Source organism: Zeus faber (genome assembly GCF_960531495.2).
Source record: "Zeus faber genome assembly, chromosome: 14".
Lineage (NCBI taxonomy): Eukaryota > Metazoa > Chordata > Actinopteri > Zeiformes > Zeidae > Zeus > Zeus faber.
Genome location: NC_137200.1, coordinates 7446374 through 7571165, shown reverse-complemented (window position 1 = coordinate 7571165; position 124792 = coordinate 7446374). Strand labels below are relative to the sequence as shown.

Genomic DNA, 124792 nt, shown 5'->3' with positions numbered 1-124792 from the left:
ACGCTTTAGTCGTACTGGTTCTTTCCTTGTATTGTCTGCTGTGTCTTCAATGATAAAGGTAGTGTCACTCTGAGTGTCAAGGAGTACATTGAGAAGAACTTCAGGATCTAGTTTACTTGTGATTGACACCCATACTGGAATGATTGTCGAGGTCTGGGTGTTGTTAATGTCCCGTATGACTCTGTTCGATATTGCCACGCTTGCCGCCCTTGTCCCCTTATGTTGTGGGGCTCTGTCTTCCTTTCTATGGTACACTCTTCGTGTAGGCAGGTTGGGTGCCTCCTCCGCCCTCGGTTACAGGTGCTCCCGTTCTCACAATCTTTTGAATGATGACCAGGCTTTACACAGCCGAAGCACAACTTCCAACACATATGGAGTCTGTGACCTGACTTCTCACATAAAACACAACTTGTAGCAGCAGCTTTCTCACCAAAATGTCTTGCCAACAGCATTGCTCCAGGGATTCAATTCCTTGGTTTTTTAGCCTTCTCACCTTCACTAGGTTTCAAAACGTGAAGGGCTGTTACAGGATCGCAAGCAATCTTGGCTTCTCTTGTTAGGAACTTCACAAACTGACTGAAGCTAGAAAAGGCCTCAGTTTCTTCTAAGACGTCATTGACCTTCCTATTCCATCTTGAGGTTAGCCAATCCAGAAGATTGATGATGAGTTTTGATTTTCACTACAGTCGTTGAGTACCTCAAGGCTCTTAATTTGAGGAATAGAAGCTTCACAGCTGCAGAGGAAGTCTACGAACTCTCTAAGTTCAAGACTGTCCTTGGAGCCTAAATAAGGCCATGTGTTGAGCTTATCTCTGAAGGACTTGGCAATGAGGGATGGGTTTCTGATCCTTTCATCAAGAATAGCCAACGTAGGAGGGTAGGCTGACTCTGTTCCCGACAGGAAATAACCTTCATTGGCCTTTCATGGCTGGCCCACCGATATATTTACGTAAGTAGTAAGTTCTTTCTGTCTATCATAGTCTGGAAGGAGACCTTCCAGTCATGGAACCTGAGCGGTTCTCCATTGAATGTCACAGGTTCTGGTACGGGGAGGCAACTCGCACTGATTAATTCTGCTAGTAACATGACAATCGTTGTGATGCAATCTTCTGAGGGTTTGTCACAATTTGCTGTGGTGAGAGGTGCTTAAATTAGCTGCTTTTATGTATGAGTTCCTCTTTCTCTTTCCTAGATTCCCAGTCAGGGAGTGGTTCTCTTCTCGTCCTCTGAGTTTTCATCCCGCTCCAAACTTGCATTCGCACCTTGGCAGAATCTAGTTTCTTCAGCGCTTCCAGGCGCTCTAGCTCTCTGTGCTTGTCTTCTAGTGACATTCGTCTGGCGGCCTTTTTCGACCTCAAGCTAGACTCGCAGCCTAGCTTCCTCTTCCTTCTCTCTAAGCGGCGTTTCAAAGCATCTGCTTCGTGCTCCGCTATCCTCTTCATATCTCCTGCTTTGCGCCTCTAAAGCTCTTCGAGTTGGCATTCTTGTTTGATCAGGATTTCTAAAGTTGCTTGGTTTGCAGCAATTTCAGCAGCAGGTTCTTGTCTCTTGGCAGACGACGCACTTGAGTGTCTGGACGTGACTCTTGAGTTGCTTCAAGAATAGGTGGAAGCCCTTGAGTGCTGAATGTTGAGACTTGTGGGAGACCATGGACGTGAACAAAGAATTGGCGTCATTCCAGTGCAGTTCTTCCATTTGGCGACCTTGACCTTCTTCCCTCCTTACTAGAAGACTCATTGCAGTCTTTACAATGGTCCTTGTGACCTCTTCACAAGTGTCGACTGTTTGGCGTATCTCATTGTCGGGAATGTCAATTTCATGCAAATCTTCATATGCAAGGTTTAGATCTGTTGAGGCACCGCTAACTTTGTTTATAAGGCTTTGTAGCAGGTAACCTGAGTAGCAGCCTGTCAGTGACTGTTTGACCTCCTTAACCAGAGCCTTCCACTTCTCATAGCTGACTTGAAAAAAAAGTTCAAGTCGCCTCCACCTTACGTCACTCAGTTTTCTTCCTTTTTCAGTTAACCTGTGGACACTCTCGCCTCTATGTGGCTCTTGTTGTGATGCCTCATTAGCAGCTTCTATGCCATCACCTAGGTCTCTTCTTGTTGCTCTGTTTCTGACTTTTTTTTTTTAAATGTTGGCTTGAATTGGCAGCTTAACCGCTTGTGTGCTCAGTACATAATTTTACTTTCGATCAATAAACACTCTTATAAATACTAGCTGGACCCTTGACCTTGTGCTGCTTCATGACTCTTCTCTTTATGGAGATATGTGTCTCTTCCTTCTTGTGTTGTTGGTACGTGCAATACTCCTATCTGGCTGACGACAGGGCCTGCCAGGACTTGGAGATCACTTGTAGACATGTTAAAGCTGGATGGGGTTCTTCTTTCATCCGCCCGTGAAGAGCATAGAGGTCTTACTGTAGCTCCCTCAGTAACCAAAAGAAGAACTTCTTCAATTATACCGGCGGCTTATTCTAAACTTCATCAGGCATGGATCAGTCAGAATCATCACCTTCTGTGAGAACTATAAAGTCAAATAAATACAAATAAATAAAATATAGCTGCGGGCAGCAACACGCGGGGTCCAGGGTAGTCGGCCCTTCGTTAAAGTTCAATGGATGATTGTGCTTTGACTCTCCGTTCCGCTGTGTTTTGTAACTGCAGAAGTTCATTCGTTCCGGCCTGGTCACAGGGTAATTCTATGATTGGACGGTGTTTACGGCAGTGGGTGGGTTTCCTACACCGCAACTAACTATCATTCTGAAGTAGGGATGCATGATTATGGCTGAAATGATAAGCACGATTATTTTAGTCAATATTGTGAGCATGATTATTTATCACGATTATTAATCCATTTTGGGGAAGATAATTATTTGATGGCACTTTGTAAATCAACAGAAAACTTCCTTCACAATAATAATATATTTTATAAACTTATAAATAAATAAAGTACAGTAAAAGGTTTAACTGACTTACATTTTGGAGGATATTTAATAAAATACATTGTATGTTGTGAGCTACACATTTTTTTGTGGACCAAATCTTTGAGGTGAACCCAAACAAAAATAATGAAAATATTTCGAAACACAAATAATGCATGTTCTTTGTATTATGTAATTGTTTTTTGGAGAACTTATTCTGGTGTGTGTCAGTTGTCCTCAGAAGCTTATATATTTATGATGTTTAATATGCCACACTTTTTTTTATCCAATTGTCTTCTGGTAATACCTTAACTTAAACATTTTCAAACACAATAAAGGTTAATAGCGACGTCATAACTTTTCAACTTTAAATGGTTGACGTCACCGAGTATATTACTAACCGTATAGTACTTTACTCTAGCATCATCGTCTCCAAAGAAACCGTCAGACATCCTGTACTCATCGAGTTCACGTTCTGTTTTCTGCCAACAGGTGGTTTACTTCTGCCCACCTGAGCATGCGCAAGTTACATTCAGTCTGTGCCACCTCCTGACAGGTGTCGTGTGTCCCCTCCTCAGTGTCTACCTGGCCAGTTTCTCCAATCTCTTGTGCTCCCTCTGCAGTGTTTAGCTAACCGCTTAGCTGCTCCCGCTTACTTCATCTTGCAGAGCGTAAACTTTCTATGTGTGTAATGTCTTGTGTGGCCCAGATGTAGGGATGGTGCCCAGTCTGGGTCAGTCTCCATCGGCTCGTATGCAGGTTGACCTAGTTTTTTTGTAGCTAGCGTTTTTGCGTCTCCCTGATGCAACTCAGGCAGTGCTGCGCGTCTTTGTTTATGTCCTCTACCTGCTGTCCATAGACCTTTTTCAGGTGGGAAACCTAAAGAATCTCGCCTTGAGGTCAACGTTTCTACCTTTTCCATTGTGGGACTTAAAATTGAAGCTTTTCACACAACACGAGCGTACAAATTCGCAAAAAAAGGACTCAAACGCAAAGACAATGCTCTGTTGCACATTACCTCCAAAATAGTTATGGTGATACCCAAAATGCACTTTGGTTATTGCGCATTTGATGTCATCTGTCAATAACCGATATCTGTTTGTCACTAGACTGCAGTGCTATCCCGTGATCTGTGTACTCCGTCAACTTGCGCACCTGTGCTGTACATGGTGCTATCTTAGTGAGGTTGCGATTGTTGATTCCAAACTCGATCCAAAATACTGAATCACCGATATGGATGAAACTCGAACAACGGCATGTCGGGACTGCCCCGTACATAAATGTTATTCAGATTGTCTGTGGGTTGTCAGATCTATGACATCTGTAAAGGTCTGATATCAGTTACATCTGCACGCGCCGCCATCATGGTACTTGACTGCAATGCTTTCATGTGACCTGTGCTCGCCATCATTTGCACATGCAGCATTGATAAAAAAAATACAGGGTTTTACTAAATTATTCCACTGGATACCAATCTGGATCAAAGTTGGATGACAGCATGTCGGGACTGCCCGGAATGCACATTATATTCATCTTGTCTGTGAGTGTGAGTCCATGAGATCCATAGACTACTGACATCAGTTTTTCATTAACAATAACAATAGGGCTCCTGCCCATTTGGGGCTTGACCCCCTAATGAACTGTTATAAACTGTTACTTGTCTTATTAAAACTCTTAACATTACCTTGTTGTGACCTTAAGCTAACAGTATATACAGTAAGAATTATGAATACATTAGAATACAAATGTATAAAATTAACGTTCATTAAAGTTTGTAATACAAATATGTCTGTCAAATCTACTGAACAAATGTACACAGATATTTACTCACTGTACACAATATTTCACATTCCACGAACATTTGAGTGTCATACAAAAAGGTACGTTTATCCACCAAACACATTAAGAAGCATGCCGCTTATTACCGAAGGGAGGACAATACAATTCAAACTTCTTATTAATTTCTTCTTACTTAATTTTCATGTCAACTTTATGTGTTTATCTTAATTTCCCGTGTAAGCATGAGGTGGAGTAATAGCATGCTGCAAAACCACAGCACAGAACAACAGCTCCGAGCTTCTTGGTTCGGTGCTGAGTGTTATTGCATAAAAGGGAACATAGACAACAACTTTGTTCACCGTTAACGTTATGTCAGGTCATTTTAATCTGAAGCCAGACCTGTTATCCCGGTAAATTCAATCTCGACCAAAATTCAGACTTGGATACCCGTTCCCCTCTGCCCTTTCCTGAGAGTAGGCGGGTGGGCAGCTTCGAGCCTCGTTTTAATTACATCATAAAAAACGGCGCATTTCCATCTACGAAACATAGCTAAGGGCCTCTCCCGTTCCTTCAGGATGCTGAGAAACTGGTCTGGCCGTTTGGGTCGGGCCTTCCCAAAACAGCTCTCGCCCGGGCTGCAGACTGCCCAGGGCGCTGTTGCCGGGGTTCTGAGTGGGACTAGAATATTTTACGCATTAGGTCCTGTAATTGTCAAACGACATTGGTTCCGGGTCCATTCGGAACACATTCTTAAATTCTCTCTTGGGTCCACAGATCAGCGCCCTCCTAGCTGACCCGGCTGCCAGACACCCGGTGTTGATACGCTTTGTGTGTGTTTTTGTACGGCACCGTGAGCTGTTTTTGGCACAAAATGTGCGATTATAGGCGAATACACCTTTTAAACGTCACTTTTTTTTCCTTCCTCCCCCCGCGAGTTCCGACTTGGACGCAACGCAGCACAAGAAACCGAAGGAACACGTCACCGCGGCCCTTGTGGCGCGGACGCGCTTTTTTTTTTTTTTTTCCTTTTTTGTCCGTTGACACGCCCCGTACGCCGTGCGTGCGCGGCCCCGTCTGTCGCGTGGTGGAGGAACGTCCATGTTGCCGTCGGTGCTGGAGAAGGAGGAAAGTTCCACGTTTCAGAGGCTTTTTTTTCCTATGCGTTAACCCGGCGGTTTGGGCCACTCTGCGTCTTAGACTGAAGCCGGTTTGGTCTAGGGGTGGAGTGGAGCAGCGACAGAGCCGAGCCCGAGCAGCGCTCCACGTCGCTCCTTCTGGGGTTTGAAGGCGAATTTTGGGGGGGTTTGTCGCGAGGGAAAAGGGGGGGGGGAAATGGCCACTCAGGTGGAGGCTCCTCTGGCTTCTCTGGTCCACGGCGGGGACGGCTGTCCGGAGAACGGGCCCAAGCAGCCCGGGAGCCAGGGCGAGAGGAGGGACGAGCCCGAGCCGAGCCCCAAGCCGGGGAAGGAGGAGCGGAGCGGCAGCCCGGACCGGGTGGCTCCCAACAACCAGGGCGAGGACACCTCCAGGGGCTGTCAGAAGGATTTTACCGAGGCTCCGCCGCCCAAGGTGAACCCTTGGACCAAGAAGATGAACGCCGTCACCGTGGTCAACGTAAACGGACAAGCTCACCACGGTGAGTGGGGACAACCTGCGTCGAAGCGTTGGGTTCGAGTCCATGTGGGATCTCTTTAGCCGTTGGAAGCAGCTGTCAGGAGGCAAATATGCTCCCGACGAGTAAGGGGTACTGGAGTCCCGGCGCTGGTGCTGGGCTCTGCTTTGGCTGGTTACTTCGCTATATTTAGCCAAAGGGGACCCGTGCTATTCCTGGAACCCGGTGATCTGCGCCTTGTGGGCAGTTAACGCAACGCAACGACGGTGGGCTGGGCAAGCAACAAGGGAGTTCAGACCTGATTTAATCGAATGTCAATTTAAACACCTCGTCATCAATCGGTGTCACCCGAACACCCACCATCATAGTCCCGGTGTAAAATAATATCTATCTATAGATATAGCGATATATCTCAATGTGGGTTTCTGTATACGACCGTTGCAAACACTGACTTGTGTCGCAACGTCCATCCATGGCCACCACCGTGCCCCTTGGGTGGCCATCCGTGCCCTTTAATGGCACCCTCGCCCACTAACTTGCACCTCCGTCGGAGATGCGTATCCGTATTTACACGTACGTGTTTATTTCCATGCATGTTTCTCGTGCCGCTGGCTTTTGCTGAGAAACGAAGTCGGTGTCACGTCGCCCAGACGGGAGGCTAGCAAACTGTCTCTAGAGCTAGCATTCTAGCATGCTAACAATAGCAACGGTCCCTGCTCGGGCCTAGCACACCGCAAGCCCTCCCGAGTTGTTTAGCTTAGCCGTGGTTGATTAGCGTCGAGTGGTAATTCCGGTCTTAATGCCTAGGCAACTGCACGGCCCGGCATCACCCTGGTTGTGACATGTAACATGCACTCATCCAAATACAGCGAATACTATCAGATTGTCTCCCCTCCAAAGAACACATTTGTTATGGAACGTCACGTGTTCTCTCCACGTGTCCCTCCAGCGAGCAGCATGGCGACAGCGCAGCGCTAATATCGCTCTCCAAATCGGTGCCCGATTTGTGACCAGTCGCGGAATCGTGCACCGTCGTGGTGACTGAACACGACTAGTTGCTCCGTCGCCGGGTTGTCATGCGACGTGTTCGTCCACTTCGCTGTCCAATTCGCATGCGGCTAACATTCGCTCGCTAGCTAGCTATATTCACGTAGTGACTGGGCTTTCGAGGTGGGGAGGAGAGGCTGAGCAGGCACCACGTTGCCTCCACACCGAGGCCAGGCAACGTGGTGTCTGAACAGAACCGCACTGTCTTTATTCGTCCAAATACATTTCACACACACCGGAATTTGCCTTTGTAGGGGTCCGTGCATTGTTGTGCGGGCAACTGGTATAAGCATCGCTCGATAGCAAATACTATACGACAATGTACAAAGTGTTGTTCCACGCACATGATTCATTAAATTAAAAGGCTGAGGCACGGGCTGTGTTTCGGTATGGTTGTTAGTATTGACTATATGTAGGTGGGATGTTCAGTCTAATGTGAATAAATATAACTATATGTACAATAATATTTCTGAAGTCTAAGGTTAGCCCATACACCTGGATCCCTTTGTACGCCGGGGGGTTTGTGTCGGTTTGTGCCCCAGTGTGGTGCTCTCCATGTCAACCCTGACCTGGTGAGTCTGCACCAAGGAGTCATCAGGGTTGGATGTTGTCCCACTGAGCCCATGCCTTACCTTTACATGAAGATATTAATAGATATAGAAGTATTACTCTGAGCTTTTACTGAAGTAAAAGTACAAATACCCTGAGCAGAGCCATGTAGAGAGGGGCCATCGTTTAAGTCATGCAACCATGTGTCTCTGTTGAAGTGATTTAACCACATTTAATGATTAAGTTGTGGATTCCATTAAAAGTCCTGGAATATGTCTTCGCTCTAGGATGGTCAATTTCTCTTCCTTAAAGTTTTCTTTCCTCTGATCGGTTAATTTATTTTCTTGGCCTCTTAGATTGGTGCGGATATTTATTAATCTGCGGGTGCTGTTCTTTTTGGTGAATGTTAATCCACGTCCACAGTTGGCTGACAACAACTAGCCATGCTGTTTTATCAAATTCACCGTGGCTGCCTTTCACTTCTTGCCTGTGTGCAATCTTTGCATTCTTGTTGCAATAGGCGTACCCTGCCACCAACAACAGGAACAGCATATAAAGGAGGACATATGAAACACAAATACATGGCTGTTTGAAGTCTGAAGTCAAATCATGACAAATGGCTAGAAGAGCCAACCGACAAACTGAAAACAATTGATGGCATTGAGTAAGTCTTTGTATTTAATTATTTAAAATTATTCCATATGTCAGTGCCTAGAACAGCTGTTGTCCATACCACTGTATGTAATAGGGATGCACCGGTATACCGCAGTATCAAACAACCACCGTTCTGAATCTTGAACCTTTCCCAAATTGATGGTGCGAAATTAAAGATGTAAGCTTGGGTTCACCTCACCTTATGTTGCCGCTGCACGGTAGCAGACTGCCAAATGTTGTAATAATCCATCCAATGAGTGATTTACCCAATCTATGCGTTCCACTGTTTTTGTTTACACTTGCTCCCATGCAAGTAACTAAAGCACCATGTCATAAAATATTGTTGGTTCTGCTGCTTATTTTGCCTCCTGTGAAAAGAGAGCCCCTACAAGCGCCTTCCCATGCTGCGCCATGCCAGAGGCTTTACCATGTGTTTTTCGTTATTAATATAAACTATTTGTTAATTGAATATATAGAAAATTAATGGGAAAATTGAATTGTGTGAAATATTGTGGTATTTTGGTAGATACTGTTCCGCACTGAGAAATTTCATGCTGTTACATTCCTAGTGTGTAGTAGTGAAATTTAACCTCCTGCTTGACCCACATAGTCAAGTGTAGTAGTAGTATTTCAGGAGCTCGCCATCGTTCAGCTTCCTGTTTATTTATAAATGTTCCCAAATTTTGACGCGACATATATGCAGTGAAATGTCATGACACCCGGTGATTGCGCACAACAAGCTCTATAAGCTCTAAAAATACTAAAATGTGCGTAATCGTCACGAGGTGCTCACGCAGGCTGCCACAGGGGGCGGCGCCACAATCGTGATTCTGGGTTCTATAATTATATGATAGATTTAATTGTCTGTGTTCTATTAAATATACATTTAAATCCTCCTAAATGAAACTTACCTTAACTTGCCTCTGGTACTTACCTCACAGAGTAGAAGTCCTGGGATGTCACAACGTTTGAGGTTCGTAAATGTGAACCCAATGTGGGTTTTTGGTGGAGGGTGAGGTGGTATTGGTTACCCCTGGTTGTCCGCATGTGGAGTAGGGATCATGTTTCATTATTGCGACAGCGACTGAGCCCAAATATGTATATAAATCTGGTGATTGTAAAATGTATCCTTATGGCCCAGCTCCTTACTCCTTGGAAGGACAATGTTAATTCATACTGGCGAATTTGAACTAATCAATTAAGAAACGTCTGGAAGACATTTGGCATACTTGAAGTGATGGAGCTTGGCTCAATGGTCAACTGGTGGGAGCTGGTGGCAGCCAGGGTGGTGGGTGTCAAAATTAGTGTCTGTGGGTGGGTGTTTCCTCCATAGCGGCATGCATCACAGCATCATGAATGTCTTCCTCTTTGTTGTTGAAGTGAAGACGTAATCCCCCACCTCCACCACACTCCTCTCACTGACTTGATACAGGTTTATTGTATAGCCATTTTACGAGGTGTCTTCCAGTGAAATTCGCAAATGCGTAGGCTCACTTTGCAGGGCAGAATGTCTACACAGCTGCCTCTGAATGGGTGTTTTTATGTTGATGTGATGGTGTTTCCCCCCTCGAATATTTTTTTTCAGGCCAAAATGTAATCATCAGGAAACTCCTAAACTGAAGGGGTGCCTCAAGGGTCCTTATTGTCGTCTAGTGCCCGCCCATAAATGACGTAATTGCGGTGCTCGCGACAGCGCAGCATGGCAATCTGGTGCAAGGGTGCGCACCTCCCAATTTTGGGATCTCGGGCCCGTACATGGCAGGTAATTCAAGATGGACGCATTCCGAAAGAAGGTTTTGCGAAGAACTCCGCACGTACAATCTGTACGATCCATCCACACGTGACCACAAAAATAACCAGATGGCAGTGGATTCAGGGAAGGAGAAATGGGCTGTCTCTATCCAAAGATTAACCGGTACTCAAATAAAAACTGAGCCTCTAATAAATGTGGTTCACACAAACAAATAAAGCCCTGCCTCAAATATCGACTGGAGGATAAACTCGCAGTGCCTGTTATATAATGTGCATGCCAGTTAAGCATAATGTACATTTCCAACACTTTAAATCGATAAATTCAACAATATAATCATGCTATTTTCAACACTTAATTGGCACTTACCTGGAAATACTCCGTTAGGTTTAGGCGAGGGGCAGAGCCCGGGTAGAGTGTGCAGGAGGCAGCACGTGAAGCATTACGCTGCAGAGTTTACAGCGGTCTCTCCCTAAAGTTTTGGTTCTCAATCATTTGTTTGCCTTTGCCTTTCTTAACCTAAATATAAGTAATGTCTCTGCATATAAACAAGCTACCTTGTGTGTTAGGTGTGTTATTTGTGTAACTATGCTTTGAAGAGTATTGTTATTTAACTATTATTCCGGCCATAGATTTCCATATTACTTTGGTGTACTGTATGTGATTCCCCTTCTTGCAGCAGTCCTCTCTGGGACTTGTGAACACAATGTATCATAGAGGCATGCAAAGACATATTACTTATAGGTTAACAAGATCCCACTGTTGTTTTTATTTTAGAGGCATTTGTTTTGCCTTTCGTCTCTTCTTTCTCATTAACTTTGGGGTGTTGTGATCTTGAGAATTCTTGCATCAAAGGACGAAATACAGACGATCTGATGTTGAACAGATTCTCAGGACCAATATTCTTCATGTAGAAGTGGTTGTTGGTTATTGCAGTTGGAAGGCACGATTAGCTTTAAATTGTTCCATTTAGTTTTGTAGCCTAGTGACCTTTGCTTTGTTCCATTTTACCCACAGAGACACTTTGGGCTGGGTATCTAAATTGGATACACTTGTAGCACAGACAAAATTTCACTATCAAAAAAAACAAAAACGGCACTCTGTGTCAAACTTAGATAACCAAGTAGTCAAATCTGTTCAGTGTCACTGAGCTGAAAGTACAACACAGCTTTTGTACAGAATATGTGCGCCATATTTTTGGAAAAAGTATAATTGTGAAGCCAGCATTGAAGTTATGGTGTCTGCATCCATTAAAATTTTTTCAAAGACACACATCCATTGACATACACGCATACACACATAAATACTTTTGAACTTATTTGTAGTCAGCAAGCCTGTGTCCTGTATGTTGTCTGGCTTGAGTTGTTTATCTGTCAGGGCTGTGTCTGGATGCTCTGATAGTGGCCCTGACCCTGTGAAGGCTCAGTTCTTCAGGGAGGCGTACACACGCGCCAGGGTCAGGGTGTGGATCTTTTTACATTAGCAAGTTTGAATGTTGTTATCACTTTGTCAACTGTATTCAAAGGCCTTTTGTTACATGTCAAGTTTCAATATAAGGGTGGTTTAGAAATGCAAATACTGAGATCTCAAAGCTCTTGAGTTAGTGATATTCAGTTTATACGAATAGAGGTAAACACGAGAGGATCCTAACTGTGCTTCTTAATGACAATTTACAGTTTGTTCAAAATGTCATGTGGACTAAATGAATGTTTTTTTTCTTCCAACAAAGCAATCAAAGCCTTGCATGGTGACCCTGTTAAAGTTAAGCTCTGTTTGGTCTGAAAGGAAACGCCAGCCCAAATGGCTTTTTCTGGCCTCGGCTTGTAGTTATCAACTCCCCTAATGTTCCTTTATTGTGTTGATTATAGTAGCTGTAGAGATGTGCGTATACAGTACATGTTACCATTGTTGCATGATGGCACCCCACAACATGTATTTTATTCAGACTATTGGATAATTGGAAAACTGCCTGAATACAGATTTCAGTGTCGTATTTAGCTGTATATATTACTCTGACAGCTGAGGGTTCTGCTTGCTTGCTACAGAGGACTGTAATTGGTCGTTCACGAGAAAGTTGGAGGTTTCCCGAACTTGACTGTGAACTTGACTTGACTTTGTTTAAAAGCCTTTGGACTTCATACCTCTGCCACAGTGTTAAGCAAAGCAAACAAAATGCACAATAAGAGCAGGGATCAGTAGGGATACACTATTTTCTTCATACTACATGATACTTTTCAGTATTGTCCAATACAGATGTCACTGTTATTACGTAATATTATTTTGACTTATTACTTTTACTTTAAAGTGTGGACATTATCAGTTAGTTGTCAATTGGATGCAATGCTTGGTATTGAACACATTTCCTCTGTTGTAGACATCTAATGTAAAGAAAAAAAACAAAACAGATTATCTACACAATTCCACAATTTTCTTTGTTAAATGTAGCTTTGTGTAGCCACAGATATCTTTATTGTAGATATTATTAAACAGAAATATCATGGCATTCGGATCCGTATAGATAATTCTCTTAGGTTATCTTGGAAGAAATAGCTGTGTGTGTGTACACATCCAGGGCTTCAGCATCAGGGGTGATTCCCTTGGCATTCATTTCTCCTGTCTGAGTCTTTCACGCTGCAGGAGGTGTTTGTTCAAAATGTCATGTCGACTCTGAAGGATTATTTTTCCAGCGAAATGATAGAAATGTGCATATACATGTTACCCTTGCTGCACGATTGCAGCTCGCAATATCTATTCCGTTAAAAAAAAAACCCTTACACAAGTAGCTTTAAGTTTCATTCCAGGTCTAAACAGGATTACAAAGTCGTATATACAGTATATCTGTATATATTACACTCTGACAGCTGAGGGTTCTGCTTGCTACAGAAGACTGTCATTGGATGTTCACAGGGAAGTTGGAGGTTTCCAAAACTTGACTGTGCACCTTAAAACCCTTTGGACTTCATACCCCTGTCACAGTGTTGCGCAAAGCATACAGAATGTACTTAAAAATAACAGCAGTGGTCAGTAGGGAAGCACTGGAACCACTTTTTAAAGGCATTATACTATGATAAAAGTCTAGCAAAAAAATGATATAATACAAAGTGCCAGTCTGGCGCTTTTAGCTAACCGTGTGGACATAGATTGTCACCTCGGGAACACTGGGATGTAATTATTGGCATATAATCAATTTGCTCTGTTGAAGACATCTAATCCAATGAAAATAAAAAAATAAAAATACCAACAACCGTTAATCAAGGCACTTTGTTTGGTTAATGTGGCTGTCGGCATCAGATTTTTGTATTTGAGGTATTATTTGACAGAAATGCCTTACTAAACCTGGTATTCGATCAATAACTGACAGTTGTATCCATGAGTGAGTGAGTGTGTGTGTGTGTGTGTGTGTGTGTGTGTGTGTGTGTGTGTGTGTGTGTGTGTGTGTGTGTGTGTGTGTGTGTGTGTGTGTGTGTGTGTGTGTGTGTGTGTGTGTGTGTGTGTGTGTGTGTGTGTGTGTGTGTGTGTGTGTGAGTGTGTGTGTCCCCGTCCAGGGCTTAAGCATCAGGGGCGGCTCCCTCAGCATTCAGCTCTTCCTGTCTGAGCCTTTCACACTGCAGGAGTCCAGTGAGAGTCTTTTGGGCGGTGTGGCTGCTGGCGAAGCGGCATGCGCTGTCTGTCGTTTCCTCCATATTTGGTTCTAACGGACGGGACTCCCTGTGTTCCTCTGCTCAGCCCCGCTGCCACTCGTAGTTGTGGATCTAATCTGTCTGCCTGGAGGATCTAATGTAGAACGGTTTACTATGAAACTGCCTCATTAATTGTGCTTCACCCACATTTCTACACTTGCCTCGGTTGTTTGCAATTTAACCCCAAATATCCATCAGAATGAATAATATTCCGGTGGTCTAAAGATGATTGGCGACAACTACACCCTCTCCAGTTTGATCTATTTAGCTGTCTTATAAATGTTCTTGTTCATTTTTTAGCAGTGGTGTGAATTTAAAGGGCCCCCCTCCTCCCCAACTAAATCCCCATTAAAACTGAAAAAACGAACTTCTCTCATTGATCATTCAACCCATTAAACCATCAGTGAAAAGATTGTTTGCTTGAATCAAATTTATGAGAAGGAAGCATTGGGGCCTTGGTTGGTGAAACATAATATATCCTTTGAACCGAGGGCTTGTAATTTGTTATATACACTGATCAGCCACAACATTTAAACCACTGACAAGTCAAGTGAATAACATTGCTCATCTCGTTCTAATAGCACCAAGGGGTGGGATATATGAGGCAGCAAGTTACGTCAGTTCTTGAAGTTGATGTGTTGGAAGCAGGAAAAATGGGCAAGTGTAAGGATCTGAGCAACTTTGACAAGGGCCAAATTGTGATGGCTAGGCGACTGGGTCAGAGCATCTCCAAAACGGCAGGTTTTGTGGGGTGTTCCCAATATGCAGTGGTTAGTACCTCCCAAAAGTGGTCCAAGGAAGGACAACTGGTGAACCGGCAACAGGGTCATGGGCACTTCAAGGCTCATTGATGCACGTGGGGAGTGAAGTCTAACCCATCTGGTCCGATACCACAGAAGAACTGAAAAAGTATATGCTGGCCAAGATAGAAATGTGTTTATCGCAGCTTGCTGCGTTAGCCACAGACTGGTCAGAGTGCCCATGCGGACTCCTGTCCACTGCCGAAGGCACCTACAATGGGCACGTGCTCGTCAGAACTGGACCATGGAACAATGGAAGAAGGTGGCCTGGTCTGAAGAATCATGTATGTGACTTTGATACGTACCACCTGCCTAAACATTGTTGCAGACCTAGTACACCCCTTCATGGCAACGCTATTCCCTAATGGCAGTGGCCTCTTTCAGCAGGATAATGTGCCCTGCCACACTGCAAAAAATATTCAGGAATGATTTGAGGAACATGACAAAGAGTTCAAGGTGTTGACTTGGCCTCCAAATTCCCCCGATCTCAATCTGATCAAGCATTTGTGGAATGTGCTGGAACAACAAGCCCGACACACCTCACTTACAGGACTTAAAGAATCTGCTGCTAACGTCTTGGTGCCAGATACCACAGGACACCTTCAGAGGTCTTGTGGAGTCCATGCCTTGACGGGTCAGAGCTGTTTTGGTGGCACGAGGGGGAACCTACACAATACTCGGCAGGTGGTTTTAATGTTGTGGCTGATCGGTGTATAATTTCCATCATGACTGGAGAGTGGAATATGTTGGTCATGTATTTTGCTAGGAAAGCAGTTTCATCCACAGTTGCTTTTTTAGACTTGTTGCATGGCTAAAAATTCCGGCATGAATGAATTTGCATGCTATCTTTCCATTAATGATAGAAGCTTGTTTATGAGGTTGAAAAGACTTTCTGTTTGTATGAGTATTGTCAGTATGTAAACAGTAGCAAAAACATCTGTGCTTTCACTTACAATAAACATACAAAATAAAAATGAGTGATCTGCATTCCATTGAACTGTAATCCACTGAACAAGATCTTCTATTTGAATGCTTTCTAATGAATTTCATGCCAAGGATCACTCACACCTGAGTTGGTTAGGGTGAGTGGGCATAGGTTTAGGGAGGCCTCTGAATTTTTTTTTTATTTTTTGGTGTGCATTGGGTGTAAGGTGGGGGTGTTGGCTAATGCTAACGTTGCTCCTGGCCACCATTGTGTTGAGCGAGCTGCAACCACTGGCTGTCACTGCTGGGATGGGGGATGACGAAATGTGACCGTAAACTGCGGGCGACGAAAGTAGTCTAGATACTACAGAGAACTTTTACAAAAAAAAAACCCCAGGGTGAATGGTTTCCAGAAAGTTGTCAGTATACTCAATGCAAATTGTCTTCACAATAACCATTCCTCCGTGGCCCGTTCCCCTTCCTCCAAATAAAATCACCAAAAAAGACACGGTTTGTAGTTGTTTTATGTGGAGGAATAACCACGATTGGCTCCCGTGTCCTCATGTTTCACACATATAAAAATATATTTTCCTCTTTTTTTTTTTTTTTATTCCCCTTTTATAATTCCTCATTTAAACGTTATCCCTGTGCATTTTGTAACCTTCTATCTGTTTATCCTGTTATCATAGTGCACACTGAATGACAAAAAGAAAGCCCCCCCCGTCAGGAAACCGCGATATTAATAAAATACATACTCTCACCACGCTAAACACAGAACAGACATGCATGGATCTCTTTCAGATCGCAGATTGCTCCTGAAAAAAATGCCACCGTGTTGTCACAGTCCGATGGCAAATGCCACCCTGCACGGTCTGCGAGCCGGTGGTGGGAAACTTCTGCACTAGAGGACATTCCGTCGATAATGTTTGGGTTTACATCCTACTTTCATCGCCACATCTGTGAAATGACTGGATATTCTGGTTGAAGGCGCACTCTTGTACACACAGTGAAATGCCTGCGGGGGGGGAGACATGCTGGTATGTGATGCATCTCCACTGACACGGTTTTCGCACACAGTTACGGGGAATATTTATTTCTAATGTGCGTTTACTGTGCAACAAACTGGATGAACTTATATTAAACTTTATTGCTCATCGGATGTGAATTGATTCACTAACATTAGCCAAAACATCTATAATCAATTATTTATAAAAAATAAATACACAATTTAATGGCAATTCCAACATTCGAATAGTGATATTATTTTTTAATATTCTCGCGTGGCTCCCAACAGACTTCAATGAAATGTGTGAAAAGGTGCAAGACAGAGATTTTCCTCATGTGAGCTCATACTTGTTAATCTTTAACATTGTCTCTATTGTTGGTAAGGCTGTACCCAACTCAGAATTTTATCAGTCGAATCGGATCCACCTGATTTAATGCAAATATTCGATTATTCGGCGGGGGGGCAGGGCCGGCTCATCCTATAGGCGGCTGTGGAGAGGGAGCAATTGGGGCACATTACGCACACCTGTCTCTCTCTCCGACGGTACAGACAATGCGTGCACTTCTGATGTGCACGCCATCGAGATGGGGTGCCCACGATCGGCGCGCCAAAACAATGTTTTTATTATCGATTTATGTTATTTTACTCGCCCCCTCGCCATGCATTATGCACAGAAAATAAATAAACGTTAATTTATTATCTTAATTATCTTCATCTTAAATCGTAATTTGTTTTAGTTTTTCTCTTAAGAATAAAAAAAATAACCGATAAGAGACCGGTTAAAGTACTGGATGGATAAGCAGTATTGGTAAGAGTAGTCGTACCATTAAAATCTTAACGATACCAATCCTACTCATGCCCGTTCTTGCGTGCCCTGTCCCCCCAAATAAAACAACTAAAAACACTGTTTTGAGTTATAAGTTGTTTTATTTGGAGGAACGGGGCACAGCATTCTGGGCACACAGAGCTGTGTTGGAGTCCGTGTATGATTTACACATATAAAAGTGTGATTCCCCTCATTTATAATTCCTCATTGAAATGTTAACGCTGTGCATTTTGTAAGCTTCTATCTGTTTTATCCTTTCAATGTAATGCACACTGACTGACAAAAAACTAAAATGACTGCTGGACTTGAACAATGTCAGTCGACTGGCGGGTTTCCGACTGATGATTAGACTCCACTTTCAGGGGGCAGCCCTAATTTTGGGGGTTTGGAAAATTTTAACAATATGGTGAGAAACCTACCTTAAGATGATCGCCTGGTTCCCGCTGACAATTAAAGTACTTTTCTGTATTTTCAGGCCAAGCTTTGAAACTATATGTTTTTCAAGTCTTCAAGACATTGTCATAGGGATCACGAATGCAATTTTGCTTGTGATTTTAAAAACACAAAACATATGCATCTGGCCACACATCAAAATATTTTCTTTTGTGTAAAACAATTTTTAATAAATATGTCTCAGACCTTGGTTTCAAAACGGTTGATATATTGTTACTAAAACTATTAGTGGTGAGCCTACAACAATCCAATGTTTCTGAGATTTCCAAGATTCTGGGGATGTCATCCATCTAAGAGAGATTAATGGAAAAAATTGTTTTTCATTAATCCAAATTTCAGTCATTCCTAGACTATAATTGATATTTGTGCCTATCTAACTATAAAGGCGGGAATCTCTCTGTCCTTTGATTATCTCTACAACTGTTCAACTGATCTCCTTCACACTTGGTGGCTGTGTTGGTGTGTGTTTTGACGATAACCACAGTATTGAGTTCATTACCGTCATCACGGCAAATTATATAATATACATATATATATATATATATAGCGCATTGCATTGTATTTTACTATTTTGCTGGTGAACTTTACAGAAGGATGTGAAATATAAACACAATCATTGTTTAGTTATCATCATTGACTGTCTTCCATACTATGTTCAAGGACTTCTGGAGAAACATTTCGGTTGCTCCAGTCCTCACTTCAGCTTTGGGCACTGGGCATAGGGGGGAGGGAAAGTCTACTTAACCTGGGTTTTTGTCTCTCATACCAACATGTATGTGCTCACCACACAGACAATAAGAATGACAACAGTCCTGTTTGCCCCCTCATTCTTAACTAGTGCATGCCCGTTCAAAATGTAAGACTTTCTAAGACATTTAAATTGTACATTTTAACTAAATGTCAATGATTATTCCTGTGTTATGTCAGATAAAACTGCCGATTAAAGTCATACACCAGGGGAAAGAGACTTTGTGACTCAGTCGCAGAGCCCTGAAGCCCCGGCCCCCACTGGCTCACTGTTTCTGGCGAGTTTATGAATATTACACATGTTGCGTGTCCAAATTGCACCAAATTCAACATTGCACGCCCTTTGGTCCCGGGCGGTACACCAGCTTAAGAGGAATTATAACGTGAACAGGTGCATGTGTGCACGTGAGTAAACTCGTGAGTGAACAAGAGTTTACTCACGTGCAGCGCTCTAGTTCCGGCTGTAAAAGTAATAACACTAATGCAACATATTTATTTATTTTGGCCTGCAAGTTTTGCTGTTTGCTGTCCGTATTTTTTACATTAAAGAGGTTGCCAAAGGAGGCAACCAGAGGCCATGAAATGGTTTCCAACGAGTTGCCAATTGACATAATGTGGTTGCCGAGGGCAACCGGGTAACCTTTACTGTTGATCCTTGAATATGGTGGATTTCTTTTGTATGTTTCAGATAATTATTATTTCTAGGCCTGTACCCGACTCAGAATTTTGTCAGGTGATTTGGATTCGGCAGTTCAATGCAAATATGAATGTGGCAATCAGGGCGCATGGAGAACCAACGCGGGCGATTCGCAGACACAAAGATCTATATTTAGCATTATTTATAATTCCTCATTGAAATTTTATCCGTATCCCTCCCTAAGCTTCTATCTGTTTCATCCTGTTATTGTAATACACATTGGCCAACAAAACGCGGTAAGAACAGTTTCACACCGTCACAGCCCTCGTGCAGTGTCGAATTTGGTGCAATTTGGACACACAATACGTGCAGTATTAACATGTTTTCAATAAACCGCAAAGAGCAAGCCCGTGGCGGGCGGGGCTTGAGGCTTCACAAACAGTGCCTTGAACAGTCATGCTAAGGACTGAATCATTGACATTTTGTTAAACTGCGCCATTTAAATGTCTTAGAAAGTCTTACATTTTGAACGGGCATGCATTAGAAAGTCTTACATTTTGAACGGGCATGCATTAGAAAGTCTTACATTTTGAACCGGCATGCACGGGCATGCTAAGGACTAATTCATTTTCATTTTGTTAAACTGTGCCGTTCATATGTGTTACAAAGTCTTCGATTTTGAACAGGTTTGACCAGTATCTGTATCAGTATCTGAAAATCCAACCATGTAAATCCATGCTCGTTTTGGGGGTCTTTGTGGGGATGAGAAAATCCATATACCATTTTTTTCAATGCTCTTCTCATGTTACTAAATCTAAATTTAACTTAATGTTTTTTTCTATTAAAGCACTACGTCAAAATTCTGACTTTCGTTTAAGATAAAACAGCACATTGTTATTTCTATAAATTGTTTATTCATTACTGTGGCAGTTTCGCCTACCACACGCCATCCAAGTGGCGTTGTCAGGGACCTCCGGCACAGAGACACAGAAGATGGGAGGTTGTGAACACCAGTTTATTGTAGAGAGTTGGCCAGTTGGAATTGCCCAGGAGTAGATAGACATGTCATGACAGGGCTCCTATCCCGAGTGTCTGTGGGGATGGGGGTTTAACTGCTGCGCACGAGACCAACCAATGAGCAGCAGGTATGCAGCCACTCTGATCCCAATCACCTAGGTCCAGGTCAGGTGTGGCTGCTCAAACCAGACCATCTCCACACCACAATTTCCAAGGCATTTATCAGTAACCCAGTTGAGATGGAAAAAAAATATGAATGTGTTGCGTTGCATGTCGATTTCAGTGATGCTCCTAAATTTTGTGCTGGTGCTTCTAAAATTTTCAAGCGGGAGCACCAGTGCTACTAGTGGAAAAGGTTTGTCTGGAGCCCCGTCACACCCGTGCTGGTCTACTACCCTATTGCCATTTTAACATAAAGGTGAGGTTATAAATCTAAAACTGTCTGATTTTGTAAACTTTTTTACATGACTTTCATTTTCGTTTAATTATCAATATCGAGATATTCATCAAAACTGTCATATTTGATTTTCTCAATATTGCCCAGCACTACAAAATTGTCAATCACAATTTGCACACTTAAAATGTTGGATACCAAGAACGATTTCTGAGTATTACTTTCTTTTTTATACCAATTTTATTGTTAACTCCACAAGTGCTACTTTTAAAATAAAAATGTTTCTGCCAAAAGATAAAAAAAAAAACCCTTTAAATAAAAATTTAATGAAGGAAGCTTTCTTTACACTGTAGAAACCTTCATTTTGGTGTCACTAAGGCTGAAGATATTAGTCTACAATTATTGAAATTTTATTTAGTTTTTAAATACTTGATGGGATCAATGCAATGCGTTCGTGCTCATGTTCGTTCATTTCAGAAATCACTTCAACACTTTGTGTAACATCCCAGTTTTGTGACGTCACTACAGGCTTGAGCTCATTGTTGTCATCACTGCAAATAATTAAATATATTTTGTATTTCTTTGCTGGTGAAAAGTTACAAGAGTGCATATGGTGTGTGTGATATAAAATATTAACACAATCATTGTTTAGTTATCATCATTGATTGTCTTTCATCCTGTGTTCAAGGGCTTCTAGAGAAACTAAACATTTCTGTTGCTCCGCTCGTCACTTCAGCTTTGCATGCCACAGGTGAGGGGGAGGGACGGTCCATTAAACATACGGGGGATTTATTTTGTGTGTCCGATTATTAATTATTTCTAGGGCTGCACCCAACTCAATTATGTCAGTCGAATTGGATTCCGCTGTTCAATGTGAAGGGAGTGCACAGTTCAATGCTCAGTGCGCTTGCCCAGGGTAAGTAAACTCTGCTCGGGCAAGTGGAATCCTTGTGCTGCAAGCGTGGGAGGGGTGTTTATTAATTTCAATAAGCTTTCAGTGTGTGCCACCGACGCATGCAGTCGGTGGCTGTTGCATTAACTTAAAAACATGTCTTAAAACATGTGCGATGCATATCTTTGAAAGTAAACTTTAGGCCTACATATTTTCTAAACATAGGCCCATTAGAATATGTTCTAAATGTTATAAAAAATAAAAAATTCAGTTTTCCCGTTTCCCGGGATTAAACCCTACATTGTACTGAAAAATAACTTTATAGAAGAACCACAACCAGCAACAAACAAGGCCCCCCCAACACTGTTCTCAGTGTACTCAATAAGAACGGCTAAAGACAGTTTAACCCCAAGCCCCTCTGGCTGATCAAGTCTGAGACAACCAACCATGTGACATTTTGACCAATTTCAAGGGGGGGGGGGGCTGTCTACAAACTGGTGAATAGCTTGTTCCAGGAACTTACACGCATCGTCCCTTGCAAACTCAAAACATTGTATCCACTAGTCTGTTTCTCGTTTTGGACTTCTGTAAGTTCTGTTCCGTTGTATCTCATTTGTGTCACTTGTGTTCTTCCTTTATCTTCCTACTGCCCTATAGCCATTCCTTAATTTTAGACTTGAGATCCTGCTTTGTCCATGTTGGTATCAATGCCTCCCAGATTATGTTCATACTGTATATATAACTAGCCTCTGAAGGTGGTTTTAAAACACCTTTCACAAACAGTGTAGCGGATGTTAGTTCATATTTAACAGCATTATATAGAATTTAGGTATTTGTCCTTGAAGTTGACGTGTAATCGGTTTTTAGACAAACACGCATAAAATCCAGTTTATTGAATGCTGCTGCGAGTTGTGACCTGTTGTGGACTCATCAGGGCACTATTAATAGCTATTACAAAATGTTTGATTGATTCGAAATCTCCAAAATGGAAGTCACTTTTCTTTTGTATTACATACTGTGGGCCACCACATCATTGTTATACCAGTTCATATTGTTTTACCTTCTTTAAAATCCAGATATTTTATTTCAATATGTATCTTAAAAGACCATCAAATTGAGTTTTGGCCTGTTTGCTTATTTGTTCGGTTTTCCTAATGGTTACTCATACATGTTAATCTTTAACCTAGTCTCTATTTTCGGGTTTTGTCAAATTTGAACAATACGGTTGGAAACCTCTCTTAAAATGATAACCGCTGACAATTACAGTACTTCTGTATTTTTTGGCCATGCTCTAGTTCTAACTCAACCTGTTTAAATTTGGGCTGGACGATGTGGTCAAAAATGTTATCACAATGTGTTTTTTTACATTGATCGATGTCGATAATTATCACCATATATATATATTGAATAATTCTCTTCCTTTTTTTTTTTCTTTTTCACCTGTGCTGTCAGCATGCTGGGCATACAACACAGTATTTGTATGCCATTGCATCTGGGACAGAGTTAGTCTGCAAGTGGAGTTCAAGTTCTCAACCTGCAATGCAACTCTTTATTAATTCTGTCATCTTTAAGAACTGTTGCAATAACTCTGTGGACAATCTGTAGGATGACAAGAGCACAGTTTTTGTTATACAGAAACGCCACCAACCCCCCTCTTTGGAGAACCATTACTTGAGACTACTACTTACCACGTTTGGGTCTATAAACAACCAATCACAACTTCAAGAGGGGGTGAATCACTGCGAGTGAGACAAATGAACATAGAACCAGACGACATGTATCAAAAAACAGTTAATTACGTCCAGGTAAACTGAAACAGCAATTGGACAGGAAGGAATGGCAGTAAATGGCAATAAATGAGGAAGAAAAGGAGAGGGTTGCAACCAGGAGGATGTTAGGGCTGTGTTCATGGCAGGTGCTGGTGGTTTCTGTGTGTGCCTGTGATGAGGTTTTGAGAAGGACAAAACAAAAATTCTCTCTTTACAGTTTTGTATTCTCATGGCGTTAAACACTGAATAAAAAAAAAAAAAATAAATAGGCAAACTAAAAAGAGAACCTATTATATAAATATATCAGGGCTGCAGATATTCCTTTATTATCCCATTAGAATCGGTATGCTTTTTATTTTTATTATTCAAATGTATTAAAATTTTTAATGCTCAAATTTGGTTGGGGGGCGGAGGTGTGACGCACTGTTCTGCAGCCCCGATCAGAACAATATTTACTCTAAACGAAGCTAATAAAATCTCTAGATTTATTTGATTTTCTCGGTTTCCAGCTGCTGCTGACCAGATTGCAGATCTCTTCTGAAAAAATCCCGCCCGCGTTCTCACAGCCCGGTGGCATATGCTCTGCGGCCCGGCACGGTCCGCGAGTTGATGGTTGGGAATCTCTGCATGAAAGAGCATCCGTCTGTGATGGTCGAGTTTATTTCCCACTTTTATCGCCACATCTGTGTAATTGCTTGACTTGCTGGTCAGACAAACTCTCACTTGTACACACAGTGAAACGCCGGAGGGAAGGGAGACGCGCTTGTCAGTCTCTGCTGAACTGGACTTTGTGCAGCTACTGGGAATATTTGAGAACCTACTGGGAATGCAAGACATAATAATAGGACGATCCTACAATGTATTTGTTAAATAAGTTCCAGAAACATCTCACTTTGGTAATAACATTAAGACCGAAGCATGGTGAGACTATTGCGCAGCCCCCCCCAAACCTTTTTGAACGGAGCAGAATTTTGTTTCATATCATACAAATTTAATTGAAATGTGTCTATTGAGTTGTGTCATTATTTATTAACTATGCTATTTCATTCATAGTGTTATTTTTGTTATACAAATAGGATAGTTGATGGTGGAAAAAATTTGTTTTACAGTAATTAAGGTATTCAGGAAATTATAAAGTTTACGTTATAACTTTATTACGTTGAATAATTTAAGTGATATGTGCCCACACACCAATCAGAGGTCAAAACATTGCTAAATTTGGCTGAATTATAAAAGCCAGAAGTGGTACTGAATGAAGAGCCGTTTGGGTGCCGAATGAGCCGGCTTTTGTTGCTGAGCTGAGCCAATTGATCCGATTCACTAGTGCTGCGTCATGCATGGCAACTTAAACCCCCCCCCCCCATCAGTATCTGTATCCATATCGGTGATTCTGCCCTGGTATTACTTGGTATCGAGTCGAAACCAAATTCTGCGGTATCGCCCAGCCATACTGCCGTGGCCGGGGAGAGAGTGGAGGAAGCACTGGCGCTCCTGCTTTACGATTGGCTGTTTGTGTCAGGTGGTTGTTTCTCTGCTGTCTGTGCCGTGCCTTTGTAAGTGGAGAAAAACGGACTCTGTATCGAAACTAAATCTTGTAAAGTTATCATCGTTATGGTGGAGGATTTTATCAGGAAAATTATAGAGATCATTTTATCGCCCAGCCCTATGTTAAATATTACCATACTGTGTTTAAGTTGATATATCACAGCTAATACCCGTTTCAGTGAAATGCATGCATTGTGCAATGTGCATGTGATCAAGTGTAAGCAGGAGCATTTTTCAAAATATACAAGTTTGGTCTTCATGCTAAGCATTTAAGAGTGGATAAACACAAATTTCTTCTGATTACTTTTTCTCTTTCAACTATTTCAGTCAACAAATCATATTTTGGGAGTTGGTGTGTGTCACATCTCACACCCAGCAAGCAAAGAAATCTGCATGTTCATACATACAAAATTTCATCCCATTCGATAACGATATTTATCACGATATACACCAATCAGCCACAACATTTGACAGGTGAAGTGAATAACATTGCTCATCTCCTTACAATGGTATCCATCAAGGGGTGGGATATATGAGGCAGCAAGTGAAATGTCAGTTCTTGAAATTAATGTGTTGGAAGCAGGAAAATGGGCAAGTGTAAGGAATTGAGCGACTTTGACAACAGAAAAAATTGTAATGGCTAGACGAGTGGGTTAGAGCATCTCCAAAACAGCAGATCTTGTGGGGTGTTCCCGGTATGCAGTGGTTAGTACCTACCAAAAGTGGTCCAAGGAAGGACAACCGGCGACAGGGTCATGGGGGCCCATGGACCCATTGGCCCATTGATGCGTGTGGGGAGCAAAGTCTAGCCTTCTGGTCCGATCCCACAGAAGAGCTACTGTAGCACAAATTGCTGAATAAGTTGTATGTATCAGAGCTTGCTGTGTATGGGGCTGTGTAGTCGCAGACTGATCAGCTGACCACTGTCCACTGCCGAACGCACCTACAATGGGGAAATGAGGGTCAGAACTGGACCATGGAGCAATGGAAGAAGGGGTTCTGGTCTGATGAATCGGGGCCGGGGTTAGGGTCCAATCGAGCATCTGTGGGATGTGTTGAAACAAGAAGCCCGATCCATGGGGGCCCCACTTGGCAACTTACAGAACTTGATCTGCTGCTAACTTCTGGGTGCCAGATCCAATCACACACCTTCAGAGGTGTGTGATTGGTTGTGTGACCTTCACAATGTTGTGTCGGATCGGTGTATATAAAATAATAAAGACGGACGTGAGCCTACAATTCCTGCCACAAGGGAACGTACTTTGCACCCTTGTGTGGGTCTACTGTCCATAGAGATAGAAGGGCCTCTTCCCCAAGCCGTCGAGCCAGTGGGCTGGCCCTTACACTTTGCTGGAACAGCTGTTGGACGTGGTGTACAGGGTGTTGTTGTCAAGCGGGACCGGGTGGCCCTACACCATGCCCAGCTCGCCCCCTACCGGCCCCTGTCTGCGTTGCCGGTGTGTTTACATGTGCAGCCCTCCCACAAGGGAGGTGGCGTGGCTTCTTTCTATATCGACAAACTTACTGTCATTGGCTAGAGGTGAAAACTCAGCTCTAGGTTGTCCAAATTGATTGGATTTTTGTTGCCACTTGGCTAAACAAATCTGCGGAAGACTATCAAAATGATCAAGCCTGTTTTATTTTGTCGCAGAGGAAAACAATATCGCCATAATCATTTTTATAGTTTTGTCGCCCAGCACTTATTGACACCCACGTGGTCCACTTACCAGATAATTAATGTTTGCTACTCCACTTTGCCAATCAAACAGCTGAACTTTAACGCCCACCCTGATTCTCTAACCTGGGCAAACATTTTATGCTAAACGGGAGAGCAAACTTCCAAATCTGAAACACTTCGAAAAGGAGATTGTCGTGTAGCTATTTGTGACTGAAATGGAGTATGTTCTGAATATGGGGCTTACCATTCAAAGCGTACTTGTATGCAAGTTCAGAGGTTTGAGGGTCCCTATTGTCCAGGGACAGTGAGCAAAAACCATTACTAAGAGATCATGCTGTGAAAGATTGAGCTAGGTCTGATGTCCATGAACTAACTTTGATTAGAGGCTGAAAGGCTGAGGCTGAAAAAAGGATCTATTTTTGCTATGACTCAGCGGTGGGCCGGTTGCTAACTGGGGTACTGCTTATTTTGTCAGGTGATCGGCTTGCGTCGATCGCGATTGACATTAATGACAGACCTTTTTTTTTTTTTTTTTTGTTATTTTAATCTGCCTTGAAACGATGTAAGTACAGTTTACCGTGTTCTGAAAGTGATCCCTCAGAGCGGGGGCCAAGAGCGGAGCGGGAGCTTACAGAGAGGGAGAGAGCTCCAGCATCGGCTTGGGGCGGTGCTGGAGTGGCTTGGTGCCCAGCAGGGAGCGTGGGGGTTCTCCGCTCGTGGTGCGAGGTCCCCACAGAGTGGTCCCCACACTGAAAACATTTAATGGTCCTGCATGTGGGCAAAAAAGTCAGTAACTTCTGATTTTGGATTCTAAATGGTATAGGAAATGATCGAATGATACATGGATATTCCTGTCTTATTAACGCGCCGACGTCGCAGTGGAAAAGTGGCATCAGAATTGGAGTTTTTTTTTTTTTTTTTAATTTCTCCTCCAGACAGCCGTGTGTGGGTGTGCACACGCGCCGGTTCCCAACTCCCGTGCTGGTTTTCCTGTGTTTTTATTTTAGATCAATTTTTTTTGTTTCCTACTTGTATGAAATACATTTTTTAAACACAACTGAATTAAAGGACCCACTGTCCTGTGCCGCATCACGCGCGTCTCCCCGTTTCTTTCCGTTGCCATGGGACTTAATTTAGTAAAATCTGTAACAGGAGACCGCATTGGCCGCATTACATTACGTTCTATGCACACGCAACCCCCCCCCCCCCCCCCCTTCCCTAATAGTACATTTGGATTGCAATTTTTCACCATTGCCCAAGCCTATCGGGTAATCTTACGAGATGAAGATTTTGTTTTTCAAGTGAGAATTGAAAATAAATTACAATTATTAATAACACAAAAGGTCAGAATCACAGTTCAGAGACAACAGACGCACCAGACAAGAAAATCAACAAGTGCCTTTAAAAATTCATCATTCAATCATAATATGCACATATCTACATGGGTCCATCCACCAATTCCACTAGCAAGCCACAATCAGGCAAACAATTGGCTTTGCATTAAGCTGTCTGATCTGCGTAGACTTGCTACCTGCTAAAGGTGACTCAGTCCCGTGACACTGAGAAGGATTGATGGTGGAGCAGCTAGAATGCTGAGAGGAGAATGTAGCCTCCTGCTTGCTATGATCCATCACTGCTTAACTTAAAGCAAGTCAAAACAGACAAGGTGTAACTTAGGTCTCACTATACTGTAACCAAGAAAATTCTTCATTAAATTTGGTGTTTGTGGTCTTGTGAGCAAATCAACCGTCACACGGGGAAGAGAATAACTACTTGGGTATCGTACATGGTCATTAAATGCCGCTTAATTTCGCTATCCTCTGTAGTACTGATGCAGTAAATCTATTGGATTTTGATTTTAGGCCCTACCTATTGTTATCACTGCACTAGTGCCTTTGAGCAAGATAGCCACAGAAACTGCTCAAACACAGCTTCTTTATTAACCACACAGCACCCTGTTTTGTGTATCATGCCAAGCTAAGGCTATTTAAGTAGAATTTTCAAACGTGCAAAATAACCCTTTCTGGTAACTTTTTGTGAAGTACGTTAAGAAATCAAACCAAAGATGACTAAACTAATAATATTTGATTTAAGCTCAGTTCAAGCAGCTTGTTTCAACCCACCTGTTGAGTTGAATTGAGCTTAGCTGAAAAGGCTTTTATTTGGCCAAGAATGACAACTTTGGTTCTGATTTTACCGAAAACTTTAATCCACTTATCTTGAGAGGAATTCTGTGTTGGCTTCATGCAATGTAGCAGCCATCATTAGTTTAGGCAGCAGACTTTAGAAGCAACGCCATGGCTGTTAAGCACTATGCTGTTAAGCACACATGTTTAGCACTTGTTCTTGAATTCACATTATTGCTGGCATCAGGAGTTCCGGTCACCAATGTTTAAGAAGCTTATGCAATAGCAGAAGTTAAGCAGTCATCTGCATAGTACCAACCAGTGCAACATTTTTATAAAGTAACCTCTTCATAAGGATCCTTAATTACTTTAGCAAAACTAATTGCACTATTGTGTATGAATGTAGTTCTGTACTGAAAAACAAACACATACAATTACAAATCTTTAAAAAAAATTTGATCAAGAGTGATTTCGATATGAGTGTGACCATTTGTTTGACTTAAAGTGAATTAAGGCTTTCTAGGTGATATTGTCTAATTCTGCCTCTGAATTCTAATGCATGTTGCATGTTAAGAAAAAAACGTGTTAAGTGTGTTTTTCTGTTTCAGAGTTCTAAAGCTGTGGTTTGGGCTCTGTTGTTGCTTCAGTGGTGGCAAATCTATACACATTTATATTAGCGTAGTGCTATGTTATGATTGAAAACACATCAGAGCACATACCTGAACAAGTATGTTTGTATGTAGTTTATATTTCCAGCCAGAGCAAATTTATAGGGTTTGCCAAGTCACACACAATAGTATATTATATTTGATTGATTGTGCTGAGATAATAAAGCTAACCACTTTCCTCTATATATTAAATTAAATCTCAAAGTTATTAAGTCTATGCATGACTGCATATCATAAGACTCGTGAGTTTGTTTTCGGTCATTAACAATGCAAAGTAGTTTCAAAGCGTGTTCAAGGGAGGGCTTGCTTTCTGGTGATACGATTGGTAAGCTTGGCATGTTTTCAGCTACATAGCATGGTCTTTTTGTCATTGAATATTCTGATGGTCACTCAGTTACAGAATGTTGTGCAGAATGAATTTCAAATGTAGCCTTTGTGATGATTTATTGTGTGCAAACAAATAGGTATGCAAGTCAAGTGTAGCTTAGGGTAATGTGAAAATAACTCAAGTTATCTCCCGCTGTAATTGGATGGGCAACACAGTGTCTTACGAGGCTGTTGTTTTGCAAACTGTCCTTTTAAGACTCTCTCAGACTACACCATTTTGTCCTCTAATAAACGGATAATTTTTGGGGGGAAACTAGCTTTTTGCCTTTCTTACCCAGATTCAGACGATAAGGCAATAGCAATTTCATCCATGTTTTTTCAGAACCGAAATATTGACAAGCCTAACTGTAATAGCTTAATGCAAGGCTGCAGGGGCTATTGACTATCCTACCTCCTAAGAAATTAGAGAAATGCACCACCCGGCATCTAAAATTCTAGCATCTGCTAGCATCTCCAGTATCCAACAGGTTTACTCCACATTACATATTTCTTTCCCCATCTTGCAGTCCCACTGGACATTAAAGATGCGTTTCTTGAAACATTGGCTTCAGTGTATCCATGTACAAACAGTTTAAGTCCTTAAAATGTGCTGCAGTGAAGTACGAAAACATGCAGTGTCATCTCACTGGTTACACCTCTCTTCTACTGAGGTCTTCGCAGATAGACATGTGCCTATTTACACTCTTCTCTTTCTGTCAGTGGAGACAAAGGCGCTGGTCTATATTTAAGGCTTAGCTAAGTGCTCATCATGGCTCTGTCTGTGTCTGTAGTCTCTTCCTGCCACTGTGTCACTGGCTTTGACCTTCAGTTTGATCCCCCATAAGGAGATTACTTAGATCTGCACTCTGTGTCACTGGGAGTGTGACGGCACAGTCAGCCCCTTTAACTCCACCGCCTCTCTACTGCGTCCTGTAACACTGCTGCCCAAGACACCAAAAAGAAAGCGATTTCCTACTTTCCTACCATTTTGATGGGTTAAGCTTGGTGCAAGTGCAAAATGGATACAGTCATGTATCCAAAATGGATACTTGATTATAGTCCAAAATGTACACGGATAGTGGACACGTACGTGGTTCTGTACGTACCGGATTTGGGTTTCTGCATACGGGGACGCATTCTACACATGCACACCCAGAAATCAAAATAATAATAATAACCAAATCAATACTGACCACCAACTCCGAAAGTTTAGGTTCAAGTGGTTATTGTCAACATATTTTCTGGTGAACTTTTTTAAAATTCTGTTTTTATTGTGTTGTCTTGTTTGTGTAGTGTTTAGCAAACCTGCCAAAGAACATCACTAACACGTGGAGTCGGCACGCTTGTAGGCTCGTACAAGTCCACACAGTGGTAGAATCGGGGAGGTGCGCGTACATCTGCCGACATGAGCAGCTGACGAAATTTACGACGCGCTGACGCTCATGCCAAGTGGAAAGTATAATTTGGCCTTTAGGCAGGGCTCCAGACTAACGTTTTCCACTAGTAGCACTGATGCTCCCTACTGAAAACTTTATAAGCACCAGCACAAAATTTAGGAGCACTGCTGAAATCAACATGGAACAAAACACTTTTACCTACTATAACAATATTTTCCCATCTTAACTGTATTACTGATAAATGCTTCGGTAATAAATTGCAAATTTACAGAAATAACTATGTTGTTTTTATTTAAAGGAAAAAGTCACAAAGTGAAGTAGTGCTTTAACAGAAAAAAATAATCAAAAAGTATTTAAAACATTTTTTTTTTCTTTTTAGATCGGTGCTATTTTAGAGATTTTTTTCCTTCATGAACTAAACCCATTTGTCCTTAATAAATTTTCGTATGCTTTTCACATGTTAACAAATAACTGAGAGTTTGTATGACCCGGACGTTATTGCTAGTGAAAACTTTTACGACCCGCCTCTTTTATCTGATTTGCTAAGCGACCATAATGTGACATTGACGAGCACTGCTGCTGTTTTCGCTCGAGTCGCACTGGAGAGGGAAGTGCGTCCTACAGAGGATTTGAAGTGTGCGTGCTCCAAACCATAATGTTTAGTGAAGACACGCGTGGCAGTTTCGGAGCACCGGAGGGTTGATATTTAGATTGGCAGCTTGGGCATGGTACTGAAATGAGGCACAGAAATCTGCAATCTGGTCCCGTAGATACTGACCCTATAGGAGCCAGTACCATAGTGGTCCTGGGCAGCTTTACACTGAAATAAGATTTTACCCATTTTAAATAGTAAAAAGAAAAAAAAAATTACAACCAATATGTGGTGGTCAGTGTTGATATTGGGGACACTGTGAGAGCCTCGGCGCTCTCTCTCTCTCTCTCTCTCTCTCTCTCTCTCTCTCTCTCTCTCTCTCTCTCTCTCTCTCTCTCTCTCTCTCTCTCTCTCTCTCTCTCTCTCTCTCTCTCTCTCTCTCTCTCTCTCTCTCTCTCTCTCTCTCTCTCTCTCTCTCTCTCTCTCTCTCTCTCTCTCTCTCTCTCTCTCTCTCTCCCCCTCCCCCTCCCCCTCCCCTTGTGTTTCACATGATATACGATGATGTGTTCCTTGTTATACAATTTTGTATCGCTGTCTCCCAAAATGGTCTCAGTCTGGAGCCCTGCCTTTAGGGTTAAATGGCTGCCTCATCCACACTATGGACATTGTTTTTCTATAAGTCAAAACGTGCAGGAGGACTATGGAAAAAAAAAAAAAGAGATTTAATTAGACACTTGGAAGTAGCTCTAGAGGAATTTTATAAAAAGAGAGGCCACAAATACAAACATGAGTATTGTACACTTCAAAAGCTTTGTGTGTTTTGTTCTATTGAATTTCTTTCTTTCTGAGGAAAGAATTATATTGCTACTCACAACCTTACTGTCCAAAATAGAAAGCAAACTGACTGTAATACAAGTTTCGGACAATAGTGCCCAGCGCCATGCAAACATTTTGAAACCACATTCTGGGCAAGATACAAAACTACAAATGTTTCCACAGCTCTGGGTCCAGTCCACAGTTCCCCTTTTGTTCTGTTTGGTCTTTAGCTTCTTTTCAGCCTGCAGACTGATTACCTTCTCCTGGCATGAATATTTTTTGGTAGCATTGCTTGGCATTGTTGATGCTGGTCTCTTTGCCCTCACGCTCACCCTGAAGTTACTTTCTTTATCCACTTAATCACTTGTTTCTTTGCCAACTATGGCGGGAGTGTTTGTCATCTTCACTCACTGTTCTAGTAAATGGTTGAGTTCGCTTTTGGTTTTCACTCCACAAGCTAATTGCGTGGCAAATCTAATTTCCTAATCCTGGCAAAGGAATAGTTATTTGATTGACATGGACAAAGCTTTAACTAAGACTCGCAGATTATTCTGACATTGGTTACCTGTTTCCGTAGGGCATGTTTGAGACCAGCATATACATTGTTCCATTTTTCCCAGTCTGTGGGGAATGTCGAATGAAACAGATGTGCTTCATGTTTTCTTTCTTACAAAAGATCTTATTAATACTGCCTCTGTCAAGAAGCTACAATAAATAACCAGGCAGCACCCAGTGGAGTGTAGACCTCCAGCAGACAGTACAATTCTCTGATACATGGAGTAGGGCATCAGGGCGTTCACGTGCTTCCCATAAGCAGATTCCTAAAGTGCTCAAATGTCTCTGTGCTCTTTACAGACGGGCTACAGCATTCCTGCCTTGGTATTTTCATCACTTTCGTTACTTATGTTCTTGTGTTGTGTACCGATGTGTCCGTGGCCTGTTTGTATCCAGAGCCTGTTCTAATGTTGTTCCTAATCGTGTGTCCACAGAACCTTCAGGTCCAGCCAAGGTGGTAAAAGCAGGAAACCCACCCAGACCCAGACGAGGAGGAAAGGTAAGGGCCTTTTCTGTGTGGGTGTGGGTGTGTGGGGGCAGGTTGTGGCTTGTGGGTTTTTGTTTATCATAATGTCATGACATATGTCTATAAAGGCTGCTAGAGTAAAATCATGAGTAATCAACACATGCTTGCTCAAAATATCACTGTTGATTGTTTCTCAAATATTTCTTATGTGTAAATGTGGTATGTGTAAAGCACCAATAATCATCCCCATAATATTGTCATACTGTCAATATTGTCAAAAATATTGGAGATTTCAATGTCGCCCAGCCCTTCTGTGCAGACGGACTGATGACATATTTTCACTGCAGATTCCAAGTTCTGTTAAGCTTTGAGTGAGTGCATTACATTACATTTAAGGGAATTAAAAAATAACGATGGAGATACAATCCATTATCCTCAATTGGAGGCATCAAATGACCTTTTAGGTGACAAAAAGCTTAAGTGAAGCCACTTGTCTGCTCTTGGTATTGGGGATGATATACCAATGGCCTATTGTAGCCTAAAGGTCTATTTCATAGAGAGTGAATTTGATACAATCGTGATTCATAGTTGCCGGTTAGATAAGCATTTTTATTGAAGCAGTTTGATCTTATTGCAATTTTAATTTACCCTAATCTTTTAATTAATTTATTTGTTTTTGTCAAAGCAAATCATCATCAGCAATTATACCAAGCATTCTTAAGTCTTAAGGCCAACACATTCTATAAACTTAGAAGCAGCAACTATAAATATGCTTATGATATTTGAAGGGTGGTTTAGTGTGATAATCTAGCCTATAGTTTTGGTCTGATTTCATTTTTAACATTACTATGCAGTTTAATGTGTTGTACCATACTTGTGTATGGTAGAACAGGTTTTTATAACCCAATCGGGTAGTTATATATTGTGAAACTGTTCATTGTTAATGTGAATATTTGTGAATGTTGGACTTGTGATTGTCTGTGCGTGCATGTGTGTATATACGCTGAAATGCTCTGACAGTGTGTGGGTGCGTGCGTGTGTGTTCCAGTGTGTTTTTTGTTTGTTTTATATTTGGTTGAGCAAGTATCTGCAGACCTCCCAACCTGCACACATTTTGTGTACCCACTACGCAATTCTTAGTCAAAATACGCAGGTACGAAATGCCAGCCAAAACTACGCAATTTAAAAAAATGTATATATGTTATTGTAATTTAATGTCATGATCCCTTGTATTGGACCAGATTCTACAACCTTGAGTTCTGTATCCCCTTCTTCTCCTCTCACATCTGCTGTGAAGCAGTGCATTTATTCATCGCCTGACAATATTCTAACACGATGCAGATTGGTATCTACCCCTGTCACAGCGGAGCTCCGCTCGTGATGAAAAGTTTGACTCTTTTTTTGAGACTCGGTTCTTGACGAGTCACTCAGTAAAACGAGCCGTTCGATTTGATTCAGTTGGTTTAACGCACGGTGATGGGAGGACTTCCAGTGAACAAAAGTGAGAAGAGTCGGCCATTTATTTAATTTGTTAATTATTTTGTAATGATTGCAATTTATTTGCGGAGTACCATATAGATATAATATAAACGTTTATTTGCACTTAAAGTGAGAGTTTCACTTGAAGTTTGAACTGGACCTTTACATTGAATTATACTGAAACTTGGTGAAAGTCTCATTCAATTTTATATGAACTCAGAATCCACAATCGCACTATTGTGGTAATTGAAAATTGCGGTGGCCGTCCGTATGTGCAGCTTTCCTATCACGTGAGCATAATCAGATCACGGGATGTATTTGTCATTGACGTACAGCAGATTGGAAATCAAAATCAGCAGCATATTGAAAAAAAAAAAAATAAATCTGAAATAGCAATTGGCCAAGAAAATTGCAGTTGGTGCATCTCTAGTTAGTAAACATGTGGGGTAACTTTACAAGATGATGCATTTCAAGGGGTATCACTTAATCAGATCAATGCGTTTATATAGTTTGCCTTGTAGCTCGCATACGATGTGATGAGCCTCGACATGAGGCGGCTGCGCTGTGAATAACTGATGGAGTCATTTCGCTGCAGTAACTCAAACACCACGGAGACTGCCTGTTACACTGTTGTGGTACTCAAGATATTTTCCCAACGTTGCTCTGATTTAAATACTCATCAAAAGCCAAGAAGAAGAAGACAAACATAGTTTATTTCACATGTTTCCCCTACTTTCTAATTCTATTTCAACAGTGTTTTGAATCTCATTGCCATATTGTGCTTGTCGAACAGACTTAATTTACTGTACTTTTAAAATCTTATAACGACTACAGCATCCATTTTCAATTTATCAACACTCAGGATCACCATGTCAGTTTTGTGATTAAAGGCAAATAATTCAGCTTCTCACCCTTTTATGAAGTGCAATAAATTCCTTCAGTTAAGCAGCTTGGTATTTTGCACTAGGCTATAAAGTTTATCAGTAGCTGTGTGACTAGAGCTGTTTGAGGAAATTGACTTAATCGTCTGGATGCAAATTGATGTTCCTGGAAAATTTAATTCATAATTCACCTCCAGTTGGTAATTGCTGATTGGCCCTAGCACTGCACATATGTGACAGCACCCTGATGCATGGCAGTAATAATCCTGTTGGCAGTACGGCAAAATAAAGACAGAGAACATATCAAATTTCTCCCTGCATCTGCTCAGGTTTCTTGACACTTCAACCCTTCCAGGAAATATTTTACTTTTATTTTCTCATATTCAAAATGTCGATGCTACTGTGTCAGAAGTATTTTTGTACAGGGAAGAGTCTGCTGATTTGAGATTGATTCTTTATTCATGCCAAGAGGGAAATTACAGAGTGTGTGTGCATGGCTAAATTTTCATGGAAGATCTTATATCATCCAAAAGAAATCCATATATATGTTATAAATTATTTAGTTTCTCTACTTTTCTTTAGTTGCGCTCTAGACCTGCTTCTACCTTGAGTGTAAAACTTGAATAACCAGCCTTGCTACAGTATGAGGAGATGTCCTCTCTCCAACCCTAACTCTCTTTTTAATTTATTTGGTGTGTTTCTTTAAGGTTGGAGATTTTGGCGATGCCAACAACTGGCCCACCCCGGGAGAGATCGCTACAAAAGACCCACAGGTGGGTCTGTAATCCTTAATCCCAGTGCCTATTTCACATATGGAGCCATGGTCAACAACAAGTTTGGCCACAGTCTTGAGTTGAGGAGGTACTAATAACGTCAGAGCTGCCAGTTTGATTCCCCAGGCACCATCTTCCCATGCTAGCAGCCACAACAATGCCAACGTGACCTTTTGACTTTTCAAGAGTGAAATCCTAGTTTTCTATTGCACACATTGTGATATGACCCATTCAATATTATTTTTAATTGTATTTAATTTCTGTGTATCTTGAAGCGTGGCTCTATTTATATTTTTAATTCAGCCGAGTGTCTTCACGCACTTTGCTTGAAACACAATTCTGTGTCCCTCTCTCCTAACCTGGTCTCTATCGGGCACTTTAAACTGGAAATATTTAGCATGTTGCAAATCAGGAGAAATTCCCTCTATTTTTCCAAGGGAACCACATGAAAATGACTTTAAATTAAATGGTAGAATTTAGCTTGATTGTGAAAGACTCACTGCTTGGTGGCTTATGCCATGGACACACTACAAGACTTTCAAAGTCATCAGATCGCTGTACTGTTTACACTACACAACTTTCTGTCTTGTGATTGGGGAATCTTGCAGGCTTGTGGTTTCACACTACATGACTGTTCGGCGACAGGGGGTCACACTTTACAGGATATTGCACCAGGAGGAATCCCAGAAGAGTCTGTTGGGTCTCCAATATACGTTTTGTCACAAACACACGTGAAAAGTGACTGACGCGCTAAGATGCGTGGAACAGGATTATTTATTTTTTACTGTATTCTTAATCACTGTAAAAAAAAAAGAGAATGAAAGCAGAATTTAATGCTGCTTAATGTCTTGTCAGATCACGTTGTGAGTAGTTCACGCCACACGCTCGTCGCTCACGGTAGCGCGGTATGATTTTCCAATCTGGGGCTTTGCTCAGCGATCTCCAAAAACCTGTCGGCCAGTGGAATATCAGGCCATAATCACGTAGTCTGACCTCTGCATTAGACACAGAACTCATGCAACATCATCATTAAGAACACTGTTGGATGACAGTATTCTAATGTATATTTTTACTTCACTGAATATAATCCGATGGTGGATGACTCAGCCGCTAATAGCCCTGATGGTTGGGGCTAGAAAAGGTATTTTGGTGGTTTAGGGGGGTAATTACACAATACAACTGTTGCACACCCAGACAGAGCAGTGTATGTTTGATGCTGCTGGCTAGCCTCAATGTCCTTGGGGCTCTCTCTCTATTTGGGGCTCTTTGAAGGGCCTGATAACAAAGTTATCATTCCTCATTGTAAGAACCTTTTAAAATGCATGGTAAGGTACGATACAATTTCGACACGTGGGTCCTGATACAATAATATTGCGATTCTTTATGTTTTGCAATACACAAAGTATTGCGATATGATACTGAGATATATTGCAATATATTATTTATTTACTTCTCACCTGAGTTTCCCCTCAAGTTTAAAACGCATCTTTTTTCTCAATTTTGGTCTTCTTGAAAACGCTGATGCCATGACGCAAACTTGCACATGCGTCAATGTGGTCAGTACACAGATGGCACATCCAATACGTGTTATGTTTACATGCAAAGACACCATTTTTAAAATACTCACTTTGTATGAGACGAGCTAAACAGAACTTTCTCTTTTTCACCCATTTTCACCAGTCGTGTTGTGAATATTGAAATAAGTTCCACCTTTTTTTTCCCATGGTAGAACATGTTTATTGATTCTTCAACAGACAATCAATGGATGGCTGGTAATGAGAATAATACTCGCGGGTCCTTATATCTACGGAAATGATAACTGTGCCATACACATCACGTAGTTAAACGTCGTCGCTGACACATAACGTTCGTTTTTCTTCTGACTTCCTGGTGCTGATTCCAGCTCCGCAATGTTTCCATTGGAAGCACAAACTGTAACTAACGAGTAGTTTTATTGATTTGAATTGAAAAGATTGTATTATTCTATCAACAGCTGTAATTCACATGTGCGATTTATATAATAAAATATTAATATTTGCCGTCCGTGTATCCTGTGTGTATATCGCCACGCAAAATATCGCGATACTATGCTGTATTGATTTTTTCCCCCACCCCTAATTGTAATGGTCTGCCAACTAGCTCTGCATTTCCTTTGTAAAGACATGGGAATATACAAAACACCCTAGGTTTTCCTTTTTTATTACGAGTAAAGATGGTAGTTTGGGAGGGTCAAAGAGAGAACTAAGATGTTGGGAGATGTCATGGTGGCATGAGGTTACCCAGAATCAAACTATAGAGTCTTCTGACCAGAAATAGACCTTTCCGGGACAGCATGCGTGTAATTTAAGCTAAAGCAAGCTATTTTCATAATGCTGTCTCCTCAAACTAGTTCAGGGGTCACCAATATGCAATATATGGGACAATGAAATTAGTTACAGTAAATAACCTGAAACCCGAAAGCCATGCTTAAACCCGATTGGCTCACATAACTCACGGCCTCCTGAGGGTGGCTCCTCCCATCTAAACAGCGTCAGGAACACAATGGACTTTTAGAGACGTGTTAGCTGTGGCTTAAATGCATAATCTGAGTGCTATTTTCAGCAAAAAAAAACAAACAAACATGTTTTGGGGACCTCATAAACCTACAGTATATTAACATGTGTAAAAAGGAGCATAATTTGTCCACTTAAAGTGGTTCAACCCCAACTCAAGCCAGCTCACATCAGGTGGATCTGTATCTCCACTTACAGCCGTAGCAGTAAGCAGTCACTAGGCGCATCTCAGGGGCAGGTGGCTGCTTCTATTTCTGACCTGTGGAGTGAATGGGGCGCTATCTTGTCGCTAACAGTGACCGGAGTAACCCCACTCCTGCCCTCCTTTTTTTTTTTTTTTTTTTTTTTTTTTAAGACAGCCAGATGCTAACGTGCAGTGAGGTAGAGTGCATGTACCCGCGGTTGTGCCAAGTGCCATTGGAGTCGAATATGGGTCATGTCATCAGAGCCAGGAATAACTGGGGGGTCTGGTAGCACAGAGTGAGATGAGCCCCGGCGAAAGCCTGGGAAGGGATGTCCTTTTAGGGATCCCCTTCAATAAACACACCCCTTAATGTAGGCTGCTGCTATTCTTAGGGGGTTTGGGCTATGTTGCTCCCCAGGTAACACGTCATGCTGCAAATCCCTTACGTAACGGCACAAATTACCTAATTAAATTTTTTAAAATAAAAAACATATATATAATATAAAATAGTAGACCTGTTAATGATAGGCAGATCAAAACGGTAATTGTTGTAGATACTCGAATGGTGTTAGTCTTAGAAAATATATAATGGTGACATTTATTTTTATTTTGCTGGTGATCCCTGGGAACCTCTGGGAGGACCCCATATGGAGAACTACTGCTTATTTGAAACTCATACGTCAAAATTTGAACTTTAGTCTTTTCTGTGTTGGATTTCCTGCATAGTGACATCTGTTTGGGCTGTCAGTCTTCCGTGGCTTGTGCGTTACCCACCGTCTGATACTGTGGCTGTGTACATGGTCTTTATGTGCAGGGTGGAGATGTTGAGTTGGGCTGCCACACCTAAGCTATCACCACCCTCCCACGAGAGACGCACTCGCTTCACAAATGCCTCTTTCTCGTCGGTCTAAAAAATATGAGCAAACCTCATAAAGTGGCTGCTTGCTATTGAGGCTTCAACCAAATGACTCCGGCTTTGTGTCTTGAAAGGAAGAAGTAGAACCCCAGTGATTTAATAGCAGCATTTATCTATTAATAGTTTTATTTTTCCAGAAAAGAAGAAAATGCTCTTCATGTTGGCCTTTCCTGCCTCTTGTATCATTCAAAGCGGTGAATTATTTTCCAAACAACCTCCTTTTGGGGAGGAGCAGCATTGTGGTCAGAGCCTTGTCAGCGTACAAAGGTCTCAGCAGTTTCCCTCTGGTGTGAGTGATGGCTCTGCATTCTGGTTTTGCAGAATGATTCAGCATTCCTCTGTCCTCATAATCACCATCTACAACATTGCATCATTCTCTGTGTTATTGTTGAATACACAGTCACTTCTCATACCTGGGCCGGAAGGCAACGTTGTCCACTTAAAGTGATTTTCTCCCTCATTACACACACACACCTGCATGTCAGTGTCTGCCACCTGCCCCCCGGGTAAAGATGGTCAAATCGCTTCTTGCATTTGTTTAAATATTCTGACTATCAATTTTTGTAATTGATGCAGGAAGACAAGATAAGCCATCTAGATGAGATTTACTTTAGTAATCCCACTATACAGCTGGGAAAGTTGTACTCCCCTAGTGTTCTGCTGAGAGAGCAACACACTAGTCCACATCAGCTTTAACGCCGGGTCTTCAAAACATTCTCGTGCCATGGCCTCCCATGTGCTGATTTTGAATAGAAAAAAAAGCGTGTGTGATGTTTGCTACATAAAATAATTGTAATGGGCAAACAGAAGCTTCTGGGTAATTTAAATGAATCGGCGAATAAAACAGTTATTTTTTTTCCACAATTTTTTTTAAAACCTCCACCCATGCTATCTGCCATAGAGGTTTAGCGTGTGCGTGTGCGTGTGCGTGTGCGTGTGTGTGTGTGTGTGTGTGTGTGTGTGTGTGTGTGTGTGTGTGTGTGTGTGTGTGTGTGTGTGTGTGTGTGTGTGTGTGTGTGTGTGTGTGTGTGTGTGTGTGTGAGAAACCAGTACATCTCCATCTTCCTGCCCTGTCCCGTCTTACTTTCCCTTCCCTCCCTCTGTTCAGGTTGAGGTAGTTGCACGGACCGTGTCCTGCCCACCGACCGTCGGGCAGGTCCGAGATTCTCGGAGATTCCCCGTAAGTTTACCCTCCATGCGCTGCAAGCCAACACACACCCATGGACGACCGCCGCTGCTGTGCCTCTGAAAGCTCCCTGTGCTCTCCCACCTCACACACAATGCTTAAAGCACATCACGCATGCACACCCACACCAGTTGCACAAAATGATGGTAGTAGACCAGGCGCGTTGGTGTAGCATACAGGCATGGTGTGCCATAAGTGCACGCTTCCTGTTAAATCCATGTTAATCCACTGTTGCAGCTACCCCTAGCCACGTCAGCCGCGCGGAATTTCTCTGCTTTTGCACGACAGGTCTAGTTTTTCAAACGTGCACGGCTATGCGAGCCTTTTCCGTAAAGACACAAGATAGAACTGCATAGAAATGTTCTTGTAAAGAGTGCAATCAATTTAAATGTTTTATAGGAGCCTATTGTATCCGAGACCTGGAGCTGCTGTCTGATTTGCTTATTGATCAAGAGCTGTTTTAACTACAAAGAACAATCTAATAACTAATATGTAGAAGTAATGCTACACAGTAAAAAAAATGTCCCACTGACCAATTTCAACAATTTAAGTTGTAGCTCACATTTCAAATATATTAAGTTATTTATGGAAGGGTTAGTTATCACACTACTTATTACACTACTATAAAAACATTATGTTATACCTAACTGAATAACTGCAAGACCTTGTTTAACTTAAAGTTCCTGCAGAGTTGGCGATCAAAGGGCATATTGTGAGAGTCTAAACAAGATCAACAAGGTTATGACCTTTTTAAACAAGTGATTAGAAGAAGTGTATTTTTTGACACAATAAGTAATAAGCATATATTTCTGGCTGAAATACCACCAATATAAATTGGTGGTATTTCAGACATAAAACGTACTATCAAGCTTTGTGTGTTAAAAAATATTGAAATCGCTGGCGTTTTCAATATTCATCCTCTCTCGATGACAACAACAGTCCGACTTCATCACGTAGCCGCTGAAAAATCACACTCCGTGTTGCGGCTGTACGCTGCACCAATATGCGTGGTGTACTTTTGGTGTTAGCATGTAGGGCCAATACTAATATTTTTTTGACTGAGGCTGCCCAGTGTTAATATTTTGTGCCGATATTCAGCATCGTTAAATTCAAAGGTGTAATAATAATTCCGGGATACAATACTGCCTTTAAATGAAGAGTTCACTTTTTTTTTTTTTCATTTTAATAAATAGAATGCGCAATGAAAATAAAATTGCATTTGCAGAGTAAAAGTATACAACAGCTGCAATCAGACCACTCAGTCTCAACCGAACAGGTCAGAACAGATTAGTCCTTTTTGCACGTTTTATTTTTTCTTCCCTGAGAAATACGAAAGAGCGGTCCATTTTGTATCATCCCGAGTCCGACAGGGGAAGCTTGTGCTGGTCGCAAACACAGCGATGAGGCGCAACAACCGGCTGCTGGGCATTTTGGAAATGGTGTGGATTATTTGGGAATGGAATGGGAATGTTCTGCTTGCATTGTGGGGAATTTTTATCATGGTTTCAAGATGGATGCCCAATTGTGACGAATTTAGTTGGGGTTGCACAGCATTGTTGTCAAAGTGTAGAGTTTTAACACGTTGAAATCCTCAGTCTTTAAATCTTTCATGCGTTTTGATATTTGATATTGCCTCAACAAGTATGGATTTTTCAATGCAAAACCCCTGTTCCGTAGCCAGGTTCTTTTTGGTATTTAAAGAATTAAGACGATTTTCTTATCCGGAGCTACTCGCTCTGATTGAAGCGCCAAAAAATATGAATGTCCTCAAACCTCTACATTCCATACATTTCAAACAATGGACACACGATCTATGGTCAAAACCTTGCACCCCTTAAAAAGGCGTTTTATGGCAACAATTAGCCAGGTTGTGTTATGTACAATGAGTACAACATTGCTTTAAGGTTGACAACACTGTGCTGTAGATGTGATGAGTTCCTCATGTCTCTTCTCTGACTCAAAAACAATGGAGAGAGCACACACCTCTGATCTCAGCATTCAAACACACCTTGGCCTGGCTGAACACTGCATTCTATGGTGAAGACTGGTGTAAATTCATTTCAAATAATAGCACAGCTATGGAGTAGTAACTGTTCAAGTTCAAGTTCAAGAGATTATTTGTCACATACATGTGTTTTGATCACTGTAATTCAATGCATAGTGCTTCAATGTTAATCTTTGGCAAGGTTTTTGTTTTTTTCCTCTTTTTTGCAATTATGGATTGAAGATGCAAAGCGTCTTTGAATTACAGGGGTATTGGAAAAATAATGCACTTTGTAGGCATGAACATTGAATCCCCTATATCTTTTGCTCATTTTTGAATTTTGGATCATCATCATTTTAATTATGTTTTTGTAAGAACTTTGCATATTCACCTTTGGCTCAATGTCACCGTTTTTGCAGAATTCCCATCTTGCAGTTTTTTGTATACACTTGCAAATTTAATCCATATCTTGCATGGCTTTTCTTGTTTTCATTGAGACTTCATGGTTGTTCCCTTTTTTATTTATTTATTTATTTAATTTTTTGCGCTAGCAACGACCGAGGTGGTACCTTTTTGAATTGGGTCTTTTTGTGTAATGATTAGTTTGCATTAGGTTTAAAATAGCCTAAAGCTGGTGATGTGTGCATGCTTTCGGGATGTGAAACCTGACCTACCTGTAGTTTTTATTGCACTAACTGAATTTCCTGTTCTTTGCATGATTGTCATACAAAAACTCGGCGTCAAATGTTGCTGTAGCGTGTTGCGGTCAGCGGCTCCTGCAGAAACTTTGGGAGGGAATCCCCGAGTGCCGTTTTATTTTTTACTAAACTCAGGCATGGCATACGTTAACAGAGATAATCTGTGCTGATTAAAGTACTGCTTGTGCATATGGGTTTGCAAGTTTGTTCAGCGTATTTTTTCTACTGGATGCGGAGTGTACCATAATGGAGTTATAACCCCAATTACCACTTGAGTGCTTAACCTTTAGTATAAATTCAAAACTTTATTTGAACATGTTGTGAATAAACATTTAATGAAATGCAGTTTCATTATTGTTCTCCTTCATTTAAGCTTTCTTGGCACTTGCAAGTACATTTATTGTATGTGGCAGTAGAATATGTATGTCTGCTCAATGTAAATGCAAATTTTGTCCTACTACTGAAAGTTATTTTAAGAATTGCATTTTACACTGCCAATACTGGGCACCAACTTAATACAGGTAGATTTAAGCAGCCTATCTAACTGCGTTGCTCTTCCCCAGCCTTCCAAGAAGATGTCTGTGAAGAAGGAGTCAAAGGAGAAGAGGGAGAGCAACGAGGAGAGCAAGGAGAACCTGAAGGCCAAGTCTGATGACTCCGGCGAGGAGAAGAATGGCGATGAGGACTCACAGAAGAATGGACAAAAGAAAAAAGGTAAATCTCTCGATAGATGGAATGTTTGTTCCAAAAGGCAGGATTTTAAATAAAAACTGCAACCTGCCAGTGAGAAGCAGCACAATTCCCCGTTTCTAGTTTTTATTTTTATTTTAGTGCAGATGTACCTAAATGACCCGATAAGTTCAAGAGTCAAAAAAACCTGGCAAAACCTCATGAAATACGTAGATTGCATCCTATTTTTTAAGACTGTGACAATGTTGGAACCTTCTCGTTTTCAAAAAGAAGATTCAATAATGTTAAGGTTTAAAAGTTTTCCCTGTTGGACTGCATTTGCGTTTCTCAGTTGTAACACGCCCGGCAAGGTCCTGCTATGAACAGTTTAACATTGTTTTAATCTTGATGCTTAACCTTGAACACTATGCTGTCGATGTGATGAGTTCCTCATGTCTCTTTGACTGAAACACAATGAAGAGAACATAAACACCTCTGATCTTAGCATTAAAACCTACATTAACACCAATAAATTAACAAACCCATTTCCACCTTTTTGGCCTGGACATTTAAATTTATTGGAATTATACTATTTTAAACTAGATTTTTTTTTTTTGATAACTGTCCCAGTAAAGTGCATGAAGTTGACATCACCTACAAGACTTTTTGGTTTTAGCCGCTGGACGGGGCAGGTACCTATTTTCAGCCTTAATTTATGTTGACCAGAATTTTAAACCAAATTAGTAATCACTTCACGCAAACATAACATAAGAATTTAATATTTTCCTAATGTCATTTTTTGCTTTAATTAAATGTATGTTATTTAAGGCAAGCCAACTGGACTATATTTACTTCAAATGGTTGTGGGCAAGGAGACAAAGTATCTCCATAGAACACGCTGAACCAAGTGCAACTGTACACAACTGGCAACTGGGATGTCATTGATAAGTGTTTTAGTGAATTCCTCACATTGAATTTCTGAAATAAGACACTTTTCAAGGATACACTGGTGTGGTTTTTATTTTATTTGTGTGTGTGTGTGTGTGTGTGTGTGTGTGTGTGTGTGTGTGTGTGTGTGTGTGTGTGTGTGTGTGTGTGTGTGTGTGTGTGTGTGTGTGTGTGTGTGTGTGTGTGTGTGTGTGTGTGTGTGTGTGTGTGTGTGTGTGTGTGTGTGTGATTTTGTTCTGGTGTATATGGTTGGTATTTTATCATAGAACCTCCAAGCAGTGGGGAAAAAGGCTCCGAAGCCTCCTGCAGCCGTATAGATTCAAGATGTTTATTTGTCACATACATATATGTAGTAGAGATGACATTGCAACACACCCGGAGATTATGCAAAAGAAGTACTAACTTGCGCAATAGCCAACTAATTAACAAACTAACTAAAGTTAGTTTACTAAATTCAGTTAGTAAATAGAATAAAATAAGAGTAAAAAAGGTAATATACTAATTGTGAATACAAAATATAAATAAAAGGAATGGACTATGTATTTACAGATATGTGCAGTAAAGTGGCATGTGAATAATGTGAGCGAGTGTCTTGAGATATACAGTACAGTATACAACAGTACGGCGCAGCAATATTGTAGCACCGAACCGCAATACAGCACAGTATGCAATAACCCGGTACAGTGATACAGAATGGGAACCTGGGATACTACGTCGTCCGTGGAGCTGTACGGCCAGTATGTGAACTGCAGCATCAGTCTACGTCATTCAGAGCATCCTGAAGCGTGGCCTCTGATTAGTCCAACCACCGCTTTACGTCCCTTGTCACTACCGTTCCACGTACAATGCTAGGCTCGTAAACAGGAAGCAACGAGATGGCGGCGTGGTCCAATTTCCCAAAAGCAGGGAGCGAGACAGTCTTGTATCTGTTCTTGTACGGTGTGTGGCAGTGGTCCAAACATCTTTCTCCCCTGGTGGCACACGTGATGTGTTGATGGAAATTAGGCAGAACTTTTTTTAAGGTTCGCCCTGTTGCCTGGTCCGATAGTGCTGTGTTGGTGTCCGCTTGTGGTGGAATATAAACTGCTATGATGATAACCGTGCTGAATTCTCAGGGGAGGTAGAATGGACGGCATGAGATGGTCAGCTGTTCAAGCTTCGGAGTCTAGATGTTGTTGGGGTTACATCAGCTGCTGTTGATCATAGGGCAGACGCCTCCACCCTTGGATTTCTCCGACTCCCCCGATCTGTCGGCTTGAAACACGGAGAAGGACTGGGCTGCACGTATGCCGTGGTCTGGCACTAGCAATTCAGCCATGTCTCCGTCAAGCAGAGGAAGCAACAGTTTCTTGTGTCCTGTTGGAATGTAATCTTCTCCCGAAAGTCATCCATCTTAACTTCCAGGGACTGGACATTGGCAAGAAGAATGCTGGGCAGAGGTGGAGGGTAAGGTTGCGTCCTCATTCTGATTCCTCATTTACCACGGTGCTTCCTCCATCGGATCACCCGTGGAACCGCGACTGCATTATTGTTGCTATTTTCTTTGTTGAAAGTGTTGGCGCGTAGAATATCCAGCGGCCACTCTGGATCAGCGGATGAAATGTCCCAAAGTTGTTCTTTCAGGCAACTTCTTTATATCCACGAGTGCATTGTGGTCGTAGGAGCTCACTGCTGATGAGCTTTTGATGGACATGGTGTATTAAAATGAAAAATGAAACTAAAAACTAAAATGTGCATAATCTATACAGAGCATTCGCTCAGGCGACCACAGGGGGCGGCACCAGGCAACTAGCTATAGACAGCTATTGTAGCTAGCTACAGTCCCTCACGACCACAGAAAAGCCCTGAGCCCAATGGCCTGCAGCCACAGAAGACCCCCTGCCCGCAGAGAAGCCGGGAGCCCGCAAAGTGATACCCACGCATGTGGCATAAACCAGTCCCAGAGAGTGCAAGGAGACCCTGCACCCCCGAGGCACACACATACAACCCACCCCCACATACAGGCAAAAGACACACCCACAGGTGGAGAACCTGGGCCACAGACACCAGGCATGGACCACAGGCCCGGAGCGGTGACAGACCGCCCCCCCGCCTACCAACGCCCTGTGCAAAGAGGAGGCCCGCCACACAGTAACCGATGCCCCACTTGGCCACAAGCCCCGAGCTCCCATCCACGTAGCCGAGGACAGCGCAGGACACCTGGATGTCAGATAGGCGAAGCGCAGCCAGATCATTGTAGGGGTGCAGTAGGCTGGGCGGCGCTCACGTGGACTCCACCCTGGACCCGACAGTGCCCCAGCGCACTGATCTCTGATCTTAGCATCAAACCCCACAGCAACACACAATTAACAAACAAACATCACCCTTTTGGCCTAATAATTTTAATTTATTCTATGGATACAATTTTAAACTTCATTTTTGGCAAAACTTTCCCAGTTATATTCCTGAAGTTCATATCAACACGAGACTTTTTGGGTCCCCCTCCAACATTAAACTGGACTAAATTTACTTCAAATGGTTGCAGGCAAAGAGACAAAGTATCTCCATAGAACACGCTGAACCTACTAAAACTATACAGAACTTGCAGAGATCTGGAAACTGGGATGTCCATTGATCAGTGTTTAAGTGAATTCTTCACATTGAATTACTGAAATTACAGAGACAGTTTTCAAGGATACACTGGTGTGGTTTTTAAAGCTGAGGGAGTTTGTCTGGAATTCACTTAGCTTGAAAGTCTCCAGAGCGAAATTCGCTCTGGAGAATCTCTGATGTTATTGTAGTGAAAATATTTTTTTTTACGATAAACATTACATTCAGGTAAGTAAAGATTTCGAAAAATCCGAAAAAGTGTCACTTTTAAGCCCACAGCAAATCACCCAGTTGTAATGAGGAGGTGTTTTGGCAACATTAAAAGGCTTGATTTACGGTCGGTAGAGAGTAGGAGGAAGTTTTCTGACCTTCACAAGATGGTTGGTTTCTCCTAGGTGGGAGAAAGGGAGTGAAAAAGTGAAGTGTTTTTCTCTTCACTTTTACAGTCTCTCCCTCTTGCTCTCTCATTATCTGTATTTTTTTTCACTCTGCTCTGTTTAGTTACAGTCAGCAGATAAGCGCAAGGCCACGTCATTTAATTCTTGCAGTTGTTTCCTCTGTCTTTCCCCACACAGAAGACTGGCTCTGCCTGGTGGTTCCCAGAGGAACTGCACTGTACAACATAAAGTGTAATACCAGTGTTGTTGAGTCACATAGGGTTTCACAACTCTGGCAGAATATGTGATTATATTTGTTTCCCAAAGCTAGCAAAGTTATTTAACTGGTTGGCCACTATCTACATTTATGAGCCAACATGGCAAAATGAGGCGATAGAAGTTGTCATTGTGTGGCCAACAATTTGACCCTGACTGTCTCTACAAACTGTGGAAAACTAGGATTTCAACAGTTGTTCACTTTTTGTCTTTCTGGTTTGATGCATTTATTTTTTATTTAACCAAAAGGAGACAAAATAAAAAAATAACAAAAAAAAAAAACAAGCATAGGGAACTCAGTTTTAAAGAGAGACATTTCCAGGGGTCAATTTCGTAACCAGGTAAATTATAAACATTGACATCTTAAGGAATCTGCCTTTAATTGTTATCACTTTGGATGAAAACATTGAATACGAATAATTAGTTGAGTTTCATTCTGCAACGTATAATGCTGAGGGTGCAGAATATACAAATGACATTTTTCCAATTTCCGTACGGGCATTTGGTACTGAATACAACAGCATAAAGAAGTCCAGAGAACGGAAACACATGAACCTCAAGGAATCACAATATGAATACAATAAGCAGAGGTATGCATATATATATAAAAGATCACCATTGATCACCAACACAGATAGTGGCGGCAACAAGTCTCTTTACGTAAAGATAAAACACAATTTTTTTAGAAAATAAAAACTCAGTTTTAGCCTCAGCTTTTTCACCAGGTACTGCACATGTGGCTTAAAAGTGAGGGAGTCATCAATAAAAATACCCAGGTATTTATAGGCGTTAACAACCTCTATTTCTCTTCCCTTAAGAGTGGCCACCGAAGGGATATTTTTTGGCCTATTCCCAGAGTTGGTAAACAACATAAGTTTGGTCTTATCTATATTTAGAACGAGTTCCAGCTGAAGAAGGGTATTTTGGACAAGAAAAGCATTTTGCAAGTATTCAATGGCCTGTACAAGAGTTGAGGCACAGCAGTATCGGTAACAGTGTCATCATCATAAAAATAAAATAGCAGCTGACACATTTTGATCCGGATAAATAGTAAATAAAAGAGGACCTCATATAGAGCCCTGGGGTACCCACCAGTAGACGAACACAATATCAGAACATAGACCATCATATCTAATGCACTGAGAGCTATAACAACGGTAGCTTGAGAACCAAGCGACTGCTTGCACCGAAAGTCCTGAGTTAGGAAGTCAAAACTTTTATAACATCACAGTCAACTGTGTCAAAAGCTTTGGATAGATCAATTAAAGAGTCATGTGCAATGTTGCTTCTTGTCAAGTGCAACAGAAATGTTATTTACCACCTTTTACACCTTCAGTGATAAAACCCCTGTTCATTAAAATATTTAAGATTCCTTTTACAAATGACGTGTGTTTTTAAATTTAGGGCCTTAGTGTTCCTGATAGCAACAACAACCCAATGGTCACTTAGGTCATTGCAAAAAACACAGCTGAGAATTCATGAGGAACATTAATCAGAATCAAATCAATTAAGGTGGACTTCTCAGTGCATTTAAGATTTGGACGAATGTGTGAATTAAGATTGATTAAGATTTACGGAATCAGAAAAATATTTTAGATTGTCAGATACTGGCTTAAGTCAATCCCGATTAAGATGACCTGCTAAAACAATTTTGCTAGCATTTAGTCTAGATAAAAGGTGCATCAAAGACTGCAACGCATCGTTTAAGGCAGATGGAGGCCTTGACACACTACATAGATGCCCTTAGCAATTTCCACATTCACTGCCAGAAATTCCAAATGCTTGCAGATTCAGACAGAACTACCCTGACATGACATTTTGATTTCACATAAATAGCAACACCGCCACTTTTCTTTGGTCTGTCAGCAGGATAAACATTGTATCCATCCATGTTAATATCTTTATCAATAACTGATTTTGTCAGCCAAGTTTGATATTTCAACAATGTCTGCATCTGTTTATTTAACCTATATTCTTATCATACCCATTTTGGATAACAAGCTGCGCACATTGAGATGAACAATATTTAGACCAGACAAATTTAAAATCAGTTGGGGTCTGAATACACAGCAACCCAGGGCCACGGTTATGTAGCACATTATCAGATATTTATAATAGTAAAGCAATCAACCAACTCTGTTTAGCAAATTTACATGACGATTCCTTAGACATTTCAAACGTTAAATCTGAACGAAATCTCTCATTGAGTGCAAAGTAGTTATTTAAAGTCTGAAGGCGGTGTAAGGTTTAAGTCTCTAGGTAAATTCCATTATAAGTTCATGTCCTGTACCAACCACTTCTGGGTTTGCACGGATTGTACAACAGCCGTAGAGCAAGTGCATCCATAAGCAATGTCCACCGAACAATACACATTGTTAGATGTACTCACCCAGAAATGATCGCTTGCTCGTAAGTGCCACACAGACAACGCACAAAGTAAAATCACAAACACCATTGTCTCTGTCCAGAGAATGTGTATGTGAGTGCACAGCAGGCCGCAGGCAGAGCAGTGGAGATGGCTAGAGGGGAGGAGGAGATGCGGTGCCGTGTCCAGGTGGAGACCTAGATTCAGAGAATCGGAGCAGTTTATGTCTCAATTAGATGGTCCAGGAAAGAGATTCTCATACTCTTCAAAAAATGAGGTTCACATATGCACTATGTAAATACTTTGCTTTGCTTCAGTATGAATGTTGAAAAAAAATAAGACTTGTTAGTAAAAACAGACGACACTTAACACTGACGTGGACTGAGATGGTGCCATCTTGGATGCTGTCATTATGCATTTTATCCAGTGGAGAGTTTGATATAGTAGGATAATGTGCAATTCAGAGTTTCCGTTATCCAGTAATTGCCGGTATTTCACCGGGAAAATTTGTTTATGTCAGAAATATTTAAATCTCTCCGGTCATAATGTCCGGTGAAAATAATTCCTCATATCATCTTTTCATTTCTATGCTTGGCAAGTTGCAACGGGAAGCCAATCAGTTTGGACGATCTAAAGCTGATCTGAAAGCTTTACCTCTGACCAATCACCTTTTGTCGATATAGAACTAAGCCCCGCCCCGCCCCCTCCCTCGTGGACAGGTTGCCTTGTAAACACAATAGACACAAACACGGAGCGGACACAGCTGCAGCATGTTTGTGTCGTTGGGACATAAACATCCATAGTTTAGGTGTGTTTTTATTTCTTTTTATATTTAACTTCCGACTGAAAGCAGACGGTAAATATTCATTGTGTAATGAATGTCCAATATGTCGACGGGACGTCCCAACAAAGGCAGACAACACCACAAACTTCATTATTTAATAAAATCTACTTGGCATATTTATTTTGTGTTTGATCAAAATATTTTTTTTGTGAAATGTTAAAGTATTTGCACTTGTTACTTTTTGTTCACGAACGGAAATTATTTGATTTCAAGTAGTAATATTTGTAATTGTTATTTATTTATTTTTAAAATGGCACTAACTGACGGGACTTATTTTTAATATTCAATAAAAAATATTATAAATCTCCATGCATTGATGTCATTGTTTATATAGCCTGCTTATCAATTGTTTTTAAGCTCAATACCGGAATCTCTCCCACTTAAACGGGAAATTTAAATATTCCAGGACACGTTGACTGGTACCGAGTTTTTGTAGCGGATACTCTGATGTGGTTCATTTTTCTAAAGTTGGGTCTCGATGTTTCTGCCCAACAGGCCCCAAACACAAGTGGGTCCCGCTGATGATCGAGGTGAAGTCGGAGGGCCCCAGGGAGCGCTCGGCCTCCAGGAACAACAGCAGGCAGAACGAGAACCCCCGCATGCCCCCCAACACCAGGAACGACCTCAGAGGTCAGTATGTGATGCCGTCGTTCCAGATCACTTAACTCCCAAATCTCCTGAGAGCACTGCTAGTATATACGGGTCTAGATGTAGCAGGAGCTAGAAATTGCCTTCTTTTTTATCATAAAATGGTCAAATCTGTTAATTCTATTGATTATTCATCAAAACTCTACCTGAAAAACAATGCAGAGGACATACCACACCTGATCTCAGCATCCAAACACACTTAGACATGGCCTCAAAACTGTATTCTGATTGACCGAATTTGTTTTAAATAATAAAATGAAATTTGCACCATCGACAAGCTTGTTTAATCTGTTATGTATTGTTTGCATATTTTGCCCAGTCTCAAGAATATCAAGCTACAGCGTCAATATCATTGTTTACTTTTACGTTTACCATCTTGGTTTAGAGGTCTACACATAGGTGGTTGTGAAGCTCTTAACCTGCTCACCTGTCTGTCTCGCTCACTCTCTGTATGTCTGTCCGTCTGCTAGACTGGCACAGTCAGAAATACGAGCGCGAGTGGCGGGACGACCACGACGAGGTGTCAAGTGTGAAGAGCGAGGGCGCGCCGTTCCGCGGCGGCTTCAGAGGTCGCGGACGCGGCAGAGGCCGGGGCCGAGGTCGAGGCAGAGGCGGCAGTAGAGGTATGTGGTATAAATATATATATACACACACACACTAAAGGAAACACCTGAAAGCATTATTATTTATTTTTTATAGATATGCACCGATTGCAATTTTCTTGGCCGTCTGATCTGCCGATTCTGATTTTGGCCAATTCTGATTTTCTTTCTTTCTAAGAACTATAATTGACAGCATACACAAACGTTTTTGTAACTTTTATTTAATGGCAAATTCAATTATATGTTCATAATAATACATTGACTATTAAATAACTTATTAAATAACTTACATTTTGTCCAAAAGTTTAAATAGGCCAGCCATCGGTCATGGCCGATCATGCTGAAAACTGGCAGATTTCCCAAAAACTCTAATTTTGCGGCTTTCTCCGCTGCCAAATGGAAAGGCTTGCGTTGTTAGATTTGGTACGGCTGCCTCGGTTGGAGTGAACGTTTGGTCCATTTTAGATTTAATATAATTTAAGATTTAATGAAGCGACTCATCTTAATCGTTTTACACTAAACAATTTTAAGGACCAATCCACAAGAATCTATTTTGATGCAATCAAAATCAACATGTAATACACCCATTTTTAAACAAATTTTTGACAAAATGTCCTGTGACAGCTTCAAGTTACAAAACATCTGTTTGCCAAGCCCTCACTCACAGAGAGAGAAGTGCAGAGAGAATTGTAATGCATTGTACTGGCAATAACACCATGTAATAGTAAGTTAAATTATAAAATAGGCCAATTGAGTAGACACACCTGCTGTAGATGTGATGAGTTCTTCATGTCTCTTCTCTGACTGAACATCAATGGAGAGAACATACACACCTCTGATCTCAGCATTTAATCAATTCAAACATACAAGTCACGCATCTGACCAGTGAGTTTGGAAAAAATGTTTTCCCACATTATAAATGCATTAAGAGTAGATTTTTTTTACTCCAAATAAGACTACGGTAACATTTTTGAGTACTGTTAGTTCGATTTCCTGTGGGTGCGTTAAACTTGTAGAAGATGTTTTTGTAGTCCAAGCAAAACCCCCAAAACTCTCTTGAACTGGGAATGTTTTCATCTTTAGAGTTAATGATGATCCTGCCTCCAAGTCAATTAAATCACAAAGTGCTTAATGTGATACCTATTGCAATTGACTTGATTGGTACACAAGGTTTTGCCGAATAAAGCGATGGAGGACCAGAAACCAGAATGTTTGGACAGCATTCTTAGGATTCCTAGAATCATCAGTGTGGTGTGAAAAATCTTACCTTTAGATATTTCTCAATGGGAATAAGAAATTGGAGCTAATGTAGAACCAAACAGGCCCTAGTCCCCAGTCTCACTGTAGCACGGGCATCGCTCGCCTGGTGAAGTTAAAGTCTAAACAAACGTGCCTCTGGTCTGACTCATGACTCCATAACCCTGATTTCAGGCTGTGGCCTTTTTTCTGAGCACTGTGTGGTACTGTAAAGCGACAGGGCCAAAAGGGGGAGGAAATGAAAAGCTGTGGAATAACAAGAACTTCGTTTGTGTCAGATGAGGCCTTGGTGCGCTGGCGGCTGAGGACGGAGCGAGAGGGGAGGCTCGTTTCCCCGAGGCCTGTTGGTTTTGGCAGGATCCAATAGTCTTTCCTGTGTCCCTTTACATTACATAACATCGTTTAGCGGACTCTATTGTTCAAAGCGACTTACAAGCGGTACATTTTGTCAGTGGTATCAAACCAACAGTATATCACAATCAGAGCTAAACCTTCTCAAGAGATAAGTAGCATTTAGTAGAGGTGTGTGTGTGTGTGTGTGTGTGTGTGTGTGTGTGTGTGTGTGTGTGTGTGTGTGTGTGTGTGTGTGTGTGTGTGTGTGTGTGGGTGGGTGCGCTACAATCAATTGGGGACTTTCTGTCTCTTCTTAGAGACATTTTGCCACGGCAGTCAAAAGCATATGTTGACCCCAACTGATATTTCAAGTTTTACTCCAAAGGTCCAGTCATCGCCCAGTCTCAGCTCTGTCTGAGACTGGGCGATCTGTATAGTTGATTTACCACAAAGCTGCCCTTTGAAACTGACCGCCCTGGCTGTCTGTCCCACCCAGGTCACTATGACTACGGCTACAAGAACTACGACATGAAAGACGGCGCCTACGGCCAGAAGTTCAACAGCACGGTGACGTACTACTACGACAACATGAGCAGCAACGACCTGTACTCTGTGGACCAGGACCTGCTAAAGGACTACATCAAGAGGCAGATGTGAGTTTGCTTTCCCTCTCACAAGGAAACGTGGAATAAAGGAATCCCTCAAATATCCAAATGGAAAACCAAACCCCTTTTCTAAAGTCAAAGAAAGAAGGTATTTGTTTGAACACAAGCGTGCTCTGGTGGTTTCAACCTAAGGGATTGAGATGGCAGGGTGTGGGGGTTTTCCAAAATGGACGTCTCTGCACAGGCTTGGGCTTTGTACCTGAGGTTTTCGGGGGCAACGTTAGAGTTTTAGTCCCTTCTCATGCTCTAATCCAGTGGTTCTCAGCCTTTTTCATATCATGCACCCCCAATTTGACACGCATTATGCCACAGACCCCATTTGATAAGATTTAGTCTCTGGGAGTTAGATATGATTGGTACATTCTCTAATAGAGCTAACATCTTGTAAATGAAATAATGTTGAGGTTCATTTTGCTCGGGACCCCCCCATTGAGAACCACTACAGGTTTAGCGTCAATTTGGACTGACTGACTGAAGGCAGACAATCTCTGCCTGCGTGTTCCAATGTCACCTCAGTGTTGAAATATCTACCTGTAGTTGATTAAAGGCCCTGGGGAGGGAATGACAGCAGAAGATGCGACTAGTAATTTCTGTCCACTCGTCTCTACCTCTGAAAGCGAGTACTACTTCAGCCAGGACAACTTGGAGCGCGACTTCTTCCTGAGGAGGAAGATGGACGACGAAGGCTTCCTACCAATTGGACTCATCGCCAGCTTCCACAGGGTCCAGGCGCTCACCACCGACCTGAACCTCATCCTGGAGGTAAAGAAACCGGGCCACCTCTAACTGTTCCGTTGCATTGCGTAGTATACGTGCCGTTCTACATCAAGCATGTGGAAGGGGGCGGAGATTAATGCTGCTCATTAATCTCTGCCCTCTTCCACCAGGCTTTAAAAGACAGCAAGGAGGTGGAGGTGATCAACATGAAGATCCGCTGCAAGGTCGAGCCAGAAAAATGGCCGCTGCCTGGCCTGAACATGCCTGACCACACTCAGACCGACTTCTCCCAGCTCATCAACTGCCCCGAGTTCGTCCCCAGACAGCTGACCGATCAGCCCCTGGGTAAACGTAATGGCTTGTTCATGCTCTTTAAAGTATTGCCTTCAATGATGGAGAAACTAAATGTCAGCAGTAGCCACTCAACTTTCCCATGGAACTTGATGAAAATAAATGTATTTTTCTTAATCCCTGGTTTGAATGACAGTTGCATGATTCATTAGCGTACAGATGTTGTGAAAGCTGTCATTTTAACCCTGCAAAACAAGCTAAATGTAGAAGCCTTTGGAAGTTGAATGGGTCTCTCTAGCGCCCTCTGTAGCCCAGTGTTCTTAACGACCAACATTTGAAAAGTCGGTCTGAATCCCTGTGAATTTTACTGAAATTAAATCATCTTCCTCCTCCAGGCTCCACTGGGGCCTCCATGTCAGGGCAGCAGCAAGCCAAGATGGAAGCAGACATCTCCAACCTGAAGACCATGCCCAAGGGCCTCTCCGCCAGCCTCCCGGATCTGGACTCGGAGTCCTGGATCGAGGTGAAGAAGAGGCCCAGACCCTCCCCAGCCAGACCCAAGGTCAGTAGAGAAAAAGAAACGTGATGGCGTATCACTCAGGACAGTCGTTCCCTTAAGCTTCTGCATTTGTTTGCTTGAGATATTAGGCGTGCATGTGTGTGCACATTTATGATGATCCACTATTTCCCTGATCCTTACACCATGTGATCACTGCGATGCCGCAAATGTCCCATTTGGTTTCAGCATGCCACATTTTTCCCTATTTTGTTTGAAAGTCACCGAGTTCATTCATTTCAGCTTCGCAATCTTCATGCCTATTTATTTTGACACTTCTTTCTCTTCACTCCATTTTTTATTGTCCACCTCTGCATCTTCCATCCTTCCTCTTCCCTTCGCCTCATCCCTTCCTTATCTGGCTGCCGTCGCTTGACTGACGCAGACCCCCTCGTTGCAGCAGCAGAAAGACAAAGAAGAATTGATTCGTTCCCCCTTGCCCCTGGCCAGCACCTCGCCCTCCCCTGCCTCTGCCGTCAACAAGGTACATTGGTGATGGTCATTTGGCTTTGTTTTTTTCACACCAAAAAAGTCCAACTAGGGTTCTAATCTCATCTAGTAGAGACAAAAAGAAAACATGTCTTTGCTGCAGAGTCCTAAGCCTTAAGTATTGGCTAACACTGAGTATTAGAGTGGTTTTCCACAATATCTGAAATGTTTGATATTGCACTCTGCGTCACAGTTTTGTTTCCAAATTTTACAAGCGCCACCACGATGGTGACTGTGCCGTCAAGATTAAGGCCCTGTCCACACTAATACGGATATTTTTCTCTTGCCTTTGCGTGCCGATTAAGTGGTGCAGTTGCATTAATGCTAAGTTAAGTTGTAAACTTGTAAGTAGACCTAGCAGTGCTAACCAAACATAAACAAACCTGTATATATCACCCATTGTTCCTGGTTTTTCAGGCGCATGCTCATTACACAAAGCAACAATCGGCATGCGCAAAGTGAGTTGTGACGTCATAGTTTCCCCAAATGCTCTGTTTCACCTGTTCACATGGATATACAGAAACTGTAGTTTTTAAATATCTGCACTTAAGCAGGCATTTTAAAAAATCTCTGTTTTAGTAACCTAAAACACTGTTCACCTGTGGATGGCAGGCCAAAACTTAGAAAATTAAAATGTTAGTTTAGAAAAATATCCGTATTTGTGTGGACAGGGCCTAATTTGTTGAGAAGGGGTCCTAAAATAATTTAATGATCTATTGTGAGAGTTATTTGAGAATTACTTGGGAATTCAAGATAAATCATTGACTGAGGACTGATAGGGAATCCATCTGGCCTCAACTACTGTGAAGATTAATAAGGATTGGAAAATCATTCGCTGAGGAATGTTCATGATCCTCCAAGGTCTAAATCGATTACCCAAATCTGAAAATTTGTCTAACATTTACCTATTTGTATTAATTGTGTTTGGGTTGTGTATGAAAGGTGCTATACAAATATGGGTGATTTTTATTATTTATTATGACAACTATGATTCTTGTGCAGACACGCATTCAAAGATGGAACAATATAAAACGTGCTTTTTATAGATTTAAAAAAAGTGTAAGACTCTAAATGTTGGATTAAAAAATGAAATGGTATAAAGTAGTGTGTAGTGGGAAAACCTGAAGGTAAATGTAAATGCACCGTCCGTATGCGTCCAGGAGGGGGCGGAGCAGGACGAGCCGGAGGAGCTGGACTTCATGTTCGACGAGGAGATGGAGCAGATGGACGGCCGCCGCAACACCTTCACCGACTGGTCGGATGAAGACACAGACGGCGAGATCGACGACCACGACGTCAATAAGATCCTGATAGTGACACAGACACCGCCCTACCTGCGAAAGCACCCAGGGGGCGACCGCACGGGGCATCACGTGTCGCGCTCCAAGCTCACCTGCGAGCTGGTTAAGGTGATCAACGATGGGCTCTTCTACTACGAGCAGGACCTGTGGGACGACACCTTTGAACCCGAGTATGCCACCATCAAGGTGAGGTCACTCAATGTCAAAGTGTCATTATTTTCACACAGTTCAAACATGAGTGGGTAATAATCTCTCCAATTAACCCTTTTTTAACATTTGGTACAAACAAATTTGAAAGAACTAAATTTTGAGGGTCAATCCATCAGATCATCTTTTTTTTTTTGTTTTTCAACATGCCAGTTTATCCTGTTGTTTGCTCTGAATCTCCCCTATTTTCTCCAAAGTTTGCTACCTGATCGATGGATTTGTTGTTGTGGCTTCGTTTTGTGCTCACTTATGCTGCTTTATCGATTCACGTGCATAGAACGTAATGTAATGTGGAAAATGCCGTCTCTGTTACAGAAGTGTAGGATTTACAAGTAAAGTATTTACACAAAAACAGCCATTTACCAAATGAAGTCCCATAGCAATGGAAAGCAATGGGGAGACATGCGTCCCCACTGTCGGGAGAGTGGGGCCGCACAGGTTTTTTGGAACGGGATGGAATGTGTTGTTTCAGAATGTATTCAAATTTCATACATGTAGGGAACAAATGAAAATAAATAGATCTAAAATAAAAACACAGTCACGGGAGTCGGGAACCGGCGTGTACACGGTGCACCTCTGTCTCGAGGAGAAATACAAAAAAAAGCCTCCTATCCGAGTTAGGTTTTTCATCTTCCATAGAAGTAAGAAACTAAGGAAATAAAATAAATCTCAATCTTTCTCTCTCAATCGTCTGTCGGTGATTGAATCATTCTATCGGCAATTGGCTCCATCATTTGCAATTGACATTGATGACAGATGTTTTTTCATGTTTTTATCTGCCAGGAAAAATCCGAGCTTTGAAACGGTTTAAGTGCAGCCCCCCCTCCCCTGATAAAATTGTGTATCGCCCATCGCTGTCCCCCAGAGATCGGCGATGGGAATTTTGCACAATCAAGCCGAGCCTCCACCTCCTCTTCCCTCTTCCCCTCTCCTCCTCTCTCCTTCTTCACCTCTCTCGCTCTCCGCTCCAGTTTCAGAACTCGGTAAACAGCACTTACACTGTTAATGCTCGGATTTCTCCTGGTGGATATAAAGAATTTTTATCAATGTCAATCAAAATCGATGGAGTCGCTTGACGATTTAATCGTAAATGTGCCCAAGCCTAATGGATGCTAATTTTAAAAAACTAGTTCCTGACCCCTCTTTCTTTTCTGCCTGGAAACAGCTGTTTAATTGAGAATCACAAATCGACCGTTACAGATACATAACTCAAGGCGGCGATTCGGAAAGCTTCCACCTCATGTGCGCTGTCAAACTGGAGTTGTTTCTGTCCAAGGCCAGATGATGCACGGATCCGTTGTCCTTTGACCTGAGCGCTTTCTGGATATGACAGAACCCCCGTGGCCACAGAAAGCCGCTGCGCACGAGTCAAGCTTTGTTGTTCGGCCTCAGCTTTTGTTGCCGTGCCTCTTTGTGGGACCTTCACGTGCTCGCGGGCCCGGATCCAGCGGCCTGTGGAACACGGGGCGTTGTTTATAAATAAACCCTTCCCTCAGCCTGTCAGAGGGGGGGTCTAGCAGTCGGGCTTCCAAGGACAAAAAAGATGGACGCTCAAAGCGCTCAGGGCGGCTGGTTCAACATGGAGGACAGCGTGAGTGGGACTTGAAGTAACGCAGTGTTGTGGTGACTCAAAGGTCAAACAGTGTCTCGCATCTTAAAGTTGGAGCCAATGAACCAGACTCTGTTGGGTATGTGTAGGTGGTAGCAAGGGTTGTGAACTTAAAACGATCTGTTAATTACAGTTAGAACTCATATTTGAGTTTCAAGATTTTTGGTGTGTGGGTTTCCCTGTTCCACAAGAGTTTATGTTGATTTGTTAGGAGTTGGCACCTCACCCTATGGCTTAAGTTTTAAAGAATTGGCAAGAGTTGGTTTCATTAAGACAAGACAACTTTGTTAGTCCCCAGAGGTAAATTCAGATGTTACAGCAGTAGAAGTTGGCAGAACAGTGAAAAATAAAATTAAATGTATCCATAGACGTTAACAAGGCAGTTGTTCATTTTCATTTGTCTCTTATTTTCCTTGTGTGAAAGCTTTGATATGGCACGATATGGTATTTTGTGTACATCATTAATCGATTGACCGCCAACGTACCCAACAATCGACCAATCGAACAGAAGAAATGTCATGGTGGTGTAAAACCTGGAAAAAAGCATGTGACAGAATGGCGTGTCCAGCTGGTTCTGACTGGTTGTGTAAGGCTGTGGAGGAAGGTTCAGGGGTCCTCTGGGCTGTTTGCTCCGTGGGGTGTCTGCGTGGTCGCTTCGCTTTGGCTCAATGTCGACGGGACAAGCTGCAGAGAGACGACATGAAGATGAAAAAGGTTTTTCTGGTAGCCATGTGCTGCTGCTGTATCTCAATGTCCAAGCTCTTCCAGAAAAGGTCACATGCTCACTTAAGATACTATGGTTTTATTTATATTGTATATTTTACCATTTACGGTTACTGCTTTTGTGGGTTGTTTGTTCATGTGCTTATCCGGTTCTCAGTCTCTTAGCATACATACCCTGATGTTCTAATGCCTTATTCCTTTCAACTTTCCAAATCTTCTCTGGGTAAATGGCTTGTTTTGGATAGTTCAAAGCTTGTTTTTTTTTTAACACTACGATTATCAAAAAGGATGAGTTTAATTCTCAAGTAAGTCTTTATCATGCCATCAGACCGAGGAACTTTTTCCACCACAGTTTGTCAAATTATTTATTTCCCTCTTTTGTATTGAATTGTGTTGACTTGGGGTTGAATATCTGAACTGTGTTTTGCAGCAAGAGGTGGAGAACTTCAAGAAGGTCCACCTGATCAGCCGGGAACAGTTTGACTGTCTGACCCCCGAGCCCCCCGTCGACCCCAACCAGGAAGTCCCCCCCGGCCCCCCACGGCCCCAGCAGAGTAAGAAACAAGTCACTTAATAACACTAGATGTTTCAGTTTAAACAAACGTCTTTTTTTTTTTTTTTTTTTAATCTTTGTACATCTTCCTTAATCCTGAAAGGGTTATATGTGTGCCCACCACATACTTTAGGGTCACATTTCATTTATTTTCCAGGTGATAGAAAAGTGTAGAATCTGAGACTCAAAATAATGTATCACTTGTCGGAATCAAGCCAATATTCTGTAAGCTATGGCATATTAAAGAGTAAGGTGTTGCAAACTGAAGTTCTGAAAAATCAGGCTTTCAAGTTTTTGAAAGCGTTTCCAGATTTGCAGAACAAAATACACATTTAGAAGGACAATTAGTGCTCCATTCCTTAAATTTGATAATGGTGAACGTGTTTTACTGAAATAATGTTTGAATCGTTAATTAATACATTTGTATTAATTAACGATTCAAACATTATTCTAACATGCATGAAACATGCATACATCAACTTAATCCTTTGATTTGGAGGTCAATTAATTTTATTTGTTTGTTTTTTCATTCTAAGTTCATGCTCACGATACTAGCATGACCCCTCTGTTATTCTGTAACTTCTTAACCTTCCGATTCTCCTGCCTTTTTTGTTTTATAGCAATGATAGTTTTAAGAAAGTGGCCCATTTCAGGTTGCACACATGATCACCCACTCAGCTCTATTCAGTCACCTACAGTGCATCTGGAAAGTATTCACTTTCCCCACATTTTGTTATGTTACCAAAATTGATTAAATTCCCTTTTTTCCCTCATCAATCTACACACAATACCCCATAATGACAAAGCAAAAAAGGAATTGTTTGTAGACCTCCGAGACAGGAGTGTATCGAGGCACAGATGTGGGGAAGGGTACTAAAATATTTCTGCAGCATTGAAGGTCCCAAAGAGCACAGTGGTGTCCATCATTCGTAAATGGAAGAAGTTTGGAACCTCCAGCACTTTACCTAGAGCTGGCTGCCCAGCCAAACTGAGCAATCGGGGGAGAAGGGCCTTGGTCAGGGAGGTGACCAAGAACCCGATGGTCACTCTGACAGATCTCCAACGTGCCTCTGTGGAGATGGGAGAACCTTCCAGAAGGACAACCATCTCTGCAGCACTCCACCAATCAGGCCGTTATGGTAGAGTGGCCAGACGGAAGCCTCTACTCAGTAATGGCACATGACAGCCCGCTGGGAGTTTGCCAGAAGGCACCTAAAGGACTCTCAGACCATGAGAAACAAGATTCTCTGGTCTGATGAAACCAAGATTGAACTCTTTGGCCTGAATGCCAAGCGTCACGTCTGGAAGAAACCAGGCACCTCTCATCACCTGGCTAATTCCATCCCTACGATGAAGCATGGTGGTGGCAGCATCATGCTGTGGAGATGTTTTTCAGCGGCAGGAACTGGGAGGCAAGTCAGGATCGAGGGAAAGATGAACGGAGCAAAGTACAGAAAGATCCTTGATGAAAGCCTGTTCCAGAGCGCTCAGGAACTCAGACTGGGGCGAAGGTTCACCTTCCAACTTGACAACGACCCCAAGCACAGGAGGAGCGGCTTCGAGACAAGTCTGTGAATGTCCTTGAGTGGCCCAGCCAGAGCCCAGACTTGAACCCGATTGAGCATCTCTGGAAAGACCTGAAAATAGCTGTGCTGCGACGCTCCCCATCTAACCTGACAGAGTTTGAGAGGATCTGCAGAGAACAATGGGAGAAAGGCCCCAAATACAGATGTGCCAAGCTTGTAGCATCATTCCAGAGAAGACTGGAGGCTGTCATGGCGGCCAAAGGTGCTTCAACAAAGTACTGAGTAAAGGGTGTGAATACATATTGACATGCGATATTTCAGTTTTTTAATTTTTAATACATTTGCAAAAAATTAAAAAAATAAATAAAAAAAACTTTTTTGCTTTGTCATTATGGGATATTATGTGTAGATTGATGAGGAAAAAAGTGAATTGAATCCATTTTGAAATAAGGCTGTAAGATAACAATGTGGGTAAAAGTGAGGGGTGTGAATACTTTCTGGATGCACTGTATCCCAGAATGCAAATGGCTTGAAGGACCATGGCCACTTGACACATGGCCACTTGACACATTGTCAAGTGGACACTACAACTTTTCCTGCTGAATGGGACGATCTTTTCATTGCTCTTGTGTTGATAGAGAAGCTTGAACAATGGCATTCTGAATGGTTGTCTTGTTGGAAAGAAAAGCAGCTACAGTACAGTGCTACAAAAGTTGGAAAGTAAAAAAAGTTTGTCGTAACCATCGCAACTTGTGCGTGGAGGACACAAAGAAAGGAGACGTTATACTTATATTCCTTTATTGTATAAGTGTGTTTAGCTCTGCTTGTTTCTGCTTTTGGTGCCGGCATGCAGGCATGTATTGTCTTTGGCATTATCACATAATTCTGATCTTGTGGCAGAGGGTTGATCCTTATTTGAATTGTGAATCTCAAGAGACTTCATCACGTCATCAACTTCTTCCGTTGTAACAACAACAGGGGTGTCGTCAGTCTCCTGCAGTGGTTCTTGAAAATATTCAGTTTCATTATCACATACAGGTACAAATCCGCTGTTCGAAGTTTTATCCAAGTCCGGGATAACATCAGAACATCAACATCAGATTCAGAATCGCTGTCGGAGATCTGACCGTCATCACGGAACATGTAGTGTAGAACATGTATGATTGAGAGCTTCTGCCGCCCTCTTCTTATAATCCGTAACAGTGTGATATGCAGAAACTTAGTAGTACTGTCACCTACACACCTCAGCAAAACAGGACTCAAACCTTTACATGTAAGACCTATAACCTACACCATCCAGGTTTTGGATAGGTGTCAGCTGCTGGTTCTCATTTTCTCTCCTCCCCCACGTCTCTTCAGTTCCCACAGACGCCTTGGCAAACAAGCTGTTCGGTGCCCCGGAACCCTCCACCATAGCGCGCTCGCTCCCCACTACCGTGCCTGACTCGCCCACCTTCCGCAGTGCCCGCACACCCCGCACCCCCCGCACGCCCCACAGGAAGGACCCCGCCATGACTCCGCGCTTCTACCCCGTTGTGAAGGAGAGCCGGCCAGTCGATGCCAAGGTACCCAATGAGCACCTCACAATTTCTCAGGATATGAGGCTTGAAATTTTCATCCTTCTGCAATGTCATACTTTCAAAGCATACATTTTATTTTATTTAAAATTAAGAGATTTTAAAAATGTAAAATCTGAATTTTAAGCCAATGTTAGAAATGAATAGAATGTGAATTAGGTGAGTTTCAATCAGTTGGGTTGAGGCAAATGAACTCTATCCGAATTGATCTGCGATTGATATGTGGTGGGGGTTGCATTTGAATTGATCTTATTTGACTGATCTTTATGAAACCGCCTCAAGAGGCCCATCAACATTGACCCATTTTTTGTTTCTGTGGAATTTGACATAGAGAAGTGATGGTTTGTTCATGAGTGTATGGTGATTATTTCATTTTTTTAACTCGTTTGGTCGGACGCTTGACTGGGTTCAGTGGCCCAAGGTCACCTCATTTTGTTAGCTGTTTACTGCTTAAAGTTGCTTTAAAGTTATCTTTATAATTGTGAATTTCATCACATTACAACAGGGTTGACCTTATATAAACACTAACGAGGTGACTCTGCCTCTTTCCCTCCAGACCCCCAGGAAGAGGAAGACTCGACACAGCTCCAATCCCCCCATGGAGTGCCACGTGGGCTGGGTGATGGACTCCAGGGAGCACCGCTCCCGCACGGCCTCCGTCAGGTGGGAGACGCAAAAACAGGAAATACTGTTTATGGATGTGTGGGCGGTTACTCTCAAAGTGTGTGTAGGAGAGCGCTGCATTTCACTTGTACTAAAATGTAATTGATTCAATGACTCTTTTGGACCAAGCAGATTGAAATTGGATTGTTTTTTTTGTCGGTACAGTTAAAAAAAAATAAAATAAAAAAAATAATTATATATATATATATATATATATATATATATATATATATATATATATATATATATATATATAAATCGTGGTCAGACATGAATATGATTATCCTGAATTTATCCCGAGGTTAAATATAGTTTTATTTTGTCTTGTGCATCAACAGTCTGCTCCACATAGTGAGAGGCGCCACAGCTGAGCTACAGATCTGAATCTATCTTTTAGGATTTACTGTAGAAATTAAACTTTCCCCATAAATACACTCAACATCCAACAAGGTCGTTGTTTTCACTTAGTCCTATTACCCCCCAGCTGTCTTCACTGTTGCTGCCGCTGTTTTCCCACAGGGATGAAGTGTGAATTGCACATTGAAGTTAAGAAGTTTATATTGATGTGTTGTTCATATTGAATCCTACGTTAATAGCAACTTGGGCGGAATTAAGTTGCATTTGGCCAGAGCAGTGATGTAGGACTGAGGTAATCTAAAATAATATTTTATTGTGTTTCTATTTGTATTGTTGTGTCATTGTATGGAACCGCTGTTCTGCCTATTGTGACCAGCAAGTGGTTGTTCATCTTAATGGGAGTTTCCTGCTTAATTCAAATAATACCAAAGATTAAATGCAAACAATGTTCTCCTGGCAGCCTGAATTTTTTAGTCTATGCAACTGTATTGTTACTAATGTGTTCCTCCTCTCCTCTTACTCTCCAGCTCCAATGCCAGCCCCTCGGAGGGCACCCCGGCCCTGGGCAACATCGGCTGCACGCCCCAATCGCTGCCCAAGTTCCAGCATCCCTCCCACGAGCTGCTCAAGGAGAACGGCTTCACGCAACACGTCTACCACAAATACCGCCGACGCTGTCTAAACGGTACATCCCTGCTCCAAAATCTGTTTCCCCCTAAGCAGACAGAGTAGTCGGCACGGGATTCATAACAGGGAATCCACATCCACCTAGGTGTGATTGTCTATTATAGGATGGCTGGATAGATAAACAGATACCATATTTGTCTCTGGAGGAAAATTGTTACGGTGTTAGAGCAGCACACCTAAAAAATCGGCAATAATAATTAAGTTATAGAAATAAAAAACTGAAAATAATTTACAATAAGAGAACAATTTGGCAATATATAGTATATCTAAAAATGTTATAATGAAACCTACTCTGTATCAACATTTCACATTCTGACAGAAATGGGAAATTGTGCATGAAAAAAGTATGCATGAATATATACACTGATCAGCCACAACATTAAAACCACTGACAGGTGAAGTGAATAACATTTCTCATCTCGTTTCAATGGCACCTGTCAAGGGGTGGGATATATGAGGTGGAAGTGAACAGTCAGTTCTTGAACCTTATGTGTTGGAAGCAGGAAAAAAGGGCAAGTGTAAGGATCTGAGCGACAATTTGGCAGATCTGAGCGAAGGGCCAAATTGTGATGGCTAGACGACTGGGTCAGAGCATCTCAAAAACGACAGGTCTTGTGGGGTGTTGGCAGTATGCAATGGTTAGTATCGACCAAAAGTGGTCCAAGGAAGGACAACTGGCTACGGGGTCATGGGGGCCCAAGGCTCATTGATGCGTCTGGGGAGTGAATTCTAGCCCGTCTGGTCCAACCCCATAGAAAAGCTACTGTACACAAATTGCTGGAAAAAATGAGCGCTGGCTACTATAGGAAGGTGTCAGAACACGGTGCATCGCAGCTTGCTGTGTATGGGGCTTCGTAGTTGCAGACTAGTCAGAGTGCCCATGCTCACCCTGTCCATCACCAAGAGCCTAAAATGGGCACGTGAGCATCAGAACTGGACCATGGAGGAAGGTGGCCTGGTCTGACGAATCACATTTATCTTTACATCATGTGAATGGCCGTGTTCGTCGTTTACCTGGTGAAGAGATGGCTCCAGGATGAGCTATGGGAAGAAGACAAGCCGGCGGAGGCAGTGTGGTGCTCTGGGCAATGCTCTTCTGGGAAAGCTTTGGTCCTGGCATTCATGTGGATGTTACTTTGACACGTACCACCTGCCTTAACATTGTTGCAGACCAAGTACTTCATGGCAACAGTATTTCCTGACGGGCCCTGCCACACTGCAAAAATTGTTCAGGGAAGTTTTGAGGAACATGACAAAGAGTTCAAGGTGTTGACTTGGCCTCCAAATTCCCCAAATTTTAATCTGATCGAGCGTCCATGGGGTGTGCTGGAACAACAAGCCCGATCGACCGGGGGCCCCACCTCACAACTTCCAGGACTTAAAGGATCTGCTGCTACCGTCTTGGTGCCAGATACCACAGGACACCTTCAGAGGTCTTGTGGAGTCCATGCCTCAACGGGTGAGAGCTGTTTTGGCGGCACAAGAGGGAGCTACACAATACTAGGCAGGTGGTTTTAATGTTGTGGCTGATCGGTGTATATGTACGTGTACTGTGTGTACCAGGGTGAGAAAACAAGATGGTTATAGCAAGGCATTATAGCATTTTAGGACAATTGTAGCATTGAAAAAATTGTGAGAAACAGTGAAATGATATATTTGGATGTCTGAACACGTTTTAAAACGCTAAATTTATTTGTTCCTTTGATTTTTCTGGCTCGGATAAACTCTCTTCTCTGACCTGCTTTTTATCAAATAATTCCTCCATCAATCCTTTTTTTTGATGTTGTTGAAAAGATAGAAAACACTACAATCATCGTCGACCATCTTGTAAAAACATGTTTTACAATTGAGCCTCTTCTTCCTTTCACAACCAATCGCAGAGCGGAAGCGGCTGGGAATCGGCCAATCGCAGGAGATGAACACGCTGTTCCGCTTCTGGTCCTTCTTCCTGAGGGATCACTTCAACAGGAAGATGTACGAGGAGTTCCGGCAGCTGGTGGTGGAGGACGGGAAGGAGGGCTATAGGTCTTTAAATGATATTTCTACTAGGACTCGTCAACCAGAAATACAAAGGGAAAAAAGAAAAGTAATTGAATCTTTTGATTTGTTGTCTCTGCATCTCAGGTACGGTTTGGAGTGCTTGTTCAGGTACTACAGCTACGGCCTGGAGAGGAAGTTCAGGCCAGATATCTTCAAGGACTTCCAGGAGGAGACCGTCAAGGATTACGAAGCTGGTGAGAATCATGTTCATCTATTTTTCCTGGATTGATGTTGTCAAAAAACATATATTCAGATCTTCCTGTTGATTTGAGTTATTTTCTGAGCGGTGGGAATCTCTTTAAGTAAGATTTTCTCAATTTGAGATTTTCTGTCTCGGACCACCCGCAGGCCAGCTCTACGGTCTGGAGAAGTTTTGGGCCTTCCTTAAATACTCCAAAGCCAAAAACATGGAAATCGACCCCAAGCTGCAGGAGCACCTGAGAAAGTTCAAACGTCTGGAAGATTTCAGAGTCGATGTGAGTAAAACATTCCTCACTCCAATGTGGATGGATCGAGTGTTTGTTTGATTGATTGATTGATGGATGGATTTAGGAGGGTCACAAAGAACACAAGGAATCTTGGTTTACCAAAAATGTGCTTCTTTTGGACGATATCTGTAATTGCATGAGTAACCCAAACAAATGGTTTTAAAGCTTTAATTAACAGGAGCAGCTGCCTAATTCTCATCTTAGGGTTTTTGCTGCATTTCCTCTTCAAGAAAATTCTTAATTGTGACTTTTTTTCGGTTTGAGGGTTAAGTTTAATTTTCCACAACATCAATTTTCTTAAAGATGATCGGCGGTTTAAGCCTCCGGTTTAACCCTTTTTTCTTTCTTTGTCTGATTATATTATGCAAAGAGACTAATAACCCTGGAGACCATTACATACAGACCAAATCAGCATTTGACTATCCACTCAAAATACTCAAATTCAGCCAAATGTTGATTCTAAAATGTTGGAGTCATTTTGTTCTTCTCTGTCCTTGACTGTCTAAACAGTGGAATTTTCTGGATGCCTTATGTAAAGAGACTTATAGCCCTGGGAGACCCATTACAGACCAGACATTACACACCAGTGTCTAACATTTAGTGGCATCTAGCAGGACAAACTTGTCAAAATCAAATACAGTGGTACCTCCACTTACGTCTGCATCTACTTACGACTAATCCAAGGTACGAGTGGCGATAGTCGCGAAAGTTTGTATCGACTTGCGACCGACTGCTCCAAGATACGAGCGTGGAAATTTGCAGTTGGCGCATCGGCGGCCAGTCAGCAGTCAGTCAGCAGTCAGTCAGCGGGCGACCTACATGGTGTGTGCACGTAGTTCGTGGCTCATCGATATTTTTTTCCTATTTGCTGTGTTTGTGCTGTGTATTTTGTTTATTTTCACCCTTCATGATGAGTCCTAAGAAGAAGGATGATGGAAAAAGGCAATGACTCCCATTGAAACTAAGAAGGAAATCATAGAAAAATATGAGCGTGGTGTATATGGGAAAAATTGCTTCCACGTACGACTGTTTTAACATACGACTGTTCTCATAGAACGAATTACAGTCGTAAGTCGAGGTACCACTGTATAATATTTTAAGTATGTGCATAAGTATGTTTTAATTCTCATGAGAATAAGAATTGTTCTGTTTGTTACCTTAGAATGAGCCCTTTATATCTGCACAGGGTCCTCTTCCACGGAGCCCACCTTGTTGCACCACCAACTTTCTACAGTAGCCCAGAACGGACAAACCAAACACTGGCTCTAGAGGGGGCCTTTCGTGCTTTCTGCGGCCACTGTACACGCTTGGGAGGGGAGGGTGAGGGGAGGGGTATTCAGTTGGTTATAAACTGCAACCTCACCGCTAGATGCCACTAAATCCTACACACTGGTCCTTTAATCAATCATTTCATATGTTTGACAAATATGTGATTAATTTCACCTTTTTTAACCCTAAAACCTCGCTTCACCCCGCCCCTCCATGATGTTCTCTTCCAGCCCCCCATGGAGGAGGGAGGCCGCAGGAGACACTCGTCCAGTGGGGAAGTGCGTCGCCGGCACCCCTCGCTGCCCTCCAGCCGCCCCCACAGCCAAGCCAGCTCCGGCCCGGGGCCTTCCACCGCCCGAGACGAAGCCAAAAGCAGCAGTGGACCCCAGAGAGGCGCCTCCGCACCGGACACCAAGGACCCCAAGTAGCCCGGTGCGCTGCCTGAACAAGTGAAACTCTGAGGCCACCACGTTCTTCCTGTGCCACGGGGTGGGGGGGGGGGAGGACTTTCCCCCCCCAAAAAAACTTCTGAGAGAGAGGTGGAAGGAACAAAAAAACAGACAATACGCCTTTTGCTTTTTTGCTTTCTTAATGAAGTTAAACAGAATTTGCGCCTTCCATTTCGGTTCTATGCGAACAGAAAAATTGTTCAGTGAAATTTTTTATTTTTCCCCACTCGGCAGGATTTTTTTTTTTTTTTCCTTTTGGCAAAGTTGAACCACATGGACACACCTCCATGTTTCTTTCTTTTTGATTGGCTCTGTCCCGCCGACCGACAAGACGAATCCTCGCACACATCTCTGTTCATTCGTCGTATTGCTTTCCGGCTGGTGAGGTGGGTGGGGGGACTCAGAAATATATTTTGTCTTTTTTCTTTTTAAGGCTGGATATTGAGACCAAAAGAAATTTAATAAATGCGCACCCCCAAAAATATTACAACATATTGTAATATAACACAAAATTGTCTCAACAAAAAAAAGGACTCGTACCATCCCCCCCCCCAGTTGGAAAGTGATCATTAAAAGTTGCCTTATTTAAAATAAAAAATAATAAAAAGGTTTTGCTGCTTAGAACTTGTGAACTTGCCACCTTAACATCTGCTGTTCAGCAACGACATGGGAGAGTCAGACAATATGATTGGCCGTTGCTCCCGGCAGAGGCCACCAGGGGGCGCACCCCCCCCCCCCCCCCCCCCGGCGAGCTTTCCCTCACCTCTTTGAACAGTCTTCCAAGTATCACACGGTCTGTTAGAAAAGCTTTGTCATCCCTCTATCTCGTCACCCCTCCACGGACAGTGTGTCACCATCCACCACCGCCCCCCTCCCCACAACCATCCATCCATCCGACATCCAAAATGACTGGAATCATCCATCTGGATTGACTTGAAGACAACAAAACAAAAACAAACGATCAAAACAGCAACAGCTGATGGAAGCCGCCCGGCGTGCTGTGGTGCTTTTTTTTTTTTATTATTATTATTTTATTTTTTTTCTCCCAGGACGTCGCAGAACCGAGCCTCGCTCTCAGCCGAGACGCTGCTAAACGAGGCCTTATCGCTCTACAGCACCGGTCTGCCTTGGATAGAGACACTACACCCGGCGGGACCCCACACACACACACACGCACACACACACGCGCACACACACACACGCACACACACACGCGCACACACACACACGCGCACACACACACACACACACACACACACACACACACACACACACCTCGGTATCTTGCCTCGATGGGAAATGCCACGACCAGTGAACTCGGACTGGTTTTCGCCTCCCACTCTTGGTTCTGCTCAGTCCCCCCCCCCCCCCCCCCCCCCCCCCCTCAATTTTGTCCCCCATTCAGAAGAGGAGACTCATCTGCATCCAACCATTGATATCAAATAGAAGAGTGATTTATTGAGGTTTATTTCTTTCCACTCCTCCACTGATGTAAATGTGAACTTGACGGATGAAACGAAGTGATTTTGACAGCACCCCCCTCCACCCCACACCCCCCAAACTACTTGTTTTATTGTTTATAGGACAGATGATATATTCGCCTTACACGTGTACGTACTCTTTACCTTTTTTAAGGTCTTATAAAAATGACCTTTTTAATGCTTTTTAATTTACAATTTGCCGTGTTGCTATAGCGATGTCGCAGGGACGGGGACTTCATCTTATTCTCGTGTCGTCTTCGTTTGTGGAAACGTGTGCAAACGTGGTACACTGAAGAAAAGGGAAAATGCAAACCAAACCTAAAGCATCCTCAGTTTTAAACACGTTAGAGTTTCACATTGAAATCAGTAACAGTTGCACGTCACAGCGGGGGAAAAAAAAAAAAATCACTCGACCCACAGTGTTCTTGTTGTCGGAACAGTCGTCATTTCATTCGAATCCCAATCGTGTGGGGTTGCTTATAATTTCTACAAAGCCTGAAAACACTCAATTCACATTATGTATTTAAGATTTGTTTAAAAAAAGAAAAAATCGAACGCAAAATCTTCACAAAGCTCCACCATTTGTCTTGTGTGACTCTGTGAGATCTGCCCTCACCATCCCAACCACAAAATCTGCAAATTCAGCCAAATGATTGTTGTTCCTCTGTCCATCACTTGGTGAGCCCTGTAAGGGAGGGACGGGTCGATTGTTCCCACACATAAAGACGTCCAATTGTCATATCAATGTTTTTATTTTATTTAATTTTTTAAATTGTTCTTGTTCTGTTTATTTTAAAGCCACCATTTTCAGAAGGTGAAAAAAATACTATTAAGCAGCCAACACGTTTTTGTTTTTTTTTCCTTCCATAATTGTAATTATTTTCTCTAGGAGCTTTGGTTTGAATTTAGATGCTTATAATTGACAAATCAGTTATTTAATAATTGTTTTACATGCGAATTAATTAGAATGCATATAAAAACAAACGGGGTGTCGGGAGGAAGAAAAGGAAATCCAAATTTTATTTTATTTTTTATTTTATTTTTTTTGTTTGCGCTTCCGACGAGCCAGTGTGGACCTGGCCACTAGGGGGCGCTTGTCTTCAAAATGCCTTGGCCCCTCATTGACTCCTGCGTCTCCTCTCTCCTCCACCCCCCAAAAAACAGTATCTTGGACCATCGGAGGGAGTGGTGGGAGGGGGGTGTCAGCCTCTCCCTGTTACTCTGGCAACCGGAAGTTATACTAGGCTAAGCTGAGCTGCTGGTCATGATGTCTGGAGACTGAAAAAACGAAAAATCCGACAGAATTCCATGAAGCCATATAAATCCTAGCTGTATATGAACCATCAGAACTTGTTAATAGTCCATTACCATTACAATATTCTAGGCTTGACATGAGGAAAAAAAAGACAAAAAGTAGGTGAAAAGGAACAAAAAAATATATAAAATGGAAAAATGTAAAATACTTGAATGAGATGTATTATAACATTTAATATTCATAATATCTGCTTTGTAGGCTGATGTGATTCGCTGTTAGTGTTATTTGTAATTTGTAGTTACCATGCTTTTCCTTTAATAAAGAAAAAAATCATAAAATGGACAAAAAAAACCTTAAAACACCTGTTGCTGAGTGATTATTTAATGTGTTAAAAATATTAACTGCTAATAATAGTAATGTCTTTGTTTTATAATTTATTTTGATATGGTTTGTTTTTCTTTGTTTACTCAGTGTTCTGGAGCACATCCCAAAAGGAACAATATGAAAACTGCATTCATTCTTGTTCATTTGTTTTAATTTATATTCAGAAATCCATAAAACCTGGGGTTCGTATAGAAAAAGTCTCCTTTCCTGGACCATAGAGTTTTATGAAAAAGTATTAATTATAGCGTCTTAATGGGTTTTTTCCCCTTCAACATTTTTAATACATTAATTGAAAAGAATATAATGCACATTCAACATTTAACCAAAATGCTGTTAATTCCATCAATGCATGGGCATCTTTACTATTAACATACAAAATATTTATTTAGTCATTTGACTAAAGTCATTTTATTATATATATATTTTTTTTTTGAAAGAAACAAAATATACCCTGAAAAGTCCTCAATATAATCTACACACTGAGCACTTTATTCGGAATGTCTGTACACCAACTTATCATGCAATTGTCTAATCAGCCAATCATGTGGCAGCAGTGCCATGCATGTCATTGAGCAGTGGCCTTCCCAGTCACCGGATCCGAATCCAATAGAACACGTTTGGGATGCGATAGAACAGGAGATTTGCAGCATGGATGTGCCGCTGACAAATCTGCAGGAATTGCGTGACGCAGTCATGTCAACATGGAGCAGAATCTCAAAGGAATGTGTCCAACATCTTGTGGAATCCACGCCATGACGAATTGAGGCTGCTTTGAGAGCAAAGCGAGGCCCTACCCAGTATTAATAGTGTCCCTAATAAAATGCTCACTGAGTATATTCAAACAAGGGCTGAAATCTTTACTCTTCACCGTCCGCCAGGGCTCAGCGGCAGAAAGTGATATTTATAAACATTTTAAAATGTTTAACATTAGGTACTTACCTTGTATTTCAACCTACAGAAGTAGGTTGAAATATCCATTTATTTAAATTACAGCGGTTAAAACTAAAAAAAAGGAACGATTGGGTTTCAATTCATTCACTGGGTCTTTTTGGGCTCGTCGGGGATGCTCTCAGACAGCGGCGTCAGGGAGATGAGCAGCGCGTGCCGCTCGTGCTGCTTGGTGAGCCGGAACTTGGCGTCGGTGCCGTGGAGCCGGTCCAGGACGCCCAGGACGCCGAAGCACTGGTTGAACCTGGAGGCGGAGAGAGCAGGAAAGAAACGTCTTGGTACATCTGTCTTGGTCCTCCGGTACCCAACTACCTAAACCCCCACCTTAAGGACTATTTCTTAACTGCACATTATTTCCTCAGGTACCGTAGCGTATTTTGACATTTAAATACCTTGTGTCGATTACGCACATTTTGGCATTTTTTTGTATTTTTAGAGCTTATTGTGCGTAATCACCGGGTGGCATGACATTTCATTGCATATACGTATGACCGTATGTATATGTATGTGACAAATAATCTCTTGAACTTGAAATAGTAAAAAATTTAATTATTGTTATAAGAATGTTATATGTCTATGTTTTGATGTACTTTTCGCATGAACTTTTGTACAAGGTATGTGTACTTTGCTTTTGTTATTAAGACTAAATAGAGTTCATGTCTTAAAAAAGACATGAACTAGTCACTTTCTGTGCCATAATATGAAGAGGAGAAAGGCAACATGTCTCGCCCATCAGATAAGGGAACTTCAACAGATGATCTGTCTCAACGAAAGTGCCCCATCAGCGAAACTGTCTGATCAGCAGGACCCATGCGGAGGCGTCGCGACTATCGTATTCTATCATTTATTCTGTAGCCTAAAAATAAAGGTATTTTTGAATAGATGTTTATTGTTTTTATCTTATTTTTATTCTATCATTTTGTTATTTTGCGATTTTACCCGCCCCTCTCCTCAAATTTACTCCTAATATCCAGCGTCTCTTGTAGTTATCGAAACAGAACTGACCCGGCACATGTTTGTGTGGGTTATCCACGGTTGCCCACGGTTAACCGACCCGGCGCAGGACTCTCTTTGGATGGCGATTTTGTTTGCAGTACGGATCGCAATTTGAAGATCATATTGATTGATCCAAATTGGCACAAATCTTATTAGGATTTGTAAATGTCCCGTAGTTCCTACACGCCCTCATATGTCAGTCCATAGGGTATTTGGCAGAGCAGGGAGTGACATGCAAATTGTGTAGCAGTAAAGCGTTTCCAAACCTTCAACCTTCCCCGCAGGGATTCAAGCGGCCGGCTGGGTCTATTTATTTTATTTATTTTAAAGTAGCGTCTTATCTGCGCTTGGGCCTTCCACGAAAACGGTGTTTTAGGAACTGGAAACAAATGATTTGGAAAACGCCTTCCAGGGGGGAGAGTTTTCAAAAGACTTTGTTTTCTCGTGCATTTGTGGGGAGGAATTAAAAGGGAGCTTCTTGAAAACGCCGGCGTCAGGGACCTATGAGCGACGTTTTTTTGTTCTCCGTGTCTCCATCAGAAGTTGAAGAGTATCTCCGGTGTGAGGAGCGGCATCCGTAGCGTCCTAATGCTCCTAATGTTCTTGTGTGGAGTTTGACCTCGTTTTATGACGTATTATCGCCCCCTCCTGCCCTGGCGTGCTTATGCGCGCATTTGAAATCAGTTTTTTTTGCGTTCTTGTGTCGACGGAGATTTTTCTTTAACGGTAATCATGTGTTTTCAGAAAAATCCCTGTACGTCTGGACGAGGCCTCACTTGAGGTGGTGGAAGTCATGGAACTCGGGGGAGGGCAGCAGGGGCAGGTGGTAGCCGCAGTGGGAGATGGTGGTGCTGACCAGCGCCACGGAGTACCACAGCGAGGTGGTGGAGAGGTGGGACCCCAGCAGCATGGGCCCCATCACCGCCGGCAGCATGTTGGACAGCTAGGGGAAGGAGAGGAAGGAAGGAGCGACAGAGGTGGAACAAGAGCCTGAAGTAGACGTGCCTGAATTTTACTTTACTTAATTGAAGGGTATTACCACCCATCTTGAGCGGTGACATGGCCAACACAGGGGTGGTAATACAGAAAATAGGTGGTATCCCCGTTAATTCCAGGAGGAAATCTGTAAGATTTGCTTTGTTCCAAACATGGCCTCATGTCAAAATGAATACATTATCTTTCTAGAAATAGAGAAAAGGGAAAAGAAAAAGACTTCAATTGAGCTCTGACATTGTAACTGTACTGTTACTAAACTACCAGTCCCTAATGATCATAATGGCATTTTTTGGACCGTTGTATGGACTATTTCTACCTCAGCACCACACTAGTTAAAGATCAGATACAGATTAGTTACAGATCAGACATGGCGGACCGTCATTGCCTTCACGGCCTTCAGTGAAGGCGAGAGATTTCTACGAATGAAGAAAAATGTGTCTTAATTATTAATATAATAAAATGGCGCGTTTTTTTGCATCAGTCTCGTCAACCGTCATTACGTTCTGAGCACTACAGATGCTCGGGTCAGGAAGGATTTACCAGTCTGTGTCTGAAAAACGTTATCCAGCTGTGGCTGTTTCGCCTGCCACAGGCCCCCCGAGTGGCCAGGGCCCAGGGGGGAGTCGTCGGAGGGTCCAAGGCCCTCCGACAGGAAGCCAGGCGGGGTTGAAAACACACCAGTTTATTGTAGAGTGGGCTGGGTGGAACAAGCCCGGAGCAGAAGGACACATGTCATGACTGAGGCTCCTCTCCTGTGTGTGTCTTGCGGGGGTGGGGGTTGTTGCTCGTTGAATACTCTAAACAATCAACAGGTGTACAGCCACCCTGTCCTGGGCCCAATCACTTAGGCCGAAAGACAATTGTGGCTGCTCACACCAATCAGCTTTGTTTCTCCGCTCCTCCAGGTGGCAAACGATTAAGAATCGCCACTGAATCCCTCTGCCGCTGAGTGAACGGGGGACGGATTTTGGAGAGAGACTCATTTTCTAATCAGACTTTGATTTGTAGCCGGTGCGCGTATTCTTTCACACTTTCGCAGCGCCACGAGCGCCAGCAGGGTTGCCAGGTCTGGGGCTTTCCAGCAGAATTGGGCTTCTTTTGAAGTGTTGGAGCAGGTTGGTTTCTTTTGTCAGCGGGTTGGGGGGGTTGCAATAGGATGAAAGATGGGCTTCTGGAGAACTTCCTTTGGGCAAAGGCATGGAATATGCTGCCATCATTTGAAGCTTGTTCAATACAGACATGTATGACAATGGCCTCAAAGCAACTGAATAAAACACTTCAATTGCAAATAGTTCAATTTCTTTTTTCTCTGTTCTGTTATAACTGGGAAGCACATTTTATCACCTGGAAGGCAATCATCTGCAAGTCAAATAGGCGAGCTGAAATTATTGTTAATGCAACAGTGAATAGAAATATGCATGTACTGTGATTATGATTGTCTGGTGAAAGGGTGTGAAATTGTCTGGTCAACGGCATCATGGCAACAACGAGCCGAAGCGTAACTTGTGCTCTCTATTAATAATAAAAATGCGTGCGCTCCGACTCAATAAATGCAGTCTGGGATGCACGGTCCGCCATTTTAGATCAGACATAGATTGGTTACAGATCGGATACATATTAGTTATGGAGCGTACCACATGCTCCAGGGGGTGGGCGTAGATGGAGACCACGCCGATGGGGGCCGTCCACTCATGGTGCTGCTTGTGCACGTGCTTGTAGAGGGTGGGGTGATGGAACAGCCTGGCGGGGAGGGGGTGGGTGGGGGGGTTAACTATCTGATGGATCTGACTATCTCGCCGGCACTGATGAATTAGACGAGTAATACACAAGAGTTCATTTCCATTATTTCAATTTTTTTGCACGTGGAATTTGAACAACGTTTGCGGCACACTCGGGCGAATTCACCGAAATGTATGGCGGGCGCTAATAGCACCATGAATTGCGCATCAAGCGCTCAGCGTCCTACTCACAGAAGACATGGCGCATTCAGGCCACTGCTCTGCACTTACCTGTTTAACAGATCATCAGTGGTCAATAAATATAAAACTTTCAATAATTGTCGGACCAAAGTTGTTTCGATTTAAAGTCTTTAATGAAAATGTGAAATTGTAAGGAAATCCTTTGGGGGGCTGCGCCGGTGCTACACCAAATCCTGACAGGGGGGGTTTGTTGTGGGGGACACCCGATGACCCCGGGGTCCCTCACACCCCATTGCACAACAGGTGGGGACCCTGGGTTTTACTTTGAATTTTTAGGTTTATGTGCAGTGACTATAAAACATTTGAATAGTATGAGTAAATCTATAATTTCTATCTATCTGTCCGTCCGTCCGTCTGTCTATCCGTCCATCTATCTATCTATTTTTTTTACTTAAGAAATTCTAGTTCTCACTAAATCCTAATATAACAATGTAGAAATGATGACAATTTTAATATATTTCACTTTACGCCGCTGCACGGGAAAGGCCGTGGCCGGTGGAGCTGAACACGGTTCTGAGGTTCGATGCCAGTTTTGACCACTTTTTCACTATTCCCTACATCTTTTAGTTGGTTTTTTGTTTAATGGGAATTATGGAAACGTTCTTGCCAGGTTTGTCAAGCCTTATCTTACAATAAATTATTCAAAGTTTCAAAACCGCGGACTGCTGCGCGATCTACAACCTACAAATTCTGTGACAGTAATAATAATGACAATAATAATAATAATAATAATAATAATGTCAAAATAATATTTCCAGATCGCTGGAAAGGCTGGGCATGACTCACTTCAAATGTGCTACGGTTGCACCAGCTCTCTGAAGACGATCGCACACCTTTGCCTTTTTTTTGGTCGCGCACAGTGTCTCTACAGACGGTAATGATTTCACTCTGCGTGTGGCTGTTAGCGCTGGTGTTTTGTGAATTGGACGCTATTTGCAATGAGGCTCATTTGCATAGAAAGGAGCCAAGTTTGCACCAAATGTATGAACAATACCTAATTTAAATACGGGCAAATAGCACTGGCGCACCGAGACGCTATTTGCGTGGCAGCGCAGTCAGCGGTGCGCTTCACCGTTGGGGTGCTTTGTGAATTAGACGCTCGCCTTCCTTGTCATTCGCGTGGGTTTAGCGGGCGCAAAAGCCGCGCAGTTGCTGTGTGAATTCGCCCCTCTGTGGTTGAAAAACCCAGCTTTTTACTACTTTCATTCCCAAACCCGACCCCCGGCCGGGCGGACGCCCCACCTGTGCGAGTAGTAGAACATGATCTCCTCGATGACGGCACAGAAGGCCAGCTCCAGCAGCGCCCAGTGGAAGGCGGGCAGCTCGGCACCGCAGGGGTCCCCCCGCCACGTCATCACGTGGTGCACCCCGACCACCATGGGCCCTGAGATGAACACCTGGTTGAACAGCACGGTCAGCAGGGCATGACGCAGCTTTGCCTTGTCCACCTGCAGGGGCGAGGGAGGGAGGAGGGAAAACCGGTCAGAGTTGGGGCAACCTTGTACTTTGTATGTTTTGGTCGCTAACCCGAACAAGTGCATTTTCCCGTGCGCCCGAAATGAAACGTCCTGTTCCAAAAGCACATTACTAAAGTTAAGCAATGTTTATGACTCAATTCTTAACACTGTAATCCTGAGTAAGTCAGCTGTCTAAATGACGCCTTATCAGCGGGTCACTACAGATAGCGGCATTAGCTCCTAAATGTAATGCAACACTGTATCTTGATCGTCTCAGCAGCATCGATGAATGTTTCCAAAATACAGCATTTAGTGTATATAACGATATCTTGAAAAATATACTTATATCTGGAAAAAAAAACCATTTAGAATACAAGAATGTCAAGGCAACTGACTGCACATAAAGCTGTTAATGGTTCCAGCCACTTTCCACGTTATCAGCCAGAGCCTTTGTTATCCAACAACATCTACATGGCAAACAGAGTTCGAGGACTTTGGACACGTGGACGCATCATACCCAGATATGCTCCACACACACACACACACACACACACACACACACACACACACACACACACACACACACACACACACACACACACACACACACACACACACACACACACACACACACACACACACACACACACACACACACACAGAGAGGAGCTCACAGGGCTGTTCTTGTCCGCCTGGATGCGGTAGCGGGTGATGAAGGACGGTTTACCGGTGACGTCCACCAGAAGGAGCAGAGCGTTGGCCGCCCAGAAGGAAATAAGGGGAAGCAGCGCCGTTCCTGTCCAAGCACAAAATCAAAAAATGAAAAACTTACAGTAAGGCTTCTCAAATTTACATTCGGGCATATAGTGTTGTGCGGAAGCGATAACATGCAGCCGGCTGGACATTATTGGCAAAATAAGCCCCGGCAGGGTGAACAGGTCTTCTATCACTCTGAAGGGGGGCGACGTAATTATTTTGCGATAATGAGCGGCTGTCTGGACATTATCATGCTTATTACAAGGCTACTTACTAAATAAAAGAATGCAGAGACATAGAATACAGAATACTGGTTTGAAATTATTATTTAAAGTTATATGTCTAGCGTGATATAAGGAAAAGGAAGAATAAGGAAAATATTCCACAACAACGTAGCAAACTATTCCCCGTATGAATTATTACTATTAAGATCGCTGTCCACATTCATCTCTTGGAGTCTTCCACCGTAGTCACAAGACGGCACCACTCGCTAGTGGAGGCGGAGTGACGCGAGGGAGGTGAAACCGCGCTTGTAAATACTGGATCTTTACTGAGACGTGTGCCATGATACACAACATCCCACACGGGGTAACGTCGGACGGCCTTATTACGTAAGAAGTATCACGGGGTCTCCCAGTTGCCTTCCCCGAAACAACAAGCATTTTATTAATATCATTATCCCCGTTCGGTCTATGGAGGTAAGTTAGGGAGGCTGTGACTTGGTCATACGGTTCAAAAAGCTGCCGGCGCTCAAACGACAAGACCCTTCACGACAACCAGGCCTCGTTCTACGGTTTGGGGGCGAGAAAGCAAAGGGGAGAGCCCTCGTCATTTATACGTCACATGACCTGCGCCTCGAAACAAAGCCTCATCTGTGTCTCGCGGAGGAAATGATGCGTGTCCTCTAGTTAGGCACCATATGAATGAATAGACGAACAGGTGAGTGTGAAAACTGTTCTCTGATTGGAATAAGTCCCATTCTAGACTTTCTAGGATTTCAGTGTTAAGTCAGTGTTTCCCAACATTTTTTGAGGGTATGAGGATTGAATTAAAGTCCATGGAAAAACAGGCCAATTCATTTGGCACAATTCATATTAAATGGATTCAACTCTCGAAAACTACTGCTTTTAATTACACTTTTTACCCGAGAACCGAGTCTCAAAAAACAGTCTAACCTTTCCTCACTACGAATAGTGGAACTGATGAATAAGATGAATCAGCGCAGCCTTGCAATTTTGATTTTGCAACACTGGAGCTAATTTCCATTTTTTGATAAGTTCCAAACTGATTGAAATTCTTTGAAAGAGTTCTCGAACTTGACATGACAGCAATACCGCTGCTGGATGTTTGTCTCCCGTAGATCAATTATATTGATCAAATGTGGCAACAAAACAAAGGACTTCAGCGTTTTCTCACCCAAGTAGAACAGTGCGGTATGGTGACCTTGAAATTTGAGGAACAGCTTCGTCCACATGTTCTGCCAGAAGTCTCCTGAGGCCCCCCAGAACCTTTGCAGATGCCTGAAACAAACAGTCAAAATACAGTTTACTTAAGCAAACAGCCTCCACACTGCACGTTACACTGTTCAGATTAATTTCGTTTATTTAGAATCCCAGGTTTTCGTTACAGTGTTTTTTTTTCTTGTCGTCAGGCCAATTGAGAAAGTTTGCCAGTAATCTTCAAGTATCATTTATCCGTATTTTTCCAAATGATATTCACTAATTATGACAACATTCCTTCAGCAAGAAATAAAAGTGTTTATTATTATTATTATTATTATTATTAGTAGTATTTTTATCTGAGGCTTGGATGAGTGGAGACCTTTTCATTGGATCTTGTAGCTGGAGTTCAGTTTCTAAAACCCCAAAAGTTTACCACTACACAGAATTATCTTTCTAGGCAATATTACAATGCTATCAACTTTTAGATTGTTGTTCAGAATGAAAGTCCAGATCCAGTGATAAGGAACCTCTTGAAATCCAATAAAATCTTTTAAACATCTTAAAATTGGAATTTTAATGATTTCTTTTAGGGTGGTGACTGTAATTTACCACCCCCTCACATATAATACAATAATATAATTTTATAATTTGATATAAATACAATGGCATAATTATAATCTCCAGTACATACTGTAGTATTGACATTTTCCCTTCATTTATGTTCATTGGGGGTAAAGTGGCTTTAAATTACCATGTGAGGGAGTTTCCAAATGCAGCCAGGAATAACAGTCCAGATCCAATGATGAAGGCTCCTTTCCTCACACAGTCCCACAGCCCTCCTGGTCCTTCCTGCGGAGCAGAGCAGCAGGAACCCTGTCACACTGCACCATTCTGATTTCCCCTTTATTATCTTTTTTCCCCAGATATGGAGTCGTATTGAAACAGCGATCTCTCCAAACACAGGATCCGTTCGCTGGGTTTGTGTGTTTCTCAGTCGAGGCCCCAGGTCCCTTGGAGCCTTGCGGAGTTAAATAAGCTCATTGTGACAGGGTGGAAAAGAAAAGGCAGAAACGTAAATTTGCTGAAAGCCGTTGTTCCTCGACAAACAAATTTCCCCCAGAGGGATTTAATAAAGTATAATGAATTAATTAACTAATAAATGAAAAAAAATTATGTATAAATGCATAATAATAAATAAAGCTGCAAGCACCAGTACACAGGGTCCAGTTTGGTTGTGCTGAGTACGCATTACATTTTTCCTAGTTTCCATAAAACACACCATCATTTTGTGTCTCCACTACCCTTTGTCCTGCTTTGGAAACCGGGAAAAACATGTTTCATAATGATCCCTGCGCTTCAGAGTTTAGCAAATAATCATCACATACAGGCATGCACGCGGGATGGCACAAATGGAGACTGATTTATCACAGAGGCATAATAAACATACTGTAGTTCCAGTCACAAGAACAACCGCTAAGGAATCCAGGTGTGTTGGGATTTGACCCAATGGGAAAATATAGACAATGGATAAGAAAATGTAGATTTTTGTGGAAGTGACAAATTACTTTACCTTTAAACCCCCACAGTTATTATTATTATTATTATTATTATTTCCCTCCTCCATGCCAGGACTGACTAAACCAGACTTACTCAACTTCAGAGGCCAAGAGGGCCACAAATGTACATATTTAGACAGTTTTATTGACTGGCTGTATTTACTTCTGCTATTTAATATGCTGCACGGCTTTGCTAGTCCTTTTTAATGCATCCCAATGCATCATGGAATATGGAAAAAAATCTATTATCAATAAGGTATGTGGGTAAATTCAGTTTGTCTTCCTATACTTTTAAATGCACTGTGTTACACCAACCAAAATAATCAAATCAATGAAGACTCGGAAAATGGAACGAAAATTTTTTACCAAGTGACTCATGAAGAACCAAATCCAAAATAAGAGTTGAATCTTTCATTTCTACTAATAGTCCGGAACAGGTCAATTAGAAGAACTAGCGCAGCTTTGCAGTTTTGACCATGCAACACAGGAGAATCATTTCCATTCTTTCTTTTTTTTTTAAACAGCTAATTGGAATTTGTCCGGCACAAATCCCAAAAATAGTCAAACCTTTCATCACTCGATGAGCAGAGGAGATAATCAAGTGATGAATAGGTTCAAGGGCTTGTGTGTCGAATTAAAGGCGCACTGCCTCATTTTTCACACGACCTTTTGTGACTAACTGCTAATAATTATACATTCGTAAGCAGAGATGTCTGTCGGCTGCCAGCTGAGTCAGTAATGCCAACCAAACTAGTCACTCTCACTCTCTCTCGCTCTCTCTCTCTCTCTCTAGGTGGTGAAATCAGGCTCCTGCCTCTATCCACACATCACTGTGGGAAAATGCAGCTCGTCAAGTTGCGCTCGTCTGGTCCAGTTGGCCGCACAGAGTCACTATCTGCAAAACCACGCTACATTGAACTCGATTGGCCAGCTGAGCTAAGTTGCACCTTCATTTTGACTAAAATAAAAAACATCCTTCTTTCATTCACTATTCACATTGTCTGTCTTTATGTTCATTGTTCGGATTATTTCATTACTTGTAATTTTTTTAAAGATTTAATGTCCATATTTATTATATATATTTATCAATTTATTTATCAGTTTTTTGTTACTTTTTATGTTTATTTATGTGTATATTTATTATATTCATAGGTTTTATTGATATTTTTTCATGTTAATGTTTTTGCTTTATTATTATACTTTTTTATGTTGTTTGTTATCTGCCTCTGGCTCTGTGTGTGTGTGTGTGTGTGTGTGTGTGTGTGTGTGTTTGTGTGTCTCTCTCTCTCTCTCTCCTGCTCTCACTCTTTCCATGACTCATTTTGCTGTGGGGCTGCCGATACAGGTTTTTCTTCTTGTGAACGGCAATAGTGTGATAACAAAGTAATAAAGGAGTATGTTGTCACCGTACCTGTTTACCAGCGTCCAGGAACATGGCTCCCTTCATGTCTGCAGCGACAGCAAGCACAGTCATTTGTTTTTTGATATTATATTTGAAAGACTGAAAACATTGCATTCCAAAAATATCCTAATTCAGCCAAACAACAAGAGAGTACAATGATACCAACCGCCATAGGCCATGGATCCCGTTTGATAAGTTTCAGTGTCCGGGACCCCCAATCAGAGAATATTGATATTCCTAGAAATCTCCACCATTGATCTCCATCATTTTACTGGGGGCCACCTGGAACCTGCTGAGACACCCCTGGGGGTCCCCAAGTTAAGTTTTTGTTTGTTTTTTTAACATTTGCCTCTATTTGGTTTTGGAAATCATAAGATCGGCTGACTAAATTTGCAACTTGAAATGTTAATGTTATTGTTATGTAAACTAACTAAGTCTGCAATCGTTCACAACACCCTCAAATAATTCATGGCAAACTGTCAGACAGCAGTAAGAGATGCAAGATCAGCAAACGTAATATCTAGGAACAATCTTAGCCGCAAAATTGTATTTAACGTTATCAGTTCTGTTTTCAATGGACCAGCCAGTACAGATCTGGAGCATGGAAACGATGTGACAGAGAAATTTGCTGCTGATTTTATTGGGAAGATAGAGAGAATTAGGTCTTGGATTTTACCTGATCCACGACATCTACCCACCATCAACAATAACCTTGCTTCCCTCACCCAGTTTCAAACTATTAACATCTCAACACTCGGGAAATTAATTTCTAAAATGAAATCCTCCACCTGGGTTTTAGATATTACCCCAACCCAGGTTTTCCCCACAGTCAATCCTTTTATTGTATTGATTATTAACAGTTCTCTGACAACTTTCAAAACTGTTTCAAACATGCAATTATTCAACACAGACCAATTTCCAAATGATCCGTTTTTTATCCGAGCTACTGGAGAAAGTCATGTCAACCCAATGATTCAACACAATTTTTTACAGTTTTCAGTCAGGCTTTAGAGCTTGCCACAGCACAGAGAAAGCCCTTGTGGAGGTCTCTAATGACTGGTTTCAGCAGATAGCAGTGACCGCTCTGTCCTCGTGCTTCTAGATTTGAGAACCGCGTTCGTCACAAGTGAACACGCTGTCCACCCGCAGCATCCGGAAACATGGGTTGGTCTTAAGGGAACTGCTCTACAACTCCTACGTTCATACCTGTCCCATAGAACCTTTTGGTGTTGTGGTGTTCCTCATGGGTCCATTCTTGGCCCTCTACTGTTCTCAGTATACATGCTTCCCCTCAGCCAGATCAGCCAGAGCCATGGTGTTTCCCATCACTGTTATGTGGATGACACACAGCTACCTGTTTCTCTCCAATCTTATAACTCCAGCAGTTTAGATCATTTCCTCGCTTGCCTCTGTGATATAAAATACTGGATGTGCCAAAACTTTTTAAAACGAAATGATGACAAAATCTGAGGTCATAGTCTTTGGTCAAACACATTTCAGCAGCCTGCTTCACAGTAAGCTCTGTTTACTGACAAAAATATGAGGCAGGCTGTCAGAATTTTTGCTGTTATTTTCAATGCAGATCTCTGTTTTAAGGGTCAATAATGTTGTCCAGTCTTGCTTTGTTTCAGCTAAAGAAAATTTCCAAAATCAGATCATTCTTATTGCCCACTGATTTGCACAAAGTTATTCATGCTTTTATTTTCTCCCACCTGGACTATTGTAATGCGTTTTATGACCGCGCCTTTGAATACCATATTAAAACTTTCTTTTATAGGAAAGCGTTTATGAATTATTACATTTAAGTTACTGGGTTTTATCATTTAACTCCTACCATTTTATACTTTATAATTATATTTTATCCCCCGGTGTTTTATGATCCCCGAGTTGTTTTTTATTTGTCTCATTTCTACCTGCTGTTCTTAAATCTGTATTGTTTTTATCTTTGCTGTTTTTAATCAGTTTTTTTTTTTTTGCTGTGAAGCACTTTGTAATCTTGTTAGGAAAATATATAGTGCTATATAAATAAAGTTTATTATTATATTATATTATATCATATTAAATTGTATTATTGCCCATTGATTTCATACATTGCATTACATTATATTATATTATATTATAATATATTATATTATTGCCCATTGATTTGACACATTGCATTATATTATTGCTCATTGATTCGATGCATTACATTACGTTTCGTTATGTTGTATCATATTTTATTATATTACATTATATATTATATTATCCGATGACGTACGAAGTTGTCTTACACCGATAGAGTAGTTGAAGCCGGCGTAGGTCTGTCGCCTCAGTCGTTCAAATGGCACAGAACGTTGAGTTTGGTCAACGACAACAACAGACCATTCTCCATTCATTCCACCCTTGAATCCTGAGTCTTCAATCATCTCAAGCGGTGACGTTGCAAAGCTTCACCAACACAACAAAACGTGTGAACGGAGACTTACCGGCGGTGACCGTCATCGCGGCGCGTGGCAGCTGCTCTGTTATTGTGCACAACGTGAACCAAGTATTTACAACGAGACGAGGCTGCTGATTGGCTGAGCGCTGGTCACATGACCCCCCCCCCCCCCGCAGCGCCGCTCTTCCCTATTTTTCAAGATTCAAGATTCAAGATTTTTTATCTGTCACATACATATACATACTTTCATACATATATGCAGTGAAATGTAATGCAACGCACCCGGTGATAGCACACACTATGTCCTGGGAAAAAATAAAATATAAAATGAAAAGTAGAACATTCCTTTCTAATAGACCGACTAACTGACTCCTAAAACGTAATACAGTAAGTGGAATACGTATAGAATAAGATAAAAAATATATAGAATAAAATACAATAAAAATAAATTGAAATAAAATGGAATAGATAGAAGGAATATGCCTATGTATATACAGATATGTGCATTTAAAGTGGCATTTCGCTCCGGGTTCTCAAGTCGTTCTTCCTCTGTTTACTCATCTACTGTGACTGTTGTTGTATTAAACTGGCATTCAAATGGCTGCTCCTGTTGTCAGATTGAAATGTTCTTCATTGAGGATCTTCTTTTTTTCGACCCACCTTTCTCCTTTAAACCACTAGTTCCTGATCTGAAGACCGCGGAACGCACAGCGCTGCAGGGTCTGACCCCTGGTGGTCAATGTCGCTATCGCGCTGACATAATAATACAGGATCAGAGAACGTGGGGGGGGGGGACTGTGACGTCACTCCTGCTCCGCAGTAGCCAGAGGACGGGAACGCTTCGCAGAGCCGCACTGCCGTTTCAAAATTCCGCATCCAACTTTTTGAGCTGAGGTCCAGAGTTAAGCTTACTGGAAGGAAAGAAATTGGTCTCAGAAGAGTGACCGAAAGGATGCGAAGCATTATGTGACGTTACCAAGAGTGTTTCCTAAATGGCCTTTGAAAATGCTTGCATCAAATGTGAAAGCCCCAATAGTGGAAGAAGTGCTCAGACCTTTTACTTAAAAGTGCGAATACACTGACTCTAGTAAAGGTGATATTACCATGTTTGCATGTCCTACTTAAAGGGGACCTATTGTGAAAAACCCACTTTTTCAGTGCTTATACATTTGGGTCTCTGATGGGCTACTAACGCACAGACTGTGAAATTAGACTCGATCGTTTTTTTTGTGGCCTGCCTAATTCAGAAAACATCTGGTGAAATGAGACGTTCAGCTTTGCAGCCTCTATCTATGTCATTGTGGGCTTCAGCAGCGCTAGAACCGCCCTCCATCTGAAAGTAACTCCGCCCACACCTGGGGAAATAACACAAGAATTAAAGCCCTGCTGCGGAAAACCAGCACAAATCTTATAAAAGAAAGAGAAATGAATACCAACCGTCCCTGAAGAAACTGCAGAGGATGAAAATGTAAGTATTTAAAAAAAAAAAATTTCTGCCGTGTGTTTCTTTTTTCAAAAAACAGTGTACAACAAATAGTGTTTTTATTCTAGATGTATTATTTTATTTTCTGACGTTCCTGTGTGCGGTGCCGGTGCGGTGTCTCTCACAAGCTTTTTACTGTTGAATGGGAACAAGTCAGAAAGAACTTTTAAATTAGGCCATGTAGATCAAATATGAGTGACACAACGTATATTAGGCAACAACTTTCTTGCCTCAAATTTGTGCAGAAACAGATTTTGGTGTACTGATAAAATCAGTGAAAGTTTACGGAGTTAATACAACGGAACCCGGAAGTAAAGGGTTAGGGTTAGTACAGAACAGAACTAGGGGCCTCAGGAGGGTGGGTCCTTCCACTTTAAACAGAGCATCACGAACAGGATGGGTTTCGATTAGATTTAGATGGGTTTTGTTAAAAAGGCTATAATGCACGATCTGAGTGTTATTTTCAGCAAGAAATCTTCAAAAACATGTTTTGGGGACCAGGGGCGTTGCTAGGATGCAAAGACATCGGGGGCTCAGCCCGACCAGGCTCTAGCCATTTTTGCCGCTTCTGGGAAACTGTCGATGAGGTGTGCGCTGGCGTGCCCTGAGCACAGTCGGTACCGTCTAAATTATTGTTTGTATTATATTGTATTATTGTGCCATCGCAGTGGGTTATCGCCATTATGTTTGAGAGTCCTTCAAGGTAGCTTGTGTTGCAAAGTGTGCTGTGCTTTTTTCACAATTTGGGTTTGAGTAGCACTTTGCCAAAAACGGGTGCAATTTTGACGGGACCCCGCTTTGCAGAAGTTCCAATGAAATCAAGCAGGGGACCCCAGGTATTACACTAATGGAACGTTGGCGACAGTGGCGTCGTTAGGGGTGAAGCCCCAAATATGGTATGAATACCCCTTGATCTCAAATAGGCCCACAGCGCCGGCTCTGCGCCCCTAATCGCCCTCTCTGACGGTACCGACTGTGCCCACGATGTGCCGCCCGTGATCAGTGCGCCAGAACTGTGTTTTTATTTTAGATATACTGTAGGTTATTTTATTTCACTCAGTTTCCTTATGCCTACCCCCCGCCTGTTCCCTCCACTACATGGTACAATCCGGCGCCAATTTTTTAACCTTAAAAAAACAGCTTCAGAATCATTTTGATGGTACACCGACTTGTAATATGGAGAATGGCACCTCTTTCATTCACACCCATCCCCGGACGCCTGTTCTTCCACTATGTAGCTATGGTGTTCTGGTATAAAACCACAGGAAAAGTATGTTTCGCTTTATGGCTCTACATCACTTCCTTGATGTTTGGCTCCGCTAATTACCGGTTTAAACAGAAATTATACACTTGGCCGTCAAAATGTCCCGTAGAAATGCGCATACAAAACGTAGCCACTCCACCTCCCCGACGGACGTGGATGAGTTTTGCGGCCGGCACCCGCACCTCGGCAGGCACATTCACTTTCATTGCGCCACGGGGCCAATTCACCCTCTGTCTCGCGCGTGCGAGCCGATCTGCCAGGCCAAGCACATCTGGTACCTTCGTCGGTGGCAGCGCGGCGATCCCCGCGCCCTCTCTTCCCACGGCTCCGAGTGCTCGCTGAAGCGGCGAGGGCCGTGCAAGGGCCGCTCTAACCTAGGTGTGCATTATGTTTGCATTTTAATATAGACTGTTATTGGAACTTGACTGATAAGGTTCAAATTTGTCCGGTAAGATAAGTATTTTTTTGGACATCGGACCGAGTTTTACGACAGTGACAGAAGAGTGCAATTGCACCGAGAAACTGTAGGGGCGCCAAATCCCCTAAATTTGAGAGAATTGGGCTTTGAGGATCCACAGTTTGCATTCTTCCGCCTCATTCGATCATTTGAACATGCTGCCTTGCCGTTCTGATTGGAATAAGTGAGAAGGGCCAAGTCACCGTGAAGCTGAGCGTGACGCCGGCGCCTGGTCACTCCTCCATGCCTCCCAGAGAGAGCTCCATCGGCATTTTAGCCGCGGCTGTAAAAGGGTGCGAGGGAAGGCCTCTCGACGCGTCGTACGTCCCGACATCTTTTGGGGAAATTTATGTTTTTGTCTCTAACATCTCAATTCACATTCAAAGCCCTTTAAAAACAAAATTGTAACCCTAAAGTGGTCATCCCTAAGAATGTTTTGTATCCCGTATTTGATACTTATCTGGCATAAATTATTCCTAAACTGCCACTTTTTAAGAAGCAGCCATTCAATGTATTTGCCTTATGCATGTGCTCCTCTATATGCTGTCTCCATTGTTGGTGGCGGGGTCTGCCTTTCCTGATAAGAATGCAAAGATCAGATGAAAGATAAACAGGCAGAGCTAGTTGGGGTGTTGACAGTAAATTGTTGAAATGGATGAACATTTACAAAAGAGAAGAGCACCCTCAGATAAAATGTGCTATATACTGGATGGATAGACAGATAGATAGATAGATAGATAGATAGATAGATAGACAGATAGATAGATAGATGGATAGATAGATACATACATACATACATACATACATACATACATACATACATACATACATACGTACATACATACATTTTATTCATATTGTCTGAGATAAACACAGCACTCAGTTTTTCATTAACAAAAACAATAGTATAATAATTAAGGTTTATTTGGCGAATGCAAAGTCCCTAAGCCAAGCAGTTGCCTCCTGGTCAGTTTTTGAAGAGGGCAAACTTCTATGATGTGTTCTATGGTTTGCTCCTCTCCACAAGCACACAGTGGAGTGGGGCTACTGCCCCATTTGTGAAGGCTGGCCAAGCAGGGGCCATGTCCAGTCCTGAAGCGATTGAGCGTAGACCATTGTCTCCTTGGGAGGTTGGTGCCAGGGACCTGTTGATTGGGGTCTGCCACCAGATGTTTGTTTGGGACCTCCTTAGACTCCCATCCTGCTTTCCAAGCCAGTTGGATGGCGAAGTCAGCTGGTGGGATGTTCTTCCAAATTGGTCGTCCGGATGGAAGTCGAGCAGTGGGTGGGTTGTAGATGTCTGCATGGATTGGTAGTTGGGGAGAATCTTTGACCTTTTGGAGCATCCTTTGAGTGGCGGCTGCTCGCCGGATATGTGGGGGGGGGGAATGTTTGATAGGAGAGGGAGCCAGGGGAGTGGTGTCGAGCGGATAGTCCCGGTTATGGTTCTCATGGTTGTGTTGAGCTGGGTGTCCACATGGTGTGTGTGGGGTGACCTGGACCAGACAGGGGCGCAATATTAAGCTGCAGAGTATGCGAGAGCCAGTGCTGAGGTGCGCAGTGTGGAGGCTGCCCCCCCCCCCCCCCCCCCATTTTGCACCAGCGAGCTGGCAGAGCAGGTTGTTCCTTGACTTAACCTTAGCTGCCGTCCCTTTTAGGTGTTCCTGGAAGGATAGGGTCCTGTCAAGTGTCACTCCCAGGTAGGTTGGATTGAAGGCGTGCTTCAGCTTGAGTCCGCCCAGATAGATGTGTAGTTCTCTGGCAGCTTTTGCGTTGTGGAGGTGGAATACACTGGAAACAGTTTTTGCTGGACTTCGGTTTTAGGCGCCAGGTCCGGTTTGGCAAGGTCATCAGTGAGCTTGTTGCTTATTGTGAGTAATCACCGCACAATACGGTCATATATGTAGGACCGTATGTTTATGTATGTGACAAATAATCTGTTGGACTTGAACTTTATTTGTATTTTTTTGGGGGGGGCGGGGGCGAGGGCGGGGGGGGGTTATTCACCACTCACTCTCCTTCCATTGCTACGTCAAATTAAGCGAAACGAACGCAGAGGCGGAGAAACCGAACGAATCCCTCCCCCGGTGACTACCCTCCGGGAACCGAATCCGCCGCACGGAGCGGAGCCTCTCCTCCCCCCCCCCCCGCGGCCTGCGCGCAGAGCGGACATGGCAACAGCGGCTCCGTGCGCAGTGTTTGGCTCGCGGTGCATTGTGGGAGAAGAGGACTCTGCCCACTCAGGCTTCTTCCACCAGCGCCGGAGAGAGACGCAGCCCTGGCCTTCACCGTGAGTCGTGCCTTTTGGGGGTTTTTTTTGTGTTTGTTTTGATTGTGCTCCTTTTTACTCCCATCGCGCACCCAAAGAACGTGTCGCGTTGGCTCACGATCGCCCGCATATTTTGCGCACGTTGTCATTGACCCGCTCCGCTCCGCTCCGACGGAGACCCCGGTGCCCGGGGGAGAGGCAGCGGCTCTGGGTTGGTGTGGTTCGCAAACGCCGCGGAGGGAGATGTTCGGAAAATCCGCTGAGATTTTTTTAGGGCAACGTCCGTGGATCTGTCGCATTCCGGTTTCCATTTGGGAATGGGAGCAGCAGCAGCAGTAGCAGCAGCAGCAGTAGTAGTAGTAGTAGTAGTAGTAGTAGTAGTAATAGTAGTTGTTGCTGTTGTTGTGGTTGTTATTAGCGTTTTGTCATTATTTGTGTTGTTGACGTGCGGAACTGTCAGCTGTCACGGCGCACAGAGTGGCGCTAACCCCGCACCTCCACCTGCGGATGCTGCGGGGGGGGGGGGGGCAAACAACAAAAACGTGTTTTGTCACCCATTGCAATCTCAACGACATGCTTTCCAAAAAAAAACAAAAACCCCAAAAAACACGCATCATTCCAACAGGAAATCTTTGCATCCATATCAGTGGGGAAGAGGAAAAGGGGGATCGTGTGACGTCTCAGTGGAGATCAATACAGAAGCCACGAGCTGAAGCGGCGTTGGATCGGTCTGAGCGATTACCACTGACAAGGACTTCCAACCTAACGAAATTAAATGAATTTCACTGTTAATATATGTGTATATAAAAAAAATAAATATATATATATATATCTCAACACCAACAGAATATCTTGAACGATTGAAAACACATCTCCGGACCCATAATCCTTTGCATCAACATGACCAAAAGGCCTGGGCTCAACCCCCCTGGGTCACTCTATGATAGAAGGACGAGCTATGATTTGATCTAATATTTGATCTGTATCTATGATTTTATTTATTTATCAGTCAATGTTTAATTTATTATTTATCTATTACGTTATCTATTTTATTTATTTTTGGTTGCTGTGTTGATACATATTTTACGACATCAAAAAAGAAGTAGTTTGTGCCTCTTTCACATTGAGGCGGCTGTTGGCCTGGTCCTCTGGTCTCCCCCCCCCCCCATCTTTCAACTGTATTAAACTTTTTATTTTTAATTTTTTTGTATTTTTTGTCTTGTCGTGTAATTAAGTACATAGTAATAATTAACACCCATCGTACCAATCATTTGTCCTGTGCATATAATCACACTATGTTTATTTTATATATTTGGCTATTGCTGTTCAGCAATTTTGGCTGTTGCAGAATATTTGGCTTTTATATATTTATTTATTTATTTATTTTATATAGAAATTATTTTATGACATTTTTTCAGACTTAAGTTGTTTTAATGCAAATCTTTGATAAATGCACCAATCCTCACCACAATAAATAACTTGCATTTGAAAATGTACTTGGCGGAATAAACTGATTCTGGTTCAGATTCTTCCGATTATCTTATCTCGTCTCATCTCATCTTTTCTCATCATATCTCAGTCAGAGGCCGACACCAGCCGTGGTTTCCCAGCGTCATGTCGAGCCGAGGAGGAAAGAAGAAGGCGACCAAGACCTCCAGGTCCACCAAGGCTGGGGTCATCTTCCCTGTGGGCCGGATGCTGCGCTACATCAAGCGGAGCCTACCCAAGTACCGCATCGGGGTGGGAGCCCCCGTCTACATGGCTGCCGTGCTGGAGTACCTCACCGGTGAGAAGGACGGGGTTTGAAAGATGGGATTATTCTAAAAAAAATAAAAATAATAATCATAATAATATATATATATATATATATATATATATATATATATATGTATATATATATAAATAAAAAAATAAAAAAATAAGTCCTACCTCAAAGTTGGTAATGAAGCTTCCTATACACTCACTTCCATCAAGGAGTTGATGAAATGCTAAAAGTAGGACCACATCGTAGAGAATCTTTGTGGATTTAGGACCAATTTTCTACTCTTAGACACTTGATAAATATGGACTCAGACTTAGTTTGGGCTGATTGGAAAATAATGGTTTACTTGTAATCCATGTTCCCCCACTAAGCCTTCTAAGATGCTTCTACAACAGTGATCCCCGACCTTCTTTCTGCCATGGCAAACTTTTTACAATGAAATAATCCCATGGCACCATACCACTATCCTGTTGACCACTAAAAACATCAGGAACATTTAGAACTGTGCTTATTATTGCGGCCTAATAATATTGATGCAAGACTCGCAAATGATTTTTTTGTAGTCAATAATTATTTTATTTTTTTAATGACTCAGGGGTCGTGATCCACTCCTACAAAAGAGTGGGCGAGGGAGTGAATCGTAAATTTGCAAACTGATATAATTATCCCTTGTTCATCAGAAGTCCTCGCTCACTCATCATGCATTAAACCAACTGAATCCAACGAACGAACTGTCAGATACGGTCGTACGTCTATTTCTACTGAGTGACTCACCAGGAACCAAATGTCAAAAAAGAGTCAAACCTTTCATCACTACTCTTTGTACTTTTTTAACTACGGGGACAAATTAAGTCCTCAGTAATTATTTTCAGTTTCTGAGTCAACGATTCACTCTTTAGCCTGAGTGACTCCAGACCCCCGAGTCTTTTAAAAGATTTGTTCGCTATGAATGAATATTGGCGAGTCTATCAGTTCCTATGAGTAGGTCATAATAATAAGCCCAATTCTACGGTACATGTTTCATGCCATGGGATTATTTAATTGTTGAAATTGTGACGTGGCAGAAAAAAAGTTTGGGAACTCTGGTGTAAACAATAAACACAAAAATCAATGGCTTGTGTTGGTCCACCTCTTCCAGCTGAGATCCTGGAGCTGGCGGGTAACGCAGCCAGGGACAACAAGAAGGGTCGCGTCACGCCAAGACACATCCTGCTGGCCATCGCCAACGACGAGGAGCTCAACCAGGTCGGCACTGCAGACACCAACATAGATCAGATATAGATTCACTTCACACCTATCCTGTATCAACTCGTACATAATTGAAGTTATGGACATTTTAGAACTACATAAGTAAGAATACATAATATACTGCATAAGATCTGATGCTATTACCTATTTTTATCTTGGGCTCGATAGATTGATGGGTAGGTCGCATCAAAATAAACATAAAATTCTTAATTAACTATACGATAGGAAACATTTCAATATCCAAAAACCCGAACAAACAATTAAAATAAACCCAACAATGAACCAGGTTGAGTACATATTTTGGTGGAATGCGAAGAGTAAATCAGTTTGCGAGTCGAAGTTGAACTCGCTCGCCCACTTTTTTTGCCGGACTGACTCCTGACTCCCGAGTCTTTTAAAAGATTTGTTTTCCACGAACGAATCATTTGTGAGTCTTGCATCACTAACTATTGTTAGGCAATAATCAGGATAAGCACAGTTCTACATGTTTCTGATGTTCTTAGTCTATAAAAGGATAGTGGTGTGCCATGAGATTATTTCGTTTTCAGAATTAAGGTTGGGAAACACTATAGTAGTATACACACTTGTGAATCCTGATATTGAAATAGTCGCATCGTTCACTAATAATCCGTGTGACTGAAGTTTGGACCTGTGTGCTTCCCTTTACGGCAGCTGTTGAAGGGTGTGACCATTGCGGCCGGCGGAGTCCTCCCCAACATCCACCCCGAGCTGCTGGCCAAGAAGAGGGGCGCCAAGGGAAAGCTGGAGACCCCCATTGCCCCGGCCCCCGAGAAGAAACCCAAGGCCACCAAGAAACCCGCCACCAAGAAATTTGGCGGGAAAAAAACGAGAGGCAAGGCAAAGGTATGGCGTCAGGCTGAGACTTCCCAGAAGTCTTTAGATGGAACAGGGCTGAAATCAGAATGAAAAATGGAGGGGCGATGTAATCAGGATTGCCGCTGGAGACTAATTATTATGAATTGTGCACCTTATAAGGTTTATTGATGGAAGTTTATTTTTAATTTCAGAAACCGGGTGAGGTGAGCAAAGCGGTGTCGGCCGACAGCACCACAGAGGGATCTCCAGCTGACAGCTTCACCGTGCTCTCCACCAAGAGCCTCTTCCTGGGCCAGAAGGTAGGACCTCTTTCAGCACCGTACTAACTAAGCAAATCAATCAGGCTATAAACCCACCAAAACAAACAAATAAAAAAAATACTGGTGTTTATTTATTAACCATCATTTACCAACCATTATTACAAATATTGAAGAAAATATGGCGGTAGTAGTTATTCAGAACCATAATATACTGTGTAATTTGCATTCAAAAAAATAAAGTGTGTGTGTGTGTGTGTGTGTGTGTGTGTGTATATATATGTATATGTATATATATATATATATATATATATTTCATTATTAATAAATACCAGTTAACAATACTTAAGTATTTCTAAAATAAATTATGAACATATTTTATACCTTAATATCTTTTGTAAGCTAAATTTAATTAAGTTTCAGATTCAAGATAGATTGATCTATTTTGTTAAAATGTCTGATCAGTGGTTGGTCTGAGCTGATTCTCACAATTTGAGAATGTGATTTGTATCCAACCTGTATTTAAAGCCAAAATCCCTCCTGACAAAATTTGTTCCTCATTTTACTTCTTGGTAAAGTCATAAACTGTCAATGAATCGCCATCCAAGTACAACAGTACTGTGTCATTCAGTAGTGTCTAAACCTTTAATAGTTGATTTTAATATTTTGCTTGATAAAAGTGTCAGTAGAGAAGGTCTCCAATGGGGATCCTTTACTTTTAATGATCGGGAACCAAATTTAAAGGAATTTCCTTAATCGATAGTTGTAAACCTTAACAAACAATCATTGATTTCATTGATAAAATAAATGTTTATGACGTCACCAGGGCAGACCTGCCAATGTTGGGAAAATATTTTGAATAACACAACAGTGTAACAGGGAGTCTCCCTGGCGTTTAAGTTACTGCAGCTAAATGGCTCCATCAGTTATTCACACCAGCCGTCTCATATCGAGGCTCATCACATCGTATGCAAGCTACTACGGAAAACTATATACAGTATACTAATTCCTCTAATTAGGGTATACCCCTTGAAATGCATCATCTCGTTAAGTTTCCCAGCATGTTTACCAAATAGAGACGCACCAACTGCAATTTTCTTGGCCGATTCCGACTTATTATTATTTTTTTAATCTTACCTGTCGATTACAATTTTGGCATAATAAAACATTGACCATCAAATAACTTATACTTGTTGTCCGATCATTTTGAGTTTATATCCATGATCGGAGAAATATATATATTTTTTTATTTGGTGTCATCTGCTGTACGTCAATGACGAAAACATCACACGATCTGATCACACTCACGTGATAGGACAGCTGCACAGACTGACTGCTTCAATTTTCAGTTACCACAATCGTGACATTGCTGATTTTGACATGGCGTGTTTATTATTGTTCATTTATCATTATGGAACAATATTAGAACTGTTCCTGAGTTCATCTAAAATAAATTCTAACATGGAGAAGTCACTAAGTTCCAATAAAATGGGACCGTCAGCAAGTTTCAGCACAATGCAACCTTTAACTCCCACTGAGTTTTACAGTAGTAGGACCCAACATTTAACTTCAATGGAAATGTTGAGTTCAAACTTTAAATGAAAGTCTCTTTCACTTTTAAGCGCAAATATACATTTCTATTATATTTATATGGTAGTTGCTATTCCAAAATAAATTGCAGAAAAAAAAAAGTAATAACAATAAATGACCGACTCTTCTCACCCTCCTTCACTGGAACTCACCGGGCTAAGTGAAACCAACTGAATGAGATGGAACGACTCGTTTTACGGAGTCAAACCTTTCATCAAGCAGAGCAGACGCTCCGCTGCAGTGACAGAGACAGATACACTGTCTGCACAATGTTGGAATATTGTCAGGCGATAGAATATTTATCCTATAAACAGTCGAAATTTTCTTTCTTTCTCTCTCTTTTTTGAGCGGCAACTACGTTACATTACGTTGGTCTCCTGTTTGAGTATCGGAGCATTTTTACAAGTACATGAGCACAGGATCGGGCTGTAAATTTGACCGACACATAATCCCAAAATATATCTGATCGGCAGGTAACTGGTTGTGGCCAATCAAGCTGAAAACCAATCGATCGGTGCATCTCTATTTCCGATGTTTTATTTGTTAACATTACAGTCACATATTTGTGATTATTACTTCCCCACTTCCCATTTTACCTCAGCAATGCCTTAGTGCGCTGCGTTTTAGTGGATGTTGAGTGAGTGAGAGGGAGGGAAGGGGTTACAATAAATGTACGGTATTGTTTTGTATTTATTGATTTATTGTTTTGCATATTTGGACCAAGAATTGTGTGGTTGGTACACAAAATGCATGCAGGTTGGCAGATCTGCCAGGGGGTGGCGCCATGGCGCGTGGGGACCTCCATATTTTGTGCCCTGGCGCGAGGAACGTTTCTCCTCATTTAATTTCAAAATGGGGGAAGACTCGCTGAGCTGGTTCGCGCATGCAAGAATATTTACGACGGGTCTTTGCGCGGGTAAATAATTTAACTTTTTACTTCTTCTACTACTACTACTTCCTACTCCACTCGGCATTTTTTTTTTTTCCACTGCCCCCTGTCATTCCGGTGAGTACTACTACTTCCAGGCTGGGCTCGAAACGCCCTGCGCCCCCCCAATGACGCCCGTTAATACAATAACAACAAGAGCTCAGAGTGTTCAGTTCTTATCGATAAGACAAAATCTTAATAGATTAGATTATTTTTAGCAATTCATGGATTGTCAATTCATTGTTAACCTCCCTAACTGATGATGTTCATCAGAGTTTAATCTAGAAGCTCCAGTCAACTTTTATTGCAAATTGGAAAAGCGTTAAAAACAAACACACAAAAACAACTAAATAAAACAAGAATATTTGCCACGGTAAGTGTGTGAGTGGGTCTGAATGGATGCCCTCCATCACTTCTTCCTCCTCCCTGCTGCAAGATTATTTTGCTGCTTCCTTTCTTTCTACCACTTAACCAGCTGCTCATGTCAACTTATCTAAGATAAAATAACACCTTACTGTTAATAGGCACACATAACATGCATTTGGAGACATGGATTGGAACCCAGTGTAATTAGGTTTTCATTCATTAAAAAATAAACAAATAAATAAACCCAGAATTTTTTTTAATTTTTTTTTTTTTTGGTATTTCACAAACTAAATTAAATGAGCCCTTTTCCTCTCGATCAATAAATCCGATCACATTGTTTCTTCTGAATCAATCCCTAACACTTGGTCACCCTGAATGATTCGAGATTCGCTCTGTGATTCCATGATTGATTCATTTAATTTAATTTGGAAAAGTCTGACTAGTGGATCATTCACCTCTTAAATACTAATGCAATGCAATGTGTTGACCATGAAAATGTTAAGCATAAAAAGGGATACCTTGTCTTTTTTTTTTTCCTTTTTTTTTAAAATATTATATGGTTGGGTTTTTTCATCATTTAGGTTACCCCCCAGTACACACAAAGGCCGCTGTGTTTCCTTCAGCTTGATTGGTGGCATTGTTTTTGTGTAAAATGAACCCACCAAGACCCGTAGCCACTCAAAGACTACATTTGAACAGGAAATAGGTTCTGCAGTTACTAATTACATGTCCTTTTTGGAATAGGGGGGGCACCCATCGGGAAAAACATGCGAACACCAGCAGACAGGACGTTAGAATCTGGGAATCAAACTCTGATAGTACCCATCAGTTATCCTCAAGTCAAAGATCGTAAACGGCATATCCCATAACCTCCCCCTCAAAATGTTGGGGGGGGGGGGGATTATTTTGTTCAAAGATTATTGCTTAAAAATAAAAAACAAAAAAAGAATATGTGACCCATTGCGTACTTTAGGGTCATTTGGTGGCTTTCGAGTTTTTTTTTTTGCATCATTTGAAAGTGGAGAATCAGAGCTTCCAAACAAGGTGTCACTTGTGCAACTCAAGCAAATATTTTTAAACTTATGACTTGTTAATGACAAGGGTGTGGCAAACTGTGTTTCTGAGAAAGTCACTTCCAAAGTTTTACCCACACCAGCTTCATTCAGCCAGCTCCCACAATGCAAATGGGGTTGGCAGACAAACAAAGCCTCATGGCTACTTAACATACTGCTGAATGGGCCAATCACTAACAGCTCAACAACACACAACAAATTTTGCTTTTAAAAAAAGCTTTTTTTTAACAGTAAGAATATACATGTTTTCTAAAAGTGGAATTATTTTGGAGTTTAAAAGTACGGACAACACGACAAAATGTAGAGTCTATCAATATTATGAGTCTCAGAAAATCTGAAATCTGAAAATCTGTCACCAATCTCAACGGACTTCATCACGTCATCAACTTCCTCTGTTGTAACAACAACGGACGTATCGTCGGTCTCCTCCGGTGGTTCTTGAAAATATTCCATTTCATCAAGTTTGAAATCCGCTGTTTGAAATGTTCTCCAAGTCCAGAGTAAGATCAGATTCATCTTCGCTGTCGTTCTGCACGTCGCTGTCGGAGAACTGACTGACTATAGTCGAGGAATATGAAGTCCAGCACGCACTGCTAACACTGACTTGGATCTATCGCACTGGTCAGATTAAGGTCTGAGATATGATTCAGAGCTTCCGCCTCCCGCTTCGCATAATCCATAACGATACGGAGAAGAAGTTTTTCGCAGACAAGTGAGACCGAAACACCCCCGTGCTGCGCGTTTACCGTCTGTTTACGGAAGTGACGTGTGGTGCGTGAGGCAAAGGGTTTTTCTTCTTCACCGTTTCATAACAGTGGCTCCGTGTGTGTAATAGTAGTACGGTTTAAAGGTTGAATTCTCTCAAAACGGTTTCACATTGTGACTTCACATCACATGGAACATTGATGAATGATCTTCACCTGGACCCTCGCTTTAAAGGGAACTATCGATCGGCGTTATTCAGCGCTGTTCCGCGTCTCAGTAAGTGAACTGCGTTTCCCCATGTCATCTAATGGTAAAATTTTACTCCACGGTTTAACATATTTCTACTATTTATAGATCAAACTCGGTTTTGAAAATAAAAGAGAGATCAAAGAAAAAGAAAAGGAACATGAATCTGGAAAAATCAAATTTTCCTTATTCTGCTGCTCCTGGCGATTTTAGAAATGCGCGAGATGGCGGCTTATGCTGCTGTGGGACACATATTTGATGCTTACTTTTACCCGGAACTTTTTAAGAATCAGCCATTCGATGCATGCATGTGTCTTCATGTGCATCCCCGGTTTCCGTTGTCAGTTGCGTGGTCCACCATGTTTCCTGGCAAGATTTCAAAGATGAGTGATTGGCAGCCATGGTGCATTTAACATGGCAGCGTAGCAGCTCGTTCTGGTCAGTAAACTGTCGATGTGGATGAAAACATTGAGAAACGGTGATCAAAATAATCCCTAACACCTCAAGTGACTGACGCAAAGGACAAATCAGTGGATCAGAAGAAGGAGAAGTTTGGACAAAACAAAGTGACCGTCTTGGAGAAGAGGGTAATCCCTGATGTTGGGGAAAAAAACAAAAACAACGACATAGCGGTTTTGAATGGATTTCTGGGACTCGTAGTGTGATCCACCCGACGCTGCCTATGTAATGGATTTCCACTTTAATATCCCACACCTGATTGCAGAGTGAATTGATGGCGCTACACTGAGTGTTGAGTAGGATTTCAGACATTAAAGTCAAGGTATCCTTTTAACATGCTGTGTTTAGCTTTTTGTTTAATGGCTTTGCTTCCTCCCTTCCTTCTTCCTATCATTCCTTTCCTGTTTCCTATGGCATGTCCCCCCCCCCCCCCCCCCCCCCCTGCAGCTGAACCTAATCCACAGCGAGGTCAGTAACTTGGCTGGCTTCGATGTAGAGGGGGTCATCAACCCCACCACTGCTGAACTTGAGCTAAAAGATGATCTTGGTGAGCCGCCCCCTCCCCCCCAAATTCCCTCCATCTCTTCCTGTCTTCCATTTAGTGTCTGAATGGGTTTTTTTTGTTTGTTGGGGGTTTTTTCCGGAGGGAAAATCGATCACATCCATGACGGTATGCAACCAGTTTTTGACAACAAAGTCAAGGATTTGATCATTTCCTTCCGCAGCGTCAGTCCCCTGACCCCCTGTCTGTAATGTCGCTGTTTTATGGTGCATTTTCCAGGTCGCCCAGATTAGCAGAAATTCCAAATTTAAGATAATTAAATGCCGAGTGGCCATGGCTACAGAGTCATGTCCGTCTGCAGTATCACACAGGAAGTTGTCTTGCTGGGGCAGAAACCTGTATATATTGAGACCAAGGCAGTGATTTACCATTGGCAGTAAATCAATCTGACTGACAGAGTTGGTGTGTTATTTGCTCACTGTGATGCTGGTGGCCTGGAATGTGACTGTAACACTGCAGAGCGTGTTGTACTTAATGGATGTTCCAGAATGCAGGATTGTACAATTCTCCAGTCGACTTACAAAAACAAAAAGAGTGAGCGGTGCCCTGTGAGGATTAAAGGAATAGTTTGGATTTTTTGAAGTTTATTCTTGTGTTATATTAACACCTCATGTAGCACGTATGTGGGTATGTTTCAGCCTTTCAGCCTCTCCAAACTGCAAGCTCCGACCCTCCATCAGGACTTCAATGCGAGTAATGGGGGACAAATGGGAAACATACTGCATATCCACAGTCTGCATTCAGGGCAAAAGCTCCCTTTACATTACAGGCAAAGCGGCATGATGCCTGAAATGCAGTCTGAATGAGCACATTCCAGGAAAAAAAAAAAAAAAAGATTGGTTTTATTGCTAAATTCACAGTTTGCTGGCATTAGGAGTTCAATGTAAGTAATGGGGGGGGAAATCCGTAATGTATGTTCAGTGCAAAAACTCCCTACACATTTCATTCAAACCTAACATGATGACACAGCAGTCTGACTTTGCAAATTTGAGGAGTTGTGAAAACAAAACATAAAATATATTTTATGTTATGTTTTATTGCCAAATTCACCATTAGTCAGACTACCCTGTGGGCCTGCACTGAACACAGATTGGGGATTTGTCCCCCATGACTTGCATTGAACTCCTGATGCACAGATGGAGTGTCTGGTTTGGAGGAAAGGTTACATGATGGGTGGGTGGGGGGAAAAAATAAAAAATAATAATTGTGTGTGTATATATATATATATATATATATATATATATATTAGACTGGGATGACACTCCAGTCAAACCTTTCCAATGTTTGAGAAACGAACGTTTTGACGTTTCATGACAAATTCCAGAGTCTGGTAGACTGTGGAATCCTGCGTCCGGATTGGGCGACTAGACGTGTTCCCAGTAGCCTCCTTGTTTCACCCTGACCAGCGAGGAGAGCCCTTACTCTTCTTTTACTTTCCTTTTTTGTTTTTCTCCTCATCACACCAAAACACTGTTTTCACCATCACGTTGTTTGCCTGTTGTTGTCGCTGTTGTCGTTGTCGTCATTGACTTGTAGTTGCAAGTTGTCCAAGCCGATCTTTCCATCGTGGAGAGCGACGCTGTCGTTCACCCGACCAACTCCTCGCTCTATGCAGGAGGTGAAGTAGGTAAAGGAACGCTCGCCACCTCGGACCAGACCAGCCCGGCGTCTGCTCCATCACCCCGCACTCGCTCTGTCTGTAGCTGCTTCCCGCTCGGCCTCAGGCGTCCACATTGCAGTCACCAGACAATTGCCTCCGTGATCTTGTGTGTTCCATTGAGGCAATTTGTTGATATCTACCTTGAAAAATTAGAGCTGTCACAATTATTTCGATGACATCAATTTTAATGATTCCACAATCATACTGTATGTTTCCAGCCAAATTCAAGGGACATTTTTTAGCCAATTTAGCATCAAATAGGCTCAAAAGGAGCGATTTATTTAGTTGGTAAAGCAATCTTATACAATTGTAGCGGCATAAAATGAACAGAAAAGACAATTCAATTCTTCATCGCAATTATTTGTATGAGAGTTAATCGTCAACTAAACTCAATTGTTGATGATTGGGACAGCCCTATCAAAAGGTCGAGTGCGCAGTGCACACTGGAATGGACATTAGGACAGCAATCAGATGGATCGTAATAGAATACATTTCAATGACTCTTAATAAAGTTATCAACATTGTATTTAAAACGTGCTTCAAATTAGTTGTTGTCATTGTTTGCTGTAATGTGGGTGATCTGGGGCCAATTCGCTCCGTTCCAAACTTTCAAGTGTTCCCGTTGAGACTTTTGCCACGTTTCTGACACTAATAACAGAGAGCTTATACTGTTCTCGCCTAAATTCTTGGTGGTAGTAAATGTGCACATTTTATGTTGAAGTTTATACATTTTTTTACTTGTTTGTTTTGGTATCTAACCACTAATTACCGTATAACGAGGCGTTGCCTCACGAAGATCAAGCTCATTATTCTCTTTGCTTTTCTAAATTGGTCACCACTCGCTTTGAGGGAATTTTACACCATTTCCTTTCAAAGTCTGATATGGACTTGATTTGCATTTATTTTGTTTTGTTTTGTTTTGTTGTCTCTGCCTGATTGTTTGTTTTGTTTATATTGTTGCTTGTTTTATTACCATACAGAGCGCTCTGATCTGCCTCTGGTTCAGGGGAGCTTAGATGATGGTTTTCTGCTTTGATTCCACATTTAACACAGGGAGTGATCGATCTCCAGCCATTTCCTCTCTCTAATAACGAAAAACAGTGCATTTAATTCCATTGCACATGGTTTACCTGACTGAGTAATTAAGCCCAAATAAAGTATCCCATCAGCCCACAAGTCATAAATTTCACTCAAATCAATCCTTCGCAATAATTTTCATTATTGCCCTATACAGGTTCTCCTCACTTAACAACCGATTTCCGTTCCTTGGACCAGGGCGTTATGTGAATTGGTCGATAAGTGATGACCCGTGTTATTTCAGGGCAAGGGGGTCGTGGCCATTGCGAACGCTAGTGTAATGAATACTGACAGACTGTCGGTGTTGCACAATGAGGTGCTTGACGCTGGGACGCCGCGCATGCAGCTCACACGCCGCAGCGCACTATACAGATTGTCCAGCGAGCTGGTCGTAAGTCCGAGCAATCGTTAAACAGGAAGGTCGTTAAGTGAGGAGTACCTGTACTAGTGAATTCTTTTTTTCCCTGCATTCATTTGCTTTAGGCTTGTTGATGGAAATACTTCTTTAATGAAATGTAAAAAGCGACTGCTTTGCAAACTTCCCATTTGGTGTTCCTTTCTTTGTCTGCCTCCCCGCCTGCCTGCTCGTCCATGTGTCAAGCACGTCCATCCCCCGGCTTTGCCCATCCCTCTGCCAGACTCTATGAAGGGACGTCATCACTCTCGCTCTCCCCCCTCATTCCTGCAGGTAATGCTCTGGAAAAGAAGGGAGGGAAGGAGTTAACTGATGCTCTGCAGGAGTTGAAGAAGAAGAATGGCCCCCTGGAGGTCGCTGGAGGTAAGTGCATGCAGCAGGACTTAGGCCTGGTTTATGCTTCTGCGTACTGTAGGCGCTGTACGCAGTGAAGGGGGTTATGGATAAGCGTAGGTCCCAGAGGAGTCGACAGGCACACCTCGCAAATCTCGCGTGGTCCTGCACGCCAATGGAGTTAACTGGTTTAATTGTTCGACTTACTGTCAGGTTCAAAACGGAAAAGGAAATGTAGCAGCGGGACTTGCAAGTGAGGTTCGGAAGCAGATTATTATTATTTCTATTTTTTTTTTCTTTTTTGCACATCCATATTTTTGTGTTCTAAAGTTTTCAAATACAGTTTGGAACAAAAACCAAACAGATTATTTCTATGTTTTCTGTACATTGTGGTTCACTAAATGTGACACTGCCCCCTCGTTGACACGTAACCTTATACACAAATATTGTGCAAGTATTAAAGCAAACAGCCACGCAAACGTCTCCAAACGACACCCACGCACATTGGCTTATACGTGCAGATGGAGAAGAAGAAGCAGAATCCAGCCTTTACTCATACTCATACAGTACATAGTAAGAACTGGTTCTGAAATGTTCCTGTTTTGTCGAAGATCCATACTTTCATATTAATCCAACCTGCAGTATTATGAAGTGTGAGATACATTCTCCATAACAGACTTCACCACATCTTAAACACCTGAATCACTCACATTCACTACAGTGTGTGTGTGTGTGTGTGTGTGTGTGTGTGTGTGTGTGTGTGTGTGTGTGTGTGTGTGTGTGTGTGTGTGTGTGTGTGTGTGTGTGTGTGTGTGTGTGTGTGTGTGTGTGTGTGTGTGTGTGTGTGTCTACATACACCCACCCATGATAATGAATTATGATAATGAATTATCATGGGTGAATTATTATTAACTGACTGAATGTACTAAACCTTTATTTATGGCAATTTTAGCACAAAATCATCAGGATGAAGCTGTAACTCTTTCCACCGAGTAAATAAGTCATTAAAGAATTTGAAAATAAATTCTCTGCGTTATGGAAAGAGAGAGGGAGCCGTAAGAAAATACTATGCTTATTGATACTCGTGACCGCATCGGCTCTCATGACGGTGATGTCACTGTACCCGCAAAGTTCATACACACACACACACACAGACACACACACACACACACACACACACACACACACACACACACACACACACACACACACACACACATACTTTTCTCTCCTTGGTTTCCTTCCACCCTTTCTCTTCGTGTTCCTCAGTATTTTCTCATCTTTCTCTCTTAACTTATATTCTAATTTCTCTACCACTGACCCCACACACACACACACACACACACACACACACACACACACACACACACACACACACACACACACACACACACACACACACACACACACACACACACACACACACGCATACAGGTATAGGTGGTTTATAGTCATCTCGAAAAAGTTTAAAAACAAGATTAGTCGGGGTTATGTAGATTCAAAACATGATGTTAATCATTTCAGAATGAAATGATTCTCGTGAGAATTCCATTCACAACTCGTAGCCGAACCGACTCCTCTGACTCTCGTTCATCGTTCACAGGAATTCCTCCCTCACTCTCTGTGCGTTGCACCGACTGAACCAAGCGAACAAAGTGTTGGAAAATCGAACAACCCTTTTTACTGAGTGACTCGTCAAGAACCGAATCTCTGAAAAAGAGACAAACACAACAATGAATATGAGTAGTCCTCTGTTTCAGAGTGACACTTGTTGTGCTGAAGCTGTTCATCTGGCTGGAAGTGCAGCCTTGCAATTTTGATCTTGCAACACAAGCTGATTTCCATTTTTGATGTGATTTTTTTTTTAAGTTGAATTTTAAAAATGTACATGTCACATCGGGCAAGCTCTCAAGGTGCAGTGGTTGGAAAAACACTGATGTACACACACACACACACACACACACACACACGCACACGCACACACACACACCCTTTCTTCCCTCCCTCCCTCCCTGTTGCTCGGTCTGGTATCCAGCCAGCTTAGCTCAGAATCTTAATCCCGGCCTCTGCGAGGGGCTCCGGGTGAAGTTTGCAGGCAATGGGGCCAAGCCGGCAGAACCGCTTCAGGGTTCTGGGGTTTCTTCGACTCTGGATCCGTCCCTGAAGCGGCACACTTTTATTTCCTCAGGAGGAGAAGTCTAGCTAACCCCGTCTGGTCCGGAGAAGTTGCTGAATAATTCTCTATTTTTTAACTTTCATTACTATTTAACTCTGTCTTTGAATGAGCGTCCCCCTTTGGGAGATTATCTTGTATCTTCCTATAGAAAAGAGTGGTCCCACAGTGATTAATGTCCAAGTAGGCTTTCCTCATGTAGCTGAAGGGTTGAATCATTCTTTACACATTTACTTGAAAAGTAAAAGACAAATTGCTACTTAAGTCAAAAGTATTTTCTCTTAAATGTATGTAAAGTTTTAAAAGTAAAGGAACTCGTCATATCCAGTGCCCTGGTATAACAGACTATAATACTTAATAAAATAATAGCTTTTTTTTTTGCTTTTTTTCATGTATAAATTGCGAAATAATACGTGTGCGTGCGTGCGTGCGTGCGTGCGTGCGTGGTGCTGTAACCCCTCCTCTCACTCACTCAACATCCACTAATGTGTAGCGCAGCGGTACTTTATTATTCACTTTGCGTAACAGTGCATGGTGAGGTAAAATGGGAAGTGGGGGAGTAATAAATAAGCACAAATGTGACCGGAATGTTAACCTATAAAAAGTGAGATTCACTGATCGATCGGCCGGCAACCAGAATTGGTCGGTTTTCACCGGTTGATCAGTGTCAGCGACTGTATATCTGATTCTGGGCTGGTGAAGTTTGCACGGTTCAAGGTACAAGGTTCGACTCTTTGAGACTCCAGTGAACGAGAGTGAGACGAGTCGGTCATTTTTATTTATTTATTTATTTTGCAATGATTAAAATTTATTTTGAAATAGCAAGTACCATATAAGTATAATATGAATTTATATTTGCGCTTAAAAGTGAAAGAGAATTTCATTTAAAGTTTGAACTCGACATTCCCATTGAAGTTATATGTTGGGTCCTACTACTGTAAAACTCAGTGGGAGTTAAAGGTTGCATTGTACTGAAACTTGGTGACGGTCCCATTTTATTGGAACTTAGTGACTGTTCCATGTTAGAATTTATTGGAACTTAGGGACTTTTATTCTTCCATAGTGAAATATGAACAATAATAAACACACAATGTCAAAATCAGCAATGTCACTATTGTTGTAACTGAAAATTGAAGCAGTAGTCCGTCTGTGCAGCTGTCCTATCACGTGAGCGTGATCAGATCGTGTGATGTTTTTGTCATTGGCGTACAGCAGATAAACCCAATGAAATCAAATGATACGAAAATTTGATTTCTCTGATCACTAATATAAACTCAAAATGATCGGACGACAATGTCAAAGATATGTAATAATCAACGTTTTATTACAGGGGTCGGGAACCTATGGCTCTTTCGATGACGGTATATGGCTCGCAGACAATTTTGCGCTAAGATTTTTCATCACAATCAACAAGTAATAAATAATTATTCTGTGTCATTTTAAAGCTAAACAGGTAAGAGAAATTACAATTTTGAAAATAAAATTCAAAATATGAATGTGGCGGACAAAGGGGCGTAGTCAAGCACCGGCTGCGGACGACAGAAAGACTCCGGGGGGCCTTTTACTCGGCGCCCTGCCCCTCCTGGGTCTCTACTCAGGTGCCACTTGTGGGAGTCTCTGCCCACAGATGAGGGTTTAGGGAGGGAGACGGAGTCTTTCTGGCCGTGGTGCGCCCACATGGCGAGAGTTTTATTGTTCATTTCAATATGTGCATGCAGGCCACAATTCTATATATCACTGAGGATTATTATAATAATGATCCTCTTGGGCGTAGGAGGAACAGCGTTCCACTGCTGGGCTGCTTACGAGCCCGTGCGCCGATCCCCTCTGTAAGACAGACAAACATTAAGAAAACTCCCTGCCTCGAGTCGGACCAATCAGCTGAACACAAGTGGACAGAAATGGAAAAAACTTCAATATGTATGTGACAAATAATCTCTTGAACTTGAACCTAAAGACCCGCTGATTCTTAAAACTTGGCATGAGCTTCCCGTCACATACCACACAATGCAGCGTGTGAGTATTGCCGTATTGACCATGTTTGGCTCCACATACGCATGGCAGCAGCCTTTCTGGCATCTGAGAAACATTTAGAGCAACCTACGCTCACGTTGAACTGATGGAAGCCTCAACGCAGCATGAAGCTTAACCTCACTACGTATGAAGCAGACTACAAGGCCATCAGCAAAACCATGCAGCACCAGAAGTCGCATTAATGGTAAAAAGTATTTCATTTATTATTGGTTAGCTACAGCATAACAACAATATTATTAAGAAGAATAAAGAGAAATGTATAATATATAGCGCTTTTTTAAGTACTCAGAGATGCTATACGTAAATAATGTATGCCTTACTTAAAAATGCACGCATTAAGTTGCATTCAATTTTATTAAATATTATATGGCTCACAAGGAAATACATTTAGAAATATTTGGCTTTTATGGCTCTCCCAGCCAAAAAGGTTCCCGACCCCTGTTTTATTATGAGCATACATTTGAATCAAATTCCGTATGGGTAGGTCAGACTTAAAAAAAATAAAAATAAATCTGAAATCAAAGCAACCAAGAAAGTTGCATTCGGCGCATCTCTTAATTGGTAAACATGTTCGGTAACTTTACAAGATGATGCATTTCAAGGGGTATGTCCTTATCAGATAAATGTGTGTATATATATTTAGCCGTAGTAGCTCGCATACGTGATGTGATTAGCCTCATTACGAGAGGGCAATGGTCTGATTAACGGATGGAGTCATTTAGCTGCAGTAATTCAAACGCAATGGAGACTCCCTGATACATTGTTGTGGTACTCAAAATATTTTCCCAATGTTGGCAGGTCTGGGTTTGGGAAACAAACTAAAAAAATAAACAAAGTTTTAAGATGTGGATCAATTACAATAATATCTAATCTACAATATTTGTCATCTCTATTTATTACATATGTAGATGATAATAACGTAATTATTGATATTTGATTATAGGTTTGCTTGCTTCATGAGGAGGTGCAATACACCTGTGCACATGTAGCTGGTAGGAGGGTTTGCGTACCGATGCATATAAAAATATCTGTATGTGTACTATATGGATTGTGTAGGTAATGGGACGTTTTATGTTGTGACCCCCCACCATCAGCTGTCCTGACCGCCGGCTTCGGCCTTCCCGCCAAGTACGTGATCCACTGCAACAGTCCCGGGTGGGGCTCGGACAAGTGTGAGGAGCTGCTGGAAAAGACGGTAAAGAACTGCCTGGCACTGGCCGACGAGAAGAAGCTCAAATCCGTGGCCTTCCCCTCCATCGGCAGTGGGAGGTATGACTCCGCCTCATGATTAAGCGCCGCCTCATGATGTTTAATAGACTGTTCCCAATTGAACCCCTGTCTCTGAGCACTTAAATCGAATTCAGTAACTTACTCTGAGAGATGTGGAATGTGAAAACTCGACTTATACTTGTTGTGCTCTTACATTGTAGGTTCGGCAAACATAAGTGCTTAACTTCGTTTCACAATATCAGTGGAATAAGGGAATAAATCCTGTTTTTTCAGACTAGATAGATAGATCAGACTTTCCGTTTCCGACTATCATTTAGATAAAAAGAAATCCGTACATCTGTTCACTTCTGTGTTTGGCAAGTTCCGACGGAAAGCCAATTAGTTTGGACGATCTAAAGCTGACCTTTCACCTCTAACCAATCACGTTGTCGATTTAGTAATAAGCCCCGCCCGCAGGTTGCGCTTGTAAACACAGTACAGGCGGAGCGGACACGGAGCGCAGCGTCCAAAACTCGGAGGAGAAGCAGAAAAATGATGTACATTGACAACAGGGACACAAACGTCCATAGTTTGGCGTTTCTTTGGGATATTTAAGTTCCGACCCAAAGCAGACAGTAAATATCCATTGTGTTGTCAAATATGTCGACGAGGGCAAGACCACATACTTTATTTTTTATTTGGATATTTATTTCGTTTTTAAGTTTATCCTAATTTTATTTTAGTGATATGTTAATTAATGCAGCTGTACTTATTGTTCGCAAACGGAAATTATTTGATTTCAAGTGGTAATATGCATAATATTCATTTATTTTTAAAATGGCGTAAACTGACATGACTTATTTTATTTTGAATATTCAATTTAAAAAAAAAGTATTAATCTACATGCCTCCATATAGCCTGCTTATCAATTGTTTTTAAGCTCAATAAACACAGATAATATTTGACCGGAATCTCTTCCACTTCTCCGGGACACTGAAATCTTCCAAGACCCCATCTTCTGGCAAAAATTTGTTCTAACCGAAACTCTGAGATGGACAGACACATAGACAGATGGACAGACAAATAGATAGATGGGTACTTAATTCATCCCCGAGGGGAAATTACAATGTCCCAGCAGCTCACATCGACAGACATCACATCAAAACATAATAAGGCAATACAATAAAATAAAAAAATATATAGAACATATACAATGACCAGTGAACTATACCAGATAAAAACAAAACATCTGCCAATATACACTAAACCTAATGATAAACAAGATATACTAAAGCCCCTTTCACAAATGCAATCACTATCACTGAAATGTTCCGGAACCGTTCCTGCATGGGGTCAAACGCGAATGGGAGCAGCAATTTCCCACCTCAAGAGCTAGGAACATTTCTGGGAAAATGCTGGTACGGCTGTGTTATAGCGGTGTTGTGAATGGAAGCAGTAACATTGAGGGAACAAGCACATAAAGTAGGCGTGGAGCCAAATCCAAATACGGTATTAGCAAAGCACAAAGAAGTAGGTAGTAGTGGGTTTTTCCAAATATTTATTTTGTACAAATATTAAAAAAACATTATTATTTTTGGGAAGAAAAAGAAAAAAAAAACATTCAGAAAGATGGCGCGTCCAAACCATGGCGCTCGGCTGCAAAGTTGAGAAACTAAATCACGTCCAGTCTCTACGGAGACATTTCATTCCTTTCTTCTTTAAAATGCCATTCAGACCTTAGATGTGTCTTTTTCAGTTAGGGGTGCGGTGCCGGGACATCGGGAACAAGGGCCTTGCCTGCCCGCCGACTGCATCGCAACGGGGAGCTGGAGGGGGCAAGCTGACAGGGAGCGGTCGAACGGGCGGGGAACGTTCCTTCTCTGGAGGCCGAGAGTGTAGGACAGGCTGAAAATGATCACACTGATTTATTAACGTTGAGTTGGGGTGATTGCATCCATCAGCGGAGGGAGACGGGGGAGGTACAAATAGGCAGCGCTGCCCCGGAGAGCCAGGAAAAAAAAAACCCAAAAAGAAAAACGATTCAGATTGTACGTCCATTGCCGACACAGATTGTCCAAACGATCACATCTACACTGGAACAGACTGTCCCTTGCCCCATCTATTCCGGCGTTATCATGGCATGTGTGAAAAGGCGCGAGACGGAAATGTTCCAGAATGTAGCTGCATGTGTGAATAGTGAAACTCACTGGCGGTGCCGGTAAAGGTTACCTCTGATTTACCGGGAACTATGTGTGAAAGGGGCTTGAGATAGGATGGAAATGGAAAAACATTCAAAATGAAAAAGACCAGAAAAATAAATAGTTCGTGTCCTAAAAGCGTCTCGCGTAATTACTGCTTTTCGCTTAATGAGGTTGTTTACTTGGATTATTCGATATTTACCGCACCACGTAACAAGTGGACGTGGTTTTATTTCTCTGCTGCAGGAGTTGTAGCAGAGGAAACTATGTGTACGTTTTCTGTGTTTCCCTGCGTCCGTGCTGTTCTGTGTGTTTTAATGAGCTACTAATCAACCCCTGTCAGGACCCAGACTGAGCGCTTTTATTCCCATAAAGACGGCACTGGCTTAGGATTTTAATGGAGTCGCATACCAGTAGTCCCATAAACAAAATATCTGTGAACGGCATTGTACTTTTCAGTGCGTGTTTACTGAGATCTCATTGTTTTTCTTGTTGTTTTCCTTGGGTTTTGTGTTGTTGTTTTTTTTTCCCCTCTTCTTCTTAATCCTATTTTGCTAAGTGTGTGCCAAAGGAGACTATATTATATTTACCCTTAAAGTTAAAATGTTCTCTCTTTTTACTTTTATTTTTATTTTATTTATTTTCCTACACGCTTGTTCTCCCAGGGTTTTCTGTTCTTTTTTTCCTTGAACGTTTTAATGTCCGTAAAGTGTTTTGTAGCTTTTACCACATTGGCATTCCTACTTACTGTAAGTGAAAGTATAGAAGTACTAAATGTACTTCTAGTATTACATTTAAAAGTACTCCAGTGCCCTTTGATAGATACAGTCCCTGATTGTTTTTGTTTGTTTGTTTGTTTGTTTTTTTGCTTTGGCTTAAAGGTGCAGTGTGTAGAATTTAGCGGCATGTGGCCTAACAGACTTGGCCGAAATGGAATATAATATTTAGAAGAATGTTTTAATTACTGTATATTCCCCTAAAAATGAGAATCGTTGTGTTGGCGTTCCCTTGTGAGCCATTTATATCTACATAGGGAGCGGATCCCCTCCACGGAGGCCGCCATGTTGCACCACCATGTTCCTACAGTAGCTCAGAACGGACAAACCAAACACTAGCTCTATAGAGAGGGCCTTTTTCGCGAGTTTCTTGGCCACCGTAGCTTCTCTTACACGCTTGGAAGGGGAGGGTGAGGGGAGGGGTATTCAGTTGGTTGCAATCTTCAACCCCACCACTAGAGTCCACTAAATCCTGCACACTGCACCTTTAATTTTGGCACACGTCTGGAAAAAAAACAACAACCGTGTTAAGAGATGTGTTCGTGTGAATGATATAGATTTATATTTCATGTTTTTTGTTTAAATCAGAATCAGTTTATTCTGTAAGAAAAAAAAAAGCCTTATATACATTTACATTACATTTACATTTTACATGTAGTCATTTAGCAGACGCTTTTATCCAAAGCGACTTACAAGGGAGAATAACATTCAAGCTACATTGCGACAGAGACATTAGTGTAACAATAAATACTGCTAAGTAGTGCTAAGTAATTGTAGGTTAGGAGAGGAGGTGCTCACTGAAGAGCTGGGTCTTCAAGTGCTTCTTAAGACAGAGAGGGAGGTCCCTGCTCTGGTCGTTTTTGGCAGCTCGTTCCACCCACGTGGAACTACAAATGAGAAATGAGAAATATACAGTAATTGCCCAAAATACAGAACAGAAATAGCCAGAAACAAAAAAAATAAAAAAATACGGAATAAATAAGTATTAGAGTAAGTAGAAATACTTGAGTGAAATGTAACTTAAGTACAATAACAAAGTACTTGATTTTTTAGGAACGGCTTCCCGAAGCAGACCGCAGCCCAGCTCATCCTGAAGGCCATCTCCAGCTACTTCGTGGCTACTATGTCTTCCTCCATCAAGACCGTCTACTTTGTGCTGTTCGACAGCGAGAGCATCGGCATCTACGTGCAAGAGATGGCCAAACTGGAGACCAGCTAAAAAAAAACAAAACTTAAAAAAAAAAACCTACGTTTTACACCCTTCTGATACACCACACCCTCAAAGGAAAAAATATATATGTTTAAGAGTCGTTTATTTAAGAAGAAGAGAAAAAAAAAATCTTTTATTGTGGCCGGGAACTGACTTTTGCATTATGTTCGTAATTTTTTTTCTATTTTTTTTTTTCTCCCCTGATTCTTGCACTGTTGGTTTGTGTTTTCTTCACAACAACAGATTCACTTAAAAAAAAAAAACAAAAAAAAAAAAAACAAGACAAAAAAAAAATATTTTGAAGGAAGCCAAAACTAATACGGGTTAACGCAACACAGCTGTCACCTTTGTTTTGAACTGAAAAGAAAAAGAAACAAAAAAAAACACACACACACACACACACACACACACACACACAGGTTGAGAAATGTTTTATTTTTGTGGGGGATCTTTTGGTGTATTTTGCATTTTTTTTTTGAACGTCTCATGTTGATAGTATTGTATCATGGGAAGAGAGATCAGTCAGGTAGTTCATTCTGTTTCATCATGGAGTGTGTTTTTGCTTTGGGGCTAAATCTTGTGGGTTCCTATGTTTACACATGGAGAAGGGTTTCTGCACAACACTAACGCTCTGCATTGTGTGTCCCTATATCAATGTTGTTGTATTTGGGAGTAATTGTGAAATGTTAAAGTACTGACCAGTGAAACTAATTTTGTTTTCCATTTCAGTTGTAAAACTGATTATTGAGGGTGTTTTGAGGCAATTTGAAATTGGGAAATGGTTATTGTATATTCTTCCTTTCGTCAAGCCATAAAACAATGCGACGGGTCATAATTTGGGATCGAAAGAGGCAGGTTTGGTTACGCGCAATCCCGCCACCAGGTGGCGATCTGTAATAGCAAGTGAATTTCCTCAGAGCCGTTTTCTGTCCAGGCCGCATTGGGAGTTTTCACTCATTTTCTTATGATAAATATAAATTGCTTTCTAATAATTGCTACAAGTACCTATTATATTCAAGGCCTGTACACAGTCCTGTAATAAAATGCCTTTCAAAATATGAAATTGTTTATTTAATATTTTGTGTGTGTGTGTGTGTGTGTGTGTGTGTGTGTGTGTGTGTGTGTGTGTGTGTGTGTGTGTGTGTGTGTGTGTGTGTGTGTGTGTGTGTGTGTGTGTGTGTGTGTGTGTGTGTGTGCGTGCGTGTCTAACAAAGTAAGAGTAAAAGCAAACTGCAATATTCTCTAAAGGAAAGTTGTGTCGAAGTGGATGTTTTGAATATATTTTTAAATAGTGTTGTATCAGTATATAATCTGTGTGTGTGTGTGTGTGTGTGTGTGTGTGTGTGTGTGTGCAGTCTATTCACATGAGAACGTTAAACAAAGCGTTAAATGTGCTAAATTGGAACACCCCTTCCATCAAATGACTGCAGACGAGGACGTGCTAGATGGTTGGTGTCAATATAACCCGATAGGTTCCGATTTTGACGAAAAGTGATATTTTAACTTAAATGTCAAAGCAGCACAATTTTTTTTTTTACTCTTTATTAAATTCTACATTGCAAACGGTTCACCAGGTAATTTTTTTACATTAGTAGAACGATACGTTTTACCCTCCAGGAATGACCCAAGGTTTCAAATCATAACCCGCATGATTTGGTCTATATATACTGCATTTTATACACTGGAACGTGTGTGTGTGTGTGTGTGTGTGTGTGTGTTTGTGTGTGTGTGTGTGTGAGAGAGAGGGAGAAAGAAGACCCTGTAGGTGTACAACCTATGTGGGTGTGTGTGTGTGTGTGTGTGTGTGTGTGTGTTTATATATACAGTGTATATATATATATATATCTATATATATATATATTCTATACAGATGCAGGCAGTTCATACTAAGGCTCCATGGAACAGGCAGGTGGCGGTGAGCTCAAAACTCCGGCCCGGGGCCCGTCCTGGGGCCCTAGTCGTCGGGTGCTGCTGGACCCTCGGAGTCAGATGGGGGTCACTTTCCCAGTCAGCCAGGGAGGCAGGGACCCGGGACCTCCTCTGAGGGCGCCCATCTGAGGCCTAATCCCCAGGAAATACAGACAGGTTCCCCCTCTTCTTTCCCTCTATCTATCCTCTCCTTCCCTCCTCAATTCTCCTCGCAGGCACAAAAGCTCTGTAAATTCAAAGCATCTGTACGGGCAAGGGCCAATCCGAGGGCCCTCGTTCCCAGAGCCCACGCAGATGAAATTTTATTCTTTGCACGAAAAAGGCCAAAGTAGGGAGGGGGGGGGGGCAGAGAAAAAAACACGAAATAAAGTAAAGCAAACATAGTGGAAGATCAAGGGGGAGAGAGGTGTGTGTGTGTGTGTGTGTGTGTGTGTGTGTGTGTGTGTGTGTGTGTGTGTGTGTGTGTGTGTGTGTGTGTGTGTGTGTGTGTGTGTGTGTGTGTGTGTGTGTGGTGGGGGTAAATATCTGCTTATCAGGGCTCTGCCCTGCCTTTCACCGTGCTCCTTCGAAGAATGTTCACTGCTTTATGGCTGTGAGGTCAAAACTGGATCACAAGTCCAAACGGCAACAACACACCACTGATCCCAGGTTAAAAAGAAATAATAAAAATAAAACCTGAATGACAAATAAATAGAATACAAATACAAATATAACTCACCGCATCTAGTCATATTTGCATCAAATAAAACACATACGTGCGGTAATCTAATGCACAGACCTTAAACCTTTTAGGGAAGAGCTCTATTGCCAGTTTGTCTATGGGCTCTGGCTAAGGACCTCCCCTCCCCCCTTTCCCCCAAAAATAATACATAAACTAAATATAAAAAACATCCCCACACCAAAAAAATGCACAAAAATAAAAACAAAGGAAAAAATATATATACATATATACCTATATTTTTATTGTTTTATGGAGTACAAGATTACCCTGTACACATATGACATCTGTACTAAACCTTTGTGGCAAAAAGGGTAAAGCTTACAACACAAAACAGAATTTGTCAAAAAAATATCATTACAAAAAATGTAAAACAAAAAGAACAAGAAACAATACAAATACATTTTTGAAATTGTTGCAGACCTTTTGAAATGCCTTCGCGGACCCCTCATTTTGGAACCCCAGATCCAATGAATGAAATGACACCGCTCTTTTGCTGGAGCAGGGGAGGGGTGGTACGGCTCTCACTGTGGGAAACCGTTTGTGAATCGGGCGGCTTCATACCTTAGAACTACTTGGTAACATGGAGCGGACAAAAACATCTTTCCCAGCCGAGAGGTGGACCAAGCCGTGGAGGGTATTTGGGAGTGCGGTTAAAACTGAAGGCCTCTCCGTGCACTTTAAACAGTAGTTTCTGGTCACACATTCGGTCGGCCGCATATTCTGATGTGGTCAAATACAAAGTCACACTAGAGCCTCCACAAATTCCCAAAACACAAGGGCTGGATTTACACCAGCAAAATATAAACCCTCACTTTTACCCTCACTTGTGACTTAAATTTGTTATTTATTATTTTATTTTTTTGCAGCCTGAACAGAGACAAACAAAAAAGAAACAGGGTCAAACCCACGCCACATCACTGCAGGGGTGAAATTATTCTTGGAAACAATTTGGCCGTACTAATAATTTTCCTTTTTTTTATACTGTACAGCATATTAATTTGGATTTCCCCGTGTGAGGGCTTCCAGTAAGTTAAAACAAATGCAGACAACGACAACAACAACAAAAAAAAAAAAAACACATTTCCCGTACTCCCAACCCAAATTGTCGGTTTAGTTTCTCGAGTTCTGTTGCTTTCACACAATTGTCGTGAATTTTCGTGAAGTATTGATTCGACCCCTTTTTTTCAGTTTTCTTGTTGATCCAATATGGCCGTTGGCTCAGCCACTAACACTACATTATACATTATATTACAGCACCACGATAAATGAATCTATGGATGAAATGGATTTGAGTGTGTAAAAGTATGTATGCCAGGATTTAGGATTTCTAGCAGGCTTGTCAGACGGACTGGTGGACCTGCAGCTTTCTGGACCTGGAGCTTTCTGGACCTGGAGCTTTCTGGACCTGGAGCTTTCTGGATGTGGAGCTTTTAAGGAGAGAGAGGACAGGCGGACAGTGCTACTGCCCACCTTGCGCTCATGCCTCTTAATCCAATGATCCGTGGCTGTTGAGCAAGGCTAAAGACTGGATCTCCACCAGCTACCATGTTACTTTCACCCGACAAGTCCCAGCTGAGCCTCTGTGACTCTGTGGCCTACGGTTTACGGGCATCGCTGGGTGAATTAGTGCAGATGGGTGAGGGGACGCCGGAACCTCCAAAGGGTTAAAGTCGGATCCGGGGCCCCGGCCGGGTCCACCCATCCACAGTCGAGGCCGTTTAACACAGGAAACCCGATAGCTTGGTCGCTTTTGATGGCCTGATTCCCCAGCTTAGGAGAATAAATTAAACCCAATCCTTGGCCTAGGCCCCAGCTGCAATAGTGAGGCATACTGATTTAAGATTTATCCACCCCCACCCACACCCAAACCTCCCCCACTCACTCCATCCACCCACCATCACCTTTGCCCTACAACGACAGAGGGGGGATGTTTCATATAGTTTTAAAGTAAAGCTTTGGTGTGGCTGTAATGAAGGTTCAGCCAGGCTGTCAGTCACTCGGAAGCAGTCAGAGTGGGACAAAGGTGTGCAGGGAGGTAAGGGGGTATAATTGCTACTTCCACGGCCGGGGTCTTTTTTTTGGGAGAAAGGATGGAGATCGGTCGCCTGCGTCTCCCCGGAGGCTAAGTCCTACAACACCCTGAGGATTGGGAGATTCCGACAGACAAGTCAGCCGTTGGAATATTCCGTCCTGATCCCCGATGCCCGGTGGCGCTGTGCGGGGGTTTGGGCCCGACTGTAATACGTGTTTAGACTGCTGAGCTCTGGAACAACTGTCCCCTTGTCGCCATGACGACGCAGCGATCCGAGGGGTTTTAGGGACATGATACACGGCTACGACCCCATTTCGCGAAGTACAGAGTAATTTATATAGTATAGAATGAATGAACTGTGATTCAGGATTATCTTCTTAGCTGCTGAACTTCAGCAAACAACACACACAGAAACAAACAGAATTGCAGATCGATTTTGTGAAATAGCAAAGGAGGCTGAGAAACAGCTGTTTGGAAGCGCTACATTTTTTATTTGTGAGATAGTTTGGATGTCCTCTGTGAGCTTAATAAATCTTTTGACAACAAAGTCCACCAAAACCCATTATCGCCATTAAATACAGATGTACCATTAAAGCGACATTTCTCTTTTTTTTTTTTTATCTAAAAGGCAATAGCTCCGTAAGCCTGAATCGTTTCTTTAAAAATGTGTCTCAAGGTAATGCAACCAAACATGTCTGTTTATAATATGAACTTCCCTGGCTTCCCTGTGCTCACACATAACCAGGCAAACTATAATGTTGATTTCAACTCTGGACCACTAGAGGGTGTTTTAGTCTATCATAACCTGCTTAAAACAAACCAAGTATCTTTAGCTGCATTTGACTCCTTTCTTTGTCCAACACCCGCACAAATAGTGCGAATTACTAAACCAGGATTTCGTCATTGGATCTATCTGGTGGTGATTTTGGTTATTGCTTAATCCGACAGTTTTTCTGAGAACAAACCCCAAAACATGAGGTTTGATGGTGCTTTAGAGTTTGGCTATGTTCATGTTGCTGTGCAAAAGAGAACTTATTTTAATTTTTTTATTAATATCAATATAACTTGTTACCTAGTATTTTACTGTGTTTATTAAGGACTGCTAGGTATATAGAGAGATATATATATACCACCCTAAAGGAATGAAGAGTTTTTGTTTCACTCTTAAACCATTTTGTAATGTGAGGCATCACATTTTGTCAACATTGAAAAATTCTCTTCACTTTTAGATTGATTCTTCGGAAATAAAGACTCTCAGAGGTCATGGATTTGACCTCATGGGAACTGCACAGCCCGGCCAGGTAATGCATTACTGGACAAATTGCCTAATGATGGACTTTTATTGGTCTTTCCAGGGTCCTAGGGTTAGATTGAGGCTTCCCTGTGCTCACACATATCCAGGCAAGCAGACATGTACATATTCACACACAACTATGCAAATGCCAAGACAACCCGCACGCACAGCAGCGCAGAGACGGATAATGTTGTGTTGTGTTCTCAGATGCACCTACACACGAGACACACACAAATTGCACAGAACAAAATCTTTGTTGCAGCTCTACACATGCGCACGCAGAAAATTGGATTCTACTTTTTACGCACATGCAACAATGTCTCTCTCTGTGCCCGAGACACACACACACACACACACACACACACACACACACACACACACACACACACACAGAAACACACACACACACACACACACACAGAAACACACCCAGCCCTATCCCCAACCTGTTTGGGTCTGCGGGGTTAATCTGAGGGCCAGATCAAAGGGTCAGGTCCAGGAGATAAACTCCGGCCCTGGAGGTTCCAGTCCCCTCCTCCTGTCCATATATATCTGCAAATGATTAAGCTCAATGTGATTCACGGCAGCTGACCGAATAGCCCCAGAGGATTCTGGGCCAGATAGAGGGGGATTTGTCCGAGCCGTCCAACTGTCGACCTGGCTGCTATTCACGCAGAGAACTGGGGCGTCGTTACTCTGTCACTTGGCCCTGAGCTTCCGCATGCTCCAGACCAGACACGAGAGCCACTCAAGAGCCCTCCCGTAGATAAAAGACCCTTCACCCTTGACAGCACGGGATCTACGGTGCGCTCGCCCAGACACACAAACCCCAAATTACATTCTGTCTCGGCTTTGTACGAGGGATCTCGGGCAGGAATTCTCTGAACTTTTTTAAAAAGGTTCGAATACAGAATACAGTCGGTGCAGCGCTGGGAGTCTTTATCGAGCAGAACATTTAAATGTGAAAGCAAAAAAGGCCCTTGCTTGTCCCTGCTTGAATAATACACGCCTCGCAGTGTAAAGATGGTGGGATGAATAGGTGTCATCGCCGCTGACACACCAAACGAAGGGCATCAAAGCGTGGAAGTTTGGCATTGAGAGAGACCCCAAATGAGGGAGGAGAGGGAGAGAGAGAGAGAGAGAGGAAGGTTTGATTCAAAAAGAATTCACCTTTCACCATGGGAAGTAGTAACAGCTGGGAGGACGCAAAACACAGTATGAAGTATTTGAGGGGTGTAGGTGTAGGTGATGTCAGAAGGAACACCTACACCTACACCCCTCAAGCATCGCGGTCCATTGTCAGCAAGTTCATTCATCTCCCCCACGTGAAGGTATCTGCAGAGGTGCATTCTGGGAGCTCGGGGTGGGGGTGGGCGAGACAGAGGCCGAGACAGGGAGGGAGGTCGCCCTCCGGCTAATTGGTATCCCAACCTTCTTCAGAGGAGTGAGGGGGCTCTGACACCTTCAGAGGTGGAGGAGACAGGTGACGCTGAGGTGCCCCCCACCCAAGATGAGAAGAAGGGATTTAGAAGTTGAAGAAGAAGAGGGGTGGTGGTGGCTCGAGGGCAGGCGGCGGTGTCCTGACTCCATTTTGTCTGCGTGTCACGGGGGTGAGTGTGCCTCTTTATCCGTGCCCGCCGCTATGTCTGTCTACATTCTTGTAAGATAGTGACATGTACATGCCTGCATCCATCTGACTCAAGGGTTAATCCACAGACATGTACGTCCAGTGGGAAAATCACTTCCAATTTT

The 124792-nt window shown here is 42.2% G+C and overlaps 3 protein-coding genes across 8 annotated transcripts; 2 read left to right on the top strand and 1 right to left on the bottom strand.

Annotated features, from left to right (window-relative positions):
• Positions 1-5805: 5805 nt before the first annotated feature.
• larp1 (La ribonucleoprotein 1, translational regulator) lies at positions 5806-72072 on the top strand. Of its 4 annotated transcripts, none has more exons than XM_080013302.1 (21): positions 5806-6341; positions 33640-33704; positions 36739-36804; positions 41565-41636; positions 44888-45038; positions 52888-53022; positions 53511-53663; positions 55729-55885; positions 56515-56659; positions 56785-56959; positions 57301-57467; positions 57847-57945; positions 59111-59437; positions 62221-62344; positions 65229-65434; positions 66003-66109; positions 66994-67151; positions 69034-69178; positions 69278-69387; positions 69542-69669; positions 71181-72072. In XM_080013302.1, exons 1-21 carry the CDS (start codon positions 6038-6040, stop codon positions 71376-71378), a joined length of 3192 nt encoding a protein of 1063 aa, XP_079869428.1. In that variant the 5' UTR covers positions 5806-6037; the 3' UTR covers positions 71379-72072. The 4 variants fall into 4 exon arrangements, with proteins under 4 accessions (XP_079869428.1, XP_079869427.1, XP_079869430.1 ...); XM_080013301.1 differs by having other exon boundaries at positions 56785-56965; XM_080013304.1 differs by lacking the exon at positions 41565-41636.
• A 2661-nt stretch (positions 72073-74733) lies between these two features.
• Positions 74734-88545, bottom strand: faxdc2 (fatty acid hydroxylase domain containing 2). Its single transcript, XM_080014174.1, has 9 exons — positions 88520-88545; positions 86061-86098; positions 83845-83942; positions 83068-83171; positions 81570-81691; positions 80681-80886; positions 79094-79199; positions 77240-77406; positions 74734-75711 (listed from the first exon to the last, which is right to left on the bottom strand). The coding sequence occupies exons 1-9, from the start codon at positions 88533-88535 to the stop codon at positions 75555-75557; spliced, it is 1014 nt and encodes a 337-aa protein (XP_079870300.1). The 5' UTR covers positions 88536-88545; the 3' UTR covers positions 74734-75554.
• A 5362-nt stretch (positions 88546-93907) lies between these two features.
• On the top strand, positions 93908-118097 carry macroh2a1 (macroH2A.1 histone). Of its 3 annotated transcripts, none has more exons than XM_080013702.1 (9): positions 93908-93967; positions 95526-95732; positions 96847-96953; positions 97629-97820; positions 97985-98092; positions 105516-105606; positions 107405-107494; positions 112766-112940; positions 116908-118097. In XM_080013702.1, the coding sequence occupies exons 2-9, from the start codon at positions 95561-95563 to the stop codon at positions 117071-117073; spliced, it is 1101 nt and encodes a 366-aa protein (XP_079869828.1). In that variant the 5' UTR covers positions 93908-93967; positions 95526-95560; the 3' UTR covers positions 117074-118097. The 3 variants fall into 3 exon arrangements, with proteins under 3 accessions (XP_079869828.1, XP_079869826.1, XP_079869827.1); XM_080013700.1 differs by lacking the exon at positions 105516-105606 and adding an exon at positions 103865-103964; XM_080013701.1 differs by lacking the exon at positions 105516-105606 and adding an exon at positions 103865-103964 and having other exon boundaries at positions 93911-93967; positions 95530-95732.
• The last annotated feature ends 6695 nt before the right edge of the window (positions 118098-124792 follow it).

Coding starts and splice junctions, on each gene's coding strand:
- larp1 (XM_080013301.1), top strand. CDS start 6,038: ATGGCCACTCAGGTGGAGGCTCCTCTGGCTTCTCTGGTCCACGGCGGG. Junction 36,805..41,564: donor TCGCTACAAAAGACCCACAG/GTGGGTCTGTAA, acceptor CCCTCTGTTCAG/GTTGAGGTAGTTGCACGGAC. Junction 67,152..69,033: donor CCGCCGACGCTGTCTAAACG/GTACATCCCTGC, acceptor AACCAATCGCAG/AGCGGAAGCGGCTGGGAATC.
- faxdc2 (XM_080014174.1), bottom strand. Junction 80,887..81,569: donor AGGCGGACAAGAACAGCCCT/GTGAGCTCCTCT, acceptor TCGCCCCTGCAG/GTGGACAAGGCAAAGCTGCG. Junction 79,200..80,680: donor ATGTTCTACTACTCGCACAG/GTGGGGCGTCCG, acceptor CCTCCCCGCCAG/GCTGTTCCATCACCCCACCC.
- macroh2a1 (XM_080013700.1), top strand. CDS start 95,561: ATGTCGAGCCGAGGAGGAAAGAAGAAGGCGACCAAGACCTCCAGGTCC. Junction 103,965..107,404: donor TGAGCTAAAAGATGATCTTG/GTGAGCCGCCCC, acceptor TCATTCCTGCAG/GTAATGCTCTGGAAAAGAAG. Junction 107,495..112,765: donor CCCCCTGGAGGTCGCTGGAG/GTAAGTGCATGC, acceptor CCCCACCATCAG/CTGTCCTGACCGCCGGCTTC.